General features: G+C 36.7%; 2 protein-coding genes and 1 pseudogene across 2 annotated transcripts; all 3 read left to right on the top strand.

The window, feature by feature from the left end:
- Positions 1 to 1,090: 1,090 nt before the first annotated feature.
- On the top strand, positions 1,091 to 21,108 carry DSCC1 (DNA replication and sister chromatid cohesion 1). The gene is made up of 9 exons (XM_053558385.1): positions 1,091 to 1,590; positions 4,456 to 4,624; positions 7,693 to 7,827; positions 9,922 to 10,012; positions 12,853 to 12,991; positions 14,309 to 14,361; positions 14,585 to 14,739; positions 16,895 to 17,043; positions 20,779 to 21,108. Exons 1-9 carry the CDS (start codon positions 1,121 to 1,123, stop codon positions 20,885 to 20,887), a joined length of 1,470 nt encoding a protein of 489 aa, XP_053414360.1. The 5' UTR covers positions 1,091 to 1,120; the 3' UTR covers positions 20,888 to 21,108.
- A 2,805-nt stretch (positions 21,109 to 23,913) lies between these two features.
- Positions 23,914 to 110,456, top strand: TAF2 (TATA-box binding protein associated factor 2). Its single transcript, XM_053558389.1, has 26 exons — positions 23,914 to 24,319; positions 24,745 to 24,798; positions 29,376 to 29,536; positions 52,916 to 53,034; positions 54,745 to 54,886; positions 56,565 to 56,796; positions 59,008 to 59,192; positions 61,121 to 61,234; positions 62,677 to 62,776; positions 64,572 to 64,657; positions 66,203 to 66,338; positions 67,607 to 67,761; positions 68,441 to 68,555; positions 68,946 to 69,055; positions 70,350 to 70,415; positions 71,845 to 72,097; positions 73,528 to 73,668; positions 76,610 to 76,720; positions 80,753 to 80,946; positions 82,906 to 83,045; positions 86,472 to 86,541; positions 88,708 to 88,817; positions 95,736 to 95,965; positions 97,904 to 98,009; positions 100,791 to 100,913; positions 110,004 to 110,456. Exons 1-26 carry the CDS (start codon positions 24,236 to 24,238, stop codon positions 110,264 to 110,266), a joined length of 3,600 nt encoding a protein of 1,199 aa, XP_053414364.1. The 5' UTR covers positions 23,914 to 24,235; the 3' UTR covers positions 110,267 to 110,456.
- Positions 66,952 to 67,085, top strand: LOC128564234 (uncharacterized; annotated as a pseudogene).
- Positions 110,457 to 110,700: the final 244 nt, after the last annotated feature.

The following is a 110,700-nucleotide window of genomic DNA, read 5'->3' as shown; positions in this document are numbered from 1 at the left end:
GGGCAAGCGTGGGCAATGTGGCAAGACCCCATCTCTAAAAACAGGTGGGAGGTTATGATGGTTCACTGAGATCAGCCGTCTGACTTTCTGCATTGTCTTTTCACTTAGAATCATCCACAGTGGAAGAGCTTCACATGTTCTGATTACCTGTGTTGGCACAGTGTGGAATAGATTTTCTTTGTTTTCTTGAACTTATGCCTTCTCTCTCCACTGTGTTACCCTATGGAGAGAGAACACTATGTTATCTGTGTTACAAATAAACACTGCACCTTTGTCATCTTTCTCTTTCTTCCTTCGTGGGGCTCAGCCAAGTTCTAGGCTCAGAAAATGCACTTAGACATTAGTTTGGTGCCTAGGGACATTAAAATATTATTTTGTCCTCAAATAAAAATGCTTCTCAAATGAAAAATACTATTGGTGAAGAAGTTATGAAACATCTCTACTTTTATCTACCACAATAGATGACTTGGGAAATTATAGTTTTGCTATAAATATGCGTGGTCCTTGGAGTGTTTTGCTAGACAACAGCGCCCCGATAGTTCTCTCTTTTGACACTGAGGACAAAAGGAAGCTCAGAACCAGGCAGGTTGTCAACAATAAAAAGTCTTAATCTTTGAAGCAAAATATAAAGAGTGTTTTCCTCTTGACACAGTTCATCTGCCACATGGAACTACGTAATCAATCTACAAGTGGATGGACGATTCCAAGCCGTTGTCCCCTAGATATGATGGTCCCCAGGCCCAGAGAAGTGAGATACCCTATCCGATTCTATCAAGAGTTTCGCTCCAGGCCCTGGGTTGTTTGCACGGAACCCCGCAGGACGCTTTTAGATTAAGGCTGGAATCAGACTTTGCCACCCCCCTGCTGGCTGGGCCACTACGGCCAAGGAATCTTTTGGGATAACCAAGGGCACTCCTTACAGGGTTGTGCAAATTTGTGCTTATCACAAGGCCCACCACTGGCTGAAGATAAGATGATTGACCGCGAGGAAAACGGGAGCATCGCTGGTAACAGGGCCGGAGGTCGGGCCGGTCGGGGTGGGGAGAGCAGCGGAAGAGGCGGGCGAAGGTTTCTGTCGCGCTCCGCCTGGTCGTAGCTCTGCCGGGAGACCGGCCCCGGGATGTCGCGTTTCCCTTCAGCAGTTGTAGCCCTACGGAAAGTGACTCGGCAGAGGAGCGGCTCGCGCACCCAGAAGCTTTTGGATCTTCCCGGGGACCCACGGGCGCGCCCCGCCCCGCCCCGCCCCGGAAACACGCCCCCAGAGCTCGTGGCGCGCCTTTGGAACGTCTCTTTCTGTTTCGCGTACTTTTCGCGGTCCCGGGCACCGACGCAGACGTCTTCTCGCCAGCCAAGTACGCAGCACACCGCTCCCCCCACCACGCAACGAGACCCCCGACCCGGCGCCGCGATGAAGAGGACCCGCGAGGAGGTGGACGCGACGCTGCAGATCGCCAAGCTGAACGCGGCCGAGCTGGTGCCCACCGTGCACTGCCTGCGCTTCGGCCCCGGGGCCAGCGGCGCGGCCGCCGGCGACTTCTGCCTGCTGGAGCTGGAGCCAGCGCTGTGCCAGCAGCTGGAAGAGGGACACAGGTGAGCACAGGACGCGCCGCGCCCCCTGCCGCGTGCCGGCTGCCTGCGGACGTCCTCCTCGGGGAAACTCTGTTGGAGGAAACGGGGCGGATAGCTGCGACCATGTGGCTGGGCCTCACAGCGCTTGTGGCCTGATCCCCAGCTCGCTGCCTCTCTCTGAGGATTCTAGGCCCCCGCTCGGCCGCTCAGTTAGCCGGACCGAAGAGATAAACAGAATTGGTCCGGCTGACCTGGCAGGCAAATGTCAGCGCACACAGCGCGGGATATATATACTCCGCAAAGTTTTGAAGCCATTTGTGATTCTAGGGACTCCACACAAAACTTTGTCATTCTACGTTAAAACACAACGGCAGTATCTTGTATTTATGGAGTTCTTCTTGCCTTCCATTTGTTGACTCAGATAATTGGATGTGTAGGGAATAAGTTTAAAGGCTTGCTATAGACTAGGTAATTGGATGAGACACTCCCCTCTCAATAAAAAACACCCCCTCCCCCCAAGCAACAAACTTGTTTGGGGTCGCTCAGTAGGGATCTGAAGCGGTTTCAAGTTCTAGATCAGCTACAAATTTGCCGCAAGACCACTGATTAAAAACTATAGTTAATAGTTAAAGGTGAGGTAGTTCTTTCCATACCGTAATCTTGTGTAATCCCCACTCTTGCAAATCAGGATTTGGGGGCATTGGCTTGAGTCTCTTGTGCAGCGTCATTCTTACAACACCCACATTTTATTAGGCATTTTTTTCTCTTTTTTTTTTTTTTGAGACCGAGTCTTACTTTGTCGCCCCAGGTAGAGTGCTGTAGCGTCACAGCTCACAGCAACCTCAAAGTCTTGGACTTATGCGATTCTCTTGCCAAGTAGCTGGGACTACAGGCGCCTGCCACAACGCCCAGTTATTTTTAGAGATGGGGTCTCTTTCTGGCTCTTGCTCAGGCTGGTCTCCCAATTCGTGAGCTCAGGCAGTCCACCTTCCTTAGCCTCCCAGGGTGCTTAGGATTACAGGCGTGAGCCACCACTCCCTGCCATTTTTTTCTAAGTTCCTTTTAATGGAACCACTTAGGTTCTTTCAACTTTTATACTTTACCCACTAAACAGTGTTAGAGTTAACGAGCCAGTCTTCAGACACTAACCTCAAAGTGTCTTTAGGGAACCGAGTGCTTCCTTCATCTGTGTTCATCTCAGCTGAGTTGGAAGGATTTCAGAGGAATTCAGGTGTGAGGACCTTTGTCCAGTTAATAGCTAATCTAGTTGGCAAAAAAACACGAGTACCTGAAAACGTGTTTTGAATTTGGGGAAGTATAAACAAAATATTTGGAAGCAGAGATAGTGCAATTAGAAACAAATCTTAAAGAACAGGTTTGTAAGCCCCTTAAACATTATTAGCACCAAGAATCTAAGAAAATTTTTATTCTTTTTACCTAAATAGAGGCAGTCTTCTATTTCAGGGTTTTTATTATTTATTTAAAGGAAATGTGTTGTGCACAGGGGGCTTAATGCTTTATGGACTAGGAGAACTACTACAACCACTCCCCTGTCATCTGTATCTTTAGCTGTCCCCTTTCTCACCTTCCATATTTCTCCTCTTCCTTCTTGCTTTCCTGCAGCTGTGATAAAACTTCTTTGTCAGAGTCTTTTGTTAAATGCAGCTTGTAAACATCTCCCTTTCGTATTTTTATTCAGGCTTTTAGGCTTTTTCATAAGGGCTCAGTTTCTTTACAACATAGTTGATAAGTAGGCCAGGAGGTGCTCTTTTGATTGTTAGGGCACACTCAGAACAAAACGAGGACAGCTCTTGGGGATTTTACCAGCAGCAGCTTCATGGCCATATTTGGGGAGCTTATTAGAAATGCAGAATCCTATCCCAGACCTTCTGAATCCCAATCTGCTTTTTAAGAAGATTCCCTAAGATGCCTATACTTAAATTTGAAAAGTACCACTTTAACATGTTGTAGAAAATCATGACATCTTGAGAAAAGTTTCCAAACGCTTTGTTTTGTGCTCTTCCCCACAGTTTGTGCAAAGATGCCATGAGGTGACACTTGGCCTGTTGGCCTCTTTGGATCTGCCTTGCCTGTGTTTAATCTTCCTTAGTGGGGTTACACTTGGCCCAGTACTTGTTCTGTGGAATCCATCTGTGTTCCACAGGGGCCAGACACAGCTTTGAGACTTAATGTTAAATTCTAGAGGATTGGCCGGGTGCAGTGGCTCACGCCTATAATCCTAGCACTTTGGGAGGTCGAGGCAGATGGTTCCCCTGAGCTCAGGAGTTCAAGACTAGCCTGAGCAAGAGTGAGAGCCCATCTCTGCTAAAAATAGAAAAACTAGCCAGGCAGTGAATGCCTGTAATCCCATCTAATTCTTGAGACTGAGGTAAGAGGATCTCCCAAACCCAGGAGTTTGAGGTTGCTACAACCTATAATGACACTACCATGGCATTCTACCCAGGGTGACAGAGTGAGACTTTGTCTCAAAAATAAGATATAAAAAAACAAATTGCAAGAGAATTTTTGAAGTTTTTTTTTTGTTTTTAGAGACAGAGTCTCAAGCTGTCACCCTGGGTAGAATGCCGTGGCATCACAGCTCATAGCAACCTCAAACACTTGGGCTTAAGCGATTCTCTTACCTCAGCCTCCCAAATAACTGGGACTATAGTTGCCCGCCACAATGCCCGGCTATTTTTTGTTGCAGTTGTCATTGTTATCTATCAGGCCCAGACCGGGTTTGAACCTGCCAACCTCGGTGTATGTGGCTGGCGCACTACTCCCTGAGCTATGGGCACCGCTTCAAGAGAACTTTTGAATTGTTTATAATGAAAATGTCCCCTGGAGTCTCAATAAACCGTATGTTTTTTCCCCATTTTCCTGCAGTCTCGTGATTCGTGGTGATAAAGATGAGCAAGCCGTGCTGTGCAGTAAAGACAAAACATATGACTTGAAAATAGCTGACACCTCCAATATGTTGCTTTTCATTCCTGACTGTAAAACTCCAGACCAGCTGAAGAAGGAAGAAGAGCCCTGTGACATTATTTACACTGAGGTGCTGCTTTTTCTCCCTTGATTTATACATGGGAGAAAGACAACAGACATGCAACTCTTGCCTTTAGTTAAAAACTTTAGGTACAAAATGTAAAATCAAGGGGAACTTGAGTTCCTAATGCAATATGAAATTTCTCGGTATTATTATCATTTTTATTTGTTTGGAATCTTGTGAAATACTTGCCTGTATTTTCTCATTTATGATTTTTATTTTCTTTTTTTTGGAGACAGAGTCTGACTACGTGGCCCACTGTAGTGCCATGGCGTCACAGCTCACAGCAACCTCAAACTCTTGGGCTCAAGTGATTCTCTTGCCTCAGCTTCTCAAGTAACTGGAACTACATCCCCGCCACAATGGTCGGCTATTTTTTTGTTGCAGTTCTCATTGTTGGTTATCTGGGTTCCCGGCTGGATTTGAACCCGCCAACTTTGGTGTATGTGGCTGGCGCCGTAACCACTGTGCTGCGGGCGCCAAACTTCATTTTTGATTTTTCAATCCCAGACAAGTCCATCTTTTTCTGCAATGTGGAAAGTTGTGTATTTGGTGACTCACTAATAGTTCTGCCTGTTTTTAGTAAATTTTGCTGTGGATGTGTTTGGAAAGGCGACTCCCTCAAACCATAACTAGTTCATTTGGTAACATTTATGAGGTAGAGAAATGAAGAAATCCGAGTTATTGAAGGAAGTAGGTTTCTTAGCTTTGAAGTTGGTTTAATTCATTAATACCTGTAGCCAAGGATAATAATTTCTAATGATTTTGGAGAATATTGATGGCAGTCACCAAACAAAAGTCTCCATCCTGTCTGGGCTGTTCCACATATAACAATCAGAGTGTAGCCCTTAATATCTTCAGAATGAATTTTGACCAGCTATACCCTTAAAAATAGAACTGGAGAGGAAAGAAGGGAAAATGCTTGGAAGGTTCAGTGATTCCTGTGATATTACTAGAACAGAAGGACTTCCAGTAAATATTGTCCTTTGGTTTTTATAGGGTTATAAGTCTCTCACTGTACTTCAATAGAAATATTGGTAGTTCGTCCTTTTGTAGGAGATAATGTTATTTTTCGTTACTGACCTGGTTTGTAGGTGTCTTGGTGAGGGCATTGTGATAGCTATGAGAGCCTTGAAGTTCCTGTGGATTGAGACTGGATAAAACTTAAAAATCCACTAACCAAAGTCATAATTTGTGGTCGCACTTTCCTAAAAGGGTTAGATAAGGGATGCACATGCCAAATAGGCTGGAGTCTACAAATGGTAGTGGACATCGACGAGTGATGGGGAATGGTGGGTCCACAGCAAATTGGGGAGCACCCAAGTAGGTGGATGGTCACTCTTCATTTGCCTTGTGGGAAAGGAGATCCAGCATTGCTAGATCTTTCAATTTATTTGTTCCAAGTAAAGCTTGGGGAATTTAGGTTTTAGGGGTGAAAGGGTAAACTCTCCTAATTTTTTGATGTTGGCAATGAATTGAAACTATGCCAACCTCCTTCGTCTCTCCCACTGCACAAAAGCATAAGCCAGTATCTGTGCATTGGATATAGCCAAACGAAGGCTTCCACTTTGAACTGTGGATGAAATCAATCTGTCTGATTTGGTCCTTAAGTTCTTTTCTGTTTTTTGTTTTTTGGAGTTTTTTGGTTTGTTTTTGTTTTTGAGACAGAATCTTGCTCTGTTACCCAGGCTAGAGTGCCACGGCCTCAGTCCAGCTCACAGCAACCTCAAACTCCTGGGCTCAAGTAATCTTCCTTCCTCAGCCTCCTGACTAGCTGGGACTACAGGTGCCTGCCACAATACCTGGCTAATTTATCTATTTTTAGTAGAGACAGGGTCTCACTTTTGCTCAGGCTGGTCTTGAACTCTTGAGCTCAAGCAAATCTCCCGCCTCCACCTCCCGGAATGCTAGGATGCTAGGATTACAGGTGTGAGCCTCTTAAGCTCTTCTTCTTCTTTTTTTTTTTTTTTTTTTTTGAGATAGAGTCTCACTGTGTTGCCCTCAGTAGAGTGTGGTGGTGTCATAACTCACAGCAACCTCAAACTCTTGGGCTTAAGTGATCTCTTGTCTTAGCCTCTCAAGTAGCTGGGACTACAGGCTTCAGCCACAATGCCCAGCTATTTTTTGTTACAGTTGTTTATCAGGCCCAGGCCGGGTTCAAACCCACCAGCCTTAGTGTATGTTGCTGGCGCTGTAACCAGCATGCTACGGGTGTGGAGCCCTTAAGTTCTTCTTTTGAAGGCTTTCAATTCTATAGCATGTCCTTCAGACTCTACACCTTGTCTGTGAGTCAGTCAAGCCTTATCCTTGCTCAAGAGCAGAAGCATCTCCTGTCTTTCTATTTCAGAGTTGGAAGGTACCCCAGAGATAATCCAGTTCAGCCTTTTTTTTCTTTTTATATTTTATGAAACATTTATTGAGTACCTGCTAGGTACTGGGCACTGGGCAACTGGGTAAGTCCTGGAGATACAGAAAGGGATAGCAGATACTCGTCCATTCTCTATCCCCTATCACCTGGATTTTGAATTATATAGGCCTTTCAATGTTTCACAAGTGCCATGATGGGACTAGCTGTATTCCTAAATAGTAGAAAGTTCTTGCATTGAAATTTCTCCCTTCAGCTTAATTTTTACATTTTGGGTGACACATCCCATCTCTTTCCCCCCTTAACATCCCATTATTGTTGGAAGAATAATGCCTTTTCTTTATTTTCTAATTTTCAGCCTAAGTGTATTCATTTTTAGTTATCTCCATCTGATTTGCAGAATTGTCACTACCCTGGTCATTTCTTTTCCTGGGCAATACTCCAGCTTCCAGAGTACATTTGAAATGTGATGCTCAATATTGGTTCTCAACTATGCTGGCAGTGTCTTATTAATTGGAGTTTAAAAAGATGCTTCCTGAAGGTGCCCATCCATCTACTTGAGGTAGCTAGTTAGGTATTTTCCTGACAGAACACAGATACCGTGGCTGCCTTTTCTGGGTAATTGTTGAGGGCAGAGGGGTTAACTGGAATTTTGTCTGAAATTTTATTTTAGTATGTCCTTTAAAATGTTATGATATATTATCATTTCTAGATCTTTGGTTTTTCCAATAATTATTGGGAATTAAAGAGATGTAGACCTAAATTAAAGAAGCTAAAGAAACTTTTGATGGAACATACCTATGAAGGACCTGATAGTCAAAAAGAAAAGGATTCTAATTGCTCAAAAGTAAGACTATGTTCACTTTTTTATTTGGAATTTTTTTTTTTAAAAAAGCACTAAAATTAGAGGCGACATTCTTAATGGTGACATTCTTTTTTTTTTTAAGGTTATGTTGTGAAAATTTAAAATGTACCCAAAGAGTACTACAATGACCGGCCTTCACTTGAACAATCATTAGTCACTCTTGTTTCTTCTATCCCCTTCTGTCCTTCCACCTTTCTTTCTTTTTCTAGAGAATTTTATAGTAAATCCTAATATCTTGGTGCCATTCATATAGCTGAAAGTTTCTCATGTTCTTAACTTTCAAATAATAGTTCTCTAGAAGTAAAATTAATTTATATTTAATTAAAAATGTAATTATGAAAATGGAAAAGAATTCTTACTCTAATGTCAAAATTAACTAATTCCTGGAAGTATGAAAAGATATTTATAATCCAAAAAAAGAAAGTTTTAATTTTTTCATGTCATTTAAACTTACAGAACTCTGTTGGTGTCCTGAAGACCATTATTTGCATTATAAGTTCTCTTTTTCTCCATTGAGTGATTTTTCTTTTAAAATATTTTTTGAGTAAGATCCTTTTTGAGAATAATTCATAGACTAAATGATTCATCCTAAATGTATTGAATGGTTTTGTGTACATTTCATGTGTTATGCAGCCATTACCATCTAGACCACCATCAAGTCTAGAATATTTTCATCACCCCCCAAAAGAAACCTCATAGTCTTTGGCCGTCGCTTTCCAATCCTGCCTTCTCTCCCTTTTCTCCTCAGCCCTAGGCAACCACTAATCAACTTCCCTGTCTCTAGATTTGCCTGCTCTGGACATTTCAGGTAAAGGAATCATAATACATGGTCTTTTTCAACTGGCTTCTTTCACATAGCATAATCTTTTCAAGGTTCATCCTTGTTGATGAATAAAATCCCATTTTATGGATAGACCATGTTTTGTTCATTCATTAGTTGATAGACATTTGTGTAGTTTCCACTTTTTGGTTAATGATGCTGCTGTGATCATTCATGTATCAGTTTTTATGTAGACCAAGGTTTTCTTTTCTCTTGGATATATAACCTAGGAGTGAAACGGATAGGTCATGGTGCAACTCTGTAACCTTCTGAAACCTTTTGAGGGACAGACATACTGCTTCCCAGTGTGGCCACACTATGTTCTGTTCCCAGCAGCTGTGGATGAGAGCTTCAATTTTACTACAACCTCAGCAACACTCACTATCTGTCCTGGTATCTCACTGTGGTTTTGATGTGCATTTCCCAGGTGACTAATGATGTTAAACATCTTTTCTGTGCTTACTGACTGTTTATGTGTCTTTGGAGAAATGTCTATTCAGTTCTTCTGCCTGATTTCTAATTGAGTTGTCTTTTTATCATTGAGCTATAGGAAAGTTCTTTACATAGTCTAACTACAAATCCCTTATCAGATATATGATTTATAAATATTTTCTCCCATTTTATGGGTTGTCTTTTCACTTTCTTGACTTTTATATTTTGATAAAATATACATAACATAGAATTTGCCATTTTAACCTCTTTTATGTATATAGTTCAGTAGCATTAAGTACATTCATAGTGGTATGCAATTATCAGCACCATCCATCTCTAGAACATTTTCATCTTCCCAAACTGAAACTCTATACCGATTAAACAATAACTCCCCATTTCTGACAACCACCATTATATTTTCTGTATATGAATTTGGCCACTCTAAATACCTCATATATGTGAAATGATACAACATTCGTCTTTTTGTGTTGATAGTATTTTGAGAAGTACAAAAGTTGATCACATCATCACAAAAGTTTGATGACATGCAATTGATCTATTTCTTCATTTGTTGCTTGTTTTTATTCAATAGTATATTTAAGAAACTATTGCTAAATCCAATGTCATGAAGATTTACCTGTAGGTTTTTTTCTAAGACATCCATTGAGTTTATGTAGTCATCATTAAACATTAACAAAAGAAACTGAACTAGCCTTCGTGTATAAATACTGACTTAATCTGTTCTATGTATTCCCCAAACTTTAAGAATTTTTAAAAATGTTATTCTTCATATGCCTTAAAATATTTTTTTTTGCTTGTTTCAGTATACAACTGAAGATTTGCTTAATCAAATTCAGGCAAGTGAGGAGGAAATAATGACCCAATTACAAGTTCTAAACGCCTGTGAGATTGGAGGTAGTATTACTTACTCGTAATTATTATTAATGATAGAATTGGGCATCCTATAAGAGAGATGTTTTGGGATATATTCGCCCTATTGCATATAGTTTATATAATCATCTTTTAGGTTCAAAGATGGTAACATTTTTCTTTTCAGGTGTAGGATGGTGACTGACTATGATCATATTTACATGGGATGGTCCATCTGTGATTTAACCACTCCTTACCGGCCTTTGTCTTTCAATTAAGTGGTAACAGAACAACCATGTTAGATTAAGAGTGTTCCTTAGATATTAGGTAATCTACTCTTGTCATTTATTTAATAGCTGAGGAAACTAAGGGCTAGGAAGGGGAACTAACTTGGGTAGGGCTGCAAGCTGAGTTAGGGACAGGGTATGACATGACATAAAACCTAAGTCCCTGAACTCCTAGTTCAGAATTAATTTAATAACTTTGTTGTATTTCCAAATTGCTTGGAAGAAGGGGCTGTTTCTATTGTGGTAACTCGCAGTATATTTTTGAACATGTGTTTACACAATAAGCCTGCACAAAAGATATGGGAGTGTGTGTTGGCATATGGTATAGAGGAGATGCCCCACACCATCTTTGCCTTCTGCTGTAGAGTAGGAGCTTTTCCCCTAAGCATCTGGACCTGTAGTATGCAGTGATACTTGGGTCAAAAGCAGCTGAATTCTGTATCCAGGTATTCATAAAGAGGAAGTCAGCATGGGTGGGTAGACGCACTATTCAATTGCTCATAATCTTCCAAACAAGGTTAGCTTTTGTAAGACCTTAAATGTCAAATTCTATTGAATAAAGCAACTACACACAACTTTAGTACTAACTGGAAGGAGTTAGCTCTTTTTTGTGCTTCCTTGAGATTCATTTTCTCTTAAGCATCTAAATCAAGTTATTAATTATAGATATTATGGATGCCTGCTATTCATTACTGTGGTATATGGATACTACAAATGTTAAAGTTTCTTTTTTATTTTTCAGTGTTTTTTTTTTTTTTTTTTTTGACAAATTAACAATGTATTTTAACAGCTCTCTGCATTATTCACTTGCACCATAGAATGCATACAATTTTGGTAGGGGGATGCATAGACTTCTTCTAGCTTTCTTCCTTAGTTTTTAATGTTGCATTTATTTTTAAAAATAAGAACAAGGCTGGCTGCAATGGCTTATGCCTGTAATCTCAGCACTTTGGGAGGCCAAGGCAGATGGATTGCTTGAGCTCACAAGTTGGAGACCAGCTTGAGCAAGGGCAAGGCTCTAAAAATAGCTGGACATTATGGTGGATCCCTGTAGTCCCAGCTACTTGGCAGACTGAGGCAAGAGAATCACTTGAGCCCAAGAGTTTGAGGATGCTATGAGCTATGATGATGCCACAGCACTTTACCCAGGGCAACAAAGTGAGACTCTGTCTCCAAAACAAAAAGATAATAATAAGAAGAATAGAGACATTCTCCCTTGGAAATGGTGGATGTGCACTTGATTTCTTTCTCCAGGAATGTTTGTTATACCATTGATTATAAAATGCCATTTTCTAATCTTTCATGGGAATGAGGAAAGGTATCTTGATGCCTACCCTTTGTGTTTTGCCCTCATCCACATGTACTTCAGCATCTGTCATTTCTGTTTTTTTTCTTTTTTTTTTTTGGCCGGAGCTGGATTTGAACCTGCCACCTCCGGCATATGGGGCCAGCGCCCTACTCCTTTGAGCCACAGGCACCGCCCCAGCGTCTGTCATTTCTTGAGTAAGCTGGCCTTTTTTATGAGGATGGGGACACCTCTGCAAGTACCTGTGGTGACAGAGTTATAACTAGGGCAGTTCAGCATAGAGGAAATTGCCTGTCTAAGGTCTGACAATTAAGTTTAAAAATTCTCTTAGAAAACGTGCTACATACCTAATTGCTGAATAGCACTATGGTCACCTTTGAAGTACTATCCTTGGGAAGCTATTCCCTGACTCCAGCACCTAGTCTACCCTTGAAAGCAATTTGGGAGCTCTTTTTCTATAGAATGGCCATCTGAGCTATTGTTTGTTGTTTGAGGTCTGGCAATTAAATTCATGAGCTCATCCTAAAAAAAGCGCTTGAAGAAAGGTGCTGGCGGCTGGTCATGGTGACTCACGCCTGTAATCCTAGCACTCTGGGAGGCCAAGGCCAGTGAGTTGCTTGAGCTCATGAGTTCGAAACCAGCCTGAGCAAAAAGTGAGATCCCCCCACCCCCCATCTCTAACTAAAAATAAAAAAACTGATGCAAGAAGATTACTTGAGCCCATGAGTTGGAGGTTGCTGTGAGGTATGACACCACAGCACTCTACCCAGAGCAACAGCTTGAGACTCATGTCTCAGAAAAAAAAAAAAAGAAAGGCACCGGCGTGGGTGCACATCTTCACCTTTGAAGGTGACTGTAATGATATTCAGCAATGAAGTAGGTAGCACTTTTTTTAGGATGGGTTTGTGAACTTAATTGACTGACCTTGTAGGATATCAAACCTACATCCTTCACCTCATTTGTATGATATTGTAATGCAGTGACTGTGCCAGCTGCAGACTTCCTCGTTTCTCTTTGTACAATAAGATTATTGTGAGATAACTGAAGATCAAAACACCTGAAAAAAGTGTTAGTCATATGTGAAGGACTCTTTAAAATCTGCTTGATCTCCCTCAAGACACAATTTAAAATGATGGGGGAGAAAGCTTAACAAGAAGTTCTGTTTAAAAAAAGCAGAAGACTTTTAGTGTCTTTTTTTATGATGGGCAAGAGTATACTCCTATTTTAAATTCAATTAGCTAAGGAATTCAATTAACATGTTTTTTGGTAAATATAACTTTTGGAATTTGCAGGCTATTGGAGGATTCTTGAATTTGATTATGAGATGAAACTTCTGAATCACATAACTCAGCTTGTGGATTCTGAATCATGGTCTTTTAGTAAAGTTCCTTTGAATATATGCCTTCAGGAACTTGGACCATTGGAGCCAGAGTAAGTGTTTTAATTAATTTATTTTTTTTTTAATTTCAGATTAATATGGGGATACAAGTGATTAGCTTACATTATTTGTGTTTGTCAGGCAAAGTCCAAGTTATAGTTGAGAAGTATTTTAATTTCTTATCCATCCAGGTTTCCTTAAGGAGAAGAAAATTATTTTCCAGACTGCCACTACACTCAGGGCATAGAGTACAGTATAATTACATGTTGATATCATAGAGAAAGTAATAGCCGGGCGTTGTGGCGGGCACCTGTAGTCCCAGCTGCTTGGGAGGCTGAGGCAAGAGAATCGCTTAAGCCCAGGAGTTGGAGGTTGCTGTGAGCTGTGTGAGGCCACGGCACTCTACCCGAGGGCCATAAAGTGAGACTCTGTCTCTACAAAAAAAAAAAAGAGAAAGTTTTTAAATAATACAACCAAAGAAGATTTAGGAATTTTGTTACTAAGGTGATTAAATGTACATTATCTTTTTAAATTTTTGTGCCATAAAAATATCGACAAACTGATATGTTTGAGCTATCTTTTTTTTATAGACAGTGTCTCACTATGTCACCCAGCATAGAGTGCTGTGATATCACAGCTCACAGCAACCTCCAACTCTTGGAATTAAGTGATTCTCTTGCCTCAGCCTCCCAAATAGCTGTAACTACAGGTGCTCACCATAACGCCTGGCTATTTTTTTGTTGCAGTTGTCATTGTTGTTTTAATTGGCCCAAGCTGACTTCAAACCCACCAGCCTAGCTGTTTGTTGCTGGCATCCTACCCACTGAGCTACGAGCGCCACCCTGTCTTAAGTTATGTTATAATAATAAATGTATGCTCACATAATTCATGTTAAAACATTTAGTACAGGGCCTGGCACATAGCAGCTTTCCAGTACATTTTAATTTGTAATTTAAATAAAGTATTATTTGGCTACCCAAATTACTTAGTATTTCAAATCTCAAATTTATATCTTAGGCTCTGCGCCCATACTTAGTAAGTAGGGCGCCAGCCACGTACACCAAAGCTGATGGGTTCGAGCCCAGCCTGGTCCTGCTAAACAACAAGGGCAACTGCAACCAAAAAATAGTCGGGCATTGTGTTGGGTGCGTGTAGTCCCAGCTACTCAGGAGGCTGAGGCAAGAGAATCACTTGAGCCCAAGAGTTTGAGGTTGCTGTGAGCTGTGACGCCATGGCACTCTACCAAAGGGGACACCATGAGACTGTCTCAAAAAAAATTTATATCTTAGATTCTACTTAGCAATGAGGTTTAAAAATATAGTCCATAAAAATGTTGATAACTTTTTAAATGAGTATTTTAAATTTTTCAGGGAAATGATAGAACACTGCCTTAAATGTTATGGGACTAAGTATATAGATGAAGGTAAGATTTGGAAAGTATTCTAATTGTTATTTTAACTCATGTTAAAATTGGTATACATGTCGGAAGTGTGTTGGTGTTAAAAACAGGAACTCTTATAGAGTTGTAGGAGGTGAGTTAAGATATACAATTCTTTCCAAGAAATTGAATTGAGAAAAAGAAAAAGTTAGTACTGTATTTAATTGCAAGAGGATAACATGAAAGTCATCCGATATCTTTTCTGTAGGTGAAGTTTATTTTGAACTGAGTGCTGATAAAATATGCAGATCTACGGCACAGATGCTACTCCAGAATGCCGTGAAATTCAATCTCGCTGAGTTTCAAGAAGTTTGGCAGCAGAGTGTTCCTGAAGGAATGATAACCAGGCTTGATCAGCTTAAGGTAATAGCAATAGGAGTTGTTACTTTAATTCAACAGGCGTTTAATTAACAGGGGAAATGATACTTATATTGGAGCTGAATTTGGAGCCAATTTACACCTATCTGCCTAGATACCCATTACGTATCTATGCATTTGACCCATCACTTAAAGAAAAAAGTGTTTTATTGAAGTACAATTTACATGTCATAAAATTCACCTTGAAAAAAAGGTTTTTAGGGGTGGCGCCTGTGGCTCCGTGAGCAGGGCACTGGCCCCATAGACTGAGGGTGGCGGGTTTGAGTCCCAGCCAAGCTACAATAAAAAATAGCCGTGCACTGTGGCTGGTGCCTGTGGGCCCAGCTGCACAGGAGGCTGAGGCAAGAGAATCGCCTAAGCCCAAGAGCTGGAGGTTGCTGTGAGCTGTGATGCCATCGCACTCTACCGAGGGCGACAAAATGAGACTCTGTCAAAAAAAAAAAAAAAAAAGGTTTTTAGTCAATCTTCTAAGTTACTTTCACCCCAACCCAGTCTTAGAACATATCCATTTCCTCAGGAAGAGCCTTTGGACCCATTTACAATTAATCCTTGTTCCCAAACAGTGTGTCACATTTTATTTTCTTTCTCTTCACTTCCATCACCATGGCCTCTACAATAGCAGTAGCATCCCTAAGCAGGCCGCTTGCACTTTTAATTTTCTTCACGTCCAAAACACTCTGTGTTGCGACTAGAGTATGTTTAAGTTACTTTAATGGTTGCCAAGGATCATTAAAATACGGAATTCATATCTTGGCCTATAAGAACCTTCAAGATCATCTTCATAGCCTCTCTCTGGCTACTTTCTCTCCTGCTCAGTACATGTCAACCTTCTTTAGGAGCTCAGGGGTAGCCTGAGGAATGGGAAGGTGATCAGTCCATGCCTAGAAGGTGCACATTACTTGTATAAATCTGTTCTTACCATGCACAGCCATCGTGCCATGGAAAAGGCATGCGCGATAAGTTAGGAGAGCAAAGAAAAGAGGCTTAGCCATTAGACTGGTCAATCAGAGACAATTTTCTGAAGGAATGGATGTTATTACTGCTGAGTTTGGAAGGAGGAACTATTGCTTTCTAGGTGAAGGAAGGGCAGAGACGGGAATCTAGGAGAGCATGTTCAGGAGTGTGGAGATATAAAAATTGGGGGACTCTTAACAGGGATGCTTGAATGAAATGAAGATGCTGGTGAGTTTTTAGGCCCACTGTAGGTTGTGCTAAAGAACTTCAACTCTATTGAGAAAGCTCTTTAGGGCCATTTGGTGACGTCAGTTAAAAGAGCTGCCTCATCGGGTACTCTCAGTTTTGCCTTTTGTAAAGACCATGACAGTAAAGAGGAAGAGGGATGGGAGGTTGGCTAGATCGTGAAAAGGGAGAACGGTGTAGGCTCTTAACTCTTAAATAAAAGGGTCCTGACCAAAGAAAATAGGTAATGGGGAATATATTGAGAAATCTTGAGGCCTTAACATCTCTAGGCTTTAGTGAGCACTTAGGTGTGGGGTTTGGCTCATGGAATCTTGGGTGATAACTAGGTTTCCCCTTTTCCTAGAAGCAGGTTTGGGTAATAAACACAAGTTCATGTATAGATTGGGATGTAGAGGTTTGGTGCTCAAAACAGATATATGAGCTGAAGATACAAATATTATAGTCATTAGCAAGTGGTGGTTCAGGCCACAGGTTTAGATGAGGTTGCCCAGGAGAGTGACAGTAAAACAAGCAGAAGTGTCAGGAGAGAGCCCTGGGAAGTTACAACTTCATGTTAGGAAGAAAATAAGGAGACAGTGATGTCAGAGATGGAGAGAGATTTAAAGAAGAGTCAACATTAACAAAGAAAACAGAGGACAAGATGAATCCAAGAAAGGAGCTCACTAGACTGGGAAGTGACAGGTCTCTGGTGCCCTCTTAGAACCAGAGCTGTCTTAATAAACTGGTGGCGCAGAAGTCAGATGGAAGAAGGAAAAAGAAGTCACTACGTAAGGGAGCTCTCTTTAGGCAAAGGCTATTGTGAATCTGGAGAGTTTGTGTTAAGTTTCCTGTAGCTGACTTTGTAAATACCTCGGGCTAAGCTAAACCTCGGATCAAAGAATGAGTCATACTTAAACATGAGATCCCTACTTTAACTGCTTTTTCTTCTTATTTCTTGTAGGGTGTAGCACTGGTGGATAGACGCTCCAGACCAGAAATCATTTTTTTGCTCAAAGTAGATGATTTACCTGAAGATAATCAGGGACGTTTTAATAGTTTATTCTCTCTAAGGGAGAAGTGGACAGAAGAAGATATTGCACCATATATTCAGTAAGTAATTTATTAAAAAGGGATCTTGAGGGTTCTTTTCATCAAGAGTGACATAGAATTTCAGATTTATTACTAGAACACAATTTTCTTGAATATTCCCTGAGCTTCTCTCAGGTGCTGGCTGTCTTCTCTTTCTCTGTCATTCTCCACAATTACTGGTACTGAAGGTTGAGTATATATTATCTTTGTTCCTTCCTCCTGCTTCTAAAACCCACTTCTTTGCTCTCCTCTCCATAAAACTGTCTACTTAGAGAGATGGAGTACATACCTTCTCGGACTCTAAGGCAAGCATTCCTCCCTGATTGCCACCTCCTGTCTTTCCTGCTGCCTTATTTTAACACCATGGGAGAGGCCAGATTACAGCAGCACAGGTTAGCCCTTGAGTTCCTGCTTATAGGCTCTCAAGTCCACTACACTTGAAATCCACTGGCATTGCAGCCTTGTGACTTTGTTATACCTCTCAGGTCCTCTTTTCTCTTTCCACACCTTGGATTCTGTCTCTCTCTTACTGTCTACACTTTATTCTTTTGGCCCTTTCTCTCTCTTGTCCTATCTTCCTAGCAAAAAACGAAAAAGGTTAAACCTAAACGTTCTGCTTATTCTGTGTCTATACCAGGGCAGCTGAAATTTTCTGGAGAAAAATATTCAACCGGGCTGGCCGTCTTGCTTAAGAACCTAACTGGTTCTTAGCATGGCCCCTAGCCAGGCACCATTTCCTTCTCTATCCTTAGAGCTTCCTTTACATCTTCTTTTCTTTGCTCATGAGAGCATTACCCTCTGTTTCTTCTTCACCCTCCTTTATGACTTTATTTCTTGAGAAAATAGAAGCAGCAAGGCAAAAATAATCTTCTTTCCCACTGCCAAATCTGCCAGCCTCCTCTTGCATGCACTGCCTCCTTTGCAGTTTTTCCTGTACGGTGCATGAACTGTCCCTGCTCCAAAGGCCAGCCTTTCTGCACTAGATCCATTCCCTCTGACCTTTTTAAAGATTTGGATCCTCCAGTTATCCCTTTCCCCACTATGAATTCAGTATTTCCCTCTCTTCTGGATCATCCCTGTTAGCATATCATAGTCTGTAATGTTGCCCATCTTGAAAAAACGACAATAGCAAGCTACTGGTTCCTGCGCCCTCCACCCTCTTTCACAAGATAACTCCTTTCAAACGTTTTGAATGCTTGGGCCGGGTATCGTGGCTTATGCCAATATACCTGGAATTCTGTGAGACAGAAGAAGGATCACTTGAGCTCAGGAGTTTGAGACCAGCCTCAGCAAGAGTGAATCTCCACTTCTATTAAAGGTAGAAAAATTAGCCAGGCTTTGTGGCAGGTGCCTGCAGCCCCGCTACTCGGAAGGCTGAGGCAGGAGGATGGCTTGAATCCAGGAATATGCGGTTGGTATGAGCTAAGCTGATAATACCATGGCTCTAGCTTGAGCAACAGAGTAAGACTCTGTCTCAAACAACAACAACAAAAGAAGGCAGCACCTGTAGGTCAGCGGGTAGGGCGCCAACCACATACACTGAAGCTGATGGGTTCGAACCTGGCCTGGACCAGCTAAACAACAATGGCAACTGCAACAAAAAAACAGCCAGGCGTTGTGGTGGGTGCCTGTAGTCCCAGCTACTCTGGAGGCTGAGGCAAGAGAATTATTTAAGCCCAAGAGTTTGGGGTTGCTGTGAGCTATGACACCACGGCACTCTACTGAGGGTAACAGACTCTGTCTCAAAAAAAAAAGTTTGCTTACTCATTCTCTGTCTCTTCACCTTCTATTCTTTCCCTTAGTGATTGACATCTTAGTCCAGCGGCATCCATCTTTTTATACTCAATGTCTATCCTTGTTTACTTGACCTCTTAGCACGACCTGATGCAGCAGACCTCTTCATTCTGCTTGAAACACTCTGGTCTGGTGTCCCTTCTTCCCCAGCGCTGCTCCTCTTCTGTCTCTTGCTGATTTATCTCTGTTCTCCCCAATCGTTAAATGGTAGAGTACTCCAGGACTTTATTCTTGGGCCATCTTCTCTTCTATTTGTGCTTTCCCCTTGGTGCTCTCATCTAGGCCTACATATAAATTTAGTGACTTCCTAATTTTATCTTCATACTTGGCCTTTTCTCTAAGCTTCAGATTCTTATGTCTAGTTGCCTAATTCACTTTTCCACTTGGGTATCCAGGAAGAATGTCAGACTTAGCCTATTCACAATAGAACTGTTACTTTTCCCTTGTCCTTACCTACCTGTGTGAGCTTATCTAGGTTACCAATGTTTTTGAACTTTAGCTTCCTGTTCTTTATCTCAGTTAACAGCACCACCACTAATCCAGTCACTCAAGCAAAAGCCTAGGAATCATCCTTGTTTTTTCCTCCCCTCATCTTCTACCCTGCTTCCCCCAAAATAAGACATCCTCCGAAAATAAGACCTACTTACAGGAAAGATAAGACGTCCCCTGAAAATAAGACCTAGTGCATCTTTGGGAGCACACCTTAAAATAAGACACTATCTTATTTTTGGGGAAACAGGGTAGTTCAAACTACAAGTAAATCCCAATGGATCATCCTTCACCTGCCTCTGGATTGGTCTCCCTGCTACTATTTTTGGTCCCCCTCTCCTCTCTCCTTTTTATAGACTGCTTCTTTTGGAAATTTTTAAATATTCAAAAGTGAAAATATAATCAGCCCCCCATGTATCCATTACCCAGCTTCCATAATCACCAGCTCATTGCCTCCATTATTTAAAACTTAGATCACATTGTGCCTTTACATTAATGAAAGCTCTCCTAGTTCATGCAACTACAACTTGAACTTTACCTTAAAAATATAAACAATGTCAGCCAGGAACAGTGGCTCATGCCCATAATCCTAGCTCTTGGGAGGCCGAAGCCAGTGGATTGCCTGAGCTTATGGGTTTGAGACCAGCCTGAGCCAGGGCGAGACCTCGTCTCTAAAAAGTATGTGCCTGTAGTCCCAGCTTCTCGGGAAGCTCTTGAGCCCAAGAGTTTGAGGTTGCTGTAAGCTATGATGCCATGGCACTCTACTGAGGGCAACAAAGTGAGACTCTGTCTCAAAAAAAAAAAAAAAAAATGTAAATAGTGTAATCTAATCATTTGTACCCTCATATTAATCTGAATTACAAAAATATATAAAATAAAATGTATAATTAAATCAAGATTCTTTTCTATGTCCTTCAAAGCCCTACATGGTCTAGCCCTTGTTCCATCTCCAGCTCAAATCCTCCCACATTTCCCTTCCCTTAGTATGTTCCAGTTATATTCTTCTCTTTGATGTACAAAAGAGGAAGCTAAATTTCAAAAACAGTTGGTAACCTAGACAAGCTCACATAAGGTAGCATAGTATCCAGTTCCTTGGACTCTAGACCTCACCGTATCCCACTGCTTATATTTCTGATTTGGAGGCTGTGTGACATAATGGAAATACCATGGACTTTGAAGTCATACAGGCCTGATGGCAGAATTTACTACCTGTCTGAGTGTCAGTTTCTTCAGAACTATCATGGAGTTAAATAATATTACTGTGAAGGTTAAATGAGATAATGCATGTAACATATGTAGTTCTAGTAAGACTTAGAACCACTCCTCACCTCATCCGTCCCACAAACACCCACACACAATGCTTACTGGAAAAATAGATTTGAGGGAGAGAGATAAAATATGTAGTACTATAAAATATTGTTTATGTTCCTTAAAGTATTCACACTACTCATTTTTCTTTTATTGTTTCCACAGAGACTTATGTGGAGAGAAGCAAACCATAGGTGCATTACTCACTAAATACTCTCGTTCTTCAGTGCAAAATGGTGTTAAAGTGTATAATTCAAGAAGACCCATTTCTTAGAAGAACCACAGTCTTTTCTTTGGCATTATATAACTTTGGGCTTTATAAAGTTACTGTTTATAAGAAAAGATCCTCTTATGTATTTTTATTCCTGACTTTCTAAAAAAAAGTTCTCTAAGGCATTTTTCTCCTCATCTTAAGGCATTTTGAAACTACTATTCTTATTTCTTAAATGTAATACTTGTGTATCTTTCAGATTACATTTGTACTATGTAAACAGTGTAAACAAGGACAAAAGAAAGTAGTGTCTACTGTTTAGTGTATCTGAGGTCTATATGGTTTTATTTATAGAAAAACAGTTGCTTTTTATATTTAAAATGTCATTTCTTTTTTTTGCAGTTTTTGGCCAGGGCTGGGTTCGAACCCACCACCTCCAGCATACGGGGCTGGTGCTCCACCCCTTTGAGCCACAGGCGCTGCCCTAAAATGTCATTTCTTTAATTAAGATTTGATGTTCTGGGCCGGGCTCAGTGGCTCACACCTGTAATCCTAGCACTCTGGGAGGCCGAGGTGTGTGGGTTGCCTGAGCTTACATGTTCAAGACCCACCTGAGCCAGAGTGAGACCTTGTCTCTAAAAATAGCTGGGTATGATGGTGGGCGCCTGTAGTCCTAGTTACTTGGGAGGCTGAGACAAGAGAATCGCTTGAGCCCAAGAGTTTGAGGTTGCTGTGAGCGAGGGTGACAAAGTGAGACTCTGTTGAAAAGAAAAGAAGAGAAGAGAGGCAGGGAGGGGAGGAAAGAAAAATGATTTGATGTTCTTTTATTTTTTGAGACAAGAGTCTCACTTTGTTGCCCTTGGTAGAGTGCCATGGCATCACAGCTCAAAGCAATCTCAAACTCTTGGGCTCAAGTGATCTCTTGCCTCAGCCTCCCAAATAGCTAAGATTATAGATGCCCACCACAATGCCTGACTATTTTTAGAGAAGAGGTCTGGCTTGGCTCAGGGTAGTCTGGAACTCATGAGCTCATGCAATCCACCCACCTTGGCTTCCCAGAGTGTTAGGATTACAGGTATAAGCCACTGCACCCGGCCTTAGATTTGATGTTCTAATCATTAATTTAAAAGTTTTTCAGAGAACTAAAAAGTTTTTTAAAAGAGAATTATTTATTCACATAAATGCCATTTCTCAAGTGAGTTCCCTTCACTTGCAACCTTCCACCAAAACAGTCACTAGCCACTATCAATTATTTATATTTATTTCTTGTTAACATTGATGGAATTGTCCCCCTTTTCCCCCCTGAGATAGGGTCTTGCTTTGTCACCTAGGCTGGAGTGCGGTTATAGCTCACTACAACCTGGAACTCCCAGGTTCAAAAAGTCCTCCCCCCTCAGCCGCCCAAATAGCTAGGACTACAGGCACACATCACAACAATTGGGCAATTTTTGTTTTTCATAGAGATAAGGTCTTGCCATGTTGCCCAGGTTGATCTGGGCAAACTCCTGGCCTTAAGCTGTCCTCCCACCTTGGCCTCCTAAAGCATACTGGAATTATAGGCATGAGCCACCCTGCCAGGCAGAAACTGACTTGATAATTTATCCTGTTTGCCTAGCTGGTGTAGACACGCACTTAGGGAAAAAAAGTGGATTTGATCCTCAATCTTATATGAAGAATACTAGTAGAGCAGTTTAATAATCTTATAATGAGGAATACTAGCATAGGAATTACTAGAAAACTTAATTTCTAGTTGGTTTAGAATGGTTGGTAGCTTTATTTTCCTAATTTGTTTTGGTTTAGATCAAAGTTCAAATTAATTCTGACTTAGCTAATGAATTTGTTACCAGGACAGTTAGAGGGAACAGGTCAAGATTAAGTCTTGTCCAAGATCTAAAAAATGTTAATGGGTAATCCATCATGAAGTAATCAAGATTTAACTGTTACTGAAGTTTCCAATACAAGTTTTCTTTGTTTTTTTGAGACAGACTCTTGCTCTGTCTCCCTGGCTAGAGTGCCATGGCCTCAGCCTTCCTCATAGCAACTTCAAACCCTGGTCTCAAGCTATCCTCCTGCTTCAGACTCCTGAATAGCTGGGACTGCAGGCATCACCATCATTTCTGGCTAATTTTTCCAATTTTAGTAGAGATGGGGGTCTCGTTTTTCTCAGGCTGGTCTCAAACTCCTGACCTCAAGTGATACTCCTGCCTTGCCCTCCCACAGTGCTAGGATTACAGGCATGAGCCACCATGCCCAGCACAAAGTTTGTTTTATTTTTATGCATATGAAATGCGAGCGTGATGGCTTCAAAATATTTGTCTTTTTTTCTTTTTGTTTTTTAATTTATTTTTATTATTTTTATTGTTAAATCATAGCTGTGTACATCAGTGCAATCAAGGATACAATGTGCTGGTTTCATATACAATCTCAAATATTCTCATCAAACTGTTCAATGTAGCCTTCGTGGCATTTTCTTAGTTATTGTATGTAGACATTTGTATTCTGCATTTAGTAAGTTTCGCCTGTATATTTGTCTTTTTTTCAATGTATACACAGAGGATAGCAAAATATATGTATATATATATTTTAAGAACGGAAAAACTATAAAAACTGTAATACTCATTATATTCTGATAATATTTGTTACCTTGTATCTCCTGTAATTTTAGAAGTCAAAGGTGACTTGAGTATTTACATTTTAATACAGTTTTAAAATAAATACTGAGCTAGCAATGTCTAATGATGACTCCAGAGTTCTAGAATGTGACACTTTGACTGCTTGCAGTCTAATTACAAAGTTTACGCTTAAATCACTGGTGCCCAATGCACGTAGGGTGTCTGTTTAACACGGTAAGCCACAGCAACACCCGTCTTTCTGGTTTTGGGAGACCCCTTAACTAGCACTAGACGCTGAGCCTCTCAGTTTATACCTGGCCCTTCGCAAACTCATCTCCTTTCCCCCACTAGACATTTTCACTTTCCTAAATTTGAACAAATTTCACTCACCACGTGCACAGGAAAAAGCAAATACAGAAATCCTAGTAGTAATATTATTCAGACCCCGCCTACCGCTGCAAGACTTCCGGATTCTATCCCGTCCGCCTTTCCTTTTCCGCTGACGTCTGAGGTCAAAGGCCGGGGCCAACATGTCGCGGGACGGTATCTTTGAGCGGTTGCAGAACCAGGGATCTCTGTGACAGGATCTTGGCGGAGGCGCTTAATAGGCGGCAGGTGGAGGGAGCGAATCTGAGGCTGCAGCGATCCGGCAGGGCCGGGTCTGGGCGCCGAGGACGTCCCGGCCGCGGGGCGTGACTGGTGGCGACCGTGCGGGAGCTGGGGGTGTGAGGTCCCCGAGACGTATAATGCCCCGCAGCCCCCCGGGAAGCGGGGAAGCCAGACTCCACGGGACAGCTTCATGCCGCCGACTGGTTTAGAGCCCGCCAGAATGAACAGGAAGAAAGGAGACAAGGGCTTTGAAAGCCCCCGGCCATATAAATTATAAGTATTTTTAAATCTCCCTTCTTTACGGTTTTGTTGCCATTCATTATATTTTGTAATTCCTTGAAATGACTTTCTGGGGCTGAGAAACCTCGTGGGAAACTAGAATTCCCTGTGATGGAAATGGTGTTTGAGGAGGGAAAATGTTGTGAATGACAATGTTACTCAGCAGATTTATTTCCCCTTGAAGGATACCTTTTTAAGAGTACTAAATTGCATTTCTGTCAAAAGAAATCTATTTTCGTGGCTGTTGCTAGATTTAAAACAAGTTATCCTACATCGTAGGGTTTATTTTACAATCAAAGATAGACGTGATTTTGAGCTTTTTAGAATGTAGTCCTTGTTTATATCTGGATAAACTTATGCTTTCATTTAATAATAAAAATTGTTTCTCTTTTATTTTATTTTCATATTTTTTAATACACAACTCATCAGGTCGTCTGCATAAACAACATAAACTTCCAGAGAAAATCTGTTGTGGTAAGTTTATTCTGTTTTTTGGGTTTTTTTTTTAAGTTTTTTTGTTTATTTTTATTTTTATTTTATTTTATTTTATTTTTTTGAGACAGAGTCTCAAGCTTGTTGCCCTGGGTAGAGTGCTATGGCGTCACAGCTCACAGCAACCTCCAACTCTTGGACTTAAGCGATTCTCTTGCCTCAGCCCCCCAAGTAGCTGTAGGAGTACAGGAGCCCGCCACAATGCGCAGCTATTTTTTGGTTGTAGTTGCCATTGTTGTTTGGCAGGCCAGGGCTGGATTTTAACCTGCCAGCTCCATTATAGGTGGCTGGCACCCTAGCCTCTGAGGTATAGGCACTGAGCGGGTAAGTTTATTCTGAATAATTAGAATCAACAACAAATTCATCTTCAGAATATTCAGAAAGTTTATACTCTTCCAGATAATTGTGTATAATTCTTAAAGTCTATATAATTTCAAGTTCTTCTATGCCTGTTACTTTCCCAATTCTCCTTTTCCTTTTTTTTTAATTTACTGGTTAAAATTTTTTTTTTAATTTCTTTTTTATTTTTTATTTTGAAACAGAGTCTTACTATGTCGCCCTCAGTAGAGTGCTGTGGTGTTACAGCTCACAGCAACCTCCAACTCTTGGGCTTAAGCAGTTCTCTTGTCTCAGCCTCCTTAGTAGCTGGGATTACAGACTCCCACCACAGTGCCCAACTATTTTTTGTTGTTGTAATTGTCATTGTTGTTTGGCAGGCCTAGGCCGGGTTGGAACCCGCCTGCTCTGGTGTATGTGGCTGACTCCCTAGCTGCTGAGCTACAGAAGCCAAGCCAAAATTTTATTATTTTTATTCTGTATGGAATATGAAAGCTTGTATAACCAAGCATTTTAAAATTGTTCATGAAAAAAGAATAAGCCCTTAGTGAGATTTCTCCTGTGAAAAAATTAATATGAGTATACTCCCTGACTTGATTTGGCTTCTAACAGACCAGTTTTTTGTTCTTTGTTTTTTGTTTTTGAGAAAGAGTCTCCCTATGTTGCCCTTGGAAGAGTGCTAGGGTGTCACAGCTCACAGCAATCTCAAACTCTTAGGCTTAAGCTATTCTCTTGCCTCAGCCTCCCAAGTACCTGGGACTACAGGCACCTGCCACAATGCCCAGCTATTTTTTGGTTGCAGTTGTCATTGTTTTAGCTGGCCGGAGCTGGGTTCGAACCCACCAGCCTCGGTGTATGTAGCCAGTGCCCTACCCACTGAGCTACAGGCACCACCGAGAAACCAGTTTTGATTTCTAATTCTTGGCTGATTTGTCTTAGGTGGTTTTGTTTCATAGTAAAGTTTTATACAGAGTATTTAAAATCTAGTAACTCTGTTACTCCCACCTCTGCTGCAATATAGATATATGAATTGTTGATATAATCCATTTTAGAAAAACCCTTGACAACCCAAGTACTTAATTCAATCTGTTAGAGGGACCTGTATTAAACAGACTAAAATCTTCTTTTTTTTTTTTTTTTGAGATAGAGTCTGAGTTTGTCGCCCTCAGTAGAGTTTCCTTTTGTCCTAGCTCACAGCAATCTCAAACTCTTGGGCTCAAGTGATTTTCTTGCCTCAGCCTCCCAAGTAGCCTGCCATCACACCAAGTGCCTACCACCACACCTGCCTCATTTTTCTATTTTTAGTAGTGGCAGAGTCTCACTCTTGCTGGTCTGGAACTCCTGAGCTCAAAGGGATCCTCCCACCTCAGCCCCCAAATGCTAGGATTATAGGTGGGCTTAGATTAAAATCTTGATGAGAGCTGATTTGATGATCTAAAAGTCCTCTGTACCTTCTTTTTGTGTATAATTTCCCCTCCATCCCTCCTAGCCTGGAGGAATTGACAGAAAGGAGTTGCAACAATTACTTTTTAGGAGGCTGGAATAGAGTTGTGTTGTGGATCACTTGTTCCCACTGGGACACTTGGTTGGATGGTGTATGGGTTAGGTCCCTGACAGTAAAAAAATGGCACACATGTAGAGATTAATTGAGGGAATTAGTGATGGTACTATTTAGAACAAACAGGGTTAAGAGAACCTAACAAGGTGGGGGGGACACTGAGCAAAGGTGAGGAACAGTTAACAATTGTGGGCCTGAAAGATCAAAAGAAGGAAGAAGTTAATAGAACCTACTGTAGCCACAGGAGAGTTACCTTACAGAAGCTGTTGCCATTAGTAGAAGAATGAAGCTACTGCCTGCAACCTGGGGTAATGAATATAGTGACCTCATTTTCCCTTTTATGCGGGTTGCCTCTTTGTTAATTGTTTTCTTTGCTGTGCAAAAACTTCTTAGCTCTATGTGATCCCCTTTGTACAATTTTGCTGTGGTTACCTATGCTTTTTTTTTTTTTTTGTATTACTCATGAAATCATTGCCCAAACCAATTTCTTGGAGTATTTCCCCAGTGTTTTCTTTTAGTAGTTTCACAGTTTCAGATCTTAGATTTAAGTCTTTAATTTATTTTGATTTGATTTTTGTATATAGTGCGAGATAGGGGTCTAGTTTCATTCTTCTGCATGTAGATAACTAGTTTTCCCAACACCATTTATTGAAGAGACTGTCCTTTCCCCAATATATATTTTTGACACTTTTGTTCAGAATGAGTTCACTGTAGATTTGGGGGTTTATTTATGGATTCTATCTTCTGTATCCATTTGTATATGTGTCTGTTTTTATTCAGTACCATGCTATTTCAGTTACTATACCTGTATAGTATAATTTGAAGTCAGGTAACGTAATTTCTCTGTTTGTTTGTTTGAGTCAGTCTTATGCTTTTGCCCAGGCTGGAGTGCTCTGGAGTTAGCTAACTCACAGCAATCTCATCCTGGGCTCAAGCTATCCTTGTGCCTCATTCTCCTGAGTATCTGGAACTACAGGCACCTGTCACAATATCTAGCTAATTGTTTTCCATTTTTAGTAGAGAAGGGGTCTTGCTTTTGCTCAACTCCTGAGCTCAAGGGTTCTTCCCTCCTTGGTCTCCTAGCACTTGGGGAAGCCAAGAGTGCTCAGGAGGGCTTTGGCTATTCTAGGTCTTTTTGTGGTTCCATATAAATTTTAGGATTATTTTTTCTGGTATTTTGCTGGAGATTGCATTGAATCTGTAGATTCCTTTGGGTGGTGTGGATGTCTTCACAATATTGATTCTTCCAATGCATGAGTATGGAATAGGAGGTATCTTTCCATTGTTTTGTGTCATCTTCAATTTCTTTTGCCAGTATTTTATGATTTTCTTTGTAGAGATCTCTTACTTCTTTGGTTAATTTATTCCTAGATATTTTATTTTTATTTGTGGATATTGTATAGGGGATTGCTTTCTTTTTTTGGGGTGGTGGTGGATTGTTTGCTGTTGTCATATAGAAACAGCTGTAGATTTTGAATGTCGATTTTGTATCCTCTAACTTTACTGAATTTGTTTATCAGTTCTAATAGTTTTTGTGTGGAGACTTCTGATTTCTCTAGCTATAAGATCATTTTGTCTGCAAAGATAATGTAACTTCTTCCTTTCTAATTTGGATGCCCTTTATTTCTTTCTTTTATTTGATTGCTCTAGTTAGAACTTCTCATACTATCTATAGGATAACAATGGTGAATGTGGGCATTCTTGTCTTTTTCCAAATCTTAGAGGGAAAGCTTTCTTTTTTTCCCCATTCAGTTCTAGTTCTTTAAGATATATTATCAGGTTGTTTATTTGAAGTTTTTTTTTACTTTTTTGATGTAAGCACTTACTGCTATAAATTTTCCTCTTAATAGTGCTTTTTTTATCACATAGGTTTTGGTATGTTGTGTTTTTTCATTTTCATTTATTTCAAGATATTTAAAATTTTTTTTCTTAATTTCTTAATTGACCCACTGGTCATTCAGGAGCATATTGTTTAATTTCCATATGTCCACTGTTCCTTTTGTTACTGATTTCTCGTTTTACTCCATTGTGGTCAGAGAAAATACTTGATATGATTTTTTAAAAATATTTTAATACTTGTTTTGTGGCCTAACATATTGTCTGTCCTTGCGAATGACCCATGTACTAAGAAGAATGTGTATTCTGCTACTGTTGGATGTTCTGTAAAGATCTATTAGGTCCATTTGGTTGTAGTGCAGATGAAGTCTGCTATTTCTTTGTTGATTTTCTGTGTGGATGATCTGTCAACAGTGGGGTGGTTTCTTACTCCATTTTTTTCTGCCAAGTTCTTTCATTCACCAACCTTCTGGGTTTTCTGCTCCTTTATTTTTCTTCTTCCCTTTTTGGGTTCCACTCTGTCTACAGTTTACTGTATTTGAGATTAGTGAGTCCTTTTACTTTATTTTCTGATAGATGCTCTGGAGACCATATCACCTGGGGACTAATTTTTACTGATAAGGATGACAAAATATTCATAACTTATACCTGGTCAGTCATTAGGACAGTCATGTTTGAAATTAAGATACTTGTAGAGCACACGTATGTATGCAGCTATTTAGGATTTTATATATGGAGTATAATATGTGTATATGTAGTAGAAATAAAAGAAATATGCTCTAAAATGTACCAATCTTTATAATGAAGCTGTTATTTTTTGTCTTTACAGGGATTTGTGGAACTGACTATATTTCCCACGGTTGCAAACTTGAATAGAATCAAATTGAACAGCAAACAGTGTAGAATATACCGAGTAAGGGTCAACGATTTAGAGGCTGCTTTTATTTATAATGATCCAACCTTGGAAGTTTGTCACAGTGAATCAAAACAGTAAGTCATAGACTTTAAAAGTTGATATTTTTACCAATTCTTTTGTTTTTTTTTAACTTAATTTTTATTAAATAATAACTATGCATTTATGAGGTACAGTATGATGATTTGATATACAATGTGGAATGCTTAAATCAAACTAATTAACATAACCATCACCTCACTTACTTATTTTTGTGTTAAGATGTTGACAATGTTCTCTTAGTTTTGAAATGTACCCTTGTATTATGTACAATAGGTGAGATCCCTCCAAATACTCTCCCTTTCCTCCCTCCCCTCTGCTTTCTCTTCTCTTTTTCTTTCTGGACTATCTTTGTGTTTTATCATTTGTAAGGTTTTTAATGATTAATTTTTCTTGAAAGATTTCTCTAAGATTATTAAGCTCTGAATCCCATGTTTGCTTGTTTGTTTGTTTTTTGTAATTATAATTTCTGTTGCTTTTATAACTCTGTACATTTGGTTGAAGGTATTTAGCTAGCTATGCCCAACATAGTAAGTTATTGTTTCCTGTTTCTTCATATAATAGTTTTCACAAAGTATTCGCCTAAAAATAATAGATTTTCTTAGCCATTTTTTTGCTTTAGATTTTTTAACTATTCATAAATACTAAAATAATTTTTAGTAAGTTAGATGGTCACTATAATCTATATACCAGAAACTATTTTAAAATAGTCTATAAAATATCTTGACTATTTAGAATATCTTTTTTTTTTTTTTTTTTTGCAGTTTTTGGCTAGGGCTGGGTTTGAACCCACCACCTCCAGCATATGGGGCCGGCACCCTACTCCTTTGAGCCACAGGCACCACCTATTTAGAGTATCTTATAAAAATATTATCTAAAATACCTTCTTTCACCTTAAATAAATATTATATCTATTGAGGATGGCTCTGATTTTTATAATTAAACATTTATCTGACCAGCTTTATGTTCCACTTTTTCTGTTTAATATTTTGGTTCCACCTTTCTGTGTGTATATACTTGATTTTTATGTTCAGGTAATAGTCTGTTTACTCAGTATACTGTAGCTTTCATTCTCCAGTTTGCCATTTGTGTAGTTTGCAGCTTTTGCAGTTATCAATAATGTTAAATGAATGTTGTGGCACATAAAATGAATTATTTGTTTACCATTTTTACTTATTATGACTTATCTTAGTATTTTATCTGATTATGCCCCAATAAAATTTATACTAATTTAAATACTATCAACTACATTTGGGGGCATTTACTTTTTCAAAGACAATATCGAGTTATATCCTTTCAGTGATTCTTAGTGTTTTAGGGTAGGATGTCAAAACTTCATAAACTCTTTTTAGTTAAGATGGTGTTTTAACAGGTCTTGATATGTAATATTGCCTTAAGGCAGCACTTCTCACACAATGTTTCCCAGACAAGCAGCACCATGGGGACTTGTTAAAACTACAAATTTCCATGCATTACTCCAGACCTACTGAATCAGAAGTGGGAAGTAGAGTGTTATAATTTGTGTTGTAACAAGCCTGCCAGTTGATTATGACATGGACCAAAGTTAGAGAACCACTGCCATAAGGGATTGCAAAGGTTGGGAAGAGAAGCTGGCTTATCTTTAGACATATTTCTGAATCCCAATATTCAGTGGTTTAAAATTTTTCAAACTTAGAGAGGAGATAAGCAAATGGCATTGAAAAAATTTAGGGAATCACTAAATTATTCCTCCATGCGTACAACTTCCCATATCACAAAAGTAAATTGTTGAAATTACATTGCTTTTAAAGCCATGCTTGTAGAACTGCCATAAAATGACTTATTAGAAAATCATCTGCATCTCCTTTCCCTAGAAGAAAAATAAACAAAAACCATTTTTTTTAATCTTAGTATTTTATCTTTAGAGTCTTTAGAGTAGTAAGTATATACCACTAATAAATGGAGAAGTCACCTGTCAAAGAGCAACTGGGAGAATGATTGCTTTGCCAGGAGGCAAAAATGTCTATCTGCATTTTTTTTTTTATTGAATCATAACTGTGTACATTAATACAATCATGGGGTACAATATTCTGGTTTTATATACAATTTGAACTGCTTTCATCAAACTGGTTAACATAGCCTTCACAGCATTTTCTTACTTACTGTGTTAAGACATTTATGTTCTATACCTAGTAAATATCACATGTACCCTTTTATGATGCATCCTAGGTGTGGTCCCACCAATTACTCTTCCTCCACCCACCCCTTACTCCTGGCACCTTGCAAAACCTTTACTTTTGTCTTGACTTTAGATAGATTCATCACAATGTGCCTTGGAGAAGCTCTATTTGAATTGAGGCGACCAGGGGACCGATATCCCTCAGAATCTTTGGTGATGTTTGGGAAATTTTCATTTATAATATTCTCTAGAATGGCTTCCATTCCTCTGGGGCATTCTTCTTCCCCTTCTGGGATACCTATAACTCGTATGTTTGAATCCTTCATAGAGTCCCATAATTCTGTGAGTGAACATTCTGCTTTTTCTCTCTTCTTTTCTGCCTCTTTAATTATCTGAGTTATCTAGAGAGCTTTATCCTCTACCTCTGAGATTCTTTCTTCTGCATAATCTAATCTGTTATTGATACTTTCTGTTGTATTCTTAAGTTACCTAATTGCCTGCTTCAATTCCTTCAGCTCTGCTATACCTTTCTATATTCTTCGTATCATTCATCTCTTATTTGATTCTGTTTTTGGATTTCCTTTTGGTTATTTTCCACTTTCTCAGCAATTTACTTCATTGTTTCCATCATCTGTATTTTAAATTCCCCTTCTGTCATTTCTGACAGTCCTTTATAGGAGGAGTCCTCTGCTGTAGCTACCTCGTGATCCCTAGAAGCAGTTTCTCTAGACTGGTATTTCATGTTACCAGGATTTTTCTGCTGATTCTTTTTCATGAGTGCTTTCTTGGATCTGTTTTCTTACCCTAACTAATTATCCTTTCACTTCTTCTTCTATTTAAAGTTTTAATGAGTTCTTTTGGTACCAGACCAGAAGGATGAGAAAATTGAAGGACAAGAAGGGAAAAAAGATTTTAAAAAAAAAGAAAAAAAAGAGAGAAGAGGGGGTGAGTAAAGAAAATATTGAAAAAAAGAAGAAAGGCACTGAAAGAAAGAAACAGGAGTAACATAGGTGTATAGTAGGGTACTATGACCCAAACTTGAAGACTCCCAACCTCTGGGGGTGCTGGGTTGGGTGATTGCCTTGAGGTAAACAGCTCTTTGCCAGCTGGATCAGATAGAGTACCCCACCGCCACCAGGTAGAGAGGAAAGCCAAAAATACTATAAATCAAACCAAAACAAATAAGCAAGAACCCTCATGGGATAACATTGGGGGAAAAAAACAAATAATAGGGGCAGAAACACTGGCTAAAATGAAATTCTAATTGTTAAAGTAGGAAAAATGGAAGATTGTATTTAAACTGGAATAGTGAAAAAAAAAAAGGAAAAAAGAAAACAAACAAACAACAAAAAAAAAAAAAAAGAAAAGAAAAATACCAAGGAAAAATGTTGAAATTAAGAAAACAAACAAAAAAAACCCACAAAAAACAAACCCCCCAAAGTACCAAACAATATATATATCTTGCTGAATATTGTCCGGGAAACAGATGATCTTCTGAGGTATAAGATGTTAATCACAATGTTGATATAGCTGTACAACACGGAGACTCCAGGCCTCTGCTAATCTTTTAGACCCTGCAGGCTTGGGAGCCCCAAAGTCTCCTCAGCCCCCTTAAAAGACATGTCAAACTATGAACTTTGGCCAAGCAGAAGCTTTCTAAGGAAAGCACTTATCCCAGGGATCTCTCCTGGTGTGGCTGCCTGCTTATCCAGTGCGCTGAGTACAGACTCCCACTATGCCTCTGAGGGCCAAGGCTGTTAATCTGCCACACTTGAATCTCTGCACTTCCCTAGCATCTCAGTCCCCGCCTTAGGGCAGCTCAATCACTGGATTGCTTGCCCAAGGTCTTCTGGCTGATCTCTGCGCTGCAACACACAGGGGCAGCTCTCCCACAGCAGCTGTGCAGGCAACCCACAGGTAAATGATACTAGCTCCTTTCCAGCTCAGCGGCTCAGACTGGGGCCCCAGTATGCCCAAAGTAGTCTGCACACCGGCCCAAGATCTCCCAGGCAGTTCAATCAAGTGTGCAAGTCCAAGAAAACCAAAACAGCTCACAGGTAAGGCTTTTCCTGCTTGCAGTCTCACTGTTGCTATGGGTACAACTGCAGGCAGCCTCCGACCAAACAAACACACCTACAACTTGCCAGTTTTCCACTGCTTCTGTTCTCCATGTGGGGTCCAGAAGTCTCTCTCCGGCTTCTTGTGTCACCAAAGGGAGGCCTCTGGGCAAAACCCTCCGGCCAGAGATGCCTGGAGTCTTCTCTCACCACTCTCACTGCGCCCTGATGCACAGAAGCTGTTACCTAGCCATCATCTTTTTTTGGAAGCATTGGATACTTTTTCTTCCATTCTTGAGATGCTTTGCTAAGAAGTACATGTTCCAGCTCCATCCATATAAACATGTAGGAGGTAAAGTCTCCATCTTTCTTTAAGGCTGCATAATATTCCATGTTGTACATATACCACAATTTATTGATCCATTCATAGGTCGATGGGCACTTGGGCTTCTTCATGACTTAGCAAGTATGAATTTGGCTGTAATAAACATTCTGGCACAAATATCTTTGTTATAATGTGATTTTTGGCCTTTTAGATATATACCTAGTAGAGGAATTGTAGGATCGAATGGCAGGTCTATTTTTAGATCTGTAAGTGTTCTCCAAACCTCTTTTCAAAAGGAGCATACTTGCATTCCCACCAGCAATGTAAAAGTATTCCCTTTTCTCCACATCCACGCCAACATCTCTGGTTTTGGGATTTTGTGATGTGGGCGAATCTTACTGGAATTAGATAATATCTCAAAGTAGTTTTGATTTGCATTTGTCCAGTGATTAAGGATGATGAGCATTTTTTCATGTGTCTGTAGGCCATGTGCCTTTCTTCAGAGAAGTTTCTTTTCAAGTCCCTTGCCCACCCTGAGATGGGATCACTTGTTCTGTTCTTGCTTATACATTTGAGTTCTCTGTGGATTCTGGTTATTAAACCTTTGTCGGAGACATAACCTGCAAGTATCTTCTCCCATTCTGAGGACTGTCTGCTTACTTTACTTACTGTTTTCTTGGCTGTGCAGATGCTTTTTAGTTAGATCAGGTCCCAGTAGTGTATTTTTGATGCTGCTTCGATTGCCGGGGGGGACCTCCTCATAAAATATTTGCCCAGGCCGATTTCTTCAAGAGTCTTCCCTGCATTTTCTTCTAGTATTTTTATAGTTTCATGTCTTAAGTTAAAATCTTTAATCCAGTGAGAGTCTATCTTAGTTAATGGTGAAAGGTGTGGGTCCAGTTTCAGTCATCTACAGGTTGCCAGCCAGTTCACCCAGCACCATTTGTTTAATAGGGAATCTTTTCCCCACTGAATGTTTTTTTTTTTTGTTTTTTTTTTTTTTGTGGTTTTTGGCCGAGGCTGGGTTTGAACCCACCACCTCCAGCATATGAGACTGGCGCCCTATCCCTTTGAGCCACAGGCGCCACCCGCCACTGAATGTTTTTAATTGGCTTGTCAAAGATCAAATAATGGTAAGTAGCTGGGTTCATCTCTTGGTTCTCTATTCTGTTCCATACATCTACCTCTCTGTTTTTGTGCCCGTACCATGCTGTTTTGATCACTATCAAAACTAGTCTGAGGTCTGGTAGTGTCATTCCTCCTGCTTTGTTTTATTTCTGAGTAATGTCTTGGCTATTCCAGGTTTTTTCTGATTTCATATAAGACGAAGTTTTATTTTTTCAAGATCTTTAAAGTATGAGAGTGGAGCTTTAATAGGGATTGCATTAAAATTGTATATTGCTTTCTCACGTGGGAGAGTTTAAAAGGTCTCTGGCAACTGCATCACAGGGGTCTGGTGACTACTCTGATATGGCTTGCTCCAGTGCTGCGTGGAGTCAGGAGGAGCCACCCAGCAAATAGATCAGTCTGGGAAGGTTGATGCCTCCTTCCCCATCTTGCAGCTCTGTCACACTCAGTCACCGATAGCCCCGCAGTTGGCTGACCCAGATTGGTGGGATTACACCTGCAGTGTATCTTACAAGGGTATATGTGAAGCGTAGTAAATGTAGAATGTAAATGTCTTAACACAATAACTAAGAAAATGCCAGGAAGGCTGTGTTAACCAGTGTGATGAAAATGTGTCAAACGGTCTATAAAACCAGTGTTTGGTTCCCCATGATCGTATTAATGTACACAGCTATGATTTAATAAAAAAAAAAAATTGTATATTTCTTTGGGTAGTATGGACATTTTAACAATGTTGATTCTTCCCAGCATGAGTATGGTATGTTTTTCCATTTGTTAACATTTTCAGCTATTTCTTTTCTTAGAGTTTCTTAGTTCTCTTTATAGAGATCTTTCACGTCCTTTGTTAGATAAACTCCCAAATATTTCATCTTCTTTGACACTACTTTGAATGGAATAGAGTCCTTGACTGTTTTTTCAGCTTGACTATTGTTGGTATGTATAAAGGCTACCGATTTATGAATGTTGATTTTGTAACCTGAGACGTTGCTGTATTCCTTGATCACTTCTAAGAGTTTTGTAGTAGAATCCCTGGTGTTTTCCAGATATACAATCATACCATCTGCGAAGAGTGAAAGTTTGATCTCTTCTGACCCTATATGGATAACCTTGATCGCCTTTTCTTGCCTTATTGTGATGGCCGAAACTTCCATTACAATGTTGAGGAGCAGTGGAGACAATAGGCAACCTTGCCTGGTTCCTGATCTGAGTGGAAATAATTTCAATTTAACTCCATTCAGTACGATATTGGCTGTGGGTTTGCTGTAGATGGTCTCTATCAGTTTAGGAAATGTCCCTTCTACACCAATTTTCTTAAGTGTTCTGATCATGAAGGGATTCTGGATATTATCAAAAGCTTTTTCTGCATCAACTGAGAGAATCATATGGTCTTTGTTTTTTAATTTATGTGCTGAATTATATTTATAGATTTATGTATATTGAACCAGTCTTGAGATCCTGGGAGATAAAACCCACTTGGTCATGGTGTATAATTTATTTGATGTGTTGCTGGATTCTGTTTGTTAGGTTCTTGTTGAGTATTTTCGAATCAATATTCATTAGTGATAGTGGTCTATTGGTCTATAGTTTTTTTTTTTCTTGTTGGGTCTTTTCCTGTTTGGGAAATCAAGGTGATGTTTGCTTCATAGAATATGTTGGGTAGTATTCCTTCTTTTTCTATATTTTGGAAAAGGTTGAGAAATATAAGTACTAGTTCCTCTTTAAAGGTTTGGTAGAATTCTGAAGTGAAGCCATCTGGTCCTGGGCTTTTCTTTTTAGGGAGATTTTGTATAGTTGGTGCTATTTCAGAACTTGATATAGGCGTGTTCAACATTTCCACTTCATTCTGACTAAGTCTTAGAAGGTGGTGTGCTTCCAAGTATTGGTCTGTTTCCTTCAGATTTTCATATTTCTGAGAATAAAGTTTCTTATAATGTTCATTAAGGATTTTTTGAATTTCTGAGGGGTCTGTTATTTCGTCTTTACCATTTCTGATTGATGAATTTAGAGATTAATCTTTTTTTGCTGGTTAGGTTAGCCAAAGATTTATCTACTTCATTGACCTTTTCAAAAAACCAACATTTTGATTTATTGATCTGTTGTATAATTCTTTTCTTTTCAATTTTATTTAATTCTGCTCTAATTTTGGTTATTTCTTTTCTTCTGCTGGGTTTGGGATTGGACTGTTCTTCCTTTTCCAGTTGCTTGAGATGTCCCATTAAGTTGTTAACATCCTCTCTTTCTGTTCACTTGAGGAAGGCTTTCAGTGCTATAAATTACCCTTTTAGGGCTGCCTTTGCGGTATCCCAGAGGTTCTGATAATTCGTGTATTAATTATTGTTTTGTTCCAAAAATTTGGTAATTTCCTTCTTAGTCTTGTCTATGACCCAGCTATTATTTAGCATAAGGTTATTTAGCTCCCATGTTTTTGTATGAGTATGCAGATTCCTATTGTTACTGATTTCAACTTTTATTCCAGGATGGTCCAAGAAAATGCAAGGAATAATTTCTATTCTTTTAAATTTGCTGATGTTAGACTTGTGACCGAAGATGTGATCGATTTGGGGTATGTTCCATGGGCTAATGATAAGAATGTGTATTCAATTTTTTAGGATAAATGTTCTGTAGATGTCTGTTAAATCCAAATGTTGAATGGTTAAGTTTAAATGTAGAATTTCTTTGCTTAGCTTCTTATTGTAGGCTCTATCCAACACTGCCAAAGGAGTGTTAAAATCTCCAACTTATTATGGTGCTGGAGGAAATCAAGTTGCTCATGTCTGTTGGAGTCTCTCTTATAAATTGAGGTGAATTCTGGTTGGGTGCATAAATGTTAATAGTTGAAATCTCATCATGTTGTGTGTACCCTTAACAAATATGAAGTGACTATCCTTGTCTTTCCTTACTTCTGTTGGTTTAAAGGCTATTGTATCTGCAAATAAAAGTGCAACACCTGCTTTTTTCTGATTTCCATTTGCCTGAAATATAAATGACCATTTCTTCACCCTAAGTCTGTATTTATCTTTTAAGGTAAGATGAGATTCTTGTATGCAGCAGATATCTGACCTGAGTTTTTGTATTCAGTTAGCCAACCTGTACCTCTTTAGAGGACAATTTAAGCCATTCACATCAATGGAGAATATTGATAAGCCTGGTAGAATTTTGGGTATCGAGTTTTTTGAAAGTCCAGTGTATTTTTTTTTTTTTTGCAGTTTTTGGTTGGGGCTGAATTTGAACCCACCACCTCCAGTATATGGGGCTGGTGCTCTACTCCTTTGAGCTATGCACGTCGCCCTCCAGTGGACATTTTTGATCCTTTCACCACTGTAGAAGTTGTATTTGATCAAAAGTTTCTCAGTGAGTTTAGTTGTGTGGTGGAGGATTGCACTGGTCATTATGGAGGATAGGTCTGAGAATATCCTGGAGAGCTGGTTTAGTTATGGCTAATTTCTTCAACATGTGAATATCATTAACATATTTAATTTCTCCATCATAAATGAAACTCAGTTTAGCTGGATGCAGGATCCTGGGTTGAAAGTTATTTTGTTTTAAGAGATTAAAAGTCGATGACCACCCTTTTCTACCCCGATTCCCTGAAAATAAGACATCCTCCAAAAATAAGACCTACTTACAGGAAAGATAAGATGTCCCCTGAAAATAAGACCTAGCACATCTTTGGGAGCACACCTTAAAATAAGATACAGTCCTATTTTCGGGGAAACAGGGTAGCTTGAAAGGTTTCCGCATGGAGATCTACAGTCATTCTAATATTCTACCCCTTGTAGGTTATAGTTTTCTTTCGTCTGACTGCTTTCAGAATTTTCTCCTTCATATTAACTTCAGTGAAGTTAATTATGATGTGTCTGGGTGTTGTTTTATTTGGGTTGAGTTTTGCTGGGGTTCTGAAACTGCTATCTGAATTTCAGAATCTCTTGTAATGTGTGGAACGTTCTCCTTCATAATCTCATTAAGAAGGGCCTCTGTGCTTTGCAAAGCAACTTTGTTGCCTTCAGGAATCCCCATAAGGTGAATATTAGTTTTCTTCTAATTATCCTAGAGCTCTCTGAGAGAATGATTTGTTTTTGCTCTCCATTTCTCTTCCTCTTTGAGAGTTTGGGAGCATTTAAAAGCTTTGTCTTCAAGGTCAGAAATCCTTTCTTCTGCTTGCTGCATTCTGTTACTGAGGGATTCTACTGTATTTCTTAGAACTTTGAGGGCTACAAATTCTTGTCTCAATGTGTCAAAATCTTTGGTGATTTTGTCTTTGAATTCATTGAATTGTTGAGACAACATTTGAATTGCTTCTTGAATGTCTAATTCCAACTTTACCTCCATTCTATTAATCTTGTTTGCAATCCAAACTCTGAATTTGATTTATGACATCTCAGCCCTTCGTCTATGAATGGCATCTTCAGTTGTGTCCACCGTATCATTTCTTGGGGTGTTGATCTACTCTGGTTATTCAGGTTATCAGAGTTTTTCCACTGTTTCCACTCCATGATTATATTACACTGTTTGGTTAGATGAGCAAATAAGATGAAGTTGAGTTGTGGGGCTCCTGGAGTAGTGATTAAGCAGCCTTTGCCCATTAACTGTGACTAGTGTCTGTACCTTTTCCCATGGAGCTTTGCAGAGGACCTGTGCAGTGCTACGGCCTGAGACACTGGCGAGTTACTTGGTGTGGTGGGGCTAAGTGGCTCTGTCTTGTTTTCAGCTGGTCTTTGTCCTACCCTAGTGAATTAGTTGCTCTGGGTTGATGTCTCAGCGATGGAGAAATACCAGCAATTAAGTCACCCTGTCCCTCTCAGGCAACAACTGGAAAAGAAAAATCAATCCTTCCCATAAGCACACACCCAGGGTACCAGTTTGGATAGTCGTCTGGTGATTGGTCCAGTCCGAGAGATCTGAATCACTTGTCCCAGTCCACACTGGGTCTCAAGTGAGGGAGTTCAAAAGGTCTTCGGTGACTAAATTGTAGGGGTCTGCTGGCATCTCCAGTGTGACTCATTCTGGTGCTCTGTTGGGTCAGAATGACCTCCCCCCCCCCAGCAAATGAATTAGTCTGGGAAGGTTGATGCCTCCTTCCCCACTTTGCACCTCTGTCATACCCAGTCACTGGTAACCCCGTAGGGCTATGACCCAGTTCCCTCCAATGAGCAGTTGTTCCATGGGTTTGAGCCTACCTGTGTCACAGAGAGATCTTATGTCTCCTCAGCCTGGCTTCTGCACTCTGCCACCATCTGGCAGGGGAAGCTAAGTCCTGACAACCTTGGGTGGTTAATGGAAGCTGGGGCGGTTCACTCAGTTCCAGACCCACCCCTGATTGATGTTGCTGACACTTATATTTGTGTAGAATTTGATTCTGTCCTGTCTATATTCCCCTGTGGACCAGGCGCTGTTTGAATTCACAGAAACTGCAACTCAGCCCTGGTCTGTGCAGCTGTTCAGAGCTTGTGTTTCTATCTCCCCCGCAGTCTGTGTTGGGGCGGATGCAGTTAGAACTCACACTTGGCACGGTGTTTCTTAGACTCACTAAAGCAGTCCTGGTGCAGTCCCGCCCTGGGAATATGCCATCTCTGTGCATGCTCAGTGAAGCAATCCTCTGGCTCAGTCCCACCCTGGGAGTATGCTGTCTCCCTGCACGTGTCTTCAGTTCTCCCTCCCGCCACACTCAGCCCAGGCCAGTACTGCTTCAGGCATACCCTTTGCTCACAGGGCCTGTGTTACTGTCCCAGATGTATTCTGCCAATGTCTGCCACCAGAGAAGATTCCCAGCTTTCTCTGGTTACCCAGAGAGACAAGGAGTGTCCTTCCAAAATATCCCCAGGAGTGTGAACTCTCTTGTTCCTGCTGCTCTGTGCCAGGGGGCACCGCCTCTCTCTTTCCCGTACGGTTCCTTCAATCCACTGTTTTCTCCTTACCCCTGTGCCGCAGAATCAGCACAGACCTGCAACAGCCCATGCCCTGTCTATACCTCTTGAGAAAATGCCCAAGAATCTGGACTCCATTGGGGACAGGCTTCCAGACCTCTGGATGAGAGTAGAGGGAAGTGCTGGGAGTTCAGAATTGCAGGTAGAGAATATATACAGTGCCATGGCACCCTAGTAGGGGAAAGAGACCTGTTTTTAGAGGGTCTTTCCCATGGGATAAAATAGGAGGACGTTTGAACTCTGCTCACTTGTTTGTAGAAAGTATACTGTGAGCTGTTCTCATGGGGGAGGGGACTACTGTCCAGTTCTTGATGGATTTTGTACCTATTATTTGTATCCTTGGGGTCACAGTTCGCCTTAGCAGGGTTGATGTGCATTTTTTAACCTTCTCTCTTGGCTCAGCTCCAAACCATCAGCTTACTTGCTAAACTTCTGTTCTTTAACTTTCCTTTTAGGCAGGAGCCTCTGTGGAAGGTGGCTCCAGTCAGCCATCTTGCCTCTGCCTCCCCTTTTTTATAAAGGAATAGCAAGCAATGAGGGAGAGGAGTCTCCTTTTTCCTCCCTCCCTCCCTCCCTTCCTTCCTTCCTTCTTCTTTTCTTTCTTTTTTTGTTGTTGTTGTTTTTGTAGTTGTCCTTGTTTGGCAGGCCCAGGCTGGGTTCAAACCCAAACTCACCAGTTCTGATGTATGTGGCCAGTGCCCTAGCTGCTGAGCTATAAGCACCAAGCCTCTATCTGCATTTTTTAAAAATTTATCATTGCCTTTTTTTTGTAGGTAGGAAAACTAAGGTATTACATGAAAAATGAAATCCATCATACAATGTACAATATGTATGATTTTGAAATAGAATTAGTATCCTATTATTTTCTGCCTTTAGTCAATAAACATTCATCTTCAAGGTTGTTAAAAAATTACTCATATTGAGCACATTGAAAATATACATCACTAATTAAACATTGCATCTCTTTTATTAACACTCTGAAGTAAAAATAATGATTTTTGTTATAGCTTTGTTATTTCTTTAAAATACTAAAATAGATTTCACTTGGGAAACATAATTAATACCATTTGATTTAAAGAATTGTGGGGTGGCACCTGTGGCTCAGTGGGTAGGGCGCTGTCCCCATATACCGAGGGTGGCGGGTTCAAACCCGGCCTCTGGCCAAACTACAACAAAAATAGCTGGTCATTGTGGCAGGCACCTGTAGTCCCAGCTACTCGGGTGGCTGAGGCAAATCAGCTTTAGAATCGCCTAAGCCCAAGAGCTGGAGGTTGCTATGAGCTGTGACACCATGGCACTCTACCAAGGGCGATAAAGTGAGACTCTGTCTCAAAAAAAAAAAAAAGAAAAAAAAATAGAATTGTGTCTTAAATCATCAAGCTAGAGAAAGAAAACAAGGCATTATCACTTAATAGATGCCTCACTCTACTGTTCACTGTCTAATCAGACACCCTTAAATCAATTGTAGCCAAATGTCTAAGATAAAGCACCTTAAGGAATGTTCTAATAATATACCTGACAGAACAATGGCAGTAGAATATTTTACTTAAACTTTTCTGATAATAAAACAATATAGAAGTAGAGACCCTTCTGAAATGTTTTTCTTATTTTGGCAACAAGATCATTCAATATTTATAAGCTTTATACTTGTGGCATACTATAAGGTTTAATAAAATAAGTGGCTCAATGCCTGTTTTTTAGTGGTTAGGGCGCCAGCCACATACACTGGGGCTGGCTGGTTCAAACCTGGCCCTGGCCTGCTAAAATGACAATGACACCTGCAACAAAAAAATAGCTGGGCATTATGGTGGGCACCTGTAGTCCCAGCTTTTTGGGAGGTTGAGGCAAAAGAATATCCCAAGACTTTGAAGTTGCTGTGAGCTGTGACACCCCAACACTCTACTGAGGGCAACATAGTGAGATTCTGTCTCAAAAAACAAAAAAGCAAGAGAACTTCATAATATACCTGAAATGAAAAAGCATCCCATTAGTTTTTATAGGCACAGAGTTCCTTAAAGTTCAAGAAAGTTCAGTCAACTCTCATTATTCATCAGGACTACATCACGTAGGCCAGTTTACACAAGTAGCACCCTACAAATGGCTCTTACCACATAGTTTTTAGGATTAATATGGATATTATAAAGATGGCAATTGTATATCACTATTTGGTGAAATTTCTTGCTTTCATGATTTCTTCAGTCTTTTTTCAGTAGACAAAATGTTTCTTTAAAAGTCTGAATCATCTAGGTACAGCTCATCATCTAGTAAAAGCTGGAATCATCAGCGATCAATAATGTGATTGTCCAGCTCTTCCAATTCACGATCCAGACAAAATTTGTGCCAATCAGAGAGGCAAAGTTTTCAAGTCTTCTTAGTTCACAGAACCCTGGGGTGCCAACCAAATTTCTTTTGATATGAACTGTTCAGTTACCTCTAATTGAGATAACCACTGGCAGCCCCACCACCTTGTCCAAGTTGGGTAGATGGAGGGAGGCTTATGCTTGCAGCACAGGAAGAAGGCTGTGTGAAAGCAGCGAGTTGTGCCAGACGAGGAGAGCATGAGCCAGAAGCTCCAGTGGTGCAGCACCTACGTGTCAGACATGCAGTCAAGGTGTACACACAGGTGCAGGAAGTGGTGCCAGTTGCTGTAGATGTGGTCGTGCCAGTCGGTTAGGCCCAGGGACAGCTGTGGTGTGCAGCTGACAGGTGTAGCCTGGCTCTGATGTTGGTCCCTGCTGCACTGGGCCAGCAGGGTGCCTTTGGGCTGCAGCCACAGCACGCGGGCCTCCTGGAAGGCTTGGCGGATGGCTTAGCTACCTGCATTTGGTGATACGGTAAGGAACCTGTCTAAAAACACAGGTTTTGCACATCTGCTCCATCTGTAATTTGTTGTTGCCCATGTCTCAGTGAATATAATCTGTTACAGTACGTTGTCAGGACTCCTAGTCTGTTAAGGGAGCAAGCTTTACTCTTTATTTTGCTATGTTTATTTTGATGATTTCCCCTAAAATTTTTCTCTAGTGATGCAGAAGCTGCCTTATTACTTTTAGTATTATAATAAAAGGAACATATAAAGGATATCTTTTCAAAGTTTAGGTTAGGACATTGGGAAAGACAGGATGTATTTTAAATTTTTCTTTCAGCTAGAACTAGAGCTTTGTTGGTGTTGGTCATGGTCACTTTAATAAACACTTGACCAACTATCCTTGTCTGCCCAGCTCTAGAATCTTGATTATTCTTTTTTTCTTTCTAGACCTAATAGTGATGAAAGCCTTGATTATTCTTTAATAGAGATGACATTTGTTTGTTTATTTATGAGACAGTCTCAAGCTGTTGCCCTGGGTAGAGTTCTGTGGCATCACAGCTCACAGCAACCTCCAACTCCTGGGCTTAAGCGATACTCTTGCTTCAGCCTTCGAAGTAGCTGGGACTATAGGTGCCTGCCACAACTCCCAGCTAATTTTTGGTTGTAGTTGTCATTGTTGTTTGGCAGGCCCGGGCTGGATTCGAACCCTCCAGCTCTGTAGTGTGCAGCTGGCACCTTAGCCACTTGAGCTATAGGTGCCGAGCCAAGAGATGACATTTTTTTGACGTAGTTTTGCTGTCTATTCATTAACTTGTTCAAAAAAGGATTTAATTTTTTTTTTTCTCTCTCTGAGTTAGAGCCTTGATCTGAGTAGCCCAGGTTAGAGTATAGCAGTGTCATCATAAGTCACCCCAGCCTGGGCTCAAATGATCCTCCTGAGTTGCAGGGACTATAGGCATGCTCACATTGCCAATTTTTTTTTTTTTAACTTTTTATAGAGATAGGGTCTCACTATTGTCCAGGCTGGTCTCAAACTCCTGGGCTCAAGCAATCCCACTGCATCGGCCACCAAAAGTTCTGGGATTACAGATGTGAGTCACCATGCCAGCCAGGTTTTAAAATTGATTTTAGAGTTTTCTTACACAAAAGCTTTTGAAAGTAGCTAATGAAATTATAATGAAGGGTAAACAAGTATAGGATGGTGGGTGAATGCTAGTAAGATTCTGCACAGTTCCCTAGAGGAAGACTGCAGATTTGGTTCTCCTATTTCTGATTGCCATAGCAAGAGGGGATTCACTGTTGTTTTTAAGATTCTTAAGACACACTGGGGCGGCGCCTGTGGCTCAGTCGGTAAGGCGCCGGCCCCATATACCAAGGGTGGCGGGTTCAAACCCAGCCCCGGCTGAACTGCAAACCAAAAAATAGCTGGGTGTTGTGGCGGGTGCCTGTAGTCCCAGCTACTCGGGAGGCTGAGGCAAGAGAATCGCTTCAGCCCAGGAGTTGGAGGTTGCTGTGAGCTGTGTGATGCCATGGCACTCTACCGAAGGCGATAAAGTGAGACTCTGTCTCTACAAAAAAAAAAAAAAAGATTCTTAAGACACAGACAAAACACTCACAGTTAAATGTGAAAAGTTATCTCCTGTGAATAACATTATTTTTCAAGGGAACTTTGGGGAAGGAAGAAAAGGTCTTTAACATGCTGCTAGACTTCTTCCTTAATGAATCAATAAAATTTCCAGTAAAGCTTAAATAAATAATTATGGAGTTTTGAATTAAAAGTGAAATATCAAATTCAGTGGTAAAATTTAATCTTTTATACATAGAGGAATATTCTAATATTCAAAGAAGTAATGTACTTGTTAATCACATTTTCTTATTTGTTTTAAAGTGACAGGCCCTCCTATTTTTGATAAAGTATATTTAATATTGGTTGAGATTCAGCTACTTTAAACCACAGGAGGATGTAAGGAAAGGAAACAGATAAGAGACTGAAGGACATTTCTACTACTTTATCCAAGTAAATCTTGGCTGACTTGTTAAAATATCTCAGAGGTCTCCTTTTTTGTTTGTTTGTTTACTGTCGCCAGTAAAATAATTTTAGTACTTAAAGTTTCTCCAAATAATATTTTGTGTTTGAATCTTATGTATTGTAGGTAGGTTGTACTTTGTCTCTGTAGAAGCTATGGCTCTTTGGTGGTTTTGTTTTTGTTTGCTATGCTTTTCTCTTAGAATAAAATAAATGTAGACTTTGCCAGAGAAACTGTTTCTATGGATGGATAGGTAGCCTACAGTTGCTGACATCTCCTTTTCCTCTTTGTTTCTTTCCTTTACCTAAATAATAGGCTTTGCCACTTTGAGAAGCTGTTTTTATCTTGGTTGAAAAGTGTCAACTTTCCACAGTATCAAGTATCAAGCATCAGTTCCTGTCTTCTGTCTCCATTTGTACCAAGGAGTGCTAGTGGAAATGAAGCTTTCTGTTTTAGTCTATCAATGAAATAGCTATCCAATTAATAGTGATTTAAATAAATTGCTGTTTGAGGGGGAGGATTCTACATTTTAATGAAGATTTTTAAATGTTGTTTTATTAATATATGATAGATTACCTTATTGATTATAGTTAGTAATGTGAACACTTTTATATTTTAACTCACCTACAGTACCTCACTCCCTGGCTTAGCAGTATTACTTGGAATTAAGTTGTCATAGATTTAGAGAGATATTAGGATTCATTTTGTCTAAACTCCAGTATGAAGTTTTTTTGTAATATTTCACCTTCTATTTGAATGCTACCAGCTATGGAAATCTCACTTTATTTTAAAGTACCCCTCTCATTATTTCTAAATGTAGGAAGTTCTTTCTTATGTAGAACTCCAGTTAATTTTGCTATAATAATTCACAAACTGACCCTAATTAAATATTACTTTTCCCCTAAGTTTTCTCTTTAGACCACAGCATTATTTAGATTATGCTCAACCATTCCTCATGTGAAACTATTTCGCAATTTATTACCATCCCCTTGCCTTCTGTTCACAGTCTCTGAAGTGACATTTTGTTTCCTTACATGTGGTAATCCTAGAACTAGATACCTTATTTCTATTTGTGCTAATCAACACATACATTGCAATTTATTCATTTTCTCATTTATATACAGTATTTCTAGAACCTTAAAATTCATTAGTTTTTTAAAAATAATAGCTTCTAAGTACTAGCTCAAATTTGAGTTGTAATCAGTGAAATCCCCTAGGCTTTTTCATAGAAAAACCTGTCAAGGTAGATTTTCTGTAAGCAGCCTTATTTCATAGTATAAAGTCAAATTTTGTTTTATTTTTTTAAAAAGTCATCTTTCTTCATTTTTGTATTGGCTTATTACTTGGATTTTTTAGTTGTAAAAATTCACCAAACATACACTTAGGGCATGTTTACTTTTCTGATACATATTGTACTTTCATAAAAAAATTTTAAAATAGAGGAAATATTCATAAATAATTAAAACTGAAGTTGTTTGTTTATTTGGTGAGACAAAGTCTTGCTCTTTTACCCAGGCTGGAGGGCAATGGTGTTATCATAGCTCACTGCAACCTCAAACTTCTGGATTCAAGGGATCCTCCTGCCTCAGCCTCCCAAGTAGGTGGGACTATAGGCACTCACCCCATGCCTAGCTAATTTTTCTGGTTTTTGAGTAAATGTGGTCTTGCTTTTCCTCAGAGCTAATTTCAAACTCCTGAACTCAAGTATCTTCCCACTGTGGGCTCCCAGAGTGCTAGGATAACAGGTGTGAGCCACTACGCCCAGACAAAATTAAAGTTTAATGAAATCTGCACCCATAGTTTTAAGAAGGGAATATTCTTTATTTGACAAAACATTATCAAATTAATTTAATAGGGATGTATATAATAAATTCTTAGAGAAAATTCTTTTGATTCCCTGAATTTACGAGTATTTCAATATCCATCTCTAGCATTACTCATCTTTGGGCTGTGTTTCTGGGAGATGGGGATGTAATGGTTATAGAACAAGAGCATTAAATATTTTGCAGTCATTAATATGCTGAAAATTGAAAACAGCTATTATAATCAATAGCTATATTATTTTGCTTCTGGAAATTAATGAAAGAAAATATATTTGGCTTGTATGGTGAAATCTAAACCATCAGAAGATTATTACTCATTAGTAACTTCTCAGTGGATTCCATTTATAATTATCCATTTTATTTTGACCACTTTCTTTCTTCTCAGGTCATGAGGAAATTAAGTGAAAGTAATTTCTCATAAAAAAAACACTATGAGCTCTAATGTTTAAATCTGGCTTTCTTTTTGTTGTACAATAAACATTATTGTAATTTTTTTGTATTTCACAGATAACTTGGGAGAAAGATACAGATTATGCAGCTGTTTCTCAAATTTCATGTTTTTGGAATTTTATTGAAAATTAAGTACTATCTGTAGATATATAAAATAGTTCTTAAAATCAGATGGTATGTTAACTAAGTGCTAATGATAAATGGGAGCTACTGGCACTTTCGTATATTGCTGGTGAGAATGCAGAATGGTACAGCTATTCTGGAACACAATTTGGCTGATTCTTAAAATGTTAAACATATGTTTACAAAATGACTCAGCATTTCCACTTCAGGGTATTTATACTGCAGAAATGAACACTGTTCACACAAAAATCTGTATACAAATATTCATAACAGCTTTATTTGAGATAGCCAAAAGCTGGAAAAAACCTAAATGTCCTTCAGTGCTGAATAGATAAACAAACTGTAGTACAATCTATACAAGGTTATACTACTCAGTGGTAAAAGGAACAAATTGTTGATACATGTTATAACTTGGACTAATCTCAAAACCATAGTGAGACAAGCCAGTCCCAAATGGTTACTTTCTGTATGATTCCATTTATTTGCTGTAAGGGAGATAAGCACAGGGGCCTGTTTTAAGGTGATAGAGCTGTCTATATCCTGATTGTGGTAAGGGTTACCTGATTCTGTACATGTGTTCAAAATTCTAGAACTATATCCCAAAAGAAAATAAAAGTTACTTTAATTGCATGATAATTTAGATAGTTAGATCTAAAATAGTTAGATTTTATTTTATTATATTTTGCTTTGTTGTGCTTGGCAGGTAATGTGGTTTTTACATATTAAAAGTGTATGGCATCCTGTGTTGAAGAAGTCTGGTGGCACCACTTTTCCAACATCATGTGCTCACTTCATGTGTCTGTCACATTTTTGTAACTCTTTCAGTTTTCATTATTTATTATGTTTGGTATAGTGATTTCTGATCAGCGATCTTTGATGTTTCTATTGTGATTGTTTTGGAGTGCCACAAATGGCATCCATATTAGGTGACAAACAAACAGAAACTGTTATTTGTGTTCTGACTGCTCCACCGACTGGCTGTTTCCTATCTCTCTCCCTCTCCTTGGGCCTCTCTATTCCCTGAGACACAACAGTATTGGAAATAAGCCCGTTAGTAATTTTACAATGGCCTGTAAGTGTTCCAGTGAGAGGAGGAGTCTCACATGTCTCACTTTAAATCAAAAGCTAGAAATGATTAAGCCTAGTGAGAATAGAATGTTTAAATCCAAAATAGGCTAAAAGCTTGCACTGTTGTGCGAAACACCTAGCCATGTTGTGAATGCAAGGGGAATTTTTTTTTTTTTTTGAGACACTCTCACTGTGTCACCCTGGGTAGAGTACCCTGGCGTCACAGCTCACAGCAACCTCAAAGTCTTGGGCTTAAGTGATTCTCTTGCCTAAGCCTTTCAAGTAGCTGGGACTACAGGTGCCCACCACAATGCCCAGGTATTTTTTGGTTATAGTTTTCTTTGTTGTTTGGCAGGCCCAGGCTGGATTTGAACCCTTTACCTCCGGTATATGTGGCTGGCACCCTAGCCACTGAGCTACAGGTACTGAGCTGCAAAGGAGAATTTTTTTGAAGGAAATTTAAAATGCTACTTCAGTGAACACATGAATAAAAAGAAAACTAAACAGGCTTATGGCTGAGCAGAAAAAGTTTCAGGGATTTGGATGGAAGGTCAAACTAGCCTTCTCTTGAGCCAAAGCTAATCCAAAGCAAGGTGCTAGCTCTCTTTAATTCTGTGAAGTTGAAACAGGTAAGGAAACTACAGGAAAAAAGTTTGAAGCAAGCAGAGATTTGTTCATGTGGTTTAAGGAAAGAAGCTGTCTCCCTAACATAAAGTGCAAGGTGAAGCTGCAAAAGTTGATGTAGAAGCTACAACAAGTTATCTACTAGCTGAGATCATTGATAAAATTGGGTACACTAACCAGCAGATTTTCAGTATAGATAAAAGAAGCCTTATATTCGGAGGGGAATACCATTTGAAATTTTCATAGCTGGAGAGGAGAATTCAATGCCTGACTTTAGAGGACAGGCTGACTTTCTTATTAGGGGCTAATGGAGCTGGTGACCTTAAATGAAAACCAGTGCTCATACCATTCTGAAAATCCTCAACCCCCCAAGGATTATGCTAAATAGACGCTGCTGCTACTCTATAAAATAGAACAACAAAACCTGGATAATGGTACATCTTCAGCATGATTTACTAAATATTTTCAGCCCAGTATGCAGACCTACTGCTCAAAGAAAAAGATTCCTTTCAAAACATTACTGCTCTTTGGCAATGCACCTGGGCACCCAAAGAGCTCTGATGGAGATGTACAGAGAAGTTAATGTTGGTGTTTTCATGTATGCTAATACAATCTCCATTCTGTAGCCCATGGATCAAGGAGTAATTTTGATTTTCAAGTCGTATTACTTAAGAAATACATTTCATAAGGCTTTGTTGCTACCGTAGATCATGATTCCTCTGATGGATCTGAGCAAAGTAAATCAAATACCTTCTGGAAAGGATTCGTCTTTCTAGATGCCATCAAGAACATACATGATTCATGGGAGGAGGCCATAATGTGAACATTAACAGGAATTTAGAAGAAGGTGATTTCAACCTTCATGGATGACTTTGAGAGCTTCACAATATCAGTGGAGGAAATAATAATAAATGTGGTAGAAGGAGCAAAAGAACTAGAATGTAACTGAATTGCTACAATCTTATTTAAAGCTTTAATGGATTAAAGAGTTTCTTCATCTTCTTGCGGTGAAGATGGTGGGAACTTGGTTGGAATGACAACAAAGAATTTAGAATATTGTATAAACTTAGTTGACAAAGCAGTGGCAGGGTTTGAGAGGATCAACGCCAGTTTTGAAAGAAGTTCTGCGGATAAAATGTTATCAAACAGCAACACATGCTGCAGACAAATATTTGTGAAAGAGTCAATCCGTTTGGCCAACTTCATTGTCTGATTCTAAAAAATTGACATAGCCCCCTAAGACTTTACCAACCATCACCCTGGTCAGTCAGCAGCCATGAACATGGAGGCAAGACCCTCCACCAGAACAACAATTATAACTCCCTTAAGGCTAGGGTGACTGTTAGCATTTGTTAGCAGTAAAGCATTTTTTAATTAAGGTATATGCAGTGTTTTTTTTTTTGTTGTTGTTGTTTGTTTGGCATAATGCTATCTCCCACTTGATAGACTACAAATTAATGTAAATATGACATTTATGCACTGGGGAACCATAATATTTGTGTGACTCATTTTGTGTGATACTCATTTTATTGTGGTAGCCTGGAACCCAACCTGCAACATTTCCAAAGTATGCCTATGTATAGTATGTTAAAACAGTTTTTATTTTTATTATGGTTCTGAAGCTTTTACATCTTTTTCTCACATATTTAACAGAAATTGTTAAAATATAGCGAGCAGTCTTTTGACTTCCAGAAGTTTATGTTTTATAGTTTGTTACCTTGAATAGTTGTTAGAGCCATCTTATTTTCTTTTTTTCCTACTTGGTGGAAAGGTGGATGAAGATGGGTAAGGAATCACCTAATGTTTCTTTAATGTGTTTTCTCATTTTTTATTCTTTTTGATCATTCTGTAGATGAAACTTGTCTTTTAACTACATTAAACATGTATTAAGCTATGGAAATGTTACTAACTTCTTTTTTTTTTTTTTTTTTTTTTCAAAACATTTTTTTTTTTTTCCTTTTTTTTTTTTTTTATTGTTGGGGATTCATTGAGGGTACAATAAGCCAGTTACACTGATTGCAATTGTTAGGTAAAGTCCCTCTTGCAATCATGTCTTGCCCCCATAAAGTGTGACTTACTAACTTCTTGTGGCTTCATCTGGCAGGATAGTAGACATAAAGTTGCATGACAAGAATGTATGGCTTATGTTATTTGCCTTTCATGTTTTCTTGCTCTTTCCATTCCTTATCTTTTTCCTTTCTCTGATTCCTTTCATATTACTTTAACTGATTTCAGTGAAGAAATGTAATATATATGTATATACATATAAATTTCTTTATGGGATAAAATCAGAAAATCCGATGAAAGTAACATTTTTATAGTTCTGTCAGACTTCTATGTGTTGTTTTCCTTATTTTCAATGGGAAATATGGCTAAATAATTACTGGACAAATACTAATTGAATACCCCATGAATGTAACAGTAAAACAGCTGAAAATCCATACCTTCAAGTTCACATTGTCATTTCCTGGGTAGTAGAAGTAAGTGGTATTACATTTTGAGGAATCAAATCTGATCCTGATTTGTTTTAGACATCTTAATTTTTGTCACATTATAAGGCTTATTGAATTCATAGTAATTATTTTTTAAATTCTACATATGTCCTTTCCATTTGTATCAGAAACATGTAGTGCCTTTGGCATTCCAAAATTAATGAAGAACATGATAATAATAGTCTTATAACATTTGTGAATAGAATATATATGCCATTATTTTTATAGTTCAGTAGTTTTTAACATGGTAAAGAATGTAAACATTACTTGGTTAAAAAGTATTCTTAGAGATTATGTAAGAAGATATAATGCTTTCAGATGAGTGATATCAAATGATATTTAAGAAAATGGTTGGTAAAATACATGGCTTATTGTTATTCAAAGTTGTCTCTTTTTCCCCCCACCCCCGCAGGAGAAATCTCAACTATTTTTCTAATGCTTATGCAGCTGCAGTTAGTGCCGTGGATCCTGATGCAGGAAATGGAGAACTTTGCATTAAGGTTCCATCAGAGCTATGGAAACACGTCGATGGTAAAGCACTGAGACTATATTGGTTGAACAGTAAAATCATTCTAGATTCAGGGACTAGATAATTTTATGTGAAAACTAATATTTTCAAAGTATAAATTACCCTATTAAAATATACAGAAAGGATTGGGAGTTCTTTTTCTTGGTAAGGTAGCAAAAATAGGACAATCAAGGGCTGTGACAAAAGTACCTCATTTCACTGTTATTTTTTAAAGTGAAAGTTTTAAAAAATCAGATGGCTAGAACAGTATGTCAAGATTTGAGAACCACACAATGTCAAATTAGTTTATAATTATACGATTTTGTTGCAGGAAGGATCCTGAAAAATCATCTGGTTTACTTCTTCTTTTTTTTTTTTTTTTGCAGAAGAGTAATCTTGAGTCTAATGAAAGTAAGCAAACTGCTGAAACTGATTTAGCTAATTATTCATAGAGTCAAAGCTGAAACATAGGGTTCTTGACACTCATTCTGCATATTCTCTAAATTTTTGTTTCCTCTTGTGTAAAATTATAGATTCTGTCATATTTTTTCTTGAGACAGAGTCTCACTGCGTTCCCCTGGGTAAGGTGCCGTGGTGTCATGGCTCACAGCAACCGCAAACTCTTGGGCTTAAGCAGTTCTCTTGCCTCAGTCTTCTGAGTAGCCGGGACTACAGGTATCGGCCACTATGCCCAGATAGTTTTTCTATTTGTAGTAGAGACAAGATTGCTCTGTCAGGCTGGTCTTGAACTCCTGACTCAAGCAATCTACCCGCCTCAGCTTCTCAGGGTGCTAGGATTACAGGCATGAGCCACTGCTCCTGACCAAATTCTGCCTTTAAAATTAACCAAGACAAGGAAGTAAATACTGTTTCATTTTTGTTTTCTGTGTATCTTCTTTCCGTTTGTATCAGAAACATAGATAGGGGGAGAGGGTGGCGTTTATATTGTTACCCAATTTAACAGACAAGCATAAAAGTTCTCCATTGCATGTTCAAGGTTTGGAAATAGTCCAGATAGTCATAATGTCTGGGGAGAAATTGAAAGAAACCAAACATTTTTTAATCTTTTTATGAAAACAACATATTTATTATATAGAAATGAAACATAAAAAAACATAACGAATAATGCAAATTCTCCGGTAGTCCTTCCTACTCTACTACCCCGTACCCTATCTCTACTCCCCAAAGTCAACTAGGGTTAACATTCTATGGGAGAATGTAGTAGGAGGACACAACTTGAAAAGTGAGTTTGGAAAGTGCTTAGTGTCCATTGTGGGAGTTTTGAACTTTTTCTTTGGACATTGCACATTGTTAAACGTTGAGAGGAGGTTATGGCATGACCACAGCTATATTTTGGGAAAAATCTATGAACAGTGATTAGAATTGGTTGGAGGTAGGAACACCAATGCAGGCAGGCTGTTGAGTTAATATAGGCAGAGATGATAAAATCCTGTGCCTGTAGTCCCAGCTGCTTGGGAGGCTGAGGCAAGAGAATCGCGTAAGCCCAAGAGTTAGAGGTTGCTGTGAGCCGTGTGACGTCATGGCACTCTACCGGAGGGCGGTACAGTGAGACTCTGTCTCTACAAAAAAAAAAAAAAACTAAACTAGGCTAAGTAATGTAATCTTTCAGATAAAACTCAACATTTGATTTCCATTTTTTGTTGAACGTTAAGTCTTTACCTTTATTGTCACTGTTACTTATGTATCAATGCGTGTGTATTTATTTATTGCAGAGTTAAAGGTCCTGAAGATACACATCAATTTTTCTTTGGATCAGCCAAAAGGAGGTCTTCATTTTGTAGTACCCAGTGTAGAAGGAAGTATGGCAGAGAGAGGTGCTCATGTTTTCTCTTGTGGGTATCAGAATTCTACAAGGTAGATTATAAATTTTTCTATATTTCAATAATTGTATTTCTAATTGTGTTTTTTCTTGTGTCTGTGTAAGACATACATTTATGAGAAGTATGAACATGACTCCCCAAACTTATACCTCTTGTAAATCATTCCCATTAGTCAGTTCTTCTCAATTTTGTCTTTTTCTCTCTTCCTGTCCCTCCTTTTCAAGTCTTCTGTTCTAAAATAATCACTTTATTTGATCCTTTCTTTTTTTAAGCTGTATATTGTAGTAAAACATGCATGCAAAAAATTGCCCAAACTGTAAACGTGAAACTCAATGAATTTTCACAAGTGAAGAAGCCCATGTAATCCACACTCAGATCAAGACCAAGAACATTACCAGTGTCACAGAGACGCCTCTTACCCACTTTGCATTCGTTACTTGCCCACTCAACATTCTCCTGCCTGACTGTTCTGATTTCCAAAGTACCATAGATTAATTATACCTGTTTTCGAACTTTGTGTAAATGAATCATGTGTATTATGCTGTTTATGTGTGCCTTTTTTGTTTAACATTAATACATTAGCTGTCAGGCGAATTGTATTTAGCTTATGTTAATTTTGAGCCTGGGACTTTGTGAAGTATATATAACTTTCATGTCTCTTGCCCTAATAAAATGCCGTAGCCCCAACGGGAAAAAGTGTGGCAGTCAGTTAATAGTGAAATTTATCTAGATTATTGTGTATAATTATGGTATATTCATTCTCTTAGCTCTATAATTTATTACATGTTGTTGAAATATTATACTATAATATTTTTTAGTCTCAGACTAACTCTTCTAAGATTGGGATATCTCATAGTCTTGTATCCCTCAATATCAAGAACCAATCTTGGCACATAGGAAGACCCAACCTGAACTGGTGAAAGTCCAATAGAAATTTTATATGTGACTTTACCAGTACTAAGTATGAATTTATACAATGCTTTGCATATTCCAAAAAAGCAGTCTCCTAACTTGAGGAATACATTTAGAATATTAATTACATTTTATACAAATTTCTTATAAATTATTTTTGGTTTCTGAAAATAAATACTACATAAAAACTGACTTAATGTGGCTGGGTGTGGTGGTTCATTCCTGTATGTAGTCCTAGCACTTTAGGAGGCTGAGGTGAGAGGGTCTCTTGAAGTCAGGAGTTCAAGAACAACCTAAGTAAGCAAAGTGAGACCATTTTTCTACTAAAAATAGAAAAATTACCTGGGTATGATGCCAGACACTTATAGTACTAGGCTACTCAGGGGGATGAGGCAAGAGAATTATTTCAGACCAGGAGTTTGGGGTTTCTGTGAACGAGGCTGTTACTCTAGTCCGGGTGACAGAACAAGACTCTGTTTCAAAAAAAAAGAAAAAGAAAATGACTTTACTTACTAATGTGAATATAAAAGCTAAAATTATTTTAATTAAAAAAAATAGAAACCGAGAACTGCTTAACTCTTTTTAGGGTTTGAACTGGCTATAGCATATTTTGTTAATATTGCTAAATAATATTTGAAAACTGATTTTATCAGATCCTTCAGTTTGCAGAAAAAAAGCTTCAGTAACAAAATAACTGAAGTTTCTTCATTTTTCTAGAAATGTTAAAATAACTAGGATGTGGGGAACGATGTAGGGTATTCTTTCAATGTGTTTTCTATAATGTTGATCTTTTTTTCTAGATTTTGGTTCCCTTGTGTTGATTCATACTCTGAATTGTGTACGTGGAAATTAGAATTCACAGTAGATGCAGCCATGGTGGCTGTTTCCAATGGAGATTTGGTGGAAACAGTGTATACCCATGATATGAGGAAAAAGACCTTCCATTATATGCTTACTATCCCTACTGCAGCGTCAAATATCTCTTTGGCCATTGGACCATTTGAAATACTTGTAGATCCGTATATGCATGAAGTAAGTTCAGAGCGTCTCCCTTCTTACTCTCCTTTACCCTTTTACTCCTTATAAAAAGGTTATTAGGGAAATACTAAGTCTTTCTTAACTCTTTCAGTTAAGAATATCACTAGAGAGAAAATGTTTCCTTGTCTGGTTTATTTAATGATACGAATTCATGAATGAATTCCTTTCAACAAACTGTTGTGTTTAAATTTCAGATTGTTTATCAGCAAAGGGCTTAGCATTGCAAAAGAGCTTCAGTTGTGCTTTGATTTCGAGTATAGGTCAGTTTCTGTAACTAATTCTGCTTATTACTAATTTCATCTTTTTGTTTAGTATATGTTTTTGAAAGTTATAATCCCACCTCTGGAATCTGAAATATTATAAATTAAAGAGTAAGATTTATTCTCACTTCGTAGAGGAAAAGAGAAAAGTCTGAGGTAGAATTAGAATTCTGGTCAGCAAACTCAGAAGACTTCTAGTTTCTTTTCAGCATACATATTACAGATCATATATCAATTGATAGTAATTTTAGGCCTCCCCAAGAATGAGACTGGTGCTGGTTAGAAAATGATTTATTAGTTGTTAACTCTCTTGGCTTCTGTACTTGTTTAAAATAACATTTGAATGAATCTCTTCTTCTTTTCTATTATTTCATTATGTTTTCAACTCACTTTTCTTTTTTTAAAAATGTAGGCCTATATTTTGATCATGTGTATCTTAGCAGCATTTTTTTCAGTAGTGTGAATAAAAATGGAGAACAATGAGCTTTACAAAGAATGTAGTGAACTCCTCAGTATGCCTTTTATATTTACTTTCCTGAAATTCACAACATATATAAAATAATTTGTGAAAAAGACTCAGGATATTTTGTGAGGTTTTTTGTTGTTTTTTTTTTAATTGTTAAATCATAGCTGTGTACATTAGTGCAATCGAGGGGTACACAGAGTCTCACTTTTATCGCCCTCAGTAGAGTGCTATGGCGTCACAGCTCACAGCCACCTCCAACTCCTGGGCTTAGGCCATTCTCTTGCTTCCACCTCCCGAATAGCTGGGACTACAGGTGCCTACCACAATGCCTGGCTACTTTTTCTTGCAGTTTGGCCGGGGCCAGGTTTGAACCCACCACCCTTGGTAATATGGGTCCAGCGCCCTTCCCACTGAGCCATAGGTACTGCCCAATGTCTTTGTTTTTGTTGTCTTGACAATGACTCTTTTAAAGGGGCAACCGCTGATAAGATTGGCAGTGAACTTTATTAAAATCAACATTTGATTTTTACATATTTTTTATTTTAGAAGATTTTTTCACACATTTTGAATGACAGTCGAGAAATATTTTTCTTAAATACTTAGACACCATAATTTAGTCTGTCTCTGTCTTAGATATTTAAAAATTGTTACCTACGTTACCAGTAGATTTGCTATCATGTAGGTTATTCTAAAAGTGAGTACTTTTTCTGATTAGTATTTTTTTGTGATTCGTGTACCAAGGGGTTTCCTAATCATGATTTAGTTTAATACTTAACCAGGAAAAATAAAAAACATTACCTCAGATTCAGTTTCCTGCTTGAAACCTGAATGACCTGTGTCATTGTTGATGCTGCTCATTGGGCATGGGATTTTAACACAAGGCAGTGTATGATGATAGTGTGAACACGGTGAGACATAACATGATGAAAAAACCAGAGCTGCTATTTCTGTTGGGGACATGTTTTATTTCCTAACTACCATTAGCTTCCCTGCAGATACCAATCCATACTTAAAAATATTAGAGGAAGCCTATAATAATTATTCTTTATACACGGATAGAATGACATTAACTCTTGATTACTAAGAGAGTAGTATAATGTCCAATGTTGACCAGGTTATATATTTATAAATAAGAGGTAAATTTATAAAAGTCTTGGAAAGTCTTTCTTGTTGTATAGACATATCAGAAGAAATTTTAGTTTAATTTGGAAACAAAATTTTATTTTCAGTGTGTCTAAGCATTCCACAATTCCACAGACGTAACTAATCATGAATTTAATTTTACAGTACAATGTGTATTTTGTAAACATGTCCAGTAAGGTACTCACTAATTTTACAACAGCATTTTCTTTTAGCTTCATTAAATTAATAAGAAAACTAGATTTATGAACATTTATTTATAATTGAGATATTTGTGAAATTTAAAGTATTAAAGTTAACTTTTTAATTTAGAGGGTCTTCTCTGCTTTTTATTTTCAGGTTACTCATTTTTGTCTACCCCAACTTCTTCCATTGCTAAAACATACCACATCATACCTTCATGAAGTCTTTGAATTTTATGAAGAAATTCTTACATGTCGATATCCATACTCCTGTTTTAAGACTGTATTCATTGATGAGGCTTATGTTGAAGTGGCTGCTTATGCTTCCATGAGCATTTTTAGGTTGGTATCTCTTCAAATTTGAAATACCTAAATTTGAGCTAATGATATGGAGAAAAGTCACTGATTTGTGATCAATTTTAAGGTACGTTTTTATTTTTTTTCCTTTAACTTAGCTGTAGTTCACTTTGTAAAAAATCTAGGGGTTCTTTTGGTTTTTTTTTTGGTTGTTGTTGTTGTTGTTTTGAGACAGTCTCACTCTGTTGTCCAGGATAGAGTGCCATCATGTCAGCCTAGCTCACAGCAACCTCTCTGGGGTTCAAATGATCTTCCTGCCTCAGTCTTCCAAGTAGCTGGAACTACAGTTGCCTACCACAAAGCCAGCTAGGTTTTTCTTTTTTTAGTAGAGATGGGGTCTTGCTCTTGCTCAGGCTGGTTTTGAACTCCTGACTGATGAGCTCAAGAGATCTTCCTCTCTTGACCTCGCAGAGTGCTAGGATTTTAGGTGTGAGCCACTGCCTCTGGCCAGAAAGTCTAGTTTTTTAAATTTAAAAATGTCAGGGTGAACGCGGTGGCTCATGCCTATAATCCCAGCACTTCAGAGGCTGAGGTGGGTGGCTTGCCTGAGCTCACAGGTTTAAGACCAGTCTGAGCCAGAGTGAGACCTCCTCTCTAAAAATAGCTGGGCATTTTTGCAGACACGTGTTGTGCTAGCTACTTGGAAGGCTGAGGCAAGAGAATTGCTTAAGCCCAGGAGTTTAAGGTTGCTGTGAGCTATAACGCTATGATGCCACAGCACTGTACCAAGGGTGACAAAGTGAGACTCTGTCTCAAAAAATAAATAAATAAAATAAAATTTAAAAATGTAGAAAAGCATGAAGAAGAAAATTATAAGATAACTCAAAAGATATATCTTCAGCCAGAGTTAACTGACACTAACATTTGTCATGTTTCTTAGTCTCTTTTATGTTTATAATTTTTTTCTTTCCTTCTTTTTTTTCTTTTTTGAGACAAATCTCCATTACCCTGGGTGGAGGGTAAGAATGCTATGGTGTCATCATAGCTCACAGCAACCTCAAACTTCTGGGCTCAAGTGATCCTCTTGCCTCTGCCTCCCAAGTAGTTGGGACTACGGGCATGTGCCACCACGGTCAGCTAATTTTTTTATTTTTAGTAGAGATGGGGTTCTTGCTCTTGCTCAGGCTGGTTTCACATTCCTAAGTACAAGCATTCCACCCGCCTCAGCCTCCCAAAGTGCTAGGATTACAGGTGTGGGCTACCACACCCGGCCTGCTTATAAATTTTTTTAAAATCATACAAATTATTATTTGGATAACTAGTATTTTTTTTTCCTGGTACTATTTAAATATTTACTATTACATTCAGAAATTTGTTTGTTTTTTTTTTAAACAGAGAACTTTTTTCTTTTTTTTGTTCTGCTTACCTCCCTCTCTTCTTTCTTTCGAAAGTGTCAAATTTAGAAGTTTTCTGTCTAAAAGTCAGTGATTTTACTTTCACTGAACTTAAATCTTCTCATCTGTAGAATGGGGAATAATAATATTGCCCCTTAATTTTTCAGAGTGGTATTAGAAGCATCCAGCGGGATAATGTATTTGAAAGTAAATAACAGAGCACAAAAAATTCATAGTTACTACTAGGAAAAGATTTTGAGAGACCCCTTCACATAAGGATCAGTTTCTAATTAATATACTGGGTTTTGATTAATGAGGCTTCCACCCCCACTCTTCAAAAAGTTATTTATGCATTTTAAGGAATTCAGTGGTAAACATTGTATTTCTCTCTTTCAGCAGAAATTACTAAGATTATGAATTTAATCAAATTTTGAAAATTAGAAAACTCTTTGGGAGAATATTACTATTTTTCTCTTTTATATCTAACTTAACTTCTACTATTTTAAAAGTGGGATTATTTTACTTTGACTTCACAACTGTTATTTTCTTGATTATAATTAGTTTTCTTTTAAATTTCAGCACAAATCTTTTACACAGTGCCATGATTATAGATGAGACACCTTTGACTAGAAGGTGTTTAGCCCAGTCATTGGCCCAGCAATTTTTTGGGTGTTTCATATCCAGAATGTCTTGGTGAGTAAACTCAAAGGTACCTTTACTGGTTTAAAAAAAAAAATCAGGGAAGTTTATTTTTATTTTACTTTCTTACAATGTAAAATGGCCTTTGCCCTAATGGCAGGTAGCTTATTCCCTTGGGGGATGGTCAGGAAGTGACCCCACCAGAGTGATTTTCACACATAGGTTAAGCTGAACAATTGAACATTTGAAAACAAACGGTCAGTGGGGTCAGTCCCTGACTCCCTCTAGTTGGTGTGCCACTGCACTATTTTATATATACGAGACTGTCCAGAAAGTACCCAGTCATTGTTAATATGATTTTGCATATTATGTGGCTTGATGCTTTCAGGCATCCCTTGAATATTTAAAGAAAAATGATAAGTGTAAATTTCATCTTAACTTTTTGGCCATGAAATTAATTACTTCTGTAATTTACAATAAGAATAAAGTAAGAGTTTTGATAAAACAGTATCTTAAAAAACTAAATACTTAGATGTAAGAACTTAAATATACAGAAAACTTTAGTTGGAATTCTAATGTCAATATTCAAAGCATTTGGAAATATTCAAGGTCGTGTTAAAGGCAAAATAGTGTTCTTGTATAGTACTGATAATGATAGAGAGATTTGCCTGCTAATGCTTAGCTTTTTGTAACAATTTATTGAAAAAGAAAATGAGAGGTATGTACACCTTTTATTTTCCTTTTTGATTAACTTGAGATGATTTTGAAGAAAACACAGAACTTAAGATTTTAATTTATAATTGTAAACATTCTATACTATATATAGTACGTAAATCTTGGTTTCTTTTTCTTTCTTGCTGGAGGGGAAGAGGGCACATGATAAGGTCCCTTGATTTGTAATTTTCCTAAAATTATACATAATAGTTTCATTAAACAGTAGTACTTGGGACATGGTAGGTAAAATGTTATGGATTAATGGATGGATAGATGAATATAAAAATGAATAAATGAGTGAATGATACTAGTTTTTTTCCTGGAGAAACCAAAAAATAAATTGAGTAATTAAACTTTAGGTTTTAAAATGTTATTGATAATGGCATAATGCATAGCATTGACAATAATAGATTGTGGCCTTTTAGAATTGAGGAAAATGGTCCTGACTGTGAGCAAGTATTTCCAGTAGGAACAGATTTTTTGCAGGAGGAACAGTGCTGTCAGAGTTGAGCACATACACTGGTAAATTAAACTTGAAATAAGATTGACCGTAAAGCAGCCTTACAATTAAAGGTAAAGCTAGATGTGAAGAAGGTAGAATGAATGGGACACATGGAATTCCATTCAGTGAGAAGAAGTTGGCAAACCTCGTAATTTATCAATGACTTTTAATTTCTCTAAGAAGGTAGGGAATAACACACTATTCATATTCCATTATTTTCTTTGATACGGTCTGAAGAGTTTTTATGACTGAAAGTCATTTATATATTTTTTTTCCTTAGGTCTGATGAGTGGGTGTTGAAGGGAATTTCAGGCTATATTTATGGACTTTGGATGAAAAAAACTTTTGGTGTTAATGAGTACCGCCATTGGATTAAAGAGGTAACAACAGCAAGATCCATTATCCACTAAAAAGTCAGTATGACAAGTTAGAGTTCTCTCAATTTTCAAGTCTTATCTCCTTTGGATTGTAAAATGCTTTAAAAGTAGCAGTTAAGGGCGGCGCCTGTGGCTCAAAGGGGTAGGGCGCCGGTCCCATATGCCAGAGGTGGTGGGTTCAAACCCAGCCCTGGCCAAAAAAAAAAAAAACACACACACAAAAAAAATAAAACTAGCAGTTAAAAGTCTCTCATTTTTCCTGGCAAAATGGGAATTATTTTATTGAAAAAGACTGTTTTATCTAGTTTCCATTGTGAGTATTGGCCCCTAAAGATTTTTCCCCCCAATCTTCTTAACCATCATATAGGTTGTTAGAAATAGCTCCTTAAATTAATCGTTTATAACTTTGATTTCTAAATTTGTTTACCTTTGTGACTCTGTTAAGTCTTTCCAAGCTTTATCTGTATAAGGAGGGCAATAGTGATATCTAGCCACGGACAGGGATTGTGAGATATTTACATGAACTTTATGGCCACCCTATATATGTAATGCGCATGGTACTTTGCACATAGTATACGCTGGCTTATCCTTGAATGCATTTATGTTCTCTGCCATTGTCACATCTTTTTCCTGCTATTTAAAAATTAAAAAATTCTTGGGCAGTGTCTGTGGCTCAAAGGAGTATGGCACCAGCTTCATATACCAGAGGTGGCAAGTTCAAACCCAACCCCGGTGAAAACTGCAAAAAAAAAAAAAAAAAAAATTAAAAAATTCTTGCCAAAAAGAAAAATAACAACTGTAGTTTGCTTAGCCCTTTTTTGTCATATATATATATATATATAAAATATATATATTTTAATCATACATGCTTAGTTTCTTTCTTCTCAGATAGAAGAATATCAGCCTTTAATTGCTTCATTAAACAAATCCCATCATTTTCTTGCCTTTTTTCTTTTATATTATTATTATCATCCAAGCATAAGCTCAAGTAAGCCAAAAAAGTGAATTGTTAAAGACTTTAACCATCTTGTTTCTCCTATTAAAAGATTCAAACATCTAGAGCTGGAAGAGTATTCTTCATTTCAGAAACTATTAAGAAAAAGAAAATTAGCATAACACTTAATGTAACATTTTATAAATATGTATTAATAATCTTAATTCTCCTGTCTACCTGTTTTTGTGCCTATTTTATGAGGAAACTAAGGTACCTAGAGGTTTGATCAAAGTACACACCTAGTAGGTAGTCGAGCCAGTACTCAAACTGTTAACTACTTTTAACTACTTCACTCTGCTGTTCACTGCTTTTCTGTCCTGCATCTATATTTTTTATACTAACTGTGAGTTTCCAATGCAGTTTATGGTGGTATCATTTTTTCACATAAAAATTTTCTTTTTCTTTGATTTATATCATGTTTGTTTTATATCATATAAACTAGAAAAATTTTTAAATGATGGATTCCTGACATAATTTATCCTGATTTCTTTTTACTTGCCAAATCCCCAGAAGTAACATTTTCAGAGAAGGAAGAAATAAACTTGGAAGAGAGGTTGAGAAGAGCTATAAGAAACAGTTGACAGGCTGCTGGCCAGCCCTGAATTCACAAAGTAAAGAAGGCTGTTTGGCTCTTATTCTACCAGCTTAGTATTCTGCCTTATTTACAAGAAGATACTCTCCAAATACATTTTACTTACTTTAAGAAATTTGCATTCTGATTCTAGGAAATGAGAATTCACAGGTTAGTTCTCAAGATTGATATATAAAAAATTTTACTGACTTCTATTTTTATATCTTTCTTAGGAGCTAGACAAAATAGTGGCATATGAACTAAAAACTGGTGGAGTTTTACTACATCCTATATTCGGTGGAGGAAAGGAGAAGGATAAGTATGTTTATTGTTCAGAGATGACATTATAAACCTTGGCTATATACATGAATTTACTTTATTCTATTTAAGAGCTAAGTAGTATTCCACTGTCTAAATTCCACCTTGGAATTTAATTTAATCTTTCCCAAATTACTATTCATTACTAAAGCTTACAAACTCATAAAGTTGAAAATGTTAAATGAAATATAAAAATAATTTTTTCAAATGTTGGGTTGATACAATATTTTAAATTTTAATATGCCACATTTTGAAGAAGCTTCAAATCCACTTCATAGTTACTTATGCTACTACAACAAGATGCCACAGACTTGGGAATTTATATAAACAATAGACATTTATCTCTCATGGTTCTGGAGGCTGGGAATTCCAAGATCCAGGCACCAGGGCTGCTCCCTGCTTCCAAGATGGTTCCTTATTGCTGTACTCTCCCCAAGGGAAGACTTTATGTCCTCAGGTGGAAGGACAAGAGCGTTCTCTTTAACTTCAAGCCTTTTTATGAGAGTGTTAATCCTGTTAATGAAGGTAGAGCCCTCATAACTTAATCACCTCCCAAAAGCCACACCTTTTCATACTGTTGCATTGGGGGTTAATGATCAGCATGAATCTTGGGGAGGACACCATCATTTAAACCATAGCACCACTCATACATTGATTGTGAGAGTATAATTTTATATAATGTTTTTGAAAGGTAGTTTGGTGGTACTAAGCAAATTTTAGATTGGGTAATTTTTAGACCAAATAATTCTTCTAAATATGTGATCATATAGAAATTATACTTATGGGCATTTATTGTACAGAAATACTTGCACATGTGTAAAAAGATATTCAGTGTAGCATTATTTGGAATAAGAAACTAAACAATTTAAATGTTTACATATGTCATAAATGTTTTAATCTAGACTATCTTTTTCATCATTTCATAATTTTCAATTTTTACAGAGTCATTTTGGTCTTATGTCTTGCATATTTTGTATTGTTCTTTCAGAAAATTTTTTCCATCCCAAAATTATGAATTTCTTTTCTTTATTGCTTTTTTTTTTTTTTGAGGCACAGTCTGTCACCCAGGCTGGAGTGTACTGGTGTGATCATAGCACACTTCAGCCTCAGATTCTTATGCTCAATTGATCCTCCCACAGTGCTAGGTTTCTAAGCCACCACACCTGGCCTCCAGTACTTTTATAATTATTTTCTTTTGTTTGTTTTATGTATGTAAGCCATCTTAAATGTATTTTTGTGCTTGCTCAATGTTGGTGTATTGGTTGAAATTGCATTGATTGTAATGATGAATTTGGGGGTAATTGAAGTAGTCACAGCATTGTGCCTTCCCATCTAGAAGCTCAGTATTTGTTTCCATTTATTTAAATTTTTCTGTATGTTTTTTAGTAAAACTGCAGATTTTTATTTCAGTTAAGTTAATTTTTAGTATTTCTTAGTATTCAGGTACTCATGAGGTTTTGATCAATTGTCTTGATATAGCCATAATTTATTGTTTGTTTAGTATTTAAATTTCTTATTAAATAAGTCTGCTTACTTTTTTTTTTAGTCCAGCTTCCCATCTACATTTTTCAATAAAGCATCCACATACACTTTCTTGGGAATACTACACTATGTTTCAGTGTAAAGCTCACCTTGTGATGAGACTGATTGAAAATAGGATCAGTATGGAATTTATGCTACAAGTAAGTGTTAAAGTTAACTGAACAGTGGTAAAGATCTATTTTATATGAGTATAATCTGAATGCTGTTGTATAGACTAGGAAGCATCTGAGTTTGTGGTTTTATTTGCCTACTAGGAGTAATGGAGTTTTGGGGTTTTTTTTCTTTTTTATAGAGGCAAGGTCTGTCTCCTGCCTAGGCTGGAGTGCAATGGCTAGATCATAGCCCACTGCAACCTCAAACTCCTGGGCTCAGGCCATTCTCCTTCCTCAGCTTTCTGAGTAGTTAGGACCACGAGTGCCCACTACTATACCTAGATAATATTTTTATTTTTTATAGAGATGGTGTCTCAGTATGTTGCTGGTCTTGAAATCCTGGCCTCAAGTAATCCTTTCACCTCTGCCTCCTAAATTACTGGGATTACAGGTGTGACCCACCACATCCAGCAGTAACCTTTGCTTTTTATTTGTTTTTCCTGAGATGTAGAATGGGTATCAATACCTGATCCACTTAGCACATGATCATTATGAAGATAAAATTAGAATGTGGAGATGAAAGTAAAACTAATTTATACATATGATTTTACATTCTATATTACATTAAGGATGAAATGTCATTTAGAAATGTTTTCAGTAGATCGCTTCTCGGCCTTTTGGCTAAGATCAAGTGTAGAAATGTTTTCAGTAGAAAAAAGCAAACCAATTTAAAAGATGTTTATTTTTACTATTGCTTAATTTTGCCATGTATTTTAAGCAAATTTTGGAATGACTAGTTGAGATCTAATAATTGAGTTAGTGGAATATCTTGAGATGTATTATAAATGTTTAGCCACTTTTTTCATTGATAACATTCTTAGAGGTAGGTAAAAAAATAATTAACTCCTTGTAAAAAAGCATTTTAAGTTTGCCCTTAAATTTTTTTAGTCTTCGGTCCTTTACCTTGTGTTTGTAGAAAAGAAACATTAATGAAAGATGGTCCATAGAGAGCCACTCAAATTTTGGGAGTGGTATAAATCCTAATGTTGTTATTATAATTCTTAATAAACACAGTATTCTTTGTCTAGTACATTTTTAACATTAATGTTTATATAAAGAATAGTTTTATATTCTATTTAAACCTTTGCGTGTTAAGTATTGCTGGGATTCTTTTAACTAGAGCATCTATATAATAATTTATGAAATTTTTGTCTTCTCATGTTGACTGTAATAAAGTTATAGTGCAAAGTGGGTATAATACACAATTCAAAGTGATGTTAATGTGAATTTACTAAATGACACTTTTATCCTAATAGGTTTTCAATAAACTGCTAAGTCTGGCTAGTACTGCTTCATCACAGAAGTTCCAGTCACATATGTGGAGTCAGATGTTGGTTTCCACATCTGGATTTTTGAAATCCATTTCAAATGTCTCTGGCAAAGACATCCAGCCTTTAATAAAGCAGTGGGTGTATCCTTTTCAATAGCAATTCAACAAAGTGGCGAAGGGAATAGCATGTTCGTGTAAGGAGAAGATAGAAAAGGGCTTTGGGGGGTGTCAGAGGAAGTATGAACTGTTGATATTTTCATAGTAGAAATAGTCATGAACTGCGAATCATTTTCTCCAAGATGACTACTAAACATTGAGTTACACATACATATATGTTTGTAATCGTAAAGTTCTGCATACTGTGTTTTAAACTACTTCTTAGCATGTGGGTAAAGAAATAGGTTTGATGGTGGGCGAGGTAAATAATCCACCAGGCAAGCCTGTAGGATTACTTGTGAAATGCAGTTTTCTGGTGGCTTTTAAATGTGGTCAGAGGTTGGCACAACTTGAGTAGTAACTTGGAATTTTGCTTGCATTTTCCATTTCAAAACACTACTATATTAATAACCCAGTGTAATGGTTTTGCTACTTTAAAAACACAAATTTTTCAGAATTTCAGAAATTTTATTTAAATCTGGGGAAGCATTTTTCACAAGAATTCTGAATACTTTGCCACCTGGTTTACAGTAAAATATGCTTTCAAACTTTGAACTGGTAGGAATGCATCTCAAAATTATTAATACTGTACTATAATGAATAACTTATTTTGTTTAGTACATAATTTATTTCAGTATGTAAAATTTCCTTTACAATTCTTCAGAGACCAGAGTGGAGTGGTAAAATTTTATGGAAGTTTTGCATTTAATAGGAAACGAAATGTCTTAGAATTGGAAATAAAACAAGATTATACATCTCCTGGAACTCAGAAATATGTGGTAAATGTTCTTTAAGAAATGGCCTTTGGCAATGCTGTCTCCCCAGTTGCAGTATAGGAATGGCTTGGGGGGGGTTACTAATTAGATGTTTCATAATGAGAATGAATTCATAAAACACTGACTTTGTCAGTGAAGGAAGGAGGAGGTACAAGTAAAGATTTCAGAGGACTTAGGGTCTCCCAATTTTAAGTTTGCCCTTAAATTTTTTTAGTCTTTGTTCCTATTCTCCCCATTCTTCCTTTCTTTGGCACCATTTGCCTATCTCTGTTCCCAAGTATACATTTTATGTAATACTGTTTTATATATTGATATATATCTATCTGCACACATAAGCATGCATATTGGTAAATTTCTGTCATACCTTTTAACAGTATTTTTTTTTCTTTGAAGGGACCACTTAAAGTGACAGTGCAGGAGTTAGATGGATCCTTCAATCATACATTGCAAATTGAAGAAAACAGCCTTAAACATGATATACCCTGCCATTCCAAAAGCAGAAGGTAGGCATTAAATCATAACTGTAAACTGAAAGTCCTACAGATTAAGATGCTGAAATAAAAATTTTGTTGCATGCCCAATTTTTTAGGTAAAAAGCCTGTTACCTAGTATCTTTTTTTCTCCATTTTACTTCAAGTTAGTGTTGTCGGACATTCTTGCTTGCTTTCTGTTTTTGGTGACATTTTGTCTTTAGAGTTATAAAACTGCCTTATTGTTTGAGAATCCTTATTTTATAGGAAGGGAGAGGGTGAGTTAGAGTTTTTGGAGCCAGGAAAAATTTAAGACGTATAGCTTAGATTCAACTTAGGTTCATTTTTTTTTTTTAGTTTTTTTGGAATAAGATCTATGGGAAATATTAGAAAAATGATGATGGAAGAGCTGAATATGTAGAAAAAGCCCTACATCTTGTTTACTATGTCTCCTTTTCCTTTTTCTTTATAGCAATATGCCTCTACAGAACATTCTTGATCTCTTTCAGTGGAAATAGCCACTCCCAAAATTTCCAAACAATTCACCTTTTATTTATTATATTTTTTCCTTTACCACTTATTTAACTCAGCAGTTAGTTGGTACTCAGAGTAATGAAAGGAGAACATTTCTTTTCTTTCCTGGAGGAATATCAGCATTTTAGGAACAGAAGTTTTATATTGATGGCTTTGTTTAGTTCATCTCAGACAGAAGTTCTATTAATTTTGAAAGCTTTCAGAGAACTTGATTCTGAAATCTTTCTGTAATTATTCTTACTCTGAGAAAATTCTTAATTCAGAGTGAAATCCCTATTTCTTTTTGTCCTATCCACCTTGGAAATTAAGAACATGTGATTGCTACCCTCAGGCCTTTTTTCTCTACAGTAATAGGGTGTCATTTGAATATTCTTTGGTGTGAGGAACATGGGAGCACTTTGTTTTTTGTTCCTATTTTTGTTTGCCCTTCCCTTAGTTTTTCGTGTGTTATTCACTAGGTTTTGTGATGTGGGAGTAATTTACATAGGAACAGTTGCTTTTGTTTTTGCTTCTCTTAAATTTTGTGCTTATTCATTAGTTCTATATCTTAATACTCGTAAGATGTTTTATTACTCTAATCACTTTCATTACAAGGGTATCTCATATAATGCTTAAGTCAGGGCTTTGGTGGGCTTATCACCAGAGCAGTGTTCATTTTACCTAATAGATACGTTTTTATTCCATACCCACCCTCCTGCCCTCCCAAATCCTTTTTGTGAACTTTAGCTGTCCTTAATCTCCATTTAGAATTGAAAATCACTAATTTTTTAAACTCACTTTTCCTTAAATATAGGAATAAAAAGAAAAAAATCCCACTGATGAATGGAGAAGAAGTTGATATGGATCTTTCCGCAATGGAGTAAGTTAGTTACATTAAATTTAAGACTGCAGTGTTTTCTGCATTTTCATTTGTCTCGTTTATTAGTCATATCTAAAAGGATATAATTGTTGTCCAAATGAATGCTTTTAAAACTTCTTAAAGTAAACAGAAATCCTATGGTAAAAGCAAATTTTACATAAAATCATAACTAATCAAAGATTGAAATACGTCTGCCTTGGCCTAAGAGAAATTAAGGGGAAATGCATGATGGTTGTGGTGGTAGGCACAGTCCTCACAAGGCAGCTTTCTTGTTCTCTCTTGGTGGCCAGGAACAGAGCTTCTCAAACTACAACATGCATGCAAATCTCTTGGAGATGTTAAAATACCCTTTCTGATCTAGTACTAATCTAAGGGAGCCTGATAATTTGCATTTGTCTCCTGAGTTCCCAGGTGATACTGATTCTATTTGTCTTGGGAATAGGACTCCAGGGTACTTTGAGGCTCCCTGTGTTTGCAAAGCAATTTTAAAAATGTTATTCTAAATTTTATGTGGTAATATTTGTTGATTGACAGTGGGGTTGTTTTTAGTGTTTTTTATTTTTTAAAGTAATACCTATTTTACCCATCCATTCTGTGTCTGTATATTTTTTATAAAACATCTATTATTATTTACTAATTTGATTGCCAAATTATCACTACTGTTTATACTTATACATAGGTTATGTTCACTGATTTTGCCTTTCAAGATAAGTGTTAATTTTAATATTTAAATATAACCATAAGTATTATATCGATAGTCACCATCCAGTGGTATTTGTTGAGTTGCATTAATATCACAGGTAGTATTATTTTGATGAAAGTGTTGATATAGACTAAATTTTTAAAACTATGTTTGTTATTTTGAGAAGTACATGAGGATGAATTTGTGATGTGCCTCCAAATAATGATTTCATAACTTCCTGTTTGAAAATGATGATCATCAGTCTAGCATTTTAAAGAAGTGTTAAAAGTCAGCTAAACAAATTATTTTAGTAAAATAAATGTTTGTCTTTTAGTCAGAAATTGATTTCCATTAAAGGGAATTACTGTTAGGTTATCATAAATTAAGTGAAGAAATTTGTCTTACTCTTTTTTCACATTACAAATCACAATCTCAAAAATAGTATTTTCAGATGAAAAATGAAAGATTCGGTCTCCTTTGTGACAACTATTTTCATATCCCTGAAGCAAAATAGTTATACCAAAATAGTTGTAGATTAGACACTGTGAGAAAGGTGAACTACATTAAACACAATGAGGAATTTGTCAGTGCAGTTTAAAAAAGTGAATGCAGTGAAATTTTGGGTAGTCTTGACTACTATGTCTAAAAGAAAACCCTGTTAACAAATGGTTTGTTTTTTTCCTATAAACTTAGTAGACTTTATATAAGTTTTAAAAATTAAAATAAGAAAATTTTATTTTCTTTCAGTGCTGATTCCCCTTTGCTGTGGATAAGGATAGACCCAGATATGTCAGTATTGAGGAAGGTAGAATTTGAGCAAGCTGATTTTATGTGGCAATATCAGCTCCGCTATGAGAGGGATGTTGTTGCACAGCAGGAATCCATTTTGGCCTTGGAAAAATTCCCTACTCCAGCATCTCGGCTTGCACTCACTGATATTTTAGAACAAGAGCAGTGTTTCTACCGAGTAAGAATGTCAGCTTGCTTCTGCCTTGCAAAGGTGAGATTATATATAGCAGATAGGGAACAAGATGACTACTATATATTTTTTTTTCAAAACCTCTCAGAATGAAATAAAATTCACATAGTCTTTAAGTTTACTTGGTAGCTGATTCTTTGAAAGCATTTGCCAAATGCATTTAACAGGACTGTCTTAAACATTTTTTGACCTGAAAAAAGATATGCACAACAATGTACTAATTGTCAAATTGAGAAGTCAGATTTTAAAACCAAGGAAAATTTTCACCATTTTATTGATTTGCCAACCTCATTTGTAAAGCAAAGAATATATTTGGTAAAAAAGATCCTTGGTTTGACTGATATTTTACATTATAGTACATGAGATCAGTAAGTCTTAATTATACCACTGTGGTAATTATTTTACATTAATTTGGGCTTAATAATCAGTATTAGTGGTAAATAATTTAAAATGATAGGCTCTATATTTAATATTCTAGAAAAGTTAATTTATTAAGAAAACTCAGTATTTTTCTTTACATGCAAAAAAATCTGGAGGTAGAACAAATGAAAACCAGAAAAATGCAGACAAAATTTTGGCCAGAAATTACGTTTTCCAGGTGTTTGGAAAGCATCTCGATAATAGATTCATTCCCATTTACTGATTCTTACTGCTAATTTATTTGTCTTTATATTTAATTACTGCTAAATTATTTGTCTTTATATTTCAGCAAGTTGTATTTGTTTAGATTCGTTTTATTTTTAATGATAACAAATGAGTAGTTAAAGTCCTGTGTTCTTAGGAAAAACAGTGATTTTCTTCAGTAATCATCTGCTCTGAATATAATTTTGTTGCTTCTCTAAAGACATTTGTGATTCTTGCATACTAAGATTTCAGCAGATCCATAAAGTTGTAGAATATGTTGTTTAAAAAGTTAATCATAATTTCTTTCTAGGCATGGTTTTTATATTCTCTAAAAATATTGATTACAACATGTGGATTTTTTTTTTCTTTTTTCTGTTTTTTTTTTTTTTTTGTAAAGCCTTAAATAGCAGCACTGCATTTGGCTTGTTTTTCAATTAGGTAGATTGAAAAACCTTCTTTAAATTTCATGGTGATGTTTCTATTTGGTAAATTTAAAACTTTAGAGTTATATCTGCCTAAAGGAATAAAGACAAACTTATGCAAAATAAAAGTATTTTGCATACATTTTCTTAAAACATAAAATACTATAATTTAGAAATTAACTTGTAGAAAATAATTATAAATATACCTAATTTTTTTTGTCAGGGGAGTTCGTATATTTTCTTAAAAATGGTGATAAAACAGTAAATTTTATTAAATTTCTGAGAATTGAAATTATTGACAACTAATCTAGTTATACTATCAATAACTTTAAAAGCTATTTTGTTTATTTAAAAATATATTTATTGACAGTAATGGAAATTATTTCATTTTCTAATGATTTGCAGATTGCAAATTCTATGGTGAGCACATGGACAGGACCACCAGCCATGAAATCACTCTTTACTAGAATGTTTTGTTGTAAAACTTGTCCAAACATTGTGAAAACAAACAACTTTATGAGCTTTCAAAGTTACTTTCTACAGAAGGTACAGTTTACTTTCTAATTTTCTCATGGTTGTTTTTATATATCTCAGTTTAACTTGAAGACTATTTTAATTAATAGGTGTGTTTACTTTCTTTGTCTTTGTTCTTTTTTTTGGCATGGAGAATTTTTCCCAAAACTTAAAGTGATAGTTTATTGATTTTTATGATTTATATACATGTAATTCACTGTTCAAAATAGTACTAAAGTGAATAGAAATAGTTAATTTGCCTTTTTGGTTGATTATGTGGGGGTATGAGCGGTGAGTAAGCCCTTCTGATGACAATCCTTACAGAATGTCAACAGCTAATCTGAACCCATAGAGCTCTAGTTTTGTCCCAGCTCTGTTACTCACTAGCAGTTTGCACATGGACAAGTTTTTTAACCTTATAAGCCTCAGTTTACTCAATTATAAAATTTATCTTTTTTAAAATTAAGTAAGATTAAGTGTATAATGTGTTTTATACTTTACTTACTACCTGGTAAGTTTTCTGTGGATGGTAATTTAGAAAGTAGTGATGTGGAATGGTTAGTGTCACTGTTGTAGGGAAGGATATGGGAATGATAGGCTGGTTAGCATTTGGGCAATTTGGAAATCATTTGTATAGTTGTTGAGCAATATAGTTATGATGGCAGAAATCAGATTAACTAGATTGAACTAGAAAGAAACAGTGAAGTTGAAGTAGAGAAAACTAATGAAGCATATTCTTTTATGATTTTAGTTGAGGAATGTGTGCAAGGGATCTATTTTGAGAATACAGCATGGCTGACAAAAGGACATTCTGGGTTTGTTTAGCTTTGTACAGAGGAGTAAGGAACTTGGTGCAGAGAAAAGAGCCAGTGAAGAGGGAGAGAGAAAATAGTCAAATGGGAGAAAGTAAATATAAAACAGAGAAGATGGACCAAGTTCTGAAGGTGTTAGGTACAGTAAGGAAGTACATTTTAGAAAAGATAAGAACATAGCTTTTTTTTAGGTAGAATGCAAATTAAAAACAAGTGAAAAGGTAAAAGACGTTGAGGGAATTTCTAGGCAAGCTGAAATTTCTGTATGCTAGAGGAAAAAGTAAAAGGATTGCCTAGCAGCAGATCCTGGATGCCTGTTGAGAGTGGCAGTGATGATATATTTATAGTAAATTTATCAGCAGAACAAATTTAGGATGATCCAGGTTTGGGGGAAAGGTAGTATCAGTGTGATCAAAGAAGTCTGTGGTATCCTGTTTTATTTTTAAGAACTGAACATTAGATAGTACTGAAATGTTTTGCTCAGCTCTGTGTTGCACTTTCACTATTTATGATAGGGAAACAAGTTAATTTCTGTGTCTACCTAATACATCTCTTTCATTATGCCATTGTGCTTCCATAAACATTAGATCAGTGTTTCAACATTGGAATTGTGAACCATTAGTGAGTGGGTCATGAAATCTATTTAGAAGTTTTTGTTTATTTTTTTAAATAAAAGAAGACAAAATAGGCAGTATTTCAGTGCTTCATTGGTGATGAGGATAAATATAAGGCTTTTTAGATTTTATTTTTTAGTTTGTACAAATTGTGAAGTGTGTGTGTGTGTTATGTGAGTTATAACGTGTGTTTTTTCCTGTAAGTTGCAGTCAAAAAAGCTACAAAGTCAATCTTTGTAGACCAATTCCCCTTTTGTATAATACTTCTAGTGGGCAGGAAAGAGAGAGGGAGGATTGGTACCTAAATCAAACTTAAGTCCTTAGGGCAGAACTGGCATAGGACTCATATTTCTATGGAAAAGAGCCTTTCTTACAGTTCTTACAGCATAACATTGACTACTGTTGCTTCTATTTCCTCTGTTTCTTTAGGCAAGCGGATGAGTCATCATTTCTCCTTTCAGACCTCCAATTTAGAGGGTATAGTTGAGTAAGAAGAGGGAATAGTCCTTATTTCCTCATGTGCTAAGGACTAAGGTTTCTACTCATCTGTAGTTCTGCCTAGAATTTAGTTAGCTTTTTTTTTCTTTTTTTTTTTTTTTGTAGAGACAGAGTCTCACTGTACGGCCCTCGGGTAGAGTGCCGTGGCGTCACACGGCTCACAGCAACCTCTAACTCTTGGGCTTACGCGATTCTCTTGCCTCAGCCTCCCAAGCAGCTGGGACTACAGGCGCCCGCCACAACGCCCGGCTATTTTTTTGTTGCAGTTTGGCCGGGGCTGGGTTTGAACCCGCCACCCTCGGCATATGGGGCCGGCGCCCTACTCACTGAGCCACAGGCGCCGCCCGAATTTAGTTAGCTTTGTTTTACTGATAGTTACCACTATATTTGAGTCATGTTTCTACTTCCTTTGAAAAGTTACCTCTGAAAATTAGGAAAGAGAAAAGTTAGGTAGATTTCAGATAATTTACCATTTCTCCTTGGGTTGAGGATTGGGTGGTAGGAGAATCAGCATGTTCTAAAACTAATGATAATGCTCTACCATATGCCACATGACTCCAGCTACTGTATCATTTAATCCTAAAGCTGGTTGTTAGGAAGTGAGGCTTCTACTAAGTAAGCAACTAGCTAACCACATCTGGTTTAGTAGGTTGTAGGGACCTGAGTTGAATAATAGTCTTCTACAGCTAAAATTCATACCCTTTCCATTATATCTATACTGAAGTGGATTTATACAGTTTGATTACACACTTGGTATATTTCCTCTAGCAGATGAGAACCTAGGCACATGGCCTGCAGAATGAGTCCAGTCTTGCAGCTCTGCCCTTGGTTTTCTGCCCAGCTCTTTTCTTTTGTTAGACGCTTTGAGACAACATATTTTCAGTAGGAGAGGGTGGGGCATAGGGGCATAACACTCTGTCTAGATACCTATGTTAACCACAAAGTAACTTTTTTATCTGTATAGTTCAATGGATTGTAGGAAAATGGAAGAGTTGGGTTATGTGCTTAAAGTAAGACTCTCTCTCTCTTTTTTTTTTTTTTTTTTTGTAGACTATGCCAGTTGCAATGGCTTTATTAAGAGATGTTCATAACCTTTGTCCCAAAGAAGTGTTAACATTTATTTTAGATTTAATCAAGTACAATGACAACAGGAAAAATAAGGTAAGGTATTTTTCTTAATATTATAAGACTACCCAGTTATATTTTGTTTTTAAAGATATATTTAATCTATAAAATCACTGTTGAGTCCGTGGTACTGGAAACTTCTAAAGAGAGAGGCATACAAACATGATTTTTTAAGATAATCAGTAGATAAAAACCGAGATAAATTGGCTTTTAAATGTTCCTAGGCCTCTTATAGTGTGGAGATAGTAGTCTATCAGATTTGGGGGATCCAGCTAACATTTCTCTTGGTTAAGTCTCACAAAACAATTTTATTTTTATTTTACCAAATGATGCTTAGAAGATAGTTCCCAATTGAGATTAACTTGTTCATTCATGAATTTGGTCTTTCTTTCTTTTTTTTAATCATTGTATGTTTTTATTCATTTATTTAGCAAATAGTTATTAGTGCCATGCTTTGAAAGTTATCTCATCTTTCTTGTTACCAGTCTAACAATCATTAAATGTTTTTGAGAATATATGCTATGCTAGGTAGTGTACCATGTTAAATAGAAAGGAAAGATGGTTGATGTCTTCAGGAATTTCATTTATTCATTAAATATTTACTGAACAACTACTGTATAATAGTCTAATTCTGGACCCACACGGATGCAGCCTCGTAGGGCAATCAGACAAGTAAACAGTTAATAGTCACATGTGGTAGTTGCTACACAACAGAAGTACACACAATTTCCTGGGATAGTTGTTTGTCAGTGTCCATGAAGGATTCATTCCAGGACCCCTCTCATACCAAAGTCTACAGATATTTATGCCCCTCATGTAAATGGTGTAATATTTGCATATATTCTTGGTACTATAAGTGCGTTTTCTACATTTTTTATTTTAATTAATTTTATTGTTTTGTAACATTATTTCTTGTGCTTTTATTTCACTTTGAATGTTTTTCTTCCACAAAGATATAGAATTATAAGAATTGATGAAATTGGAAAGGTAGTTCAGTTTACCCTCTTATTGTCCATGGTTCTCAGTTCTGTCTTATGTATTAAATCTATGGAAGCTTACCGAATCAGAAGATATATTCAGGGGTGTGTGTGTGTAAAACACTCCTTTGAATGATTCTGAGAACTTCTTCTCTACCCTATCTGTAAACTTTCTAGGCCAGCTTACTGTATACTTTGTATAGAGAGAGGGTGCAAAAGAAGGTATACATATTTTGACAAAGCAAAAAAACTATTAAATTTGTAATACCAAGTCACATGTGACTTTGACAGTTATAAGAGGTGCTCAAATGTGACTTATATTCATCTTTTCTTGTTCATATATATTACCGGATTGTCTTTGGGTATGGAGAACCTGGCAACTTCCATTGAGACAACTGGGCTTTGGTTTCTGGGTCATAGCCATCGACCTACAATTAATCTCCAGTTATGGCAATGTGGTTCATTGGTAGCTGTTTGGAGGTAGTCATTAGCAAATACAGCATGATGTTTCTTCTACTTTAGTAGCAGTTTGGAGTACAAACTTGGTATATTTCCTCCAGCAAGTAACAAACAAGGCACATGGCCTATAGAATGTGTCCAGTTGTGCAGCTCTGCCCTTGGTTTCCTGCCAAGGGTTCATTGGTAGCACAGAATTCATTTTTCCATCACGTTTCATGCCAAGAGCCTGCATCAAAATCCTGGACACTAGTTTTTGGAATCCCTAGATCGCTTCTAGCTCTCACACTGTCAGATGGTGGTCTCTGTTAAGGGCGACCAGTTTTAGCTCCCGCCCTGTCAGCTGCTGGTGTCTGTCTATTAAGGGCGGCCAGTTCACTTCCAGCATTCTCAGGTGTTCTGCGTGTTTGAGGCACTCCAGGACATTGATCACTTTGAACAGATTCTTGGCCTTTGAAGAATTCATGTCACACTTTTATTTGCAACGTCCTCGTTGCATGATCCCCCAAAGCCTTCTGAATCATCCGAATAGTTTCCACAGAGGAATGTTAAAGCTCAACACAAAATTTGATGCAGATTTGTTGTTCTACTCAGTCATTTTGAATGTGACAGCCACACAGTATACCTGCTCTTTCAACAGCTCCTAGCACCCACTGACTAGTACAGAGAAGTCATCATTGTTCATACATGCACATTCCAGTCCATTTTCCTTTTTTTTCTTAATGGAGACGGGTCTTACTTTTGCTCAGGCTGGTCTTGAATTCGTGAGCTCAGGCAATCTACCCACTTCGCCTTCTCAGAGTGCTAGGATTATAGGCATGAGCCACCATGCCCGGCCCCAGTCCACTCTCATTGGCTATTAGGTTACATCAGTGTCAAGCAAACTTTTCATTTTATTAACAATGGCTGGATACTTTGCATACAGGCCTCATTTATGTGTGTGAAATTTCTCTACAATCTTAAACAAGGTGTGCAAAATTGATACCAAAGGATTGTCATTAAAAACATTCATTATTTTTTCCTGCAGTATATTGATTTGTGGGGAGGGTGGAAAAACGGAAGTTTTTGCTGTACTAAGTGACCCTCCTTGGTTGTGTTCCACAAATTACTTCTTCACTTTGTCTCTTGTAACCTGGGGGTGACAGATAACCAAGTTCTTTCAATCATTGTTAACAGTTTCTGTAAGAACTGGATGTGGTCTGGGGGTAAAAATTAAATGTTTTGGTTTCCCTACTCAGGTCTGCCTCTCATTGTTCATTTCTGAATCCATTCTCTTATCTGAATGTTTAGATATGAAAAAGGGGGCTCTAATGTTGTTGGTAAAGTAGTTATTGGAGATAACAAATTATAAAAGTCTTTGAAGAAAACCTATAGACATGATTTGAATAATCTCTGAATGGTGTGAAAGAAAGCTCAGATACTGTGAAAGAAAATGTTGATAAACGCAACTGTGTTGAAATAAAATTAGCATGGCAAAAGCAAGAAAAGCATGATCATTCTCTGGAGTTACAGTGCTTAATTTTTCAGTCATTGGAGTGGTCTGAAAGCAAAACATTATACATAGTAAACCTTTTTGGGGTATTTTCCTTTGGTTTTGTTTGTTTTGTGCCTTATGGTTTTTCCTGCCCTGTATCTGAACCAAAATTGTTTAGAGACTCCACATTACTATGTTTATGTGAGGTTCTGTCTCCACAATGAAAGTCAAAAACGGACAGGTATTCCTCTTCCAGTTGCCTTGCAGTTGGTGTGAGCACAAAATATTTTTAAAATGACTAATAGAACTCATTCACTTTTTTCTGTGTTCATATTCCCAGGCCAGGGCATCTAGTTTGCGGAGTTAAATCAAGCCACATCCAGATTACCTTTTAATAAACTGCTTTTCTGGGAATTAACAGGGATATGGATTTAGATTTTGGTTTTTAACAGTTTCCTTCTCAATTGTGTCTGCTTCTTTGGCAGGACTCCTACTATTCATAGTTATGTTTCCTGTACTAGCCCTTCAATTTCCTTATGCTTTTCCTTCTGTTTTCTATCTCTTTTTGCTCAAAATTTTGGGAGAGTATTTTTTTATTTTATATTTCAATTAAGTTGGATTCTATTCTCTGCATGTTTCTTTCTTTTTAAAATGATGTTAGGCTACTGGAAGACACACCTTAATTGGTTATTTCTTAGACAATATTCAAAATAGTTTTGAACTGGTTTTTGTCATCTATGATTTTCTTTGCCTTGAATTCTCTATTTCTTCCAAGTTGCCTTTTTTTCTGTTTGTTCTGGTCTCTATATTTTTTATGATGATGCTTTCTTCAAATATCTTGTGATCCTTGGATGTGGGTTTTGTATTAGAGCATTAAATAGCTGGTTTGAAGCTTTGTCACAGCAGGATTTGTGGGCTGCAGTCTGCTTTTAGTTTACTGAAAGAGTACTGGCATATACTCAGTAATATGTCACTGGTTAGTGAATCTCTTTCACTCTATTTTCCAAAGTGACTCTATGCCAAGGACAGCATTGAATAGTTAGTAGTGTGAACTTGCTTGTATTTTCAGATAGATTATATTTTTAAGTTACACTTTATTTCATTAATTTTGACCAGAAGAATGAATTTTGTTATTTTTTTCTTAATTATTCTTTGGCTTAGTTTTCAGATAACTATTATCGTGCAGAAATGATCGATGCCCTGGCCAACTCTGTTACACCTGCCGTCAGTGTAAATAATGAAGTTAGAACTTTGGATAATTTAAATCCTGATGTGCGACTTATTCTTGAAGAAATCACCAGGTTTTTGAATATGGAAAAACTTCTTCCAAGTTATAGACATACCATCACTGTTAGGTATGATTAAATTTTTTATTTTTTCTTTATAACTACAAAAGAAATTTATTCTCAGCCTGGCTTGGTGGCTTACGCTTGTAATTCTAGCACTCTGGGAGGTGAAAGCAGGTGGATTGCCTGAGCTCAGGAGTTCTAGACCAGCCTGAGCAAGAGCGAGACCCTGTCTCTAAAAATAGCTGGGCGTTGTGGTGGGCACCCATAGTCCCAGTTACTTGGGAGGCTGAGGCAAGAGGATCTCTTGAGCCTGAGAGTTTGAGGTTGCTGTGAGCTATGACACCATGGCATGCTACCCTAGGGTAACAAAGTGAACTGTCTTTAAAAAAAAAAAAAAAATTATTCTCATGGAAAATTGGGAAATACGGTAAAGTAAAAGAGAAAACTAAAATTCTCTCTGATCTTCCAAGCACAGAGAAATTATTACTATTTGGAAAATACCTTTCTAAACTTTTTTCCCTCTATAACGATATAAATATTTAATTACTTGAGATTATATTGTATGTATTATTTTTGAATTCTGTTTGTATTATAAATACTTTCTCATGTCATCAGAAATTCTTTATAAGCATTATTTCTGATGTCTGCCTATTCTTTTATTTCATTAAATATAGTATAAACATTTTTCTTCTTAGCTTTCTTTTATTTATTTATTTATTTTTATTTTTTTATTTTTTTTTTGAGGCAGAGTCTATGTCGCCCTTAGTAGAGTACAGTGGTGTTACAGCTCACAGCGACCTCAAACTCTTGGGTTTAAGTGATTCTCTTGCCTCAGCCTCCCAGGTAGCTGGGACTACAGGTACCTGCCACAAGGCCCGGCTATTTTTTTGTTGCAGTTGTTTAGCTGGTCTGGGTCGGGTTTGAACCTGCCACTCTTGATGTATGTGGCTGGCGCTGTAACCACTGTGCTATGGGCACTGAGCCTTAACTTTCTTTTAAAAAGACTTTTTACTTCTATCATCTTCTTTGTATATGGCTATCAAAAAGTTCTATTTCTTTCTTTAGGAGTTTGCTAAAAGTTGATTACTGATTCAAACATAAATAGTTTTAACCTTCCATCTATATCAGTGGTTCTCAACCTTCCTAATGCCACAACCCTTTAATATAGTCCAAAGGGGTCATGACCCGCAGGTTGAGAACCACTGGTCAATATAGTGAATATATTACTAAAACATTTAGAGAAAATATTTTATTTAAATTATATTTTATGCTAAGTACTTTTTTCTGAAGAGCATTCCAATTACAATGATACTTGAAACTTAGAATCTTAAAATTTGTTTTAATAGGATTTAGATATTTAATTAATTTTGAACTTTTATCATGATCGCAAAAATTTAAAGTAGTCAAGCATATGTTCTGAGAATTGAGTTAAGTGATTTCATTGTGTGAATATCATTGGGTATACTAGCCCAAACCTAGATGATACATCCTGCTACATGCCTGGATAGCCTTTGTTCCTAGGATATAAACCTGTACAGGATGTTATTGTACTGAATACTGTTGGCAATTGTAATGCATTGGTTAAGTATCTGTGTATTTAAATATATCTGAACATAAGAAAGGTACAGTAAAAATTAAAGATTAAAAATGATATATCTGTATAGGGCATTTGCCTTAAATGGAGCTTGCAAGACTGGGAGCTACTGTAGTGAGTGAGTAGTGTCAGTGTATAGGCCTAGGACATTACTATATACTACTATAGACTTTATAAACACACTTGGGCTGCACTAAATTTTTCTGTAATGAATGAACTTTAGCTTACTGGATGACCACCATTGTATACACAGTCCATCACTGACTGAGAAGTCTTTATGTGGTGCATGACTATTACAAAATTGAAGGTAGATTCAACTCACATCAGCTTTTAAATTAATTGCCACAGATGAATCTCTAATACCTGTTAAACAAATTTGATTCATAATGCCTTAATGAAAGTAATTAATTTAAATAAATTTTTTCCCCTAGTTGTTTGAGAGCTATTCGGGTGCTTCAGAAGAATGGGCATGTACCAAGTGATCCAGCTCTTTTTAAATCTTATGCTGAATATGGCCACTTTGTGGACATTAGGATAGCAGCTTTGGAAGCAGTCGTTGATTATACTAAAGGTAATAGTTTAGAAATTAAGATGCTCATATTATTTTAGAGAGAATTATTTACTCTTAAAGCCAGTCTTGGTTATTGGGATTTTCCATTTTAGAAAGAATTATTTACTCTTAAAGCCAGTCTTGGTTATTGGAGTTTTCCTAGTATGTATTTTATTTATTGGGATTTTCCTAGTATTTTAAATTCTCGATTCACCAATTTAGAACAAATTTTTGGGAAATGTAGAATTCATGTAATAAAAAATGAAGGAAAAGAATAAAATTACAGATATTTTTGGGCTTTCTAAGAAGTCAGTGTATCATCTTGTATCTTTAATTGCATATTATTTTTAGAAATAGGGGAAGATTTGGGGAAATTTTTAAGAAGGATTAAGGAAATCATCTAATACTTGTGTAAAAATTTGTGTTTGTGAAAGAAGGGTAACAAACATAAGTAGAAACTTCAGTAATTAGACAAGGCTTCATGAGGTGGAAAACACATAAGTAAAGCCAAAAACTGGGTAAGAGGACCCATATGCAAATACATACTCACCACGTTTTCAGAAATTCAGAAGAGAATGATAAAGAGATGAAAATGTAAAGAAAGAAAAAAAAGGTCACAAAGAATAGAGCAGGTGGAAGAAAGCAGTAATCTAAGAAATAATAGCATACTTTGAAAGGGTATGAGTGGAGCTGACCTAGGGTAGATCTGATGAAACTTTAATTTTTAAGGTTAAGGAGAAATGTGTGAGTTTTGGAACATCAGAACCAAGTTATCATACAAGGTAAAGGTGTGGCCTCTGAATTCTTCTGAATATGAAGAGACAAGACAGTGAGCAAATAAATGGCTATTAGTATTTAGGGGGAAATTATGATCCAAGACTCTCTACCTTTCTAAGTTGTTGCTCATGTAGCCTGGTGGGATTATAACTACATATCCTGTATATCATTCTTAAAAACACAAATCCCAGTAGGTTGTTTATCACAGCTCAATTTACAGTCACCAAGATATGGAAACAACCTAAATGCTTATCAACTCAGGAATGGATTAACAAATTGTGGTATGTGCATACCATGGAATACGATTTGGCCATTAAGAAAGATGATGACTTCACGTCTTTTGTAATATCCTGGTTGGAATTGAAACACATTCTTCTTAGTAAAATACCACAAGAATGAAAAAGCAGTTATTCAGTGTACTCAATACTAATAGGAAGCCAGTAAATGATCTGATGCTAACCCACATAGGAGAAAATCTCATTTCAATTCACGTTGTAGGAGGGAGGTTAGGTGCTTATCACTGAATGGGCACAGGGTGGAGTATTTGGCACACCTTTTGCGTGGGGGACATAACCGCAGGAGGTTATGTCCTAACAAAATCAAACATTTTGACCTGGTTTTTTCTACCCTCACATTAACCTGAAATAAATTTACTTTGAGAAAATAGAACATAACTCCCAGACACAATTTTCAGCTGACCTGGATGTGAGTCAAGATTGGCAAAAATATGAAATGAACAATTTGTTAAATTGGTGCATTAAGTTTAGCGCACATATAAAAAGTAATTTTTTTAGAAACAGCATGCAAGTAGAAGGAATATGTAAATATACTCTACATCTAAAATTCCAGATGAAAGCAATAAAATATGAGAAGCGTAAATAAGTTAAAGCAGTGGTTCTCAACCTGTGGGTCGTGACCCCTTTGGGAGTCAAACAACCCTTTCACAGGGGTCACCTAAATACATCCTGCATATCAGATATTTACATTACGATTCATTACAGTAGCAAAATTACAGTTGTGAAGTAGCAATGAAAATAATTTTATGGTTGGGGGGGGTCACCACAACATGAGGAACTGTATTATAGGGTCGCAGCGTTAGAAAGGTTGAGAACCACTGAGTTAAAGCATGCTACACTTCTTGTCTGACTTTGGAAAAGAAAGGACGAGGTGAGGGATGTTCTTTAGTAGATACTGGTTTACTTAAAAATGTTAAGTAGAAGAACGTCTACTCTAATCTTGGTAATTATCTACAAATTTTAGTAAAAATTGTTTACAATTTTTGTTTCTTGTTTACACTCAGAAAGTAAAGAAAGAGTACTAACAGTATAATATGTATATGTTACTGCCCTAAGTTCTGAAAGGACTGTCATTTGTTCTTTTTTATTGGAGGTTAAAATAGCCTTGCTTGTAAGAAATAATTGTGAAAATAGTGGTTCTGTTGTTATTGTTAAATGAATTTCTTGGCAAGAAAAAAATAGTGTAATTTTTTTGTTTCCATTTTTGCTTCAGGGTCTTACCAATTCATGAAATCTAGAAGTTTTGAGATCTACCAAATATGCTAGTGTTTTCAACTTCTTTCCTAATATATATGAATGGTATTCAGTGTCTCATAAATATGAAGAAAATTTCATGAATTAGTACTACCTGAAATGAAATAATATGATTTCCAAAAGATTGCTAATTGATAGGCATAATTTAATTGATTGATATTTAATTGTGAGCTATGAATCCAGACTTTACGTTGTGTTAAATTTTGTTTAAATATTCAAATTAGAAAATGGAAGAAATGAAAAATATTGGGGATAAAATACTGAAGACAAAACATTTCAAATAGTAAAAGCAAAACTTGTTGAAAAGGTGAATGAAAATAGCTATTTTAGTCATTTTATGTGAATTATATGCATAATACTATTTTTGTAATTGCCTTTTGTATTATGCTGGAAAGTTAAGACAGCTCTTTAATCTTAAATGGAAGAAAGCATTTGAGCAAAAACAGTTGAGTGGGTGTCACAATTTAAACATCTAGAAACACAATTTTATTTACAGAAATTTTGTCCAGTTATCTCTAATTTAGGGCTCATAATAAATTATAAGTTTTTATGTTGCATTTGCCATTGGTTTGAGATATTTAATGATGTAAAAATTATGCACATAGTACTATTGTTATTGGCTTCCAAGTGGAGGTTTTTCCATGTTCTTGGTGATCTTTGGGAAGAGAATTCAGGATGTACCTTGTAAGCCAAGCAAAGTGGCTTTTTAATTGAAAGATTGAAAGTGAAAGTATGCTTTTAAGAAAAGAGAACAGGCAGGGTCGAAAAGGGTTGCTGCACTGGACGAAGTGATTTTTGGTGTTTGGAAATCTTATAAATTGAGAGGAAGAATATTCAAGTCTAATTCTTTTACTAAGAATTGGGTTCCCTACCATTCTTAGAAATGAATTCTTAACTTTGGATTCCCTCCCATTTTTATATTTTACATTATTGTTTCAGAGCTGTCACTGTGATTTAAAGGGTCAGGAAATTAAATACAAGAGCTTGCCTATAGCCTAACTTGAAAATTCAACCAAAGCAGAGTCCTAAATATCAATTGTAAACTCCCAGTGTCACTTGTTATTTAATTTGTTATAATTAACAACAAATATATATATATATATATATATTTTATTTTCAGTGGACAGGAGTTATGAAGAACTGCAATGGCTACTTAATATGATTCAGAATGACCCTGTGCCCTATGTAAGGTTAGTTTATATACTATAATATATTGTAAGTCCTAAAGTGAATTAAATAACTTGAGATTATACACGGAATAATTGTTTATGATTTTTAAGAATAGGAGAATATGTTATGCTTTTATTTATATCCTTTTTTATTTTTTAATTTGATTTGTCTTTGGAAAGAAATGTTCTCTTTGGGGGGAAAGAAATTTTTTTTTTTTTTTAGCTTTTTTTTTTTTATTGTTGGGGATTCATTGAGGGTTCAGTAAGCCAGGTTACACTGATTGCAATTGTTAGGTAAAGTCCCTCTTGCAATCATGTCTTGCCCCCATAAAGTGTGACACACACCAAGGTCCCACCCTCCTCCCTCCGTGGGGAAAGAAATTTTCAAAATATATTTGAAAAAGTTCATACATTGTAATCCCAAGTATGATTTCTATTGCAAGTTGGAGAAAACATTATGTAATAGTTTGTACTATATGTGGAGGATACCTTATATCTCTTAAATCATAAAACCTCTCTGTTGATTCATTTTACTATTTTAAAAATAAGCAGTATTTTGGGACATCTCATTTGTTCTTTTTTATCTCATACAAAGTTTCAGTTTTCATTAGACTTAGAATTTTTAGAGAAGGTAACATTAAAAATTTAGAAAAAGAGGAAAATAGAATTCAAATCCTGATGTAGTGGGCGGCACCTGTGGCTCAGTGCGTAGGGTGCCGGTCCCATATACCAAGGGTGGAGGGATCAAACCCAGCTCCGGCCAAACTGCAACAAAAAAGTAGCTGGGTGTTGTTGTGGGAGCTTGCAGTCCCAGCTACTCGGAAGGCTGAAGCGAGAGAATTGCTTAAGCCCAAGAGCTGGAGGTTGCTGTGAGCTGTGACGTCACAGTGCTCTACTGAGGGCGACAAGGTGAGACTTTGTCTCAAAAAAAAAAAAAAATCCTGATGTAGTGACTAAATTCATTTTGTATCCCTTTTTAGTTATTTCCTTCATTTCTGATGCTTTCTTTTACAAAGTACATTTATAATATATTCAGATAGGATTAAAACTGACGATTTTTAAAATTAAGCATAGAGTTTTGTCTTATCTCTTTTTAGTATTCTCTTGAATCTGTAGTTACTATGTATATTTCCTTGTAAAATTTTTTTTTATTATCTAAACTTTTTCAGTCTTAAGTTTCAAAGTACTAAAGGATGTTAACAAAATTCACGTTTTAGTTTTACTGATTGCAGCCAAAAGGGGTTAAATGACTTAACAGTAAAGTAGTTCCACTTTTCCGCCATCTCCTTCTCAATTATAAGACCAATTTAATGTCTTACTACCAACAATTATTACATTTAAAAATTTCGCCAATTTTCTTTCTTTGAAGTTTTGCTAACCTCCATAAGAGTTGCAACTCAAGTTTCTTTTTTCAACACCTGTATCCACTACTACAATTACTCTTAAGGTTTGAATTTCTTAAACTTGGTTACCTACACTCCTGCCGTGCCTATCTTCTTTCCTTTCTCTATGCTGTTTTTATAGTGTCTTACACTTATAGCATCAGATTTTTCATTTTTCAAATTTTGGTTTCATCACATTGCCCTATTTTCATAACATGTTCCTATAGCTTCTCATCATATGAGACAAAAACTCTCAGTAATAAAGATTAACAGTTACCCTGTGTAAGGATACTTCTCTTAACTTTTCTCAACCTCAGCTTATTTTGAGAAAGCCTTTTTGCAATCTCCATATTTGAAATGCTTCTGTACATTTCCATGCTTTACAAAGATACTTCAATATGAAGTTTATATTCATTTTGTTAACTCAAATGTAGACTTCTATATGTGTTCTTTTGTTGTTGTTGTTGTTCCATTTTAAGACAGCAGAGTAGAATGGTTCATTTTAGAAAATGGAAAGAAAAGATTGAGTCAGGTTTTAGAAGATTTTATTGCACCATAAAATGATTTTAGAGTAAACAAATCCACCAGAATTTTTTAGTGAATAAATAAGTAGCAGATATTTAGGGTATAATGTAGTATCTTTTGAAATAAAGTCAAGCTAAACATAAAACTAGACCTAAGTGAGAGAATGATAAAATAGGAAGGAAGAATTACAGATAATTTTTAAATACTTTATGATATCTCCTACGCATAGCATCAGTCATCAAAGGCTCAGCAACAATTTAATTTTTTTTTAATCTTTCAGGCATAAGATTCTAAACATGTTGACTAAGAACCCACCATTTACTAAGAACATGGATTCTCCCTTATGCAATGAAGCCCTGGTAGATCAACTTTGGAAACTTATGAATTCTGGTGAGAGAGCAGTGATTAAAACAATTATTTTTATTGTTAGAGTATTTCTATTTTACAGCAGGTTTTCAATTTGGTAGCATTTAAGAACTAAAGTTAAAAGTTTTTGTCTTTTTTTTTTTTTTTCTTAAGTAGCATGTTACACCTTCACAGTGGTGGCTGTGATAACATTTAAGGATATACTCACTTTGCTCCACAGGTGGTTGAGAAAACAAAAATGTTAATTATGTTAAAGTGTCAAATGATTGAAGGGCTGGCTATAAACATGACCGTGAAAAGTATTATTATTTTTATGACAGAAAGTCACAAAGGATTGAAAAATAAATCTTCTGACCTCTTTTCCATAGCCACCTACTGGCCTTTCCCAGAGGTAACTAATTTCTTGTATATCCTCCCAGGGTCATATAGTATGTATAGAATAAGATATAGCTTGTATTTTTTTTTTTTTAAATACACACTGTTTCTTGTTCTTACCTTGGAGATCATGGACTTTCATCATAGTTTTTAATTTACACTATTTGAGTGGGGTCAAGAGGCAGGATAACAGTGCTTAGGAATGCTAGCTCTAGAACCAGTTTGCTAAGGGTTGACTTAGTTATTTACTCATTATGTGACTTGTGTAAAGTTTTTTGATTTATAAAATACAGGTGATAATTATATCTACTTCTGCAAACTGATAATTACATGAGTTAGTATTTGTAAAGCACCGTGCCTCAAACTTTATACTCAAAAAGTTATACTAGCATAGTGATGATATTATCATTATGCTTCTCATATATTTTAGTTATTTGTATTTCCTTTTATGTAAGTCATTCCATTTTTACTTAACTGGATGTTTAGACATGTCACACATGTATATTTAAAAAAATTTACCCTGTGTCTCTAATAAGTTGAAATTGTAATACTGGTTTTGGTTTAAAGATTCAATACAAAGCTAGGCTGAAATACATTTTGCTGAAAAATAAACAGAGCTATTACAGATGGATGGGGGGAGAGCACTGGGTATTCATTCAAATACTTACAAGTTTGGAGTATGTCACTTTATTTTCTTTCTAAAATGTTGGAAAATAACTGGCCATGCCCATGTCATTAGTGGCTGCTTAATTGACTCACAATTTAATATCGAGTTCCTATTCTTTTATTTTATTATTTAGTTCACTAATATCAAAGTGCTAAGTTGTTATATAACTTTTATTTTTGAGTTTCATAGTAGTGCATTACTTCCAAGTAAAGGCGCCATAGTAGATATTTTGGTGAAATATAATAAAATTGAAAATAGTATGGCCCATGTCCTTAAGGTCTTCAGAAAATGCATAAACCAATTTATGGTAAGATATTGCCAAATTGTTTTTCTAATATTCTCCCTAATCCCTAGAAGGGATTGCTGGTATTTACATGTTTTATATTTTGCTACCTCTGATTACCTTAAAAGATATTATTAATTCCTTTATTTAGGTCTAGAGCAGTGGTTCTCAACCTTCCTAATGCCATGAGCTTTTAATACAGTTCCTGTGGGTTGTGACCCACGGGTTGAGAACCGCTGGTCTAAAGGATGAACACAGTATTAAGGAATTTGTAGCAAGAATATGTGATCTCTTAACTGTGACAAATAACAAATGAGTGAAGTACTAAGAATTGTTTTCTTACCTTCTATGGAAGATTTTTTTTAGACAAAATGAATATGTGCTCAAGGTTAATTGGACAATTCTGTAAAATATTTGAAGCTCATTGGAAGGGTTTGATCATACAGATTCAAGCTCTGATGTGTTTAACTTTGATAGTGCACAATGTAGTACAGTTGCTACTTTGGTTTAGAATTCTCTATGTCAGTAATCTAAACCTGTGAGATCTGTGGGCCATACAACTCATTGATTAGATTTTTAGCATTATAAAAACTGAGAGTGGTATGAACAGTGAAAATGGCAGTAATCATTGGGAAGTATTTTTAAAAATTTTTTTTGTAGAACATTGGACATTAGGAAGATGGCCTACAGAGAATTGTAATTCCCCTTCCAAACCTTAACCTTTGGGATATGTGAATGAATCTGATCTAAGAAATTCCTTTTTTATATACTTTTTTTTTTTTTTTTTTGAGACAGAGCTTCAAACTGTCGCCCTGGGTAGAGTGCTGTGGCCTCACAGCTCACAGCAACCTCCAACTCCTGGGCTCAAGCGATTCTTCTACCTCCGCCTCCCAAGTAGCTGGGACTACAGGTGCCCGCCACAACGCCCAGCCATTTTTTGGTTGTAGCAGTCATTGCTGTTTGGCAGGCCTGGGCTAGATTCGAACCTGCCAGCTCTGGTGTATGTAGCTAGCACCTTAGCCTCTTGAGCTACAGGTCCCGAGCCTTTATTGACTTTTTAAGCTCGGCTCCCATAGCACAGTGGTTACAGTGCTGGCCACATGTGCTGAGGCTGGCAGGTTCTAACCCGGCCTGGCCCAGCTAAACAACAATGAATAACAGCTACAACTACAATAACAAAAAAAAGTTTTTTAATGAGAAAAGTAATATAATCATATCTCAGAGTTTATCTGAAAAAATAGAGGAAAATATTACGTAATTCTGTTACATCATCACTATTAAGATTTGGCCATATTTGGCATCTAGGAAAAAGATAATTGTGTGTATATGTTTGTGTGTTTTACACATAATTATACTTGAAATAAACATTTTATTTTTAACTTTTTTTTTTTTTTTTGAGATAGAGTCTCACTGTGTTGCCCTCAGGTAGAGTGCTGTGGCATCACAGCTCACAGCAACCTCAAACTCCTGTGCTCAAACAATTCTCTTGCCTCAGTTTCCCAAGTAGCTGGGACTACAGGTGTCCACCATAACACCTGGCTATTTTTTTGTTGTAGTTGTCATTGTTGTTTGGCAGGCCTGGGCCAGGTTCGAACCCACCAGACTGGGTGTATGTGGCTGGTGCCCTACCCATTGAGCTAGCTACAGGTGCAGCCCTTGAAATAAACATTTTTAAATAGTATTTTGTTAGTAGAATTTTTTGCTGTATTCCTAATAACAATGGTTATTGTTTTAAGAATTGGTAGTGAGAATTCATCAGTAGCAAACAAAGCTAGACCTTCATCTAGGTCCCCAAATCTTGCTGAACTCTGCCAGCAATTCACTTCTTGTTGAGGTTCCTGGATTATCTCTTTACTTGAAATAAGCATTATCTTGATTCACATGTTAAGAATAATAGAGATTTAAATTGATTAGAACCTCTGTTAAGTTGACCACCCTAGGAGGCTATAACAAACTGGTCTACATACAGACGTAGTCAACATAAGGAACTAGGCCTCCTGTTCTAATATGTACGTATGGTACATGTTTGGTCTGTGAAAAGTAGCTCACCTTAAGAAGGTGATGAATATAAGGAGGTGGTCAACAATGGAGGTACTGTATATTATTTGTTTCTGTCTTATTCAAAGGCAATTTGAACTGTGTTGACTTTGCATAATTGTAAAATTTGTTGACCCCATTTAAAATATATAGGAGAGAGTATCATGCCAGTGAAAAAAAGGATCATTTTATAAGATGACCAGATACTTTTGAAGAATCAAAGTTTGTTTGCTCAACTGGTTTCAAAAACTTTTCAGTAAGAGAGAGTAATTGTGCTTGGATGCATAGAAACAGAATTTAGAAAATTGAAATTAACTTGAAAGTGAGACAGATGAACTAAGGAATAACATTCATGTTTTTTTAAAAAAAATCATATACCATTCAGCTGGGTGGAGTGGCTCACACTTTAATCCTGCCACTTTGGGAGCCCTCAGTGGGCTCGAGTAATCCTCCTGCCTCAGTAAGCAGGCTGCAGTGAGCAGTGATGGTGCCACTACACACTAGCCCAGGCAACACAGTGAGACCTTATCTCAAAAAAAAAAAAATATATATATATATATTTATATACAATTCAATTAATACTAATACTCGTTTTAGAAATATACTAAAGGGGGATTTGTAGCTGAGAGACAGGAACAGAAACTGGGGACTCTTGGTAACGACGCCACTTTAATGGCTGCATATGACAGAAGGAAGGTTCTCAGACTGAAACTTTTAAGGCCCCAGGCTGCATGGTCTCTGCTGTGTGTGGTAGCTTTCAATTTGGGGAGGTAATCTTGAATCTTTCTAACAGTTTTGCTTTGAAAATAGATACACCTACAGAGTTCTTTTTTTTTTTTCCCCCCACAGGGATGGTTTTCTTTTTTTTTCTTTTTTTTAATTTTTATTAAATCATAGCTGTGTACATTAATATGATCATGGTATGTAAACTCACTCATAAACATTTTAGATATCTTAACTCATTCTGTTTATTTTCATATAACTTTTTATCTTCAGCATTTTTTAATAAAAATGTCAAAGCTTAGAAAAATTTAATGAGTAGTGCCATGAATAACCATATGCATTCAGCTTAATTCCTCAGTTGTTAAAAATTTACCACATTTACTTTATCTTCTTTTCCTTCTCTTTTTTTATATATAAAGGGTGGCCATAAAGTTTGTGTGCAATTTAAAATAGTGTGCAATTAACTTCATGGCCACCCTGTATATTCACTCCCTCATTTTTTCTGAACCATTTGAAAATAAATTGCATTATGCTCTTCATCTCAAAATACAGGGTGTCCCAAAGTCACCATACATAGGAAAAATAAGAAATTGCAGCTAAATGTACCTGTATTTCTAAAATATTTAGTATAAAACTTTACAAAGAGGTGGCCAACATGTAGATATTATTTTGTAAATGTTCCGTAAAATTTTATAATGGATATTTTGTTTCAAAAAAAAAAGGTACATTAAGCTGCCATTCCCCATTTTTCTATGCATGGTAACTTGAGGCAACCTTTGGGACACCCTGTGCTTCAGTATATGCTCTGGAGAATAAAGTCATTCTCCTACATAACCATGGTAGCATCCCACTCTACCCCAGTATATAACTCATATTTCCTCACTTTGCCTCAAAAATGTTCTTTACAGTTCTCATACACCTTTTAAATTAATAATCCTCCACAAAAAGATAGTAAACATTTTCAAAGAGAAGGATCTTTTACATTATATAGTCTGTGTTCCTAGTTGCTTAAGAATTTTAAATAAAAAGATTATTTATTTTAGTCTATGATCTCATTTTGTCACCCAGCTGGAGTGCAGTGGCATGATCATAGTTCACTGCAGCCTTGAACTCCTGAGCTCAAGCGATCTTCCCACCTCAGTAACTAGGACTACAGGCATGCACTACAGTGCCAAGCAATTTTTTTTTTTCTTTTTTTTGGTGAAGATGGGGTCTGATGATGTTGCCCAGTCAAGTCTTTTTATTTTTTTGTTTGTTTGTTTTTGGTTTGTGGGGGATTTTTTTGAGAATAATGAATGGCTACAAAAAAATATGGCAGGCCCTTGAAGTATCCACCTATGCATATTCCAGAGACAGAAAATGGGTTTCCAATGTCACATTTTTACTTTCACTGCGTTCCATTTTTTCCATTTCTAGTTTCTATGTAGTTTGTATGTTGTAAAAACCTAAGCCTCTTCAGGAGCTTTTGCCCTTTGTGTCTAATAATGTCATATGTCACACAATAGCAAAACTGGAATGTCTCAAATAGGAATGATGAGAGCTGTTTCCTACAATATAGCATGCAAACTGGCCAGCACGGTGCACTATCTAATTTCCTCCACTATGGATTTCCTTTGCATATAATTAATAGTTACATACCTGTTAGAGTAAGCCTTACCAGAATCACTATTGGATTATTATTTGCTTAGTCTAATAATTTGTTGTTGAAAAACACAAAGTTCAATGGTTATGATGTCCAAAATGTTTTCCTTTTTAAGTATGTGTGTTATGGTACCTTTTTGAAACCATAGTTTTTAGTCAAAATTAAGTATTTATAGTTTATTTTTCTACTGAGAAGAATTTCCACATTCCTTCTATTCACTTTTAAATTCTCCAAATTATTTAAAATTCTGACTAGGAACCAAAGGGATTGTCTAACCCTAGATGATAAATTTCCTTTTTTCCAGTCAGTTCTATTTGGTAGTAATGCCTACCTGGAATGCTGTACTGGGGAGAAAAGGAAAGTAAAAACAAACTCTGATATCAGTGTGCTCTGGTCTGTCATTGCTGTGGGTTAAGACCAAAACTCCTTACTTAGAGATGAAAACATGGAGACTGAGAAATTTAAAGAAAGTGTCTCAACTAGTTTAAACTGACTTTTGACCCACGTAGTCTTCTTCAGGTCAAGTACATGCTTACTACTTGATGTTATTTCTGTAGTTTGCTTATTTGTATTTTTTTTAATTAGTACAATAACACAAATATAAAAGTTTTTACCAAAATATTTTCCTTCTCTACAATAAGTCAAGTTTAGAATTTTGTTATTTCGGTTAGTTGTATGATTTCTTAGTATATTTAAAACCTGAAAGTAATAAGTTCTAGAGATAGGAGAATTTGTTTCAGCGAAAAGGGTGTGTGAAGGCTTGAGTGCTTTCTAATAGGTCATTAATGAAGAGAATCAGACTAGATGAACAGAGAATGAATGAATGTGGAATAATTACTGAGGAAAAAGAATTAAAGGAAAAATTTAAGACCAGAAAAAATACTGGTTTTGGAATATTAGATTTGTAGTTGATGTCTCATATTCATTTTTTGAGAAGAAAGGCGTGGGGCGGTAACTGTGGCTCAAAGGAGTAGGGCACCGGCCCCATATGCCAGAGTGGCAGGTTCAAACCCAGCCCTGGCCAAAAATTGCAAAAAAAAGAAGAAGAAGAAAAAGGAGTTATAAAGTTTTTTCCAATTATAAAATTCCCAAAAGAAAATGAAAATAAAAAAAATAAAATAAAATTTCCTGTGTTTAGGTTCTGGAACAGTTAATTATATCTATTTATAGATAAATGTGCATACTGATTTTATTTCTTTATTATTTGCCACTTAGGTACTTCACATGACTGGAGATTACGGTGTGGTGCTGTGGACTTGTACTTCACACTTTTTGGCCTTAGTAGACCTTCATGTTTACCCTTGCCAGAACTTGGATTGGTTCTTAATCTAAAGGAGAAAAAAGCTGTCTTGAATCCTACTATAATTCCAGAGGCCATAGCAGGCAACCAAGAAGCTGTGAATAATCCAAGCAGTCACACACAGCTAGTTGGATTTCAGAACCCTGTAAGAATCACACATATTATAGAAGATAGGTAATTTTATGACACAGAGTCATCTAGAGAAGAGAATTGTTTCCTGTGAACGAGTGCATTTTAAAGCCACTAACACAGTTTCTTGTGCCATTTTAAAACCTGCTGCCAGACATTTATTTAGAACTTCATGATTTATAAAGTGCTACTGACAACTGCATGACTGCGTGTAACAAACAACGTGTGGAGAGTCCATTTTGCTCCCTTTGTGATGGCATGATTTTTTTCTACTTGAGCATACAATTTCTTCTCTGAGTAGTAGAAGATAGAAATTAATTTTAACCTATTATACATTAACCTATCTTGTCCATACAAGCCATGTGAATACAGGGGCCCTGTCCTTTTTAATTGTTATGGTGTAATACCTAACATACTTCTAAACATATTATAAGTACCTAGTAACTGCTCATTGAAAGAAATACATAAATAACTGAATGAATAATGAATGATCAGGTTAATGAATAATCTGCTGATTTGGGAGGAGACTTTTATTTTTTAAATTTGTATGTAGATGTTTGCCATTAAAAAGCTTTTATTTCTACTTTTGCGTTATAAAATTACCAGACTTTGTAGAAAAACTTTTAGGATGCATATTAATCATTGTACTGTAAAAGGAAGATTTTCTGAAGTGATTTTGATGGCATAATGTCTCCAAAATTCAAGCTTCATTTTTCACCAATATTTAACCAGATTACTTGCCTGGCAATTCCCTACTGGTGTTTTGACACTTGAAAAGGCTCAGATTCTCTCTATCCTAGTTAGTATTAGTCATTTTGGATTTACTTATTCAACTAAATTTTCTGACATATAATTGTATTTATTTGTTGTAAATTTAAATTGTGTCCTAGAGTTTGAGTTATAAAGAAGACATACAAATCCTTACATAGAAAAAAGAGTCTTATTAAAGAGCTCTTTCAGATCTAAATATTTAGAAATCCATGAAAATGAGTATGATTATAATTCTTGCTCATATAGGTTAACTTATGCACACACACACTTCAGGATAAGAGAAAAAAATGGCACCAAAAGATACATTCTTTGGGGGAAAGCTCTAAATACCTGCCTTATCCCCTCAAAAAGACTAGCGGACAGGAAAAGGTTAAATTTAAATTTGTTTTATGCCCATTGCTAATAACTTCTAGTCACTGGGCATGCTCTGATCTACGTGGTTGCTGTAGCTATTAGTTTTCAGCTATAATGTGAGCTACTTGTCTTCAGAAATCTAATTTTGATCTTGAATATTGCCGCAGGAAGATGATCACCTTGCCAAGGAAGCATCATGTAATATATCAGCTCATCAGCAGGGAGTGAAGAGGAAGGCTGATACACCACTGGGGTCCCCACTAGAACCTGGTCAAATACTGGAGAAGAATGAGGATAGCAGTAAAGTCAAACTCAAAATCAGAGTAAGAAATACAGGTTAAACCTGTATTAACAGTGTAGGATATTCACCTTCTTGTAAATCTTTTTGAATATTTGCAATGGTTTTTCCTTAGCAGGAATACGTGGGACAGACTGAATCATAAAAGAATTCAAATGTCCTTCTAAGACCTTCCAACCAGTTATTTAACTTCTGTTATCACATACTTCTTCTCTATTTGGGGGAGGAACTATGTGTGCGCGTACATACCACCGAGGCACACGACTTGTTCCCACAATATAGGAGTAGATTTTAGTTGCTGTTACATTCCCAATAATTTCCATTCAGCTTCATCTGGAGGTTGAAGCACATAATCTTTTCTCTCTCTTACTACCTTTTGAGGAAAAGAAACTGCTTTTCCTTTTAAGATTATCTGGGGGTATGTCCTATGGCCCCTCTGCTGCTTTTCCTAAGATCTGAGATCCAAATATGAAGTGATATAATGGCTTTTTTATCCCTTTGTTTTGTTTTGTACGTGTGTGTTGTATTTAGTTCTCAAATTCTCAAGATGAGGAGGAGATTGATATGGATACTGTTCATGATAGCCAGGCCTTCATTTCCCATCATTTGAACATGCTTGAAAGGCCGTCAACTCCAGGTAAGATTAGCGTGCTGCAGTTTTTAGAGAGATGGAGTTATTGATAATAGTATTCTAAGATGTGTTGCTTTATTTTCAAATAAACATCTTTGAAGTTTAAATTAGCCAGTGTAAAATACTGTATTATATCAGCTTATAACATACACTGGTAAAACAATAAATTTAAAAAGTGATTTTTTTTTTAATTTTCTGTTTAACTTGGTCTTTTGAAAATATTTGGCATGCTGACATATTTGTTATTATAAAATCCATTTGTCAGATTTCTCTGATAAGCTTTAATTTCTTTTTTACTTATATGTGGTGGACTTAACTTCAAAAGAAAATGTTAGGTCTGCTTTATTTTTAATAATGTTACCACAATTAATTTAAAGATCCTTTTTTTACTGAAGTAAATGCTGCCCATAGCACTACCCTTTCCTTTTGCTTGCCTATGCCATATGATACTATCTTCCACCTTTGCATGCATCTCTCAAAAAGTATCATGTTTTCTTTTGAAAATACTACTTAAGGCAAATACTACTATAATTTACCTTATTATTTCCCTATTGACAGGCATTTAGTTTCGGATTTTTAGTTATTATAGATAATTCTGTACTGAATATCTTCATTTAACCTTTGTTCTTTGTCAAAAGTATTGTCTTTGAATAAATTTTCCAAATTGTATTATGAAAATATTAGCTATATTGTGAGATATTTATCTTTAGAAGATTTTTATAGCTCTTAATACATACTGCTATACTTTTTGAAGAGATTATAGCAGTTTATATCATAAGGATTTTTTAATTTTTAAGAAACATAGCCTCTGATGTAATTTACAAGTAGGTTTTGAAATACAGTAATAAAACTACTATGAACTTGCACCCCATCTTAGCATGTACCGTTATGCGCCATCACAGACATTCTTTTTGCGCTTCTTCCTTGGTCCTGTTCTCATTCCTCTGCACTACAAATAACGACTGTCTTGAATCTTCATTTTTTATTTTTCTTAATTTCATTTTGTCACGTTTATTTATACTGTACTAACACATAGATTTGTGATCTTGTATATTTATTGGTGCTTCCTTTTTGAATTTTCATGAAAATAGTATAACATAACTTGCTTTTTTCACTCAGCATGGTGTTTCTAAAATTCATATTGATGCAAAAATAATAGTTCATTTTTATTTGAAATCACTTTTCGTATCTGACATAGTATTGTTTTTATTGTCATCAGATTAATAATTTAGATTAACCATAAAATGACAATTCAGGTTTGCTTTTTAATATATTTTTTCCATTATAGGTATGACTGTTTTTCTTGTCTCCCTACCCCATCCCTTTTTTTGTTTGTTTTCTTCCTTTCTGAGTACTGTTTCTCATTGTTTAAAAATCATATTCATAGCCCATGAGGTTATCTTCATCTTTGAGTGAGGGTTTGTTTTTTTTTCTATCATGTTACAGTTGTGCTAAGGCTCATTATTGCCATTGGTTGGCTTTTTGTTGACTTTCTGTTTTAATGTTACTTATATTATCTGAAGTATTTTTTTACTTTCCTGTAATGTGATTAATAATAGAATTTAAGAACTGGCTGCAGGTATAAAATGAGTCTGCATATATGAGTCTGAAAACAGGTTGTGAATTCTTTGGCATTTATAATTTAAGACATCTTAATAATTATTTATCTATTCTGTTCATTTAAGTAAATGAGCAGGGCAGCGCCTTTGGCTCAGTCGGTGGGGCGCCGGCCCCATATACCGAGGGTGGCGGGTTCAGGCCCGGGCCCGGCCAAACTGCAACCAAAAGATAGCCAGGCGTTGTGGCGGGTGCTTGTGGTCCCAGCTACTCGGGAGGCTGAGGCAAGAGAATCGCTTAAGCCCAGGAGTTGGAGGTTGCTGTGAGCTGTGTGAGGCCACGGCACTCTACCGAGGGCCATAAAGTGAGACTCTGTCTCTACAAAAAAAAAAAAAAGTAAATGAGCAGAGCAGTGCTAAGTGACTTAACCTAGATATCATATTCAAGTAATGGCCAACTAAGAGATAGACCCAAATCTTAGGGTCCATCCATGTGACAAGTGAAGGAATTAAGACACAGTGAGATAAAGTATCTTGCCCAGAATGTATTTCTAACATATAGATAAGTCTGTAATCAAAATCTGGGTCTCTGAATTTCTATTACAATGCTGTTCATATTAAACCATTTCCTGTTTTTAAATGCCTTCTGTAATCCCTAAGTTAGTTTTATCTATTGAGAAAATTTTACAATGATATTTACTAGAAAATTTGGGGGAAAGCAGACAAACTTTACTATATGCAAAGTTTTACATTAATCATAAAAAATATAATAGTTTCTGTCCCAGAATATAGAATATAAGGTTTTATTTATATGTTGAGCAAGTTGATTATCTCACTCAAATACATATTGTTCTCAAATTTAAGCTTACAGGAACCATGGCAAAGTATTTTTTTTTTATTACATTTATTAGACCTTCTATTACTATGGGAATGGTACCAATCTAATAACTAACATGAAACAATACTCTGGTAAAGGGTCCATATACAAATTTACATTATTATCCCTAAGATACTGATTGGCAGTTTAGACAGAACAGTGAACTCAATGTCAAAGCATGACACAGTATTGAATGGGATTTTTTAGCAGTTTTAAAAGAGCATTCTTTCCATTGTAAGAATTTTTCTGTGGTTGAATTGCATCCTTTTTTTAGGCCAACTATAAAAACTTGTCAGGTTTTTTCTTCTTTAGAAAACAAATAAATCCTTATTTTCTTCTTGTTTGGTATTTTAGGGCTCTCTAAGTTTCGGCCGGCCAGCTCCCGATCTGCCTTAATACCCCAGCATTCATCAGGCTCTGACAGCACACCCACCACAAAACCCCAGTGGAGTATGGAACTTGCACGGAAGGCAGCAGGTATGATTAATGAATTAAATTTTTTTTCCTCCTCAAGAACAAATTTATAAGCTGGGCTTGGTGACATGCTGGTAGTCCTAAGAGGCTGAGATGGGAGGATCACTTGAGCCCCAGAGTTCATGGTTACAATGAGCTATGATAGGCTACTGCACTCCAGCCTAAGGGCCAGTGTGAGACCTTGTCTCTAAGAGAATAAATAAATAAATAAAAGAAAGGAAAAAGAAATCTGTAAAAGAAAAAAAGAACAAATCTATAAACTTCATAGAGTTAATCAATTTAAAAAGCTAGGACTTGCTTTTCTTTTTGAGACAGAGTTTCACTATGTTGCCCTTAGTAGAGTGTCATGGCGTCACAGCTCACAGCAACCTCAATCTCAGGCTTACCTCAATCTCGAGCTTAAGCGATTCTCTTGCCTCAGCCTTTCAAGTATCTGGGACTACAGGCACCTGCTACAACATCCAGCTAGTTTTTGTTGCAGTTGTCATTGCTGTTTAGCTGGCCCGAGCTTGGTTCAAACCCCCCACCCTCAGTTTATATGGCGGGCACTGTATCCACTGTGCTATGGGCTTCAAGCGAGCTGTTCTTATAATACATTGACTTTATTTATATTATCCGACTTTAAAGACTATTTTAAAATAGCCTTTCCCCCCCCCCAAAAGTAATATATTTTTATTATAGAAAATTTGGAAATAACAAAAACTTGGATGAGAAAAAATTATCCCTCATTATGTTCTTTAAAGATACCATTGTGTCTTCATCTTGCTCTTTGCTTTTTCTACACATACTGTATGACAAATGCTGTCTTCAGTAGAAACCATCATATATGTACCTTTATAACTCTGCAAAATACAAAAATCAATCACTTACCCTGCTACCTCTATCCCATAAAGACTTGATGCTATACCTAGAAAACCTTAACATCCTCTGTCTTTTAACATCTTCTGTATTATTTCTAACTGATTAAAATTATGAAAACTAACTCAATCCAGATGTGTTTGTTACCTGTTTTATTATTTTATAGTTTCTTTGGCTTATTTTAACTGTTCTGCTGCTTACAATAAAAGATTATAATCCAAAAAGAAAAGTAAACATTTCAATGCTGATAAACTACCATGAAGCAAATATTCAGTCCTCAAGAATTGAAAGAATAGAAAGTGAAATGCATAAACAAAATCATCTTTAATAAATAATTTTTCAAAAATTATTAGTCATTAGCCAGATTTTACCTGGCACTTACCTTCCAGTGGATGGATTTTGCTTATATGAGCCATGTTTTGTATCTTTTTTTTTTTAAAGAGGTACTATTTATTTGTTTATTTATTTATTTATTTATTTATTGCAGTTTTTTTGTTTGTTTGTTTGTTTGTTTTGGCCAGGGCTGGGTTTTTGAACCCACCACCTCCTGTATTTGGGGCCGGCGCCCTACTCCTTTGAGCTGCAGGCGCCAGCCAGAGGTACTGTTTATTGATGTGAGGAGCTCGGGAATTAACTGTGATTAATAGGAGTCTTCAAACAATAGAAACCCCTCAAAATATTTTGCTGTTGAGACATCAGATTGTTGATTACATATAATTCTTCGTGCTCCATATGCATTTATTTTAATAGAATACCACAAAATATGTTTCAGAAGAAAACCAGCTGAGTACTTTGGTACTTAACTTTCTTAATTTTGACATTTCTTTGCTATTGCCAGTTTTGTATTTGCTTTTGGTATAATTTTGCCTTGTTATCCTTATACTTATTAAAATTTTATTAGACATGAAATTTTATATTTTTTAAAATTATAAAGCTTAAAGAGTATCAGCCTTCTTGATTTAGTTTGAGAGTGATGCTTCTGCCTGCCTACCTTACCTTTAAAATAAATAAATCCTTCTGAATTTCTAAGACTCTAATCAATTCCTGTTCCAAAAAGAATCTGAGTACATTTGGTATTATTAACCTATGTAGAAGCAAATCTTTGCAACCTTTTTTGTGCCCACAAATATGCTTTTGTATCATTGTTCCCTATTGCTTTTAAAAAATACATTTTCACAGGCAGTGCCTGTGGCTCAGTGCACAGGGAGCCAGCCCCATATACCGAGGATGGCAGGTTCAAACCTGGTCCTGGCCAAACTGCAACAAAAAAGTAGCTGGGCGTTGTGGTGGGCACCTGTAGTCCCTGCTACTCGGGAGGCTGAGGCAAGGGAATCGCCTAAGCCCAAGAGTTGGAGGTTGCTGTTGAGCTTTGTGACACCATGGCACTCTACCGTGGGCAATCAAGTGAAACTCTGTCTCTAAAAAAAAAAAATAATAATAATACATTTTCACTTTGGGGGAATCTCTCTTTGTAGTCTTGTAGTTCTCATGGCATTGTATGGTAAGACTGGAGGGAGAGAGGAAGGGCTAGTGGTAAGGAATAGGAAAGCATTAAAATTTTAGCTATGGCTGCTATCTCTGTAGGACCTTTTTAAGTCATGAGAGAAAATGTATACCAGTTAGGTGAACTGATCTATTAAACTTAACTTTGATTATGTATTTTATACGCCTTTGTAATTTCCTTTTAATGTGTTTGTCCTATTCAGTACCTTAAAGCTACTGAGCAAGTCTTAAAATTCAATAGCAATATTGTCAGAATTTAGAAAGCCTTCATTTTAGCAATGATAGTGTTTCGATTGTACATGAATTTATTTTGGACTTTTTAGTGCGCTTTTTCCATAGACACGTTATATTTGCTAAGTTATTTACCCAAACTAGTCCAGCAAAAGCCCTTTTAACCCAGACCATAAATGAAGAACAGAAGTATGAAATCTAGCTATTTTACGCAACATTGTTTCCGTGAGAAGGGGCACTCAGAGCTTCATATTTTGGGATGTCAGAAGCGCAGCTTTATCCTAACCCTAGTAAAGTCAGGTATAGTTGGTGGCAGTAGAAAAGGAATTTCCTTTTTCCTGCCTCTCAGTTGGAGATCTTCTATTGTGATAGCTGCTGTGACCTTGGTTGAAAGTTGGAGGTTCAAGAGGAAGACACAGCACACAGCAGTGATAAGGAAAGCTGTGACCTCTCTTTAGTCTCTAGGGATTTTAGATTAAAGGTCGCAAATGGGGGGGAGGTCTTTTGTTTCGTTTTGTTTTTCCTATATGCAGCTCATTCAGCTGAGGCAGTTTGTATAAGCCTTACTAATTCACTAAAAATGAAGAGATTATACATAGAAATCTGGATTTCTAGCTTTTCTTGAAAAAGATTTAACCGAGAGGAACTCTTTGGTAGGGCGGCGGTAGGGCATGTGTTTTCCAACTCATTGATCCCTTATGCCACACCCAGTAAATAGTCTGTTTACTTATTTATGCTGTTTTCAAGATTTGAGTTTGAAGCCCCTGGGTTTTGAGGGGGGAAGGGTGTTTTGTTTTTGTTTGTTTGGTTTTTTTAATTCACAAGCTTAGATGAAGTGTAAGATAACCCCCTTACAGCCTAGGAGGCAGATGATAATTGAAAACTGGAATGTGTAGAATGAGTTGCAGACCTCATCTGGGAGAGTTAGAAAAGAATTGGGGCTTAGGTAAAGAAGACATGGAAACAAGCAGTGAGCAGGTCATGTTTTATTTTCTAACCTTCCCCCACCCTCATTTTCCCTTTCCTTGCATATGATAGAAGAATATTTTAGAGAGGGATCATATATGGGTAGTGGACAAGCCACTGGGTAAGAAAGGAAAAGTGGGCAAGTTTATTTTCCTGCATTACTATTTCTTTTTCCTTCCCATCACAGCAACTCCCTGTCCCCTACTGCAAAGGCCTGTGGTGAGTGGGCTGTCCCCAGGTTGCTGCAGGGGTTGCAGTGCTGGAGAGGAGTGGGGGTGAGGGGAGCAGAGGGAATTCCCTAGTGGGTTCTGTAGGGAAGAAGAGAGGGAGAGTTCCTGTGGATTCTTAGCTAGGGCTGTTGTATTATGTAACACCTTCTTGCATAAGTCAGAAAAGCACAATTCTAGTACATGATACTTTTTTTAATTAAAAAGTATTTTTTTTAAAGAGCTTGAGAGCTTGCCCTAGAGGTTTTTCTTTTGAAACTCTAATACCAAAAAAAAAAAACTTTGATTTTTTAAATTCTTATGGTGATACAATGCTATACTTTTTTTTTTTACATTGATCTAAAGAATCCAAAGAACAGACTTCATACCTTTCCTAATAGAAACCACAGGTTTTGTGTTAAATTTAAACATATACCTAATGTGAGTAGATTTAATAGAATTAGCAGGTCATTCGCTGTTTCTTACCAGCACTTTAATCAAATGGGCTGAAAAAGCTTCCACATTTGTCTTATATTAAGTACCTCTCTCTGTTTGTTTTACGTTTGTTAAATTGACTGCAGCTAACCCTTATCCATGGGTGCCTTTTATTTGGTCTCCAGGAAAGATTTTATATTCACTGGAACAACAAAACTCTGACCATCTCCTTTGTTCTTTTGTATAAAACATGAAACAGGGTGGTGCCTATGGCTCAGTGAGTAGGGCGCCGGCCCCATATACCGAGGGTGGCAGGTTCAAACCCAGTCCCTGCTGAACTGCAACCAAAAAATAGCCAGGTGTTGTGGTGGGCGCCTATAATCCCAGCTGCTCGGGAGGCTGAGGCAGGAGAATCGTGGAAGCCCAAGAGCTAAAGGTTGCTATGAGTCCTGTGACATCATGGCACTCTACTGAAGGTGGTAAAGTGAGACTCTGTCTCTACAAAAAAAAAAAAAAAAAAACATGAAACAGGAAAATTATAGTATGAATTTGATGTATCTCCTTTTTCTGGTATATTTGCTATCTCTAGAGTAGACACATATTTCAGGTCACTAAAAGGACTTCAAGTTCCCGGGTATCTTGTAAACCCCTGAAATGATAATATGAAATTATGCATGTAAATGTTTGTGTTGGGGATAGAAATATGTGCACTTTTTCAATAGAAATTCTATAGATGACTTCACTAGGCTGCTTGAAAGTACATTCATGTGTTTCCCAAATCTGCTTATTAATGCAGTTTCACATGAGGAAGAAACTACTTTCTTATCACCTTTGGTTCAACCTGGCAAAATATTATTTAGGAAAGATAGAGAATAAGCAAACAAAATATATATTGTCTATAGTAAATGAAAACTTAAGAGCTAAAGGTTGGTGTTGGTGATAGGGCAACATTAAAGCTGATGTTATATTGTTACAAATACTTCTAATTAATATCTTTGTACATGTTTCTTTGGATGTATGCATGAACATAGTGGGATAAGTTTCTAGAAATTAACTGTCTAGATCAAAGAATATTCTAGTCAAAAGCATTTAACTTTTTCGTGCATATTGCCAAATTACCTTAACTTCTCCTTTAAGAAAAAAGAACACTTCATTGTGGAGAGCTGGAAAGTAGTAAGACTATTCATAGTATAGTATAATGAGTCTTCTGTATCCTTTACTCAGCTGTACCAATGATGAGCTCATGGTCAGTCTTATTTAATTTATACTCCTATTTCCACCCCTCTGAATTATTTTAAAGTGAATCCTACATGTTATATAACTTTATTCATAAACCATTTAGTATGTGTCTCTAAAAGATATCATTTTAAAAATCATAACGACTATAATATTGTCATACTTAACATTTTACTTATATCTTTAAATATTCAGTCAATGTTTAATTTTCAATTGACTCAATGCTGTTATTCTATTTTTATTTTTAACAGTTGTTTAAATCAGTCTCTACATAAGGTCTGTATCCATAATTGGTTGCTAAAGCTTTTATATCATTTTAAATTTTTTTTTAATTTTCTCTATACATATACATGTGTTTATTTGGTTTCCACTTTTTGCCTTCACAAAATTAGAAAGGCTTAAAATTTAATAACAATAACAATGTTTAAGATAAGGACTAGAAACAAAAACCTCGCAAAGAACGAATGAAGATAAATATATTCAGAAAAGAAATCAGATGATTGCTGCAACGAAATATTGAACAATAATAATAATGCAAAAAAAGTAACATTCACATTGTCAGATAAGACTATGTCTATCATAGAATGCTTTGATTCTGAGGTTCAGTATGGAGTCATCAGTTACCTTATTTTTTTTTCCAAAGTCTCAAAAAATAGACAACTAATATTTATAAATTAGAATAAAAGATAATTTCAAAAAACAGATCATGCCAAATCTTATAAACAATAGAAAAGAAGAAATACTTCAAAATCATTCTGTTTCATCTGGATACACCTGATACTAAAATTGGAAAAAATATATTATTATAAAGGAGAAATGACAAACATATTTCACTTATAAATGAGGATGTAGTATCCTAAACAATGTATTAACAAGTTGAATTAAAAATTAATGTTCAAGTAATGTACTTTGGTTAAAATTAAATCCAATTTATGTGAGATTAGTCACTGTTTTCTCTTTTTTTCTTTTCCTTTCTCTCACCCCCTCTCTCCTTCTCTCTCTGTGTGCTCTCCCCTTCCGCCATGCCCCACCGTGTCAGTAATTGTCATTAATTGTCCTCATATCAAAGTTGAATACATAGGATTTATGCCTCTCCATTCCTGTGATGCTTCATTAAGAATAATGTGTTCTACCTCCATCCAAATTAATACAAATGCTACAAAATCTCCATTTTTGTTAATGGCTGAATAGTATTCCATGGTATACATATACCACAGCTCGCCAATCCATTCCTGGGTTGGTGGGCATTTAGGCTGTTTCTCATTTTAGCAATTGTAAATTGAGCTGTGATAAACAGTCTAGTACAAGTGTCCTTATGATAAAAGTTTTTTTTTTTTTTTTTCCTTCTGGATAGATGCCCAGTAATGGGATTGCAGATCCAACGGGAGATCTAGGTTGAGTTCTTTGAGGTTGCTCATACTTCCTTCCAAAAAGGTTGTATTAGTTTGCAGTCCTACCAGCAGTGTAAAAAGTATTCCTTTCTCTCCACATCCGCGCGAGCATCTGCAGTTTTGAGATTTTGTGATATGGGCCATTCTCGCTGGGGCTTGATGATATCTCTGGATAGTTTTAATTTGCATTTCTCTAATAAGTAGGAATGATGAGCTTTTTTTATGTGTTTGCTAGCCATTTGTCTGTCTTCTTTAGAGAAGGTTCTGTTCATCTCTCTTCCCCATTGACGTATGGGATTATCGTTCTTTTTCTTGTGGATTAATTCAAGTTCTGTATAGATCCTAGTTATTAAGCCCTTGTCTGATTCAAAATATGCAAATATCCTTTCCCATTGGGTAGGTTGTCTATTTGCTTTGGTTGTTGTCTCCTTGGCTGTGAAGAAGCTTTTCAATTTAATTAAATCCCATTTGTTTATTGTTGCTATTGCCATGGCAGTCTTCCTCATAAGTCTTTCCCGAGGCTAGTATCTTCCAGTGTTTTTCCTATTCTTTCTTTGAGGATTTTTATCATTTCATGCCTAAAATTTAAGTCCTTTATCTATCTTGAATCAATTTTTGTGAGTGGAGAAAGGTGCGTGTCTAGTTTCAGTCTTTCACATATGGATATCCCGTTCTCCCAGTACCATTTATTAAATAGGGAGTCTTTCCCCCAGTGGACGTTCTTGTTCGGTTTATCGAAGATGAGGTGGTTCTAAGTTGCTTTCATATCTTTTCTAATCTAAAATTTCTAGTCCCTTTTTCTCCTTTTCCTGTCTTTACAATGTATTTGTTAAAGGAACCAGATTTTTTTTAATCTGCAGTTTTCAATTTTATATTTTGCTAATTATTTGCCCATGGTATAATTAATATATTAGAGTTCTCTATACTCCCTGTAAATTTATAGTTGTATCTAGAAGCGTAATTGGATTCAGGTTTATAGATGGTGGTGTGTTCTTCAGTCTAGAAACACAGTGTCTGATCAGCTCTTTTTTATGAATTTAATTGTTATATGTGTTTAGGACCTAGATCCATTAATTCATTAAGGGTTGCAAAATGGTGATATTCCAATCTATACTTTTATTTTTGTTTATAAACTGGATTACTTCTACGAAGCCCAGTTCCTCCTTAACTACTATTACCCAATAATATAAAGCATATAGGAAAATAAAGATAAATACCTTTCTCTATTTATTAATTTTCAAAATAATGAGTTGGATTGACTAGCATCCTCCAATGATGATAACTAATACTATTCTTATCTTTATATAGAGACATTCTCTTTTTTTTTTTTTTTTTTTTGTAGAGACAGAGTCTCACTGTACCGCCCTCGGGTAGAGTGCCGTGGCGTCACACGGCTCACAGCAACCTCTAACTCTTGGGCTTACGCGATTCTCTTGCCTCAGCCTCCCGAGCAGCTGGGACTACAGGCGCCCGCCACAACGCCCGGCTAAGAGACATTCTCTTTATAGACTCTCCACCTTTTATGGATGTTGAAGCTATATGTATAAGGAATCTTCTTAAAGCGTTCACTCTTGCCCATCTAGTCCCAGGAATTCTTAAGAACTAGAGAAATACTTAATTTGCACTGAGATGTTATTACCATCTAGGGTAACATGTTTATGTGTGTGTAAATGGCTCTCCAGATGGCACAATTAAAATGCAGTCGTCAGTCAGTATACATAGAGGGATCGCTTCCACAACCGCCCTGCACCCTGTGTATATCAAAATCCATGCATATTCAAATGCTGCAGTAGGCCATATAGAACCTGTATATCCAAAAAGTTGGTCATCTGTATATGTATGTTTGCATCAAAAAAAAATAGGTGTATAATTGGATCCATGAAGCGCTCAAGCCTGTGTTGTTCAAGGGTCAGTTATACTGCTGTTCCCCCCCCCAGTATGTTAGGGCAGAACTATAATTGAGAAAGTTGTTTTCATTTACAAATATGGGTCTTAACCTCTAAGACAATTATTGTTTCTTGATTTGGTAACAAACTAGCGTATGTCATAATTTGTATAGAATTTAAAGAACTAAGTAACATATTCAACTTCCTGGCCTTGCTGAAAACTCTGTAACTAATTGGATGTGCTATTTATATACTTCTCCCTTTCTTAATGGAAGTGATAAACACTGAAGAATCCTTTTTGTATACTATCATTAGCTTCCTCTTACTTTAGTTTCACTTTCCATATTGTCAACAGGAACTCATGTATTTTTAATTTTGAAGGTAAAGAACAATCACCTTTGGAGATGAGTATGCACCCAGTGCCAGCAGCTCCACTCTCAGTGTTTACTAAGGAATCTACGTCCTCCAAACATAGTGACCACCATCACCATCATCACCACGAACACAAGAAAAAGAAGAAGAAGCACAAGCATAAGCATAAACACAAACATAAGCATGACAGTAAAGAAAAGGACAAGGAGCCTTTCACTTTCTCCAGCCCTGCCAGTGGCAGGTCTATTCGTTCCCCATCCCTTTCAGACTGAGAAGGAGCAAAGAGACCTTTCCCTCTGTGTCCAGAAGAATGTATGTAACTAAAGCTTTGTCCTCTGTAAGAATGATAGAAAGAGGGGTTGGTGAGGTAGAGATTTGCTTCTCTTATAGACATTCAGAATCCATTTAAGTTGTAAACATTTGATTTACATTATTTATACAAATGAGATCTAATTAGGAAAATGTGTTTTACAGTTCTGGATAAACTATTTCATCCCCTGTTTCCTTCTTAAAACACATCCACACAAAGCAAACTTCTTTTCATAAAAGCCCCCAGTCCACTGGCACTCCCCATTCACATCATGGTCTCCATGTGTTCTGCCAAAGTCAATTATGTTTAAAAGCCTTTGATGGATGTTACGGGGCAAAGTTATGTTTTAAACAGAAGCAACTGCCAAATTTGTGGTGCAACCACTCTTTCCACTGA

This window comes from Nycticebus coucang, chromosome 13 (genome assembly GCF_027406575.1).
Source record: "Nycticebus coucang isolate mNycCou1 chromosome 13, mNycCou1.pri, whole genome shotgun sequence".
Taxonomy (NCBI): Eukaryota; Metazoa; Chordata; class Mammalia; order Primates; family Lorisidae; genus Nycticebus; species Nycticebus coucang.
Note: the sequence above shows the minus strand (reverse complement) of the source record. Positions and strands in the feature narration are given on the sequence as shown.

Excerpts from the sequence above, each read along its gene's own strand:
- DSCC1 (XM_053558385.1), top strand. The coding sequence starts at position 1,121 with ATGTCGCGTTTCCCTTCAGCAGTTGTAGCCCTACGGAAAGTGACTCGG. Across the intron at positions 7,828-9,921 it reads AGGATTCTAATTGCTCAAAA|TATACAACTGAAGATTTGCT; the intron begins GTAAGACTATGT and ends TGCTTGTTTCAG. Across the intron at positions 17,044-20,778 it reads GATATTGCACCATATATTCA|AGACTTATGTGGAGAGAAGC; the intron begins GTAAGTAATTTA and ends TTGTTTCCACAG.
- TAF2 (XM_053558389.1), top strand. The coding sequence starts at position 24,236 with ATGCCGCCGACTGGTTTAGAGCCCGCCAGAATGAACAGGAAGAAAGGA. Across the intron at positions 24,320-24,744 it reads GCCCCCGGCCATATAAATTA|ACTCATCAGGTCGTCTGCAT; the intron begins TAAGTATTTTTA and ends TTTTAATACACA. Across the intron at positions 83,046-86,471 it reads AGTCGTTGATTATACTAAAG|TGGACAGGAGTTATGAAGAA; the intron begins GTAATAGTTTAG and ends TTTTATTTTCAG.